Source organism: Engraulis encrasicolus, chromosome 2 (genome assembly GCF_034702125.1).
Source record: "Engraulis encrasicolus isolate BLACKSEA-1 chromosome 2, IST_EnEncr_1.0, whole genome shotgun sequence".
Lineage (NCBI taxonomy): Eukaryota > Metazoa > Chordata > Actinopteri > Clupeiformes > Engraulidae > Engraulis > Engraulis encrasicolus.
The window spans coordinates 39,092,027-39,236,205 of record NC_085858.1 but is presented as its reverse complement, the minus strand read 5'-3'; the positions used below and the strand labels follow the sequence as shown (position 1 = coordinate 39,236,205).

General features: G+C 42.5%; 3 protein-coding genes across 5 annotated transcripts; 2 read left to right on the top strand and 1 right to left on the bottom strand.

The window, feature by feature from the left end:
- The first annotated feature begins 68,679 nt into the window (after positions 1-68,679).
- On the top strand, positions 68,680-105,962 carry LOC134438769 (uncharacterized). The gene is made up of 4 exons (XM_063188421.1): positions 68,680-68,829; positions 94,580-94,688; positions 98,491-101,507; positions 103,696-105,962. Exons 2-4 carry the CDS (start codon positions 94,595-94,597, stop codon positions 104,461-104,463), a joined length of 3,879 nt encoding a protein of 1,292 aa, XP_063044491.1. The 5' UTR covers positions 68,680-68,829; positions 94,580-94,594; the 3' UTR covers positions 104,464-105,962.
- An 11,407-nt stretch (positions 105,963-117,369) lies between these two features.
- On the bottom strand, positions 117,370-136,918 carry rbbp6 (retinoblastoma binding protein 6). 2 transcript variants are annotated; one of them, XM_063188350.1, is made up of 18 exons: positions 135,659-136,918; positions 134,498-134,597; positions 134,163-134,199; positions 132,162-132,206; positions 129,923-130,011; positions 129,713-129,821; positions 129,384-129,526; positions 129,053-129,225; positions 128,835-128,938; positions 127,860-128,281; positions 127,223-127,298; positions 126,991-127,135; positions 126,398-126,458; positions 125,574-126,020; positions 124,454-124,573; positions 122,353-123,519; positions 120,809-121,762; positions 117,370-120,168 (listed from the first exon to the last, which is right to left on the bottom strand). In XM_063188350.1, exons 1-18 carry the CDS (start codon positions 135,822-135,824, stop codon positions 118,347-118,349), a joined length of 6,180 nt encoding a protein of 2,059 aa, XP_063044420.1. In that variant the 5' UTR covers positions 135,825-136,918; the 3' UTR covers positions 117,370-118,346. The 2 variants fall into 2 exon arrangements, with proteins under 2 accessions (XP_063044420.1, XP_063044410.1); XM_063188340.1 differs by having other exon boundaries at positions 127,223-127,301; positions 135,659-136,917.
- A 109-nt stretch (positions 136,919-137,027) lies between these two features.
- Positions 137,028-140,388, top strand: LOC134438742 (serine/arginine-rich splicing factor 2-like). 2 transcript variants are annotated; one of them, XR_010032641.1, is made up of 4 exons: positions 137,028-137,554; positions 138,322-138,618; positions 139,427-139,578; positions 140,040-140,388. XR_010032641.1 is itself a non-coding variant. In XM_063188387.1 (3 exons), the coding sequence occupies exons 1-2, from the start codon at positions 137,160-137,162 to the stop codon at positions 138,599-138,601; spliced, it is 675 nt and encodes a 224-aa protein (XP_063044457.1). In that variant the 5' UTR covers positions 137,030-137,159; the 3' UTR covers positions 138,602-138,618; positions 140,040-140,388. The 2 variants fall into 2 exon arrangements, 1 of the variants encoding a protein (XP_063044457.1); XM_063188387.1 differs by lacking the exon at positions 139,427-139,578 and having other exon boundaries at positions 137,030-137,554.
- Positions 140,389-144,179: the final 3,791 nt, after the last annotated feature.

The following is a 144,179-nucleotide window of genomic DNA, read 5'->3' as shown; positions in this document are numbered from 1 at the left end:
CACCTGCTTCCCAAGGTTGTAGGCCGGCTGTGTAAATGGCCTAATATTTTAATCTGTGCAAACTGTAGGCCTACCTCTATGGAATCCCTCATATAGGCCTATTGTCATTCTCACATCTAAACTGCATTTCATGATTGCCCTGTAGGCCTATTTAGAACAGTGACAAAACAATTGAATCTAGTCTAACATTACGCCATGGAACAGAATAGACTTTTTTGTCATGTCAGCATTAAAATTACCTTTGATCTCACAGAATAAAAACAGGCCATACCAAACAGAAATGTTGTAGGTAGGACACTCTGCTTACATCCTCTCCTAGCTGTTGCAGCTTAGGCTATTTCAAAGCCTTTCAGTTTCCTGCACATTGCATTGCATATGCATCAACATTATTATTAAAGATTCTGCCGAATGCAGAATCCGTTCGTGCTGGAAGACGGTTTGATCAGGCACATTTGAATAGCCTGAAGAACGTGGCGGCCTCAATGCCGTAGTGTTGCTTGCGCTGTTGTTCTCACGTTATTATTCCCAATTAGGCCTACTTGACTTGCGCTGGCTGCTGCTGCTGACGGAGCTATCCAAACTGTTTTTTTGCCGTGTATTTAACTATCATCAGTGAGCACAACAGAGGCTATGGCATTTGCGATATGGGGTACAGCTGTTTTAGAATGCATTTGCGTAACGATGAACTCGGAATGACTGTAGATTTAACCGTGCAGCGAATCACTTTCACTTCCCCTCTATGGCGTAAAAGATTAGAAAAAAAATATGATGGAACTCCAAGTATTGTAGTATAGGTTAAACACATCACAGCGCAACGGGCTCATGAAAGTCCCAGTGAAAGACCTTGCATGCACGAGGAAGGAATAGCAGTCTGCGTGCGCGCGCTCTTAAGGGTGGTTTATGCCTCGAGATCAGCGTCCCTGCGTCATGATGCAGTGAGCCGCGCAGTTAACGGAGTGAAGCCCCCCCCATCACGCAGGTACTCTGGGGCACCTCCCCGAAATTGTGTCTCGACGCAGGGATAATGCAGACAGCGACGGCGTGAAGGGCGAAAATAGGTCTCTGATTGGTCCTCTCGACCAGCCTGCTCTGTCCTCGAGTCGAGAGAACAAGCTACTTCCTTGTTCTAACCTTCGTCGGTCTACGGACTGTGAGCTCTTCCTTAAATAAGTTGCCCGTGCTTTGTCGTTTGATTTATTTACACGAACCAAAGACAACACGTGCGCTTGCAAGTTACGACGCTGTTTCGAATTGAGCCGAAGTTATTTGGACAGTTGAACAGTGTTCCGAGGTCGAGGAAACATTCCGCTTCGTGCGACCTATCCTCGACAAATGAGCCACTTCTTTGTTCCAAACTATGCGCTGGCTGCCAGTGCGATCAAAAATGCACGTGACATAAATATGTAATGTTTCATTTTCATTGTCGTCGACTCTGTGAAGTTAAAAAAAAACCAGACACGTCTAGGTTACTCTTTGTATTGAAGGCAGTTTGAGCGTGAAATGACATCGCGCAGACCGCGCTTCAAAACAGGGCATAAACCAAAATTAACTGCATCATGGCTGGGACAAGCTCACTCCGTGGCACTGAAAGGAAGTATAACCCGCCCTTTACACACCCACTTCCGAGAGCTCGAGAAGGGCTGGGGGAAACAGCCCAGACAGAGCGCTTTGCGCATCTAGAAATACTAATAATTTTCATGAAGAAAATCCCTGGTTGTCGCATTGAACACACTGGCATTCAAAATACTAAACTCAACTGCCATACTATGTTCACTTCCTCATCACATGGGCAAACTCTTTTCATACCGGTTTACAATCTGAAATCATCACCCCATAAGGACACACATTGCGTGTCATATTGATGAAAAATGAGTGGATGCAAGGAGAAAACAAATTTGTTTAGTTTTTGAACTCAAAAATATGTTATACAAGACATCACTTTCATGTGGTTACAATAAATTAGTGCAAATTTTTACAGTAAATGTCAGAAAATGTGTAAAATACACATCTGTGTACTCCGAGTCTAAAAACAATATTTCAGTACTTTACTACAGAAAAATACCCTCTTTATCAAGTAGAATACTGAAGAAAATAAGTTTCTACTGTGTTTCAAGTAGAGCCCTGCACTCCCGCGGGAGTCCCGCGACAGTCTATGTCTAGGCCTATCTGTTATATATATCACAATGTGCTGGATATTGTGTTAGGTAGCCTTTCTATTAATACAAATATTTTGGAATTTGCGGATGTGTAGTCTTGCATATCCGATTCTGTTCTGCTCTTCCGTGTTCTGGCTCTTCCGCTCTGCTCTCCGATCATGGCAGAAGAGCAGAGCTCCTCTAGTGAAACAACACATAATGCTTCAGAAGTAAGTGCTGGTCTAAAGAGAGGAACATTCACCGTGAAAAAAATCGAAAGTTTTGAAATCAGATATTTGGAAGTCATTCTCACTCGTGTATGACGCAGAAGGAAATCAGCTGCCCTTTGCCTGTTGTGACAAGTGCCAAAAGGTTCTCACATACAGCGGGCACAAATCAGGTACATCGGGCCTGAATCGTCATGTCTGTACTGTTTTAAAAGGACAACAATTGTTGGAATTCAGAGGGAACAAAGCAAAAGTGTCAGAGGCTTTGAAGGAAAAGACGGTGGAGAAATGCGTTGATTTCGTTGCCGCGGACCTCCGTCCATATGACAGCATCGCTGGTCGTGGACTAGTTCAGTTAGCGCAACACTTAGTTGACACAGCAGCCAGCATAGGCAAATTTGACGTGCGAGACATATTGCCCCATCCAACCACTGTGTCACGCCATGTTGAAGAAAGGGCACTCAAGGAGAGCTGTCGTAGAGCTGTAGAGCTGTCGTAGATGACATAAAAGAGACCATTGGGAAATACGGGTGTGCTGTTACAACTGATGTTTGAACTCAAACGTATAGAAAAACATCTTTCCTCTCGGCCACTCTGCATTACATTAATTCAGACTGCAAACTACAGTCCAGGGTGTTATTTTCTGCTCCGTTTGATGTGGGAACCTCCAAGACGGGAGAAAATATCCGTTCTCTTTTATTCCTGAATTTAAGAGCCTTCGGAATCGACTGCACAGTCTTGGGAGGAAAGATTGTGTTCGTGACAGACAGAGGTGCGAATATGGTGGCCTCCTTACGAGGATTCAAAAGGCTAAACTGCAGTGCCCATGTACTGAATTCAGTCCTCTCGCATGCCCTGTCCCCTGCTGTGATGAGCGAAGTCCCTGACGCAAGTCAGCTGATCAGCAACGCGAAGAAGCTCGTCAGCTATTTTAAACACTCAGGGTTGCAAGTCAAGCTGACAAAGTCGCTCAAACAGTCAGTGGATACGAGATGGAATTCAACTGTGGATATGCTGGATTCTATCTCACAGCAGTATGACGAGGTCACAGCAGTTCTACTCGAAAATAACCAATACGACAAAATAAGCTGCATTAATAAACAGACCCTTACATCCCTGGTGGCATTTCTCAAACCATTCAAAGACGTAAAGAACGACCTGGAGTCTGACAATATGGCATTAAGTCTGCACTTGTTCTGCCATGGTCTGTGAAGTTAAGGGACCACTGTGAAGTGTCCAAGGCTGACCCCCTACTCAGTGCCATCGCATCTGCGTGTGTGCAACGCCTAGACGCACTGCTGTCTCCAAGTCACCTTGTCCCAAACGGAATTGACATGCTCTATAAAGTAGCGACTTTCCTTACTCCAAAGCTGCGTCATCTAAGGATGATCGATGCAAGTGAAAGACAGCACGTGATGGAAGCTATTTGACATGCAAGCCTGCCCACATTTCAGGCAATGTTCTCTTTTTCTTATTCATACAAAACCGCGCGTGCTGGAGACTCACGCCCAACTAGTTTCGAAATGTGCAGACGTTGAAATAGTGATGGCTATGTAGCCAACTGTTGATTTTTTTTGTTATCACTGATTCTTGAGAAAGTGGCTAAAACAGGTTGTAATGTTGACGGAAAAAAACAAAGTGAATTACAAAATTATATGGTATATCCTCGTAGACTAAGGTCTTGGCTTTTCAGAAATGCACAAGGCCAATCTCCCCATTATGTATTTTTTTCAGAAATCAGGCTTTTCTCCGATCATACCTTGTTTTTTGTCAACACCGTCAGACACAATTAAAAGTTATTAAAATTGTATTGATTTGGTTGCATATGTATCTGGAGTTTTTAAGTGATTATGTGTATTTTTTGGTTCACACATATGCCTTTAAATGTTGAAAATTCACTTTTGTTCTATTTTAATACTGTTTCATGTGTTCTAATTTTAAAATATGTACCGTCATACGATGCTTACTTAACGCCTAAATAGAACAAACAATTTTTTGTAATTTCACAAATATTCGTGTAGGCTTAAATTGGCTATTACTTTGATATTTCAACAACTCCTAAGGAAAATGTTGTAAGCACATTCCTTTAAAATGTCCAAAACTCCTTCTTACGGTGGTGACTTAAGAACTGACGGTGGTGACAGTAATCTGAAAGTGGTGAAAGTGGCCTAATTAGTACCTGCATTTAGCAAAATAAATAGCCCTTTCAAGTCAATGGCATCTTGCATAAACACTTTATTTTTGTGTGTGCACAGTATGAGCATGTGTTTTTACTTCATTAGTTAGATTATCTAGGAAGGAAGCCACTGGTTGTTGAAAATGTGGTAAAAACAGCTTTTAAGTTGTTCAAATCCAAAATATAGAGGTGTATTATCATAGATGTAGGTCTTGGCTGTGCAGTGAATGCATTGGCCAAGCTCCCCATGTTTAACATTTTTCATAAAATGGGCTCTTTCTTGTTTTGTCAACAGCGGCAGACAGAATTAGAAGTAAAAACACATGTTTACTGTATTAAAGTGAATTACTTTAACAATTCATGTAGATACTTATTGTATGCATATTCTTAAAACATGTCAAAAACACGTAAAACATGTGTTTTTTGGTGAACTCCATCAGATGTCACCACCGTCAGGTTTTCTGACAAAAAAACCTCCAAATGCACCTCAGTGGTGGCTAGAGTATCATTTTGGATCACAATTATTACTAACATGCCTAGTAATGTTTCATTAACCAGCACAATTTAGTAAAATATGGAACAACATGATGAGCAGAACAAAATCTGACGGTGGTGACATCTGACGGTGTGAGACAAAAAAACACTCTTTTAAATATTATGCATTGTTTGTTCACATTAGCCATTTCATTTTCGCTCTGTTTCTTGGGTGCTTCATACCTTTTCTGAAAAAAATTATATTTATTAACATTAATGTAATACAATACTATTAAAACCCCCGACAGTGTTGACAGTTTATGGTTGGGACAGTACCAGTGTCCAAACAAATTAACAAATTGAGGACAAAATAATAAACTTACAGGAGCTTCAGTGATGGTGAAGTAGACAGTAGAGCTAAAGGTTTGAAAAGGGGTCCTCAGTAATGAAAATTACCTTGTGCATACCTGATTTTATTGTCTTTTAGAAAAAATCTGACGGTGGTGACCAATATGCTGGACACATTTTGAGCAATCAGTAAATAATAGTAAATATTGTTTTACATCCACTATGTGCACATCTGTAGAACCACTTTAATATGGTCTTCCACATCATGGTGATATTGTTCAATTCTGTTAGTGATCTTTGTATTTTAAGTCAATTGAAATGATGATGCCAGTCCACGGGACAGGCGTTTTTACAGGGTGTAGACAGGTTTATAGCCATGAAAAGTAATAAAATTACACTTAAATATTTCAAACAACTGTGTATTCGTGTGACAGACCCCTTGGCCATTACCTGGGTTCATTTTGTTTGTGAAAATTTAGTTGATTTTCAACAGAATTAATATTTTACTGCAGGGACATGTTTTTGCCAAACTTTCAAGAATCAGTGTTATATGAGGAGCGTCCGTCAACGCCATTCAGGACCGTGTTTTGTTATAACATAATGCTGGGTTAGCCAAATGTTTTGCTGAAAAATAAATATAAAATTTCCACTTGGACTTAAATGCTTGTCTACTGTTTTCTCCTTCAAATGGTTATCTCATCATTATCATTAATATTACTAGTAGGCTAGTACTTATACTGCTACTACTATTATTATTCAATTATTAGACTATATCATATTGTTATTATTATACACATTGGCAAAGGCAACAACCACTTTCTCCTACTGCTTAAAACGACGGAAAAGGTTCAGTAGCGCATTCCATCGCTCCTTTTATTTAGGAGATGCACCACGGGGGACAGGCCACTTAAATAATAATAATTATTCTGATTACATGTTACATTTTCAATATTCTGGATTCAGAAAAGGCAGGCTAATATTTTTTCCATTTCACTTGTTTGCATTTACAGTTTTTCTTGATTGCTTACACACATTTTTCGGAATCAGTTCTCGAATTCTCAAAACTCTACACACAAATCTCCAAACCTCACACACAACGGGCAAAACTCCTCACTACCTCTGAAAAATGTACGTCTTGTCTCAAAACAATGTCCTCTCTTCTAAAAAGGTGATTTTGTTCTCAAATGACACACACAAGCAGTCATTTTAATACACTCTTATGTGAACCATTGAACACTAATATGCACAAGGTAAAACTCTATACTCAACTTGAAACACAGTAGAAACTTATTTTCTTCACATTTGTCTGTAGTAAAATACTGAAATATTGTTTTTAGACTCGGAGTACACAGATGTATATATATTTTACATATTTTTCTGACATTTAAAAAATTGCACTAATTATTGTATATTGTAAAATATTGGGTAACCACACGAAAGTGATGTCTTGTATAACATATTTTTAAGTTCAAAAACTAAAAAATGTGTTTTCTCCTTGCATCCACTAATTTTTCATCAATATGACATGCAATTTGTGTCCTTATGGGGTGATGATTTTACAACCAGGCTTTTTCTTCATGGAAATTGTGTGTAATCCAGAGAATTGTGTGTAGTGGTTTGAAAAGAGTGTGTTTTAAAACTGAAATGTGAGTGTAAAGAAGGAATTGTGTTTAGTGTTCAGTGACATTGGTTAGGGGAGTTGGGAAATGGGTGAGATGTTCCGAGAATTGTGTGTGAAGTACCAGAAATTGTGTGTAAGCAATCGAGAAAAACTGTAAATCAATTGTAACGTGAGCTGTCGATTGCTATTATGGTCAAATGCACTGGTGGGGTGGGGCTCCATCATACAGTGCTTAAAATGATTAATTTTAGCCTATTATATTTTTATTTCATATGTGAACGTGATGATGAGTGGCATATAAGATTATTAGAGGTGTGTCGTTCACGAACGAGCCGGTTCTTTTGAACGGCTCCCTGAAGTGAACGATGGGAACCGGATCACAGCTGGGGGAGCCACTCGACTGTTATTTCGTTCATTTTTCATTCATTTTAAAGTGGTAGTTCGCTATTTTAGACATTAAGCCCTGTTTCTGTGACTTCTGGGGTGAAGTAGAGATGTTCTCATCACAATTTTGACATTTGGTGCTGAACGGAGCATTTGGGTATCCAAGACTGCAGCCCCCCCACCTTTACATTGACTCCAATAGAGCACTCAAGCAATCGATTATAAAATGGCATTAAACTTTTGTTTGAGAAGACATGGAACTCACCGTGTGGTCAGTGGTAGACAGCGATTAATTGACCCGAAAAGTGCAGCGAAATATGCCTTCTAACTGTTGTTTAGCATTTGGCGGACCTATTTTCCCCCAGACGCCGTTGAATAGCAGTAGACATCCAGCCAGTAGGTAGCGATAGTGTGTTGTTTATGTAGACATCAAGGAGCGAGGTAGAACCACAGACCTGTGGGTAGAACGGCTATCTTTGAGCGGGACTGGCTACAAAAACTACAGCTTGCATACAAACCATAGATAGTAACGTAAACAAACGCACCCCCATTTCCGGTCGCGCGGAGTAATACTAGTTAAACCAATACAATCAATGAAGACGGACAATAATGAATATATCTTCTCTGGAAGCGTATTTCGCGGTGATTTTCGAGCCAACGTATCGCTGCCCACCTCTGACCACTCGGTGAGTTTCATGTCTCTGCAAATGAAAGTTTAATGCCATTTTATGATCGATTGCTTGAGTGCTTCATTGGAGTCAATGTAAAGGTGGGGGGGCTGCAGTCTTGAATACCCAAATGCTCCGTTCAGCACCAAATGTCAAAATTGTGATGAGAACATCTCTACTTCACCCCAGAAGTCACACAAACAAGGCTTAATGTCTAAAATAGCGAACTACCACTTTAAGCACGTGACCTCGACCAAAGTAATCCAATTTGGGGAAAAAACACAATTGCCTTAAATAGTGGCAAAAACGGTCTTTAGGAGCAGGAGAATAATCAGTTGTTGTTTTAACAAAATCACCTTGAGGTGGAGTCAAAATATTACACTCTAAACGCTGAATAAATATTTAAAAAAGAGCCAAAAGAGCCAGTTTTTTGAACGGCTCTTTGAAAGGAACGAGCCACTAAGATCCGGATCCCGTCAAAGAGCCGTAAATCCCATCTCTAAAGATTATGCACAATGTATCAGAGGTGGGACCAAGTCACTAATGTGCAAGTCACAAGTAAGTCTCGAGTCTTTCCACTCAAGTCCGAGTCAAGACGCATCTGACCAAGTCAAGTCCAAGTCCAAGTCGTACCCCAGTCAAGTCAAGTCCAAGTCCAAGTCTATTTTTTTTTCAAGTCCTTAACAAGTCACAAAGGGATTTTCTATTTGCAATCACAATTTCGATCATAAATTCATTAGTATAATAATGAGACCTGAGCAAAAGGATGACTACTAAAACAGTTACTGAGTAATCAGTCTAAACCAAACTACTGCTTGTGTAAATAAAATGTCATATAATTTCATGTTTTTCACATAAAAATACATTTCATGTGAATTTGTACTTAAACAAATGAGCAACCATATGCCAAATATTTACTGTCCAGTGGGCAAATAGTCATGTTTGCATGCATGCGTGTGTATGTGTGTGTGTTCGTTCCATCATCTGGCATAAACGTATTCCACTCTGATGGTCTTGGTGGTGAGCGTACAGACTCTAGCATCATAACACTAAGGGCAGGGCTCTATGGTTAACTTTTTCTCTAGGAGCACAGGCTGACAGCTTTGGCTCGGCCCAGGACCAAGAACTCTGAATGCAACCGCCCCCCCCCCCAATCCACACCCAGCCTTGACTGTTTTAAGACCATTTCATTTCAATGAGGAAAAAAAATGACTAAGTCAGGGATGCTGGGGCGAAAAGGTTTTTTCAAGACATTAGGATGGGCATGTTACACTTCCGACCTCCTGAAAACACAAACTTTCTTTTTTTATTCCTCCCATGTGTGTGTGTGTGTGTGTGTGTGTGTTTGTGGGGAGGGGGGATACACATGTGAGGCAGGATGATGAGTAAACAGCACAGCTCAGCAGGCAGTCCTGTCTCTAGGTCCATGATCTCATTATCTAAAGACCAAAAGCTGACCATTGAAAGTGTCATAATTGTGAACCCACCAATGAGCACATGCATTGCTATGTGCAACAGTATTTAGCCTAGTAGACACTTGTTCACCTGGGCAAAGAAATGAGTACAAAGTAGGGTTAGTTGGATTAAATTCCTGATAATTGTTGAAGCTGATACCGGCATTGTCGCTTTCCCCCCTCGCCGCAATGGCCCATCACCCAACATTTTAGGCTACTGCGTCAAAGTCCACGCTAACTAGAACATTCGTTTGCATGATGGTCATTAATCCACGTCTTGTTAATTATATTACTAGATTTCTTCTCGGAGCTTATTTACCTGCACGCTGCCGTATGCCTAGTCTAAAATAATGCAAATCAAACGTGACGTTAGCCTCCAGAATGTCAGTTATGGCAACGAGCCAAACTTGTTCTGCGCTTCTACAGTATAGGAAGAATTAAGGTGTATAATGCCCTATCCAACATTTCGCTCTCGTTTTTTTCCTAAGTGGACGAATCTGCCCTGTGCCGTTTGGTGTGCCGCTTGCAGTAGCCAGTATCCAGTTACTCAATCCCCGACGTCACGTCAAAATGTGTCGCAGTGTTCTGTGCGCCTCGCGCCCCCATCTCGCTGTCCTCCCTCAATCGCCCTCTCCTCCCCCACAAAGTCACTTGTATGCTGTTCTGTTCATGACTCTTCAGAAAGAATAACTTCACCGTGCACATCACAGATTGTAGCCAAACAAAGTTCTGGTATACGTTTCCTATTTTTTGTTTATTTGGAAAACAGGGTTAACATGCCAGTTCTCCAGTGCTGGCGCCGTGCTGCTCTAACGTGTCATTTCCAAGCAACGGCAATTGCGACTCCAAACTTCCAAAATTACCAACCAAAACATGTTCCAACTGTGAGAAACTTAAGATGAAATGGAGTCGACACCATGAGATAGCCCACAAGTTTCACGCGCACAAGGACTGGGAAGGGAGCAGTGCGAGAGAGGTTGGGCACAGGGGCATTTTATCCACGGGAAGCCGAGCCATGCCCATGTCTTGCGCCTCGAGCTTACGCCGGCGTTTCTTTAGCCATGAACTCATTGAATGAGCTCAGTGAGTTAGTTTGAGAAATGGCGCCCTGGTGCCCATCTAATAAGGTTAAAATAGGCTATATTGAAAGAAATGTTTAAACTTGGACTCTAACCCACAACAAGCGTGAACTTATGCCAGCTGTCTCCTAACTGGATTTCCCCTCAACTTGACAGTCACATTTCTTTCGACACGAATGGCGGAAAAGTCCCAAAAGCAATTGTATGCTTATTGCGCAATGCTCCGCTCTGACTTGCTGTCCGACTTTGTAGGTTTCATATCGTTTTAAGAACATTACATTGGCTTCTTTTAGCTGTGTAGGCTATGCTCAAACTCGGTAACGTTGTCAAATCTGCATCTTCGTTGCCTGACGCCCCATTAATAACGTTATGGCGGACTTTTCCACAACCAGCAAAGACCTGATCCAGCTCAATCTCATTAGCCTACGGCAGGTGGGAGATTGTTTTTCAAGTTTAAGTTCATATATATATATATATATATATATAGGTCTTCGCACAATGCAGCATTGGCGTGTAGCCTACAGACGCCTGTTGCACATCATAGTTCCCCACACACTCTTCCTCCAACATTGATAGAAAACATTTGTTGATCAGTGTCGAGATCATAGATCAGATCAAACTTCCATACAAGAATGCAAAACGAGTTGGGGGTGAGAGGGAGACAAATTAACTTCCGTGATGCGGGCTATGTTTGTTCTGAAGACTCGCAAATGGTGTTTCACTGTTGCAGCTGGTCGCTGCGTTCAGGCTGCAAAGCACCGCTTAGGACAATGACGTGATTCAAACAACGAATGTGGGCGGGCTCTGACTTATATTTAAATATTTCGGTTAGATCAAATATGGCAAGTCACGCCAAGTCATTGCAAGTTACAACTGTCAAGTCCAAGTCGAGTCCCGAGTCAAAGGCGTGCAAGTCGAGTCAAGTCGCAAGTCCTTTCTGATCTTAAAATTTCAAGTCGCAAGTCTTCACACCGCTGACTCGAGTCTGACTCGAGTCGAAGTCACATGACTTGAGCCCACATGTCTGCAATGTATTATTCTTAATATCCTCAGTATATTTTGGTAGGCTAGTTATGGACCTGTAGCCTATTGCAGCTCGTGCCACCTAACGTGAGTCATGCACTATACGGTTAAGAATAGGCCAGTAATGTGCTCAGCTAAGCACAGCGTGTGTAATTTGTCAAACTAATGACACAAATTGCCTTGAGCAGTAGGCCAACATCGGAATCATGCAGGAATCGCGGGCGGGAGCGGGACAAACTATTACAGGTGCCGGGCGGGAGCGGGACTGAAAATCATAATTCTTTGCGGGAGCGGGACTGAACACTGCAGGAGCGGGCGGGCGCGGGACTGGAAAATCTGTCCCGCGCAGGCCTCTAGATTCAAGTTGAGTATAGAGTTTTACCTTGTGCATATTAGTGTTCAATGGTTCACATAAGAATTTATTAAAATGACTGCTTGTGTGTGTCATTTGAGAACAAAATGACCTTTTTAGAAGAGAGTACATTGTTTTGAGACAAGACGTGCATTTTTCAGAGGTAGTGAGGAGTTTTGCCCGTTGTGTGTGAGGTTTGGAGATTTGTGTGTAGAGTTTTGAGAATTCGAGAACTGATCCCGAAAAATCTGTGTAAGCAATCGAGAAAAACTGTAATAACAACTAGCTACAGCTAGGCTGCTGATAACCCAATTTGAAATTCGAACACACTGTTTGCAAACAAATGTGGGCCATTACTTTCAAAAATGAGGCATGGAGAACTTTGAAAATAATTTATTTACATGCTCTAACACCGTTCTTCCCTTGTAGTCAACCTCACAACCTCTGATGCCACCCTAGTAGTTACTTCTGTCTGGACTGGAGCTTGCAGTGCAGTGACTGGCAAAGAGGGAGAAACTGATTGTGGGGGCGAGGCATGGCACCCATCTTCCTTGCGTCTGGGGCGCGATTTCAAAAAAGGAGCTGACAGCGCGATCGCATTTTACATTTTACGTTTTTCAGAATTATTCGATGGCCACAAATAGATGCCGCTAATTGAGTATGGGGGCTCTATGGATACAGCCCAAGACTGAGAAACAATTAATCAGCACAGACATCATATAGGAAGACTAGATGCGCCATCCACGTTCCTGTCATGCAAGTCGAATGTCCGCGCATGGCGGCCATGTTAGCGCAGCCTGCTGGCTCAACCAGTTGCAGTGAGTTTTTGGTGATCCATACTCTTCAGATGGCCATAATTCCCTCAAATTTACGTCGATTTTCGAAAGGCTTGGTTTATTATTCAGTATAAAAAATTCCGAACGTAAGTATTATGTTGATACGGCATAGTGATTAATATTCACGTTATATTATATTACATTACATTATAATGTACATGGGCCTACAATCATGTATAATATGGTTTAGTAGGCTTATTCAAGTAATTAAATAGATCCCATAAACAAATGCACAAAGTATTATTTTATATTTTCAGTAAAATAACAATTAAACGTTCCCATGTGTGCTAAATTCTGCTTTGGGTTCGACAGCTCCACCCTGTGTTCAAAATGAGTCATGACGCTTAGAATTATTGTTGCGATGTAATCTCTCTTCCAGTACCTCGTCTGTCGCCTTTAATTTAGTGCAAATGCGATGAATATATCCCTTCCATCAGCGTAATGCACAACAACGGTTAAAATGTGTATTTGCTCTTGGTCCATCTCTATTTTTGGACAAATAAATAAGTGGGAAGCATATTTGATATTATCTCCTGTGCGTTTTACCTCAGTCTGCACTAAAGTTTTAAAGAGCCCTACTATGTATATATACCAGGGCTTGACATTAACTTTTCACCCACCGGCCACAGTGGCTAGTAGCTTCCCCGAGTCACTAGCCATTCAGGTATTCCATCAGCCACACATTTTAAATCGTTTTTGTTTTCTTTATCATGATAGTGTACGTCTTACCTCAGACGATGAGGTGAGAAAGCAAGACAAGTGTAAAGCTTTCTACAAGGAAGTATAGAAACTTTAGAGTTGCTGGGCATTTTCTTGAACTTAAATACAAACAATTGATACACAAGGGGCAAACAACAGAATACAAGCTACAATGATGCATGTGTCATACCAAGGAATAAGCTGCCAGCCAAATTGGCTAGTGACACTGAAAGTATTACAAGCCACAGCCAAGTTTTACCAGCATTTGGCCTGTTGGCAGGTGCCAGTGTCAAGCCCTGACACACAAGTGTCAATATTTCAGCGAAATAACAGCATACGTATTTCAGCATCTCAATGTTTCAAATCTTCAGTTAACTTCAGGTGTAACGGAGGCTCTGTGGAGAGTTTAAGCTGCGCTAATATGGCCGACCTGTGTGGATGTGCTTGAAATACGCGATGACGTATCTAGTCTTCCTATATGATCACTGTTTCTCAAAGTCAAGTGTTCTAGCCTTGGTAGTGCGTGAAACGCCCAGTGATTGGATGCTCTCCGAGGAGTATCCAATCACTAGGCGTTTCACGCACTACCAAGGCTAGAACACTTGACTTTGAGAAATAGCGGATGTCTGTGATTATCAGCACATTTTAATGATGGCCGTCATTTCTTCTGAGCTGAGCGCGTCACTCATTGACTCTCCTGCGCCCTCCGCTGTTCAGGAGGGCGTGTGCTCGGAGGGATTGTGACAGTAATGCTTTGTAAAAAGTGTGCTACATATTATGCACTGCAATTATTACCAACCTCTTTCACACATTTACATAACACCTGCATAATGTTACACTGTACACTTTTTCAGCTGTTTTCTTTTTCTCGGTCCAAATACAAGTTGGTGAGTTTACAAGTTAATATTTTATTCTGGTATTAATTATTGAATGTTACTTTTGCAAGGATGTGGATTAATAGAACACTGTTGTCTGAATAAATATTTTTAAAAAATTCGGAACATAAGTGAAACACGTTTTCTAACTGCCTCGATACATTACAAATATTCAATGTGATGTGTATTTTTTATTTGTAGCACCTGCTCAACTCAGGCTAGTTGGTGGGAACTCCAACTGCTCAGGTAGAGTGGAGGTGTACCACAATGGCCAGTGGGGCACGGTGTGTGATGATAATTGGGGCATGAACCACGCTAAAGTGGTATGCAGACAGCTGGGATGTGGAGATGCCTTTTCTGCTCCTAAGGAAGCCCACTTTGGCAGGGGCAGTGGTAATATCTGGATGGATGATGTTGCCTGCTCTGGTGCTGAACGGTCCTTAACAGGGTGCTCCCATAGTGGCTTTGGAACACATAATTGTGGACATAATGAAGATGCTGGTGTGGAGTGCTCAGGTTAGTGACTCTTCAACAACGGCAATATTCAATTGCATTGACTGAATACACTGTTAATACCCACATCAATATAATCAAATAATAATCTTTATTTTCTAGCCCAAGGTTTCAGACATCTAAAGCAGGGACACAGTGGGGTAATCAAAATCTAGGACAAAGGCACAGATACTCAAATGTACTGAAATTGAGTGTGCAAACATAAAATGCTTAACCCGTTGATGCCTACAGCACCTACAAAAAAAGTCTTCTGAATGCCCAAGCCCTCTTCCTATAAAAGCCTATAAAAATATCTCAGCCTCCGAAGCACATAAAAACAGGAAATAAGATGCTGTTTCCACATAGCTGGACATTTTTATATGTGGATATTTTTTTCTCCGGGTTGCATTGATTTTGCATTGGTTTTGGCCTTCCGTTTCCACGTAGCAGATATTTAAAATCCAGGTATAAAAAGAAGGAGAAAAAAATGTTTAGGGGGCTGAAACTACGAAGGAGCATTAGGATCAACAGGAGAAATATATTTTGCAAATCTCTGAGAAAGGAACTCAGAATTTTTGAGAAAAAAGTCAACATTTTCGAGAAATGAAGTCAAAAGTTTTGAGAAAAAAAGTAGAAAATTTAAAAGTCGAAACTTTCGAGAAATGAAGTCGAAAGTTTTGACATACAAAGTCGAAAATTTCGCTTCACAGGGTAGGCTATCATCTAGGGAAGTGTGTGCGCGCGTCAGTGCGCGAGCGTGTGTGTGAGTGCAAGGGAATGTGCTTGTGGAACGCAGCCATAAGCCTCCAGGAAGATATGTGTGTTGCTTAAACATGGCCAGTGAAGGGGTAGCCTATTCTGGATGTGATCGGACAGATTGTTCCAATAGCAGCAGTCAAGTCACACACTCACATGACTCACACTCTTCTTGGCGGTTGGGCAGGACACCTCGAGTGCATCTTAATATGCGACCTTGCCTCCTCCACTTGCGCTTGTCTCCTCGTCCCGCCTCCTTGCCCCTCCTCCGTGGAGAAAACGATAAAGTTTCCCAGCTGTCAGCCTAGCCACAACAACTTTTGAGGGACTGTTTTTCATTCACCATCCCAATTGCAAAAGAGAAAAAGACTCTACAATTGAGCTTTTGCAAGATATTGAAATATCATGCTGTTATCAGTGATGTCATCATGACGAGAAGCAAGTGGAGGAGGCAAGTGGAGGAGGCAAGGTCGCATATTAAGATGCACTCCGGGGATCCATGGCTGCAGGTGCTACAGTTTATGCTGCATGATATGATGTTCAGGTAGTAGGCCTATGTGTCGAGAGGGAGTGTGGTTGCTAACAGATGTTTGCCTCGGAGGCCGCCAAGTTGTCTGGTCGAACTCAGCAAAGCTCACATTCAAGGGCTAGTTCTAAGCTAACCACAAAACACGAGCAATTATCTACACTAGCCGAATACTTGGGGCTAACAGCCGGACAACATCCTCGGCAACACTGTTACATTACCAACCACAGTCCCTCTCGACACATATACCTAAATATCACATAATATGGCATAAAACTTGTTCACCTGCCACAGCCATGACTCCGGTGTCCTGCTGAACCGTCGAGAACAATGCGAGACGAATGCAGTGTTGCCAGATGTGTGTGATCAAATCCCGCCCAAAAGGTTATCAAAAAACGCCAAAATGTGCAAAATTCCACACAAATTCAACAAATTACATTGACTTCTATACGCCCAAAATGACTGAAAAAAACACCAAATGCCCAATTTTTCCCATTTTTACCCGCAGACGCTCATCCCAAGTAGCCCAATTGGGCAGGCACCCACAACACTGGACGAATGCCTCTGCGTCTGTCTGCCCCAGGCAATCTGACTGGTCTCATTCATGTCCACCACTGACTGACCGCCAGTGAATGTCACTTCCGTTCCGCCCGCCTTCTATTCTGACTTTTTTCTCGAAATTTTCGACTTTGGATGTCAAAACTTTTGACTTTGCATCTCAAAACTTTCGAGTTTATTTCTTGAAAGTTTCAACTTTTAAATTTTGACTTTTTTCTTTTTTTGACTTTATTTCTCGAAAATTTTGACTTTTTTCTAAAAAATTCTGAGTTGATTTCTCAGAGATTGGCGAAATATATATCCCCTATTGAGCTTAATGCTCTTCCGTATGAAACGCATTTGTTACAATGAATTTGTATTTATTTTTATCCACATGTTGCGTTTACCCCTCAAGAGGAGAAAAAAATACCCTGCTATGTGGAAACAGCAACTTAGCTGCAGTTAAAAGCTAAGACCCTCATCTTTCATTTAGCTCCAACATACCAATTTTTTTGATAAAAATATCTCAAATCTCATGAGCCTGAATGTTGCGTCATGCAGCTCCAGGTGCCAAAGGTCAATATTGCACAACGCAACATCCAGCATCAATGGGTTACAGAGCGATGTGAAGGTTTTCATGCTGAAATTTACACTTAATATTGCATATAAGGTCTGTGAAAAAATTACGCTGAAACACCATCCCCACCCTCAGAATAGATTTAAAGGTACTGTTTTTTTTTTTTTTCCCGCTGTTAGTATGTTCTGTTACATAGCTTGAGGAATCCAATTAAATTGGTGAAACATCACAGCCATTTTTTTTCATGACCTTTTACGCCTCCTTTTATGTGAAGATTCTACCAGTAGCAACTGTAGCTGTTTGGCTGAATGAGCGCATTTGCAGGGTTGTGTAGTAAATGGGGTTTCACGTTCACGTTTGACCACAGGTCCCTCATTTATCTACCAGCGAAATGGTGATCAATGTTGGGCTTGTGAAATGGTTGTGTAATATAGCTAGCTTTTTTTTGGTCTTTAACAACAGGTGTGGGCAGCAGCTAGCAGCTAGGTCAGGTCTCATGTCAGCCTACAGCCCCTGGCAAAACGTATGGAATCACCTGTCGAGGAAGATGTTCACTCAGTCGTTTTTATGTTTTAGAAATATGACGGATCACAGACCCGACTCAGAACTGAACTCATCTCAAAGGGCAACTGTCTGGCCCTAAGAAACACCAAAAGAAATCATGAAAAATAATTGCGTCAGTAAGTAATAGTTACTGTTTAGAGTATGCATAGGGAAAAAAATATGGAATCACTCAGCTCTGAGGAAAATGGGGAAGTTTTTGGGTGATGTCTGGCACCAGTTAATAAATTTAATTATGGTATGTTAGATTAGTAAAGTGTATAATAGGCAGCAAAAGCAATTAAACTAGTTGTGGAAGAAGTAGGCCCAATTACACCGCCTGTGCCTTTGTTGGAGAAGTAGGCCCAAAAAGGCCGCTTGTGCCTTGCTGACATGAAAGACAAACAGTCCAGACACGCTCCTAATACAGGAGCAGATGGTCAAGAGTACCAAGGGTAGGCGCCTCACTTGAGCATGTATAAGCACACATACCAAGTGTGGCACAGACAGACACACACACACAGAAACAGTTGCATAAGCATTAAAGAAAAACCTATAGGGATAGTTAAAAGACAGAACTTGTACTGAAAAAGATATGCCCAGAATAGTACATGGCACTATACAAGGATCTGAAGTCTGTACGCTGTCTGTAGCAATGTAGTAACACAGAAGTAGCATGACCTAGGAAGATGCTCAAGGGGAACATAGGTATACACACACCACACACACACACACGCTACACACACATACCATGTCCACACACATACATGTTTTTATATGAAATCTAATGTACTGACATATGTATATCTTGATGTCTTGCCTAGGTGTAAGATGGGATGCATGTACTGATGATGGAAATGTACATATGTGTCACAGACATGGAAACTTCCATCCATCGTTAAATGTCAACCCAAGTCCATTAACGTGTTCTAATGTGTTTACTTATGACCAGAAAGTGCACTTTGTGAGCGGGTGCGCTGTAGATGTACCCACGGAACCGAGAGAAAGGAGACAAACCTATAGTATATAAAGGGGCTGATTCAGGCCCACGATGGGTTCAGTTTGGGAAAGTCCTCTGGGACGACCCTACTGTTCTCCGTGCCCGCGGCTCTCTGTGTTCCGGTGGTCTCCTGCAGCGCATTCGCATCAGTGTACTGTACATCTCTTTGTGCAATCTGAGCGAATAAAGTCTTCATCAACAACGAGTAGAACGGTTTGGGCAGCACTTCTTTCTGATCTGGTCTACCTCAATCTGACTGTGCCTGGGGGCTGACTTCTCCCAAGAAGAAATCCACGACAAAAAAATATATAGCAAAAACATCCTGAGGGGTGTAGCTAGCTCCCGGCCTATAAACTCTCCAACCAAACTTTGAGAGTAGATTAATGTGCAGTATTTTCTTTATCCCTCGATAAAAGTCTCATATTATCGCAGCACGTTAACGCCAATAACGGCCCACTACTACTCATCATACATTTCCGAGAGTCCATACCGCGTCCTTGGTATTTTTCATAAATGTCATATCAAAGATCTGTGATGAAAAGCGATATATGATAAGGCAAAGTGAGATTGCTATGCCACCCCCATTCCAAATTCATTTCCTCAAATCCAGTCAACATTTTTCAAATCATATGTTGAAGTTTTGAAAACGGTAGGTCTTTTACCAAGAATTCAAGTCAGCTACACATGCGAGATCACGGCCGTAAAGTATACCCCCGCAGCCCCCGCGAGGCGGGGGGGCCCTGGGCATGAAGGGGGCCCTGAATGAGAACGGGGCCTGGGCAAATGTGCCCCCCTTGTATTGACACCGGGCCCAATATCGGCAAAGCAATGGCATTCTGTCTTGCGCGACGTGATGTTATACTCATTATAAATTATCATAAATCATATGTTCCTTAGAATATAAAGGTTTGGCAGCATACATTTCAATGACGGTGGGTACATAGTAATTTTATATACTACTTTTAACAGTAAAAACCCTGAAATAAACGCAGAATACAATGAAGGTTAACATTTTCAAGTGAAACTAAGTTATTCATTAGCCATTTATTTATTATCAGTTGATTTCTGTCAGGAAAAGTTTGCCTCGAAAAATGCAGTGCATGACGGGACACGATCCAACGTAAGCCTACGTGTCGGATTAGATCCTCTGGGGGTGGGGGCCCGCTAGGTTTGGGTTTTTGCGCCTCGTCTCGAGATCAGACAGTGAGTTATATACATCAGCGAGTACTCTGGCTGAACAATACAGTGATGATTTGTCTGCTGAGTTCCCTGATCAGATCCTGGCATTTAGAAGCGCGTTACGACCCGTTCTCAAAGAAATTGATGGGATACGAGATCTGGCGCGCGCTCTCTTTGTAAAACACAGCTCTTTACTATCCAGTTTGCCTGACGTTGCCACAGCTGTCAAGTTATTCTTAACCATACCAGTCACCGTCGCAACTGCAGAGAGATCGTTCTCTAAACTAAAATTAATCAAGACATACTTGCGAAGCACTATGTCGCAAGAAAGGCTGAGGGGGCTAGCCATCCTCTCCATAGAGAACAGACACGCTAAGATAGACTTTGCGCATAGGTGCGCCAAGAGGAGTGCCCACATTTATGCGCATCCAAAGTTTTAAATGATGTGGAAAACAGGCTCGAAGGGAATTCCTATTTAGCCAAGTAAAAATATGAAAATAGTGAAAGTGAACAAGTTCCTGGTTTAAATGTGTTTTGAGTATTACTTGTCTATTATCTTCATTACATTTTACGGTCTATTAATAGTTCAAGTGTTCTCATCAAACATATTTTTCGGTAATGCCGCCACAACGCAGTGATTTCATGAAAACAAACTACCGTTTGACTAACGAGTCTAAGCTTAATGCATGATAAGTCTACAGTAGCCTACTTCTTCTGCCAGAAATGGCAGTGACTGGATGAGGAGGCAACTTTCCTGAAGTCTGGTCTGTATTCTGTAGTGGTGATCTTCAAACAGTTGCCAAGGTGTGCGTCAGACAATCTGTTTCTTGCTTCGGTTTTCAGACAGTTCATTGCAGAAAATTAAGCTTCACATATGTACTGTGTATGTGAATGGGAAGTTTGTTAAAAGGAGCATTGCAACTGATCTGGTGTTTCTGAATCGATCATGGTCGACATTAATCCAAAATTCGGTCAACTTGGTTTCCTTGTGGTGCGCTTTAAGCGCATCAGATGTTGCCATTTCCAAGACCTCCATCTGAAGGGATGCTTCACCTGTAGACATCCATCTATCCACTGGCCATCCGGTGTCCTGTAGAACGGCTGTCTCAGAAAAAGGAGGATGTCACGGGCAGGGGCGGCGCTAAAAATGTTGAGCCCCATGAAAGATTCAGATTTTGGGCCCCCCAAATGACAAATTATGTTATCAGCATCCTTCAGGGGCCCTGTCAGTGCTGTCGGGCCCTTAGAATCTTTTACACCTTTACCCCCCCTCGCGGCATCCATGGTCATGGGAGAGTTTTCTGTTGTTTTCAAATCCCCTCTTGAAGTTGTCTGCCAATTTGGTCACGAAGCGAGTCATTGCTGGATTCTCGCGCATGTTGTTTGTATCACAGTGCTGTTGCAAACAGCGTCATCCCTATGTCCCCCCACACACACTCATATGCTGCATAGGCAACGAAAAATCAGGTATAGGCCTAATTGTGGGTAGGGGACCCAAAACTCAAATCTTTCATGGGGCACAACATTTCTGGCGGCGCCCCTGATGGTATGCTGCATGATGTTTGTTTTGCATTTTCAGGAGCTGCTCAACTCAGGCTAGTTGGTGGGAGCAATGCCTGCTCAGGTAGAGTGGAAATCTACCACAATGGCCAGTGGGGCACTGTGTGTGATGACAACTGGGACATGAATGATGCTAAAGTGGTGTGCAGACAACTGGGATGTGGAGATGCCTTTTCTGCCCCCAAGGAAGCCCACTTTGGCAGGGGCAGTGGTAATATCTGGATGGATAATGTCGGCTGCACTGGTGCTGAACGGTCCTTAACAGGATGCTCCCATCGTGGCTTTGGAACTCATCATTGTGGACATCATGAAGATGCTGGTGTGGTGTGCTCAGGTTAGTGGGAAGAATATTCAATTGCTTCAACTGAATATACTGTTAATACAGATATCATTATTTACAAATATATATATATATAACTGGATAACTGCAAAAATATTGCCGCTGTTACTTTGTCCTTTTCATGGTGAAATCCAAGCATGAACGTACAATTACTTAATGATTTTTTTACGAGCTACAATTAATATTACCAATTTTAAGTATAAAAATGTAAAAAAAAAAAACTAAAAAAACGGGTGGATGAGGATATTATGCAGGTTTGCTGTTTTGAAAGTTTTTACCCTTTTATCAGTACATGTAGAGGAGATTCAATAAAGAATATGTAAGTGTAGTATTCCTTTAATGTTTACCCTTTAATATGAGCCCATAACCATCTTCCTTGCGTCTTAAATATACCCTCAATTGACTCCAAAATCTTGACTGGTCTTTGTTAATTATCCCTTTGTGGATATGAATCGCTTTCTCTTGAAGTGTGTGGGGGGTAAAAAGGATCCCCCCCTCCTCCCCGGATTCATGCCTGCAGCTCCCCTCCCGGACACGGATTCAACCATGCCCCCCGTCGGCTGCCCTCCTTTGGCCTCTGGCGCTTTCCACCTGTCTAGCTACGCTCTCGGCTCCGCCGGCATGCTGCCTGCTCCTCCCCACACCACGTCAATGATCCAATTCCGGTGTTCCTGACGCTCCGTCACCAGATCCTGGCAGGTGCGGATGTGGATCTGTCCTCTCTTCTCGATCTCTTCCCCGACCAGGGCCAACGGAGGGACGTCGACTGCAGGTCCGTCATCGTCTCCCTAAAATCCACCGGCCTGGCCACCTAGGTCTTGTCCTTCCCCGAGTTCGCGCTCGACCAACGTCATCTGTTCCGTATTCCCCCACCGATGGCGCGAGATCAACGACTATCTCGCTGTGGTGGCTGGCCTCGCCATCTCCTACAGTGGCACGCAATTCTACACCTACCACTGTCTCTTCTCTTCTAAAGCTGGGCTTACACTGTGCGACTTTTGCCACGATTTGGCACTCGCATGATTTTTTGGGAGTCGGGCCGACTTCTTGCTCAATCGCAGGTCAATCGTGAGTCTTGCATCGTGCAGTGAACATGGGGTAACGACAAGCGATTTCGCCTCACGATTGCGCAATCACAAGGTCGCAAGAAAATCAAAACGGTTTGAAATTCTGGTCATGGCTCGTGCGTAAATCGCACAGTTAAAGCAGTGCTACGACCCAATTTGACACTTCACATGCACAAATTAATAGGGCCGTGCGATTCGCTGCGCGACCTCATCTCCACCTCAGGTGCGCATGTTCCCTCCTCTGCAGACCGGGGAAACATGCCTGTCGCGTCGTACAGTGGAAGCATTTCGCTCGCATCCGACTGTCGGCTCGTGTATTGTGAGGACGTGAGTCGTGAGCTGTGAACTTTTAAACAGTGAAATTCCATCGTGCAGTGTGAGCAGAAGCTTAAGACCCACGAGTGAAAATATCGCACAGTGTATGCCCGGCTTAAATGCGCGGCCCAGGTCGGGTCGTGGAACCAGTGCCCCTATTGGGGCGCCCTAGACCTAGAGCTGCTCAGCCGCATATTTTTGAACGTCCAGCCATCCAGCTGCGCAGTTTGCTGCGCCTCCGACCACTGCTCGGCCGTCTGCCCCATGGTCGAGGGTAACACGGGCAAGCCGCGCTCGTCCACCCCGAAGACCGCCACCAAATCCACGGCAGCCGTTCCGGTTCAGCACCAGTCTGCAGGGGCGCTTGAACCCCAATGCCGAGCTTCTGGCTTCCAAGGTCAAATCGGGTTTAATGATCGGGCCATTTTCCACGCCCCCCCTTTCCATGCTACCGCATAAACCCCATAGGAATAGCCACGCTATATTCGGGTAAAAAGCGGCTCATCATGGACCTGTCTGCGCCCCACAACATCCTGGTTCCAAGCATCAATTCCCTCATTCCCATAGATGATTACTCCATGTGCTACCAGACAGTGGACAACGCCTTGCGTCTGGTCAAACTGGCTGGTTGCAACAGCTGACTGTTGAAAGCTGACATCACCACTGCTTTTGAAGTCATGCCAATCGACCCCGATTTTAAGCACCTTTTCGAAATCCGCTGGTGCGGACTGTTCTACTTCGGTGTTCACCTAACCTTCGGCTGCCGCAGCAGCCCGAAGATATTTGACTCGCTCTCCGAGGCCTTATGCTGGATTCTGTCGAACAATTAGGACACCAAGTTCTTGGTTAATCTCCTGGACGATTTTTTAACTGTCACGCCTCCGTCTGACCCCCCGCCCCCCTCTGCTGGCCGTGAGAGGGTGCTCGAAGTCTTCGAAAAGCTCGGCGTGCCTATCTCTGAAGAAAAGACATGCGGTCCCGTCCATTCCCTGGAATTTCTGGGGATCATTGTAGATTCGTCCGGATTCTTCAGGCCGCAGAATCCGGATCGGATCGGAGGAGAAAGTGGATCGGATCATCACAGCCATCGACGGGTTTCTCGCTACCCCCTCAACGAACAAGCAGCCACTTTTGTCTCTTTTAGGCCATGTCAACTTCGCAATGCGCGTCATCCCTCAGGGTAGAGCTTTTGTTTCCAACTTACTAATGGCGGCTCATTCCGTCGCCGCCCTGGACGACCCTGTATCCTTGCACGCCCACTGCATGAAGGACTTGGAGATGTGGCGCATGTTTCTCCTGCAATGGACCGACCATTCTATGTTCTACGACGACCACCTCTCTTCTCCCGAGGACGTCCGGCTTTTCACTGATGCCGCGCCCTCGGTAGGATTCCGGGGCTATTATGACGGGCGCTAGTTTGCCAGCCCGTGGCCACCCGAGCTGTGTTCTGGGGCAGTTCCTGGTCCGGGAGGAACATCCTCGTCTATTGCGACAATGAAGCTGCCGTCTACTTCATTTTTTCTACAAACTGATTTTCGAGCCTGCACCTTACCCTTTTGCTTAAGGGCATGCGTAAAGCGGAACCATCTACCCCAGGCAAGCGGCTCCCCATCACAGCCGGGTTGCTCGCGGCCTGCCTGGCAGTCCTGAGACCCGGCTTTCTGTCCCCTCACCTGGACCTCACTTTAGCCGCCATGTTCGTCCTAGCGTATTTTGGGCTACTCAGATGCAGCGAATTCACCACTGGCAGCGCCTCCTTCAACCCACTCGTCCATCCTCGAGTCTGCGACCTCTGCGTCATTGACACCGACTCTATCCGATACACTGTCAAATTTAGCAAAACCGACCAGCTGGGTAAAGGCCACGCTGTTCTTATTTACAACGTGGCTTCCCATCTTCAGCCCTATCAGATCCTGTCCCGGTACATTACTTATCGTTCATCCACCGCCGCCTCTTGTGACCCTCTGTTTGTTTCCGACGACTGGAAGCCGATTACTAGACATCTATTCCAAAATCATCTCAAGTCCGTCATCTCGCTGTTAGGCATCCCTGCAGACCGCTATTCATCTCACTTGTTTCGCATAGGCGCCGCTACCACCGCCGCCTCCAACGGCCTCCCAGATCTGACAATCAAGATGCTCTGCTGTTGGTCCTCAGATGCCTACCAGCTATACATCCGTTCTAATCCCTCCGAGTTTAGGAAAGCTCAGCTGGCGCTCGGCTCGTGAATTCACTCGCTAGGTCCTGGCTTTGGTTGCAGTGTTTGGGGTGCTTAGTTACCTCCAGAGCCATCTAATAACAGAGTTACGTCACTCCCATAGACCTCTATGGACCAATCTTTCCACAGCAATGGCGGCTCTCATGGAGCCTCACGGAGCGTTAACATGGAAATCCCCATTGACTTTAGTTCTATTAGAAGTTACTTAGTTCTAGGAGGTGGCCGTAGAACACAGAAAATGTGGTAAAGGTAATGTAATTTGTTTGTACTTAATCTTTGTTTGGTATGTGATGGTTCTGTGTTAGTTTCAAACGAACAGAGGTTTACTGTTAAGAAACGTTTTAATCTACGCGAATCACATCACCAACCGACTTCCTGGTCCACGGTTTGCGCAACTCTGTTATTAGATGGCTCTGGTTACCTCTCGCCTTTCTATTTTGTTATTGGCTTTTTTGGGGTGTCCGCTCAGAGCTCGCACAGTATTCGCGCGGATATTGTCCAAGCTCTCAGTTGGAGCCCGTACTCCCGAGCCCATGCATCGTCTTGTAATCATAACCATAACAAATCTGGGCTCGGCAGTAATTTCAGCACCATGGCCAGCGACCTTGCCCAATACGCTATTTTCGCGCTTAGCTTTTAACTCACGAGTGCAGTGGTCCAGCAACACCATAAAGCACCTTCATGATTCCCCGAGTGCAGTGGTCCAGCGACCCCGTGAAGCACTTTTCATGATTCTTCGAGTGCAGTGNTCCATCGACTCNGTAAAACACTTTGATGATTTCTCGAGTGCAGTGGTCCAGCGACTCCGTAAAGCAGTTTCATGATCAGTTCGCCGCGCGGACGATCACGAGAAGCCCGTTCTCCAGCAAGAATGAAGATGTATGCATACATAGGCTACTGAATTCTACTTTAGATGGCGCACTTATGAATTATCTTTATTAAAGTTTAACACATAATATCTAAAAGCATAAAATCAACACAAAGTACCAAGCATAACCTACTACCTCCACTGGGCCGCTGGCTAGAGTAATTGGTGGCGCACAGTGTCCCAGCACTGGTTGGCCACCCTGTCTGAGACAAACAAAACCAAACGTAAGCACAAGCAACACACAAGCATTCAATCACACATTAACTGCACTCATACCCCCAGGATGGGGGTATGTTTATCAGCTAATGGGGATCCTAATAAAATATCAAATATCATACGCACTCACACAACATCAAGGAACCCCGCTACAGGAGATCAGGTGAGCCACCAAGGTAAGTTAACTGGGTAAGTAAAACAGTCTCAACACATATACACACTCAATATCTCTCACACAACACACAATCAAAAGAAAATAAAGCTGCACGCCACCAACCTTACCCCCTTCACAATGGAGACCAAAGAGGCCCGGCACCTCCAACTTCCTGTTTTTAAAGGAAGCCACCATTTCTGATCGTGCATGTCCTATCCCTGAGAGCCACAGCTCCCCTATGGTCCCGGCCCAGTCATTTCACCCACCCCGAACAGTCCAACCTGTTACATATAGACTATAGTATATACAGTATAGTATATATACCTGTTGCCTTCAATGTGTAATTTAGATTTCTTTTATAACAGTTGGCCAGATCAAGTTGGTTGGTGACACGACTAACTGCTCAGGTAGAGTGGAGGTGTACCACAATGTCCAGTGGGGCACTGTTTGTGATGACGACTGGGGTATGGATGATGCTAGAGTGGTGTGCAGACAGCTGGGATGCGGGCGTGCGGTTTCTGCCCCAGGGGGAGCCCACTTTGGCAGGGGCAGTGGAGAGATCTGGCTGGATAATGTGGGCTGCTCCGGGACTGAAAAGAACCTGACAGAGTGCTCCCATAATGGCTTTGGAACACATAATTGTGGACATGATGAAGATGCTGGTGTGGTGTGCTCAGGTTAGTGACTCTGCAACCTGTAAGAACGGTCACAAACAATTTAATATACATGGGGTCCATGTTACTATGTCCCATTTGAAGCCCTCTACTATCCACTTTCATTATTGCCAATCTGTGTATTTCTATTTGTTCTGGTTCTCCATGTGCCTTCGTCTTTCTCTTGCCCTAACTCTTCCCCTGGTGCTTTGATCTAGAGCCTGGCTATTGCTAGAGAACCAAAGTTATGCAAATAGCTATATATACCTAGAGTCCAAATAACTTAAAAGTCTGCAGCCAAAAAGCTTTGGTGTGATAACGAATAGTGATCACAGTTTCAGTGCTCACATAAAAAACATACAATGACCAAATCATAAAATGTGGCATCTTAGAAACAAGGCACAAGAACATGGAACAAGATCTGGAGAAGCTAATAGGTGCTTTTAGTATTTACTATAGATTTGACTATTGCCATGTTCTGCTAGTCATAGGCCTTCCCCAAATGTCACTCAGGCAAGTGCAACGAATCCAAAATGCTACAGCTAGAAAAAAGAAAAGAGGACACATCAGTCCAAGTCATTGTAGTGAGATTTAGAATTGACTTTAAATGACTGCAATCTTTTAGAGTCCCCCCTCACCATTGATTTCATCTTTGCTGCTGTCACTGTTATTTGGCTAATTCGGATTTTGTCTCAACCAGCTTTAGAATGGCCATCAATGGCCATGTCCAAATGTGTTTTTTTTTTTCTATTAATAACCTAATTGTAACCTTATGAAATTTATTCATAAACCACATTTAAATGTTTATGTATAAATTCCAACAGGGTTACACACAGCCACTTGAAACTGGGATAATATGACATATATGCATACGAGAAGGACAGTTGCAGTATGAGTGTGCATAAACCATTATTAACACAGTTACATTGTTATTATTAATGAATGTCTTTTAAGAGTTTGTGTTCCCTTTATTTCTCATTTTATAACAGCTCCCAATATAAGGTTGGTCAATGGGGACACATCTTGCTCAGGTAGAGTGGAGGTGTACCACAATGGCCAGTGGGGCACGGTGTGTGATGATAATTGGGGCATGAACCACGCTAAAGTGGTATGCAGACAGCTGGGATGTGGACATACTGCTTCTACAGCCCACTTTGGCAGGGGCAGTGGTAATATCTGGATGGATAATGTCGGCTGCACTGGTGCTGAACGGTCCTTAACAGGATGCTCCCATCGTGGCTTTGGAACTCATCATTGTGGACATCATGAAGATGCTGGTGTGGTGTGCTCAGGTTAGTGACTCTTCAACAATCAGGGTTGCCAGATGGGGCTGATGATTTCCAGCCCAAAAAATGCTCAAAACCCGCCTGGAAGCACTAAATCTCGCCCAATTTTATTGATTTCCAAAACTTGGGCGGGTTTTTCTGCTGAGTGCCATTTTTACCCGCAGATGGACATCCTAAGCAGCCCAATTGGGCGGGAAGCAGCCCAATCTGGCAACACCGTCAACAATGACAATATTGAAGTGCATTACCTGAATATCTGGATGGACATTTAATTCAGTATGAAACAATCTGAATGGATAATGTCCACTGCTTTGGTGCTGAACGATCACTCACACACAGTGCTGGGAGTAATGGCGTTAGAGTGTTCACACACTTCGCTACTAGTTACTCGCTCAGCGAATGAAGTCAATGGAATGTCAATGTGTTCCAGCGAGACGAGCAGGCGAGTACTGTACAAGCTAGGGCTTCACGATAATGGAGAAAAATCATAATCATGATTATTTGGGTCAAAATCAGAATCACGATAATTAATCACGATCATTATTTTTTTGCAGAATTTTAAAATCATAAAAAAAGGAAATATACTAACCAAGAATGAATTGTATACGGGACGAACTAAATGCAACTGAATTGTAATAATTGTGTAAAGCAATAGCATGAAACTTAGTGTTAGGATGTAGTGTGTCGAGGGGTCTTAAGGCTATGGCACACAGATATGGCAGGGTGCAAAAATGTCTTTTTGGAGTTTTATTATGCAAACCACAGTGCAAAAGTGAGCCAATGACAAAATTAACCAAAAATAAAGAGAAGAAAAAATATAAAAAGGCTATATGCAATATTTACAAAACAGAAAAATAAACAGGCTATGATAAGCCAAAGCAAAATGCATAAACATAAACTATAACTAGATAAAGGCTCACAATAATTTCAGAGGTACAAACGCACACACCTGAGTTATGCAGAGAGCTATGGAACACATGTCCTCCTCCTAGCAGGCTCCCACCGAGCAATGAAACTTGCATGATTATAAACAGTACCTGCGCACTCCAGGTGGAGCCTACCACTCATGTACACAATGCAGGGGTGTTTCAGGCATTTAGACATTATTATTAAATTACAGCTTATAAAATGGCACCACACATAAATGAATCATTACCAGGCCTTCTTCATTATTATTACACATGAACCTATACACTGACAGCAGTCGTCAAAAGCATGAACAGTAATTTTTTTTTTTTTTGACCTTTATTTTACCAGGAAGGTCCCATTGAGGTAGAAACCTCTTCTTCCAGGGAGTCCTGGCCAAGACGGCATTAAGACAGTGGAGGCACATGCATATTATGACATAAAAAACAGATTTTTTTTTTTTTTTTTAAAGCACACGTAAGGATAAAAGACATATCAGACATAGGGGCAAACAAAATAGACACTGGACAAGACTAACAAGTAAGAACATCAATCACTAAACAGTAAGAACTAACAAACTAATAAAATCTGACATAAAAACACACACACACACAAAACCTCTGTAAAACTGAGTTTAAAAGCAGTGACACTCCTCTACTAAAGTTGTTTTTAAAAGATTTTTAAAACTCTCTACAGAGGGCACAGATGCCAAGCTTAATGTGTTTTGGAGGTTATTCCAAACATGTGGGGCATATGAACTAAAAGAAGTCTTACCTAATTCAGTACGCACTGTAGGGATATTTAAGATAATTTTATTTCCTGACCTAGTGCCATAGGAGCTGGTTTGGCGTGACACCAGACAATTGATATATGATGGGAGTTTACCCACCAATGCCTTCACAATAAAAATGAGGAAATGGCTTTTTCTCCTAAGTGATAGTGAAGTCCATGTTACCATTTCATACAATGCGCAGTGATGTGTTTTCATATTTGCGTTTGTAATAAAACGCAGTGCCGCATGGTAAACTACATCTAGTTTCTTTAGAAGAGAGATGGACGCATGCATGTATAATATGTCACCATAATCTAAGATGGGTAAAAATGTACTCTGGACCAATCTTAGCCTAGCAGCAAAAGGAAAACATTTTTTCAAACGGAAATAAAAACCCAGTTTTGGTCTAAGCTTTTTAAGAAGATGGTCAATATGTGATTCAAAGTTCAACTTTTCATCAAGCCAAATCCCTAAGTACTTGTATGTTTTAACCCTTTCTAGCAAGGTACCATCAGTAGTGGACACTTCAACATTAGATAATGACTTTGTTTTCTTTGCATTTAGGACCAAACGCAGACTTAGCAAAGACGTCTGCAAAACACTAAAAGCAGTTTGAAGAGTCTCAACTGCAGTATTTACAGAGGGGGCAGATGTATACAGAACAGTGTCGTCAGCATACAGATGCACCTTTGCTGAATCAAGACCAACACAGAGGTCATTTATATAAATAGTAAACAAAATAGGCCCCAAAATTGACCCTTGAGGCACACCCATTTTGACCCCTACCAGAGCAGAATTACTATTGTCAACAGCTACACATTGGGTTCTCCCAGATAAATAATTTAAAAACCACTTCCGTGTCATGTCACTAAAACCAATATGTTGTAGTCGTTGCAACAGAAGGTCATGATTTACACAGTCAAATGCCTTAGAAAGATCAACAAAAAGAGCTGCACAGGACCTCTTGTTATCTAGGGCAGAGATTATGTCATTGGAAACTAAAGTAGTGGCGGTGATAGTGCTGTGATATTGTCTGAATCCTGATTGTGTAGATGATAAAATTTCATTTGCAGTCAAATAATGTTTAACCTGCTCATTCACTAAAGACTCAAATATTTTAGCAGTTACTGATAATCTAGAAATGGGCCGATAATTGTCAGGCAATGAGGGGTCACCTCCTTTTAGTAGCGGGAGAACCATTGCTGATTTCCATGACCTTGGAATTTCACCACTTGTGAGGCTAAGATTAAATATTGAGGCTATAGGACTGGCAATCACACTTGCTGCTGCCTTCAAAAAAAAAGGGGCTCAATTTTGTCTGCACCAGTGGATTTTCTTACATCTAATTTTGACAGTGCTTGATACACTTGGAAGGGTGTAATAGCTGCGAAATTAAAACAGGATGAGATTTCTTTTTGAGGCAGAGTAAGGTTACCTGACACCGGAAGGTGAGATGTAACTTTCTCTGCCGCCATATTAAAATGTTCATTAAATGCATTTATAATATTATCCTTCCCTTTAACCTCACCTTGAGATGTATTTAATACTTCAGGTAGTGTGGGTATTTCAACAGCTCCCTCTGTGGACTTAATCAACTTCCAGAATTTACAGGGGTCATTTAAATTTTCGTTTATCAATTGCATATAATGGTTGCTTTTGGCAGCTTTAACTAACTTTGTACACTTATTTCGTAGTGCCCTATAATTATTCCAGGATACAGGATCGCCTTGTCGCTTGGCCAGAGACCAAGCCTTATCCCTCTGCCTGATATGGTTTGCCAGGTTATCATCAAACCACGGATTATCTCTGCCACTGACCCGATATCTCCTCATGGGGGCGTGCTTATCAATTAATTTAGTAAAAGCAGTTTTAAAAAAATCCCAGGCTAATTCAACATCAACCATCCCACCGATACGATGCAGATCACTGTCATAAAGATCATGCAAAAAGGCCTGCTCATTAAAGTGCTTATAGTTTCTTTTATGAATGAAACGTGGTTTGGGCTTCACAGTTTTACATTTTCTCACGCAAGCAATAGCACAGTGATCACTAATATCATTGCAAAACACCCCTGTTGCATAATATTTAAAAGCGCAGTTTGTAAGAATAACATCAATGAGCGTGGATTTCTCCATGTGCTTTGAATTAAGACGAGTGGGAGAGTTTATAATTTGCGACAATTGCATAACATCGCATATGTCCTGCAGCTCCCCCGGCATGCAGGGCAGGCAGTTCCAGTTCAAATCTCCCATCAAAATAAACTCTTTCCCAGACAGTTTGTTTAAATGGTCGATAAGAGCAACTGCTGCGTCGGGAACAGCTGACGGTGGGCGATAACATCCCACAACACTGATGTCCGCGCCATTGGGGAGCTCCATTTTAACAGTCACTAGTTCATAATATTTGGATCTTGTAAAGGATTCCGTGATTGAACAGTTAAAATGTGATTTAATAAAGACAGCAACGCCACCTCCTTTGCTAAGGCGGTCAGACCTGAAGGTGTTGTATCCTTCGATGTTTATGGATGTGTTTGTTATTGAGGGTTTCAGCCACGTCTCTGAGAGAACCATGACATCGCAGTCAGCCAACTTTGCCCATATGCGAACAGAGTCTATCTTCCTTAATAGACTGTGCACATTAAGATGAACAAAGCGTATCCCGTTGCAACTTGCCAGATCAGCTGGTGTTTCGAGTCGCAAAGGAGAATGCGCTGGCATGAGAATGCAGACATGCGAACATGCCCTGCAATATAGCATTCTCTGCCCCGCCCCACACTCCTTTGACACTACTCAGAGATGCAGCGCATCAGGTAAGCCACTAAAGTTTCTAAACACGCAACAAGCATTTGTCAGTGTTCCAAAATGTTTTAAAACCACTCGGTTTAAGTCACAACATGCATACGTTTTAACTGAAAACAGTAAACAAAGAAACAAAGGGAGTTATCAAAACAGGGCTTGTGATCAGTGTTTGTGTTTGCATATGAGAGGACAAATCAAATGAATGAAAGTTTGTCAGCGATCTAACTATGTGTGCTCCCATAAGTTAAATGCTTACCAAAACGGCAATAAATGAAGGGATGTTTGTGACATGGCAGAATTCATACATTAAATATGCAAGGCTGTTGAGCGGGCAGAGCAAGTTTAAACGGTGCGCTGATAGCCACCTCGTCACACTTAGGTGGACAGATTTCTAGCCTGTCAGCATATTCTGTCTTCAAGGATGCTCAAAGGCAGGTCTATTGCCACGATTAAATTACAATTGAAATCACGATTTCGATATCACGATTTTCGATTATTTTCGATTAATTGTGCAGCCCTAGTATAAGCAATGCGATGTGGGCAGGAGTAACCAATTGGAATGTAGAGTTCGGTACTTCTCGCCTGTTCATTGGCAGTTAAAGCCGTGGGAACTTTCAGCGAACGCTCCATGAGAGAGTGGCGAGTAGGAGAGCAAGCGAGAAACTAGTAATGTGTGTGTACGAAGCTTAATGGCGTTACTAACGGAGCCTCATTTTGAGTAATGGAATAATTACTTAATTACTTAACGTGACACGTTACAATTTGATGAATTGCGGTGCCGGTGTGTCCCAGCTACTGACAAAATTTAGGAGCAAATGGCAACCCTGCATGAATCTGTACCAAGCCGGCTTTTAATATGCTCATTCACCCTTTGCATGCATGAGAACGAAAGAGCTGATCGTGATTTGCTAAAAAAAAAATTAAGTGGGCGGAGTGTCTGCTATCTTGTTCCCACGCACGTAAACACAAGTCGTTCTACACACACGGAGTACACAGAGAGCAGCACAGAAATAAGGAATAGAAGAGACAATGGCAGTAAAGCCATGAGGTTCCAACGGTAAATACCAGAATCATTTCACGCTAGTTGCAGTCAAAGGCAAGAATGTTTATATCCAAAGTATACTGTGCCTTGGAAACAAGTTATGTCTGTAACGAACGACTCTAATTTCACTAAGCACCTCTCAACTTCGCATGCGGCACACCTCCAAGCCCTGTACAGCCAGAGCTCTAGTTTCATCTGTAGCGAAGAGGGAGACAGAGGCAAGCCAAACCTGATTTCTCAGGACACGAGTGAGCTCAACAAAAAATTGCCAGGCATGTGGTTGAAAACATGTTGCCCGTATCCATTGTGGGGTCGGAGCTGTTAAGGACTCTTGTTGAAAAAAATCCATCTCGTGGAAGAGAAATGAGCACATCCCTAAAAACGGACTGGATTAACATTCGTCACTGATAATGGGCCTAGGTCATGACGATATTTGATAGTAGCATCTTGAGCAAAAATAACATCACAGCCAAAATAACATCACAGAACAAGGAAGAACACCCCGTTTAACTGTTCTTTCGTTTCTTTGACATTTTAAATAAAAAATAAAAAGTAACGCAAAAAATACTTTTCCTAGTAACTAGTTATTTTTCTAGTGAAGTAATGCTGTTACTAATGGTACTTGTAATTAGTTACTTTTTCAAAGTAACTTTCCCAGCACTGCTCACACAATTCTCCTATATTAGAAGACACAATTGTAACCAAGGTGAAGACGCTGGTGTGGTGTGCTCATGTGAGTTAGCCTGATAAACCAGCCTAAATGTAAGACCGGAGTAATTTAGTCTGGCCCCGATGAACGATACCTCCGAAGATTGTTGATGAGAACTACCTGTTGTTTTTTTGAAACCGTGCCGGCGTTCTGACCAATCGGTGATCTTTGGCGTTGATGTGCTTTCCCAACGGTGTTGCGAAGTTTGTCGTCACTCCCTCAAAACCCCGCCCGCTTTGATTCAAAACAAATCGCTGCGTTGTGATTGGTTTTGCCTGACTCAGGGCACAGCGTTCAAACGTTCTCAGATCCGAGGCCAGACCCACTTGCTAGCTGAAAAACTTCGGCGTCCAACGGGTGGCGCTGGTTTACCAGGCTACAGGTGAGTGATTCTGCCACACAAGTGCCAAATGAACATGCAGTGAAGACCATTATTAGTCAGACTGGCATCACGTAAAGGCGTATCTCACTCCTGTGCATTCTGCGTTGCAAGATAAGTGCATTGCAAGTTAAGTCATGGTCCTCAATGCCACGGGAAAGCACTTTTGTCACGTGATGAGGTTTGCACAGTTTCCCCGCCAGAAAAAGAAAATGCTCTGATGTTTTCCTGCCAGAAAATGCTCTGATGTGCCCTGACCAAAACCATGCCTGAACCTAACTTGTCAGTAAAGTAACCTTTCTACTGTCTTATTTTTTGGCAAGAACAGCGAAACAAGCAATAGGGAAGTTGCCAATTTGTTGTGAAATTGTGCCCAGACCAAAACCATCCCTGTCACAGGACGCCATTGTGGAGCATGAGTCAACATGCAAAGGCGTAGTGCACACACACGATGATGTCTTATGATGCCATGTTGTATCAGTGGTGTACTATGTCGTCAAGCATAAGAATGTTAAGAGTAGTTGTATAGACAGAAGTACTGGAAGCACCAATCACCTTTCAGCAATATAGGCCACAACCCAGACACATAAACATGCTACAAACCACTGTGGTGTCTATCCATGTACGCCGATCCAAGGAGATAACCTGAAGTATAGTGGCCACCATTACTGAAGTGCTCCCTAAAGCAAACTTGTATTTGGACAGTGGAGAAGGCAGGACTTTTGAAAGCCAATAGTTTCCAACTAGAACTATGCCTGGGAAGACGTGCCGTCATCAGGTGTTACAATAACAGCAAAATAGGAAATAGTCGGTAGCCTATATGAGACAGACAGACTGTCCCTCACTGAAAGAGGACTGGGACAGTCTGTCCGTGTTGTGTAGACTACCATACAGTCTGCGCCGCTTCCCCATAGCACTATGCTTATGCTAGCTTGAGGCTAGTTCTGTGTATTTAGTCTATTTTCAAGCTATAATCTATCTTAATTTAATGTACCTACATATGAAAGTTAAAATATATCTGCAATTTCACACTTATAGCTGAAACAAATTTAACCACGTATGTTAATTAAATGCCAGTTAGCCTGCCCAGTAGGCCTATTCAGTGTATCCTGTGTTTACATGACCGCGGTCATCTCTACTGTATGTTCCCCGGGTCCTATGTTCCCCGCAACCGGGGAACTTAGGACCCTTTTTTCAAAAAAGGGATCTAGGTTCCCCGCTGCTTCCAAGTAGACTGCTGCCGCATGGCAAAGCGCAGGTTAGGTTTAGGGATAGTTTAGGTCAGGGCACAAATTTAAAACTCAGAAACATTGCATTACTGACAGGTTAGGTTTGGGGATGGTTTTGGGAAGGGCACAATTTGAAAACTCGGAAGCATACTGTACAATGCGGGGAACATAGAACCCCATTTAAAAAAAAAAGGGACCTAAGTTCCCCTGTCCCATGCAAAGACAGGGGAACATAGGACCCGGGGAACATAGGTACTCTCCCACAGGGTACAGATCTTTTCGTTGAATGGATTATTGAGAGGGGACGATTCGAACAAAACGTGAGTCTTAAGCTGGGCTTACACTGTGCGACTTTTGCCCCGATTTTGCCCTAATTTGGCACTCACACGACTTTTTGAGAGTCGGGCCGATTTCTTGCTCAATCGCAGGTTAATCGTGAGTCTCGCATTGTGCAGTGTACCTGGGGTAACGACAAGCGATTTCGCCTCACGACCGTGCAATCGCAGGGTCGCAAGAAAATCAAAACGGTTTGAAATTCTGGTCGTGGCTCGTGCGTAAATCGCACAGTTAAAGCAGTGCTACGACCCGATTTGACACTTCACATGCACAAATGAATAGGGCCGTGCGATTCGCTGTTGAGCGCGACCTCATCTCCACCTCAGGTGCGCATGTTCCCTCCTCTGCAGACCGGGGAAACATGCCTGTCGCGTCGTACGGCGGAAGCATCCAACTGTCGGCTCGTGTAGTGTGAGGACGTGAGTCGTGAGTTGTGAGCTTTTAAACAGTGAAATTCCATCGTGCAGTGTGAGCAGAAGCTTAAGACCCACGAGTGAAAATATCGCACAGTGTATGCCCGGCTTAAGGCAGGGGATCTTTCGTCGAGGACGTTCCGTCTACCGAAAAAGCCTATAAAACGTCCTTAAAATTGAACTAAACGTCCCTTAGGTTTGAACTAAACGTCCCTTCAGCCTGCCTATATTAGAAATGTAAATCAGCTTTTTTTAATGCTCATTTTAACGGGTTTTCTTCAGCCTGCCTATATTAGAAATGTAAATCAGCTTTTTTAATGCTCATTTTAACGGGTTTTGTTTATTTAAATATGTAAATCAGCTGTTAAGTTTTGTTTTTTGTTGATTTAAACATGTAAATCTATAAATAAAATGTACTTACTCATTTTTACTGGTAGGCCTATGTTGTTGTTTTTTATGTTTACGTCGTTACATTTTTTGACAATTTACATTTACGCCCTTACATTTTTTGACAATTATCTAGACAATATTTGAGAAGCTTTTTTTTTTCACTTTTACGCCATTACTTTACTCCGTTACATTTGTTGACAAATATCTGTAGGCCTATGTTACTTTCTACTCCTTACATTTCTGGAACAGTAGCCTATTTGAGTAGCCCCAGCTGTGGGCAGAGAGGCGGGACCAAGCACAGCCTGCTCGCTTTGAATCAGAGCAGTGCGGTTTAATGCGTCTAGAAGTAGGCTATTGGCCCTTGTGCTCGCTTTGAATCAGAGCAGCACGTGTCTAGGCTATAGACTATAGTGCATCTTGAAGTAGTCTATTGACCATTGAGCACATTGTCATGCAGCGAGTTTTCTGAGTTTTCTCTCTGCCGACACTTTGATGTTTCTGATTCTGAATGACAACAAATAGTTCGCGCATGAGCCAGAAAACAATATAGGTCCTAACAGTGTTGAAAACATTACAGAACCCATTGACCTGTGTTAAGTCCATGGCTACAGTAGAGAGAGAGAGAGAGAGAGAGAGCGAGAGAGAGAGTTAAATTGCTACGTTAACACTGCACAGGAGCGCGTTCTCTCTCCGCCACGTAAAGGTCTTAAAGGTCTTTGCATGAACAAATGAAATGGCAATTGAATAATAGTTTGCCAGTATTGCAGGGTGTATTAAACCCAGTGTACGTTGGGGTTTGGGAGAGCAAGGAAGAGAGCAGCATCTGTGATTAACCGCTTCGAAATGTGTGCGTAAAACCTGCTGTTAAAGGGACAGTTTGGTCAATTTCAACATGCAGTTGTATTGCTCACGCTACCCTTGACTTGTCAGTACCTGGTGATGCCACATTTTTCGGCTCAGCCCTTTCCGAGATATGAGCAATTCTAATGGGGGCAGCGTTTGTTTACATTTTTAAAAAATGAAACATAGGCCAACTCCAAATATTTTCCCAAAAGTTACTGCTGTTTGCTAGTTTTCCGCTGATGTTTTATAACCTTTTGGATGTTTTTGGGAATAAATAAAAATGTTTTTTTGAAATGTAAACAAAGAGCTGCCCCCATTACAATGACCAGGATCTCGGAAACGGCTGAAGAAGAAGAAAAAAAAATCTCAGGCACTGACAAGTCCAGGGTAGTGTGAGCATTACAACTGCATGTTGAAATTGATCAAACTGTCCCTTTAACCAGTGGGTTTTGTGAAGCTTTAAGTGGACCGCATTAAAAAAAAAAGCTTTGTTTGATTTCCTGTTTGTATTTTACTTTGACGTTGCCTATAGTCCTCAGTTTATGGCTATTTTCAGTTGACCCCCTATACGTTTTCTTTCTGTCATGTAGGGTATTGTAAATAAATGGACCGTTTTTTTTATCATTTTGATTTCGGACTTAATTTAGCCATTCAATCACCCCTCTCCAATTGCAAACTTTACCCTGATAGAAGAGCATTCGCTACCCTGCACGTACTCGTTAAGCACTTATTGTCTGACTGATTTTGGCTGCTGCGAATATGTAGGTCTATCTTATAAAAAAGGGCCTGTCACCGTTTTGGCTGAAGGTTGACACCACGGACCAGATGACATTGCAGTCTTGCCGCGGGTCTTGAACAGTGCGCTCTCTTTCCGATTCAGATTGCTTCTTCTGAGAAGGCAACTGGCTACCGCAGGAGAGGGGAAAGGTGGCAATATTATCCACAAGCTTGTTGGATAAATTGTGTTTAGCCTATCGCAGATGAGGTTCTTGAATATTTTGTAGTGCATGGGACATTGACAAGGAAAGGTAGCTATGATATCCTCGTGAATAGGTCTTCGACTTTTCAAAATGCCTCCTCTCAACATTCAACATGTAAATGGGTTAGTCCAACGCTATCCTGGCAGGAGAATCATTCGTTACAAATACTGCATACACACTCAGCAATTGTGTCTGTTGGTTTTTGTCCTCCAGGTCTTCATAAAATCATCTACCACCGCTGTGATAATTTGACTACAGACACCGCTGAACATTTAACAGTTGTTTAGGCTACTGTATTGACAATTGCAGTCATGCCGCTTGTCTTGAACTGCGCACTCTCTTCCCATTCCATATCGTGACAGCCAGATGAAAAGCGCAAAGGTGGGGGCTATCCGCGATCGCGGAGGAAAGGTGTCAATATCCACAACCTCACTGAATAGATAGCCTAGCCCTTGAACTGTGGAGCAATTACATATTGTTTAGGTTCTTGAATACTAAAGCATGGAATTCATTTTCCATTAATAAGGAAACGTGTAAGATTTATCCTAAATCCTCTCCGATAATGTTTTTGTCATAGGCCTAATGTTAATGTCCTCCCCAACACATATCCCCAGCACAATATTGCGACACACGCTTGGCACAATGATAGGCCTACTAAATGAGTTCAATGTTCTTGCAACACTTTTCCCAAGAAAAGTCCGTTTTTATTTCGAGATTCCAGAGCAAATCAGCTGGTACTGCGCTGCATGTTGTGTGCGTGTGTGGCTATGTGTGTACCATCGTATGTCCATGATCGTCCGTGCTCTTATCATGCAAATGACATGTCATGCAGGCAAGGGCGTCCGTTTGATGTCAAAAGTGCTGGCCCGGACAATTATCACAAACCTGAGTAAGGTTTGAAGTGCTGGGTACAAGATAAGGCTACTTCCGATTTGAGGTTTCATGATAAATAGCCTAATACGCATTGGCGTATTGACGCGTAATGTGGCCATATTAAAAATGAAAAGCCATCTGCGCTCTCTTGTTTATTTCTGATATCCTGCGCTGAAGTCATCTTTACATTATTAATGCAATGGTAACTGATTGGTTAACCCATCATAACTAACTACATGTAGCCTTGCATAATGGTGCAGGTCAATTTGTTGTCATAACTTCGCTGTGTCCCTTTTGATTTCCTCAAGCAATTCATCCCTTTTGTCATTCTCCCTGTTTTACTGTTAGTCTTATGGACCTAGGGCATATCGATCACCATTATTTGCCTGAAACCTGCAAACTAAACACTGCATGCGCGGAGCCACACACAGCATTCTCTGTGTCAAAGGAACCCTCCTGTGCGGCATTCTCCTTATCGCTCCTAGAATGGTAATACATGTTGGCAGACTTTATTTGGCATAATTCACGATCATCTGGATATATTTGGCTAGGTTACTCAGCAAAGCACATCATTAACGTTAGTGAGGTAACTTTTGTGCTGATACAAGCACCAACGGTGAATCAAGACGCAGAATGTTGACGTACTCCCAAGCAAAGGTCCATAGCCATTGTGTTCAACGCCCTTTTATACATTCAAATGCTCCCGCTAAAGACATCTCCTCGAGTCAACGATGAAGTACTGCCGTAGTGCACATCCCGCCTAGCAGCCACGGTAGGAAACAAATCCCCCTGGATAGTTCTCGGAGCAAGCTCCGCGACCAGTTGCAACTTGTACTTAAAGGGGTATGCCAGTTAGTATTTTGGGGCTTAATACAGTTAAAATCGCTGACGAGGGTTTATGAAGGTGGTAAAGTGTATTATTTTTCATGTAAGCCGTTGTCTTGCTTTAAGACAAGTTAAAAGAGGGAATATGTCGCTAAGCTAGTGAAAGTCAATGTATCCGTGTAGCATGTTACAATGCTACACGGATCCATTGACTTTCACTAGCATAGCGACATATTCCCTCTTTTCACTTGTCTAAAAGCAAGGCAACGCTTAACATGAAAAGTAAGACCCTTTACCACCTTTATAAACCCCAGCCAATGATTTTAACTGTATTAAGCCCCAAAATAGTGGCATACCCCTTTAAGTGCGTGCGCGAGTGTGTCTGTTCCCTCCATACTCGTTTGTTCCCTCCATACAGCTAATCAGAATGTCAACTTTGTGCAAGCCATTAACATCAGTGAAAAGGGTTAGACTGCCTTCTCACAGTGGGATATCTGCTTGAGTTTTAGGACTTTAGGCTGCTCATGCAGCCGCTCAACGTTAGCAGAGGATTGAGCGTAAAATAGTCTATTTGCCGTGATGCATCGCCGTTATATTTTAATAAAAATATGAACTTTCTATAATATACAGCTGCTTTAGGGAGGGAAATAAAATCTTCCTTTGACATAGACTACCACGACAAGTTACCGTTTGGGTCGCAGTTGGATGTTTATTCAGTGGAATTATGTGCGTAATATCAGCTCAATCCATGAAATGCAGCACATTCCCCGTCACTTTCATGTGAGGCTCAAATGGACATTACTCAACAAAAATGCAATTCTGAGTACCAACAACTGAAGTAGGCTACAACATATGTTCCACATATAGAGGATTACCACCCAGATTTGGTGCAATTTGAGGACATATTTCAATAGGCCAACTGCGACTTTCCTGGTATTTGATTCATGTCCTTATTTACCGTGCGTTATGCCCAGCTTTTATTGAATACAGCGCAGGTTTTGAAGTTCACCAAACGAGCATCAACTTTGTGCAAGTCATTAAAACCAATGAGAAGGGTTAGATACCTTCTCACATAGCCTACCATCTCTTTTTTTTACCAGCACTGACCTGTACACTGTTTCATACATGTATTAACTCACTGCACTTTCTACCTTCTCGTTTCACATGTGATTATTAAAGTGCTTGCATTGACACGCTGTTGTTTTAATTTCGCTTTTCTTTCATGTCCACCTAGTATGCTTACACTAGTATTTTTTAACAAGTGAGGAGTTTGTTGCTAGTTTCCTTAAGGGTGAGGAGTGAAGTAGCCTACTCTTTAGGCTAGCGTTGCCTCCTCCAGCCAACCATCCAGCGCACAGTGTTCAGCCTGTAGCAGGATCGATACGCTAATTGATGATGGTCAGGGCACACATCAGTGCTTGGGTTGTCCATGCTTTTTTCTGGAATACTGTCGCCGATCAGATAGATGATCCTGTTATGAACCCGAGTTTAGTAGATATCGCGCTACGGGTGGGCGATATATACCGTCTGCGAAATTATCGTAAATGTTGTTTTGACGATGAGTAATTTTGCAATATCGAGATATTTTTATGAAGTCGCTAAAATCAACAAAAGCGCTATGAAAGGACTCATTCAGACAGTGACGACAGCCAAGCCTTTCAGCCAATAGTAATGTTGTTGTGAACTGGATAATAAAGTCTGTGAACCAATGAGCAGACAGTGCTGAGGGGGGCGGGCTGCAGCGTTTTGCCAGACAGGCAGAGAGAGATTTCTGTGTCACTCGTGCACAGCGCTGCTGCTGGGCAGGAGAGTTGCTGTTATCCAAATGGTGGATTTACATGAGGAATTCAACCATTAAACCAGCCATTGCATGATGCTGAGGGCGTTTTGAAACTATGTGCTTTACTTAGCAACCGTCTGTGATTATGGGAAGCCAAATAGTTAGGAAGCTTTGTCTCTGGTCTGAGAAATCGCTAGTTAGCATGCTAGTTAGCGAACTAGGCTAAGCAATGTTGTTCTCTACAACTATTAGTGGCTGTTACTCACCACTCAAACACCCACATAGATGGCATAACTGCTTAGGTGGACAAGTACTGTTAAGTTAGACTGGCGCAGTGAGTTAAATTACAATGTGTGAAATTCAACACATGCAATTTGCAGCTGCCCTAGTTTCCTATCCATGCACTGTTTCCAGTCAAAAATGGTTGTCATATAACAGAATCATAAGCAATACATTATAAAACTATTTTTTATTTACATGGATATGTTTTCATGCCAAGTGATGAAGTATTACTTTACAGACCAGAGCATATGCATATGATGTTATTACATTCAAAAACTCTTCAGCACAGCATTTCTCCCAACTCTCTGTCCCTCCCCAGTTACAACACAAATGCAGCACTACTACCTCCAGTGCAGAATTGAAATTAGTCTGGAATCATGCACAAATAATAGACAGCATAAATGTGTAGCTTTGTTATACTGCCATGCTTTGTGATGTAGTCTAGTGTAGACATGCCATCATTTATGCAGACCTCTTGTTAACATGCAGTTTAGGCTACATAGGCCTACAAATGATCTGCTTTACTTGCCCTGCCCTGCCAAATTCCCATACAGTACAATTCAAACACATTGATTACCCCCCCCCACACACACACACACACACACACACTCCTGAAATAGGCCCTACTGGTTTTTGCAAGTGTTTTTGGAAATGATCGTCAAATTATCGTTATCGTGAAAATTCTAAAACTTATCGAGATAATTTTTTTTGCCCATATCCGCAGTGAACGAGGCAGCCTGCAAACAGTTTGAAGCGCAATGCAATGTGGCTGTAACAAGTTAGAAAGCAGCCAAACTCTGTTGCTTGTTAACCTTTTTAAATTATGAGCGTAATGGTGGGGTGGCGTCCGCGCCAATGTCCTATCCTGAGCATATCGCTTGGTGCGTAATTCCAAGAGAAGTATAATGAAAAGGAAGAAAAGGAAGATGATGGGCTAGACCCGAAACGTTTGTCCCATGTCTTTCGGTTTTATTTACTTCTTTCGGCTTTGTTATAGAGTTTTGGATTCTGCATTCAGCTCCAGTGTGCGACTCCTTTCTTTCTTTTTATATTATGAGGTTCCACGAACTATCTTTCTTTGCGCACGCTATAAAATGGCAATAAACCTGTTACTATAAACTACTGGTTAACTATGTATTCTATGCTTTCTAATGTTGGTAAAGGCGGGATAAGCGGGATAATGTATTGTCCACACGTGACTACGGAAATATATTTCCTTCGAAGCGGAATAACAGCACTCTGCCTTCGGCATCGGGGGTCTTATTCGCCCCGTAGGGCAATATTTTCTTATAGTCACGTGTGGACAATACATTATCCCTTACCTTTAAATTACTGTTGTAAGCCTACATTTTAAAACATTTCGTCGATATTGTAGCGGTGCAACTTTAAGTTATGAGATGGGCGCCAGCCAGGCAACAATAAGACTGCCGTTACCTTTCCAAAAATGAATACAAATCAGTGACCAACACATTAGAAATAACTCAGATCAACACAACGAATATCTTTTCTTATTTTTAGTAGTGCACTTTTGCAAAACCCTTGTTTGCAGACTTGTGCGCTTGGTCTCAATTTGGAACAGCTCACATCAATGTCTGGCTTAGCATTCTTGCGAATGCTGATCTTCTCGGCGCACACTTCATGGTTCCCTCTCTCTTGCTCTCTCGGCTTGTTGCTTCCTGACAGTCTCACCCGCCATTTGAAATTAACCCCATTTTATAGACAGCACATGTAGTGCACAGGGGGTAACGCTGCTATCTCACTCCGGAGGAGGCAGAGGCAGTCCGTTACGATATAGTATATTTATAAAATAGGCTATAAAATAGGCCTAATGATAAAAAAAGCAGCCTGAACTAAAAAAAAAAAGAATAGAGACGCACGCACTTTCTACATGGTTCGATTTTTGTTTTCATTGCATTGTGGTGGTAGGCACACAAGTTTGATAAAATATAAAAATAATAGGCTAATAAAATAGGCAGACTAAACTAAACATCTGCCCAGTTACACGAAAGGTCTGCATGGGTTGAACGTAACGTCCTTAGGTCTTCTACGAAAAATCCTCAGGTACTGCACGAAACGCCCCATGCCTTCTACGAATGGTCCCACGTTTTGTTCGAATGGTCCCCTCTCAACAAATCATTAGACGAATCGTCTCGCAACCCTCCCACATGACCCACTTGATGACATGTTCCATCAGGACTACATTCATTTATAAATTCTATCAGTTCAGGATATAGCTTCATCAGTCAACGGTCAGTTACCAGAATTTATTAGCGTCCAGCAACTATTTATTGATGGCATAACAGGTTTAATGAATAGAACGACACTCAAGCAATGGTGCCGGCGCAAGGTGGCTGCGCTCATAAATTACTTTTCGGATCGGTGTATACGGTAGAAATGTCTACATGTTTGGCTGCATGTAGACAAAACCTAATGTGGTGGCCCCCAGCGGTGCTTTAAGTCTAACAGGCTTATCTCTCAACTGTGTGCGCCCCCCCCCCGCCCTGACAGTCGTGTACATTATGTTGTTTTATTTAAAGTTCTCACTAATGTCTTTGCCTCCAGTTACTTTGCCAAAACCACTCCTGAGACCTCCAACTGTAAGAGCAGCAACTAAGGGTCAGTCTGTCCAGATGAGCTGCTCCATCTCCACTCACTACCTGGGGGGCACATTCACCCTACAGCAGCTCTCTGGCTCATACAGAGAGACAAAGGCAGCCTCAGGATCCTCTGCTGATTTCACCATCCGTCAGGTGGACTTTGTCCATGAAGGATCCTACTACTGCCAGTACCAGTCTGGTCGAAACTTCAACTCACCTCGCAGTGATTCCGTCAGCATCTCTGTAGTGGGTAAGATACTAATGTAATGCAATGCCGTTTGCATCGCAGGAGAAACTTCCATTAAAAGTCTTCAGTACTCACAGCAGATGGTTTTAAAACATTCCAGTGTTATCAAGAATATCTATAGAAGTTTCATGCAGACCTGTAGTTCAGTAGGCAGACCTGCCAATTGGTGTTCAGTAAGTGTTAAAGGTGCACTGTGTAATATTTTTAGCAGTTCTCCAGAATTCATGCTGCCATTCACAAATGTTATCTTTTTCACGAATGCTTACCACCACCATACAATTCTAAATCATTAATAAATATTAATGAAAAGATCAGATTTGGCAATAGACAGCACAGTTTCAATGAACAGCATATTTGCTTGCCACCAGCCTACACAGCAGACCTTTAACAGTTGCTCTGCATTTTGTACAAGCATATATAGAATTTACTTTGCACTCTTACTTCTTAAGGTATAATTTACACATTCTTTTTTTCTATCTAATCGGTACTGATGCCTACTATAAAATGTCTGGAAATACACAAGATGTCCTCATTTCTTTTTATTTTAGTTATCTTGCCAAAGCCCCGTCTCACCCTTCAAGCCGGAAGAACACCAACTAAGGGTCAGTCTGTCCAGATGAGCTGCTCCATCTCCACTCAGTACCTGGGTGGCACATTCACCCTACAGCAGCTCTCTGGCTCATACAGAGAGACAAAGGCAGCCTCAGGATCCTCTGCTGATTTCACCATCCGTCAGGTGGACTTTGTCCATGAGGGATCCTACTACTGCCAGTACCAGACACGAGTTTCTGGACGCAACTTCAACTCTTCTCACAGTGATTCTGTCAGCTTCTCTGTAGTTGGTGAGAGTGTTCATTTGCCTATTGACTTTTATACAATATTTTACAGTGTGTATCCCAGGACATATTCCTATTCAATACCTGCCTTAATGTTTATCAAAGTTTGTCTGTAATCTTTATTGGTTGCCAGCCAACAAGTGTCGGGAGGAGCGTTAATCTTTGAGCCTATTCTTTTGCATCTTAGCACAGTAATATGATTTTACATAGGCAATCGGTTGCAGTCCTGTGGACCTCATCAGGCACACCAACCAATTGAAGTTGAATCAAGTTTTCCAGCAAAACCTGCCTGTTAATGCATTCTGTGGAAGGACAATAAAGGAAAAACAGAAGACTCGTGTATTTATAGATGTCCACATTTCTTCTGATTCTAGTTACATTGCCCAAGCCCCATCTCACCCTTCAAACTGGAAGAACGGCAACTAAGGGTCAGTCTGTCCAGATGAGCTGTTCCATCTCCACTCAGTACCTGGGTGGCACATACACCCTACAGCAGCTCTCTGGCTCATACAGAGAGACAAAGGCAGCCTCAGGATCCTCTGCTGATTTCACCATCCGTCAGGTAGACTTTGTCCATGAAGGATCCTACTACTGCCAGTACCAAACACGAGTGTCTGAACGCAACTTTAACTCTTCTCACAGTGACTCTATCAATTTCTCTGTAATTGGTAAGATACTGTCTTTGCATGTTGTATTTTTATGTCCTACTTCACCTTCTGTATGCAAGGAGAGACCAATCAGAGCAACAGTGACCAACTCGCAACAACAGTTACTAACCCGCCTCAACAATTCAAATTGGAGAGAAAAACAACTGTGGTTGATGTTGGAGGATGCCTTTGCCCTCTTTTTGTTTCTGACCTTCAATGCTGCAGCACTAGATCATACAATGTTCTGCTGATTGCCCTCTTTTCCTTGTTCATTAAAATAAGGACAACCGAAATTACATGTACAGTAACATCTAGATGTTTAACAGTGTTCTTCTGTGATTCATACCTTGGAGTCAAGTAGCAAGTTTGAAAAGGTACTTCACGTGTTTGAACATTTGAAGAGTTCAGATGCAAAAACCCCTAACTCCATTTCTGAAGACCTGCACTTCTATATTTTTAGATAACCATGTTGTTGGTTTGGTTTACATTCATGTACTTGATAATACATATAAATAGTTATATTACATAAATAAAAAAAATATATATGAAATTTTGATTGGCTTTGTATTAAATAAAAATTAATTAAGATTATTTTCTGAAAAGGCACTTAGGGGGTTTTGCATCTGAACTCTTCATTTTTAGGCATGTCATTGTAACAAAGTAGTTTATCATGTGCCTATATAGCAGTTGCACTGAGATGTAACTTCAGGAGGCACACAATGCCTGTTGCATCAGTGTTTCCAGTAGATCACCCAAGTTTCAGGCACAGTGACGAAGGACGATAATGGGAAAAATACTTTCAAAAATTTGCATTCACTGATATCCTCATTTCTTTTGATTCTAGTTACATTGCCCAAGCCCCTTCTCACACTTCAAACTGGAAGAACTGCAACTAAGGGTCAGTCTGTCCAGATTAGCTGCTCCATCTCCACTCAGTACCTGGGTGGCACATTCACCCTACAGCAAATCTTTGGATCATACAGAGAGACAAAGGCAGCCTCAGGATCCTCTGCTGATTTCACCATCCGTCAGGTGGACTTTGTCCAAGAAGGATCCTACTACTGCCAGTACCAAACACAAGTTTCTGGACGCAACTTCAACTCTTCTCTCAGTGATTCTGTCAGCATCGCTGTAGTTGGTGAGATACTTCATTTCCCTGTTGTTTTTTGTGTAATATTTTACATGCTGTATCCCGGGATATATCTCTATTCAATGTCTGCCTTAATGATTGTCAATGTTCATCTGTAATCTTTATTGGTTGTCAACCAACAAGTGTCAGGAAGAGCGCTCATCTTTGAGCCTATTCTTTTGCATCTCAGCACAATAATATGGCTTTACATAGGCAATCAGTGGCAGTTCTGTGGACCTCATCAGGCACACCAACCAATTTATGTTGAATCAAGTTTTCCAGCAAAACATCCCTGTTCATGCATTCTGTGGAAGGACAATAAAGGAAAAACAGAAGACTCGTGTATTTATAGATGTCCACATTTCTTCTGATTCTAGTTACATTGCCCAAGCCCCATCTCACCCTTCAAACTGGAAGAACGGCAACTAAGGGTCAGTCTGTCCAGATGAGCTGTTCCATCTCCACTCAGTACCTGGGTGGCACATTCACCCTACAGCAGCTCTCTGGCTCATACAGGGAGACAAAGGCAGCCTCAGGATCCTCTGCTGATTTCACCATCCGTCAGGTGGACTTTGTCCATGAAGGATCCTACTACTGCCAGTACCAAACACGAGTTTCTGGACGCAACTTCAACTCTTCTCACAGTGATTCTGTCAGCATCTCTGTAGTTGGTGAGATACTTCGTTTGCCTGTTGATTTTTATAATATATTTTACATTCTGTATCCCAGGACATATCTCTATTCAATGTCTGCCTTAATGTTTGTCAATGTTCATCTGTAATCTTTATTGGTTGTCAACCAACAAGTGTCAGGAAGAGCGCTCATCTTTGAGCCTATTCTTTTGCATCTCAGCACAGTAATATGGCTTTACATAGGCAATCAGTGGCAGTTCTGTGGACCTCATCAGGCACACCAAACAATTTATGTTGAATCAAGTTTGCCAACAAAACATTCCTGTTCATGCATTCTGTGGAAAGATAACAAAGGAAAAATACCTATATTTATAGATGTCCACATTTCTTCTGATTTTAGTTACATTGCCCAAGCCCCGTCTCACCCTTCAAACTGGAAGAACAGCAACTAAGGGTCAGTCTGTCCAGATGAGCTGCTCCATCTCCACTCAGTACCTGGGTGGCACATTCACCCTACAGCAGCTCTCTGGCTCATACAGGGAGACAAAGGCAGCCTCAGGATCCTCTGCTGATTTCACCATCCGTCAGGTGGACTTTGTCCATGAAGGATCCTACTACTGCCAGTACCAAACACGAGTGTCTGGACGGGACTTCAACTCCTCTCGCAGTGATTCTATCAGTTTCTCTGTAGTGGGTGAGATACTTCATTTGCCTGATGGCTTTGATATAATATTTTACATTCTGTATCCCAGGACTTATTCCTGTTCAATGTCTGTCTTAATGTTTGTCAATGTTAATCTGTAATCTTTATTGATTGTCAGCCCACTGATTCTTGAGAAAGCGGCTAAAACATGTCTCTGCAATAAACTGCCAATTCTGTTGAAAATAAACTACATTTTCATGAACAAAATGAATCCAGGTAAAGACCCAGGGGTCTGTTACACAAATGTACAGTCGTTTGAAATATTTAAGTGTAATTTTATTACTTTTCATGACTATAAACCTGCCCACACCCTGTAAAAACAGCTGTCCCAAGGACAGACATCATCATTTCAATTGACTTAAAATGTAAAAATCTCTGATATTATTGAATAATATCACCCTGTTGTGAAAGTCCATATTGAAGTGGTTCTGCAGATATGTACATAGTGCGTGTAAAGCAATATTTACTACTATTTTCTGATTGCTCAAAGTGTGTCCAGCATATTAGTCACCACCGTCAGATTTTTTTAAAAAGACAATAAAATCAGGTATGCACAAGGTCATTGTCATTACTTAGGACCCCGTTTCAAACCTTTAGCTCTACTGAATACTTCACCATCACTGAAGCTCCTGTAAGTTTACTAATTTTGCCTCAATTTGTTAATTTGTTTGGACACTGGTACTGTCCCAACCATAAACTGTCAACACCGTCGGGGGGTTTAATAGTATTATGTTACATTAATGTTAATTATATATACATTTTCAGAAGCGGCATGAAGCCCCTAAGAAACAGAGCGAAAACGAAGTGGCTAATGTGAGCAAAAAATGCACAATATGTAAAAGAGTGTTTTTTTGTCTCACACCGTCAGATGTCACCACCGTCAGATTTTGTTCCGCTCATCATCTTGTTCCATATTTTACTAAATTGTGCTGGTTAATGAAACATTACCAGACATGTTAGTAATAATTGTGACCCAAACTTATACTCCGGCCTCCACTGAAGTGCATTTGGAGTGTTTTTTGTCACAAAACCTGACGGTGGTGACATCTGGTGTAGTTCACAAAAAAGCATGTGTTTTACATGTTTTTGACAAGTTTTAAGAATATGCTTCCAATAAGTATCTACAATTATGTTGAATTGTAAAAGTAATTCACTTAAATACAGTAAACATATTTTTTTACTTCTAATTCTGTCTGACGCTGGTGACAAAACCAAAAAAGAGCCCATTTTATGAAAAATGTAAAACATGGGGAGCTTGGCCAATACATTCACTGCACAGCCAAGACCTTCATCTATGATAATACACCTCTATATTTTGGATTTGAACAACTTAAAACCTGTTTATGCCACATTTTCAATAATCTAGGCCTACTTCCTAGAGTATCTAACAAATGAAGAAAAAACTCATGCACAAACATACTGTGCACACACAAAAATAAAGTGTTTAAGCTAGATGTCATTGACTTGAGAGGGCTATTTATTTTGCTAAATGTAGGTAATAATTAGGTCACTTTCACCACCTTCAGATTAATGTCACCACCGTCAGTTCTTAAGTCACCACCGTAAGAAGGAGTTTTGGACATTTACAAAATTTTCCTTTGGAGTTGTTGAATTACCAAAGTAATTGCAAATTTAAGCCTACACGAATATTTGTGAAATTACAAAAAAATGTTTGATCTATTTAGGCATTAAGTAAGCATTGTCTGACAGCACATATTTTTAAATTAGAACACATGAAGCCGTATTAAAATAGAATGAAAGTGAATTTTCAACATTTAAAGGCGTATGTGTGAACCAAAAAACACACACAATCACTTAAAAACTCCAGATACATATGCAACCAAATCAATACACTTTTTATTGCTTTTAAATTGTGTCTGACGGTGTTGACAAAACACAAGGTATGATCGGAGAAAAAAATGATTTCTGAAAAAAAATCAAAAGTGGGAGATTGGCCTTGTGCATATCTGAAAAGCCAAGACCTTTGTCTACGAGGATATACCATATTATTTTGTAATTCACTTCGCTTTTTTCTTTCGAGATTACAACCTGTTTTAGCCACTTTCTCAAGAATCAGTCAGCCAACAAGTGTCAGAAAGAGCGCTCATCTTTGAGCCTATTCGTTTGCATCTCAGTACAATAACATGGCTTTACACCATCGGTTGCAGTCCTGTGGACCTCATCAGGCACACCAACCAATTGAAGTTGAATCAAGTTTTCCAGCAAAACCTGCCTGTTAATGCATTCTGTGGAAGGACAATAAAGGAAAAACAGAAGACTTGTGTATTTATAGATGTCCACATTTCTTCTGATTTTAGTTACATTGCCCAAGCCCCGTCTCACCCTTCAAACTGGAAGAACAGCAACTAAGGGTCAGTCTGTCCAGATGAGCTGCTCCATCTCCACTCAGTACCTGGGTGGCACATTCACCCTACAGCAGCTCTCTGGCTCATACAGAGAGACAAAGGCAGCCTCAGGATCCTCTGCTGATTTCACCATCCGTCAGGTGGACTTTGTCCATGAAGGATCCTACTACTGCCAGTACCAAACACAAATGTCTGGACGTAACTTCAACTCCTCTCGTAGTGATTCTATCAATTTCTCTGTAGTGGGTGAGATACTTCATTTGCATCTCAGCACAATAATATGGCTTTACATAGGCATTGGTGGCAGTTCTGTGGACCTCATCAGGCACACCAACCAATTTATGTTGAATCAAGTTTTCCAGCAAAACATCCCTGTTCATGCATTCTGCGGATGAACGATAAAGGAAAAATACTTTTAATAATGTATTGATGGATTTCATTTATTTTGATTCTAGTTACATTGCCCAAGCCCCGTCTAACACTTCAAACTGGAAGAACACCAACTAAGGGTCAGTCTGTCCAGATGAGCTGCTCCGTCTCCACTCAGTACCTGGGTGGTACATTCACCCTACAGCAGCTCTCTGGCTCATACAGAGAGACAAAGGCAGCCTCAGGATCCTCTGCTGATTTCACCATCCGTCAGGTGGACTTTGTCCATGAAGGATCCTACTACTGCCAGTACCAAACACGAGTGTCTGAACGCAACTTTAACTCTTCTCACAGTGACTCTATCAATTTCTCTGTAATTGGTAAGATACTGTCTTTGCATGTTGTATTTTTATGTCCTACTTCACCTTCTGTATGCAAGGAGAGACCAATCAGAGCAACAGTGACCAACTCGCATCAATAGTTACTAACCCGCCTCAACATCTCAAATTGGAGAGAAAAACAACTGTGGTTGATGTTGGAGGATGCCTTTGCCCTCTTTTTGTTTCTGACCTTCAATGCTACTGCACTAGATCATGCAATGTTCTGCTGATTGGCCTCTTTTCCTTGTTCATTAAAATAAGGACAACATAAATTACATTAACCATAATATCTAGATGTTTAACAGTGTTTACTCTTCATTCATACCTCGGCGTCAAGCAACAACTGTGTGATGGAACTTCACGTGTTTGAACGTTTTTATACATCTCATTTTAATTAAATGCTTTGCCATGTGCCTATATAGCAGTTGCACTGAGATGTAACTTCAGGAGGCACACAATGCCTGTTGCATCAGTGTTTCCAGTAGATCACCCAAGTTTAAAGGTGGGGTTGCAGGTTAACCATTTTAAGAAAATTTACTATTATGACATCACGTTGGGGGTTCCGCAGGCTCATAGAAGTCTATGTAGAACCTTAGAATCCTGGGGCATTTCCCCCAACGTGATGTCATACCTGTAACCCCACCTTTAAGGCACACTGTGTGGAAGGGCAATGATGGAAAAAAGAAAAGAAAAAATACCTTCAAAATGTCCTAATTTCTTTTGATTGTAGTTACATTGCCCAAGCCCCGTCTCACCCTTCAAACTGGAAGAACAGCAACTAAGGGTCAGTCTGTCCAGATGAGCTGCTCCATCTCCACTCAGTACCTGGGTGGTACATTCACCCTACAGCAGCTCTCTGGCTCATACAGAGAGACAAAGGCAGCCTCAGGATCCTCTGCTGATTTCACCATCCGTCAGGTGGACTTTGTCCATGAAGGATCCTACTACTGCCAGTATCAGACACGAGTTTCTGGACGCAACTTCAACTCTTCTCGCAGTGATTCTGTCAGCTTCTCTGTAGTGGGTAAGATACCTTATTTACCTGTTGTTTTTTGTGTAATATTTTACATTCTGTATCCCGGGATATATCTCTATTCAATGTCTGCCTTAATGTTTGTCAATGTTCATCTGTAATCTTTATTGGTTGTCAACCAACAAGTGTCAGGAAGAGCGCTCATCTTCGAGTCTATTCTTTTGCATCTCAGCACAATAATATGGCTTTACATAGGCAATAAGTGGCAGTCCTGTGGACCTCATCAGGCACACCAACCAATTGAAGTTGAATCAAGTTTTCCAGCAAAACCTGCCTGTTAATGCATTCTGTGGAAGGACAATAAAGGAAAAACAGAAGACTCGTGTATTTATAGATGTCCACATTTCTTCTGATTCTAGTTACATTGCCCAAGCCCCATCTCACCCTTCAAACTGGAAGAACAGCAACTAAGGGTCAGTCTGTCCAGATGAGCTGCTCCATCTCCACTCAGTACCTGGGGGGCACATTCACCCTACAGCAGCTCTCTGGCTCATACAGAGAGACAAAGGCAGCCTCAGGATCCTCTGCTGATTTCACCATCCGTCAGGTGGACTTTGTCCATGAAGGCTCCTACGACTGCCAGTATCAGACACGAGTTTCTGGACGCAACTTCAACTCTTCTCGCAGTGATTCTGTCAGCTTCTCTGTAGTGGGTAAGATACCTTATTTGCCTGTTGACTTTTATACAATATTTTACAGTCCGTATCCCAGGACATATTCCTATTCAATACCTGCCTTAATGTTTATCAAAGTTCGTCTGTAATCTTTATTGGTTGCCAGCCAACAAGTGTCGGGAAGAGTGTTCATCTTTGAGCCTATTATTTTGCATCTCATCACAGTAATATGGTTTTACATTGGCAATCAGTGGCAGTTCTGTCGACCTCATAAGGCACACAAACCAATTTATGTTGAATCAAGTTTTCCAGCAAAATATCCCTGTTCATGCCTTCTGTGGAGGGACAACAAAGGGAAAAAAGAAGACGTATGTATTTATAGATGTCCACATTTCTTTTGATTCCAGTTATATTGCCCAAGCCCCGTCTCATCCTTCAAACTGGAAGAACAGCAACTAAGGGTCAGTCTGTCCAGATGAGCTGTTCCATCTCCACTCAGTACCTGGGTGGCTCATTCACCCTACAGCAGCTCTCTGGCTCATACAGAGAGACAAAGGCAGCCTCAGGATCCTCTGCTGATTTCACCATCCGTCAGGTGGACTTTGTCCATGAAGGATCCTACTACTGCCAGTACCAAACACGAGTGTCTGGCCGGAACTTCAACTCCTCTCGCAGTGATTCTATCAATTTCTCTGTAGTGGGTGAGATACTTCATTTGCCTGATGGCTTTGATATAATATTTTACATTCTGTATGCGTTGACATATCTTCATTCAATGTCTGCCTTAATGTTTGTCAATGTTCATCTGTAATCTTTATTGTTTGTCAGCCAACAAGTGTAAGAAAAAGCCCTCATCTTTGAGCCTATTCGTTTGCATCTCAGTACAATAACATGGCTTTACACCATCGGTTGCAGTCCTGTGGACCTCATCAGGCACACCAAACAATTTATGTTGAATCAAGTTTGCCAACAAAACATTCCTGTTCATGCATTCTGTGGAAAGATAACAAAGGAAAAATACCTATATTTATAGATGTCCACATTTCTTTTGATTTTAGTTACATTGCCCAAGCCCCGTCTCACCCTTCAAACTGGAAGAACTGCAACTAAGGGTCAGTCTGTCCAGATGAGCTGCTCCATCTCCACTCAGTACCTGGGTGGCACATTCACCCTACAGCAGCTCTCTGGCTCATACAGAGAGACAAAGGCAGCCTCAGGATCCTCTGCTGATTTCACCATCCGTCAGGTGGACTTTGTCCATGAAGGATCCTACTACTGCCAGTACCAAACACGAGTGTCTGGACGGGACTTCAACTCCTCTCGCAGTGATTCTATCAGTTTCTCTGTAGTGGGTGAGATACTTCATTTGCCTGATGGCTTTGATATAATATTTTACATTCTGTATCCCAGGACTTATTCCTGTTCAATGTCTGCCTTAATGTTTGTCAATGTTAATCTGTAATCTTTATTGATTGTCAGTCAGCCAACAAGTGTCAGAAAGAGCGCTCATCTTTGAGCCTATTCGTTTGCATCTCAGTACAATAACATGGCTTTACACCATCGGTTGCAGTCCTGTGGACCTCATCAGGCACACCAACCAATTGAAGTTGAATCAAGTTTTCCAGCAAAACCTGCCTGTTAATGCATTCTGTGGAAGGACAATAAAGGAAAAATACTTTTAATAATGTATTGATGGATTTCATTTATTTTGATTCTAGTTACATTGCCCAAGCCCCGTCTAACACTTCAAACTGGAAGAACAGCAACTAAGGGTCAGTCTGTCCAGATGAGCTGCTCCATCTCCACTCAGTACCTGGGTGGCACATTCACCCTACAGCAGCTCTCTGGCTCATACAGAGAGACAAAGGCAGCCTCAGGATCCTCTGCTGATTTCACCATCCGTCAGGTGGACTTTGTCCATGAAGGATCCTACTACTGCCAGTACCAAACACGAGTTTCTGGACGCAACTTCAACTCTTCTCACAGTGACTCTGTCATTTTCTCTGTAATTGGTAAGATATTGTCTTTCCGTGTTGTATTTTTATGTCTTACTTTACCGTCTGTATGTAAGCAGAGACCAATCAGAGCAACACTGACCAATTCACATCAACAGTGACTAAACCGCCTCAACAATTCAAATTAGAGAGAAAAACAACTGTGGTTGATGTTGGAGGATGCCTTTGCCCTCTTTTTGTTTCTGACCTTCAATGCTGCTGCAATTCTAAATCATGCAATGTTCTGCTGTTAGGGATATTTTCCTAGTTTACCAAGCTAAGGACAACATAAATTACATTAACCATAATATCTAGATGTTTAACAGTGTTCATCTGTGATTCATACATTGGAGTCAAGTAGCAAATTTGAAAAGGTACTTCACGTGTTTGAACATTTTTAGGCATCTCATTGTAATAAAGTGGTTTGTCATGTACCTATGCAGCAGTTGCACTGACACTTTACTTCAGGAGGCACACAATGCCTGTTGCATCAGTGTTTCCAGTAGATCACCCAAGTTTCAGGCACAGTGACGAAGGACGATGGAAAAAAAGAAAAGAAAAAATACCTTCAAAATTTGCATTTATTGATGTCCTAATTTCTTTTGATTGAAGTTACATTGCCCAAGCCCCGTCTCACCCTTCAAACTGGAAGAACAGCAACTAAGGGTCAGTCTGTCCAGATGAGCTGCTCCATCTCCACTCAGTACCTGGGTGGCACATTCACCCTACAGCAGCTCTCTGGCTCATACAGAGAGACAAAGGCAGCCTCAGGATCCTCTGCTGATTTCACCATCCGCCAGGTGGACTTTGTCCATGAAGGATCCTACTACTGCCAGTACCAAACACAAGTTTCTGGACGCAACTTCAACTCTTCTCTCAGTGATTCTGTCAGCATCGCTGTAGTTGGTGAGATACTTCATTTCCCTGAGGGATTTTACTGTATATAATATTTTACATTCTGTATCCCAGGACTTATTCCTGTTCAATGTCTGCCTTAATGTTTGTCAATGTTAATCTGTAATCTTTATTGATTGTCAGCCAACAAGTGTCAGGGAGAGCGCTCATCTTCGAGTCTATTCTTTTGCATCTCAGCACAGTAATATGGCTTTACATAGGCAATCAGTGGCAGTTCTGTGGACCTCATCAGGCACGCCAAACAATTTCTGTTGAATCAAGATTTCCAGCAAAACATCCCTGTTCATGCATTCTGTGGAAGGACAGTTAAGGAAAAAGAAAAGACTTTATTTATAGATGTCCACATTTCTTTTGATTCCAGTTATCTTGCCCAAGCCCCTTCTCACACTGAAAACTGGAAGGACAGCATCTAAGGGTCAGTCTGTCCAGATGAGCTGCTCCATCTCCACTCAGTACCTGGGTGGTACATTCACCCTACAGCAGCTCTCTGGCTCATACAGAGAGACAAAGGCAGCCTCAGGATCCTCTGCTGATTTCACCATCCATCAGGTGGACTTTGTCCATGAAGGATCCTACTACTGCCAGTACCAAACACGAGTGTCTGGACGGGACTTCAACTCCTCTCGCAGTGATTCTATCAGTTTCTCTGTAGTGGGTGAGATACTTCATTTGCCTGATGGCTTTGATATAATATTTTACATTCTGTATCCGTGGACATATCTCTATTCAATGTCTGCCTTAATGTTTGTCAATGTTCATCTGTAATCTTTATTGGTTGTCAGCCAACAAGTGTCAGGAAGAGCGCTCATCTTTGAGCCTATTCTTTTGCATCTCAGCACAATAATATGGCTTTACACCATCGGTTGCAGTTCTGTGGACCTCATCAGGCACACCAACCAATTTATGTTGAATCAAGTTTTCCAGCAAAACATCCCTGTTCATGCATTCTGCGGAAGGACGATAAAGGAAAAATACTTTTAATAATGTATTGATGGATTTCATTTATTTTGATTCTAGTTACATTGCCCAAGCCCCGTCTAACACTTCAAACTGGAAGAACACCAACTAAGGGTCAGTCTGTCCAGATGAGCTGTTCCATCTCCACTCAGTACCTGGGTGGCACATTCACCCTACAGCAGCTCTCTGGCTCATACAGGGAGACAAAGGCAGCCTCAGGATCCTCTGCTGATTTCACCATCCGTCAGGTGGACTTTGTCCATGAAGGATCCTACTACTGCCAGTACCAAACACGAGTGTCTGAACGCAACTTTAACTCTTCTCACAGTGACTCTATCAATTTCTCTGTAATTGGTAAGATACTGTCTTTGCATGTTGTATTTTTATGTCCTACTTCACCTTCTGTATGCAAGGAGAGACCAATCAGAGCAACAGTGACCAACTCGCATCAAAAGTTACTAACCCGTCATAACGCTTCAAATGGGAGAGAAAAACAACTGTGGTTGATGTTGGAGGATGTTTTGTCTTCTTTCTGTTTCTGACCTTCAATGCTGCAGTACTAAATCATGCAATGTTCTGCTGATTGGCCTCTTTTCCTTGTTTATTAAAATAAGGACAACTGAAATTACATTTACAGTAAAATTTAGATATTTAACAGTGTTCATCTGTGATTCATACCTTGGAGTGAAGTAGCAAGTTTGAGAAGGTACTTCACTAGGGGTGTGCAAATGAATCGTCATGACGATGCATCGCGATTCTTGTTTTCGCGATAGACTGCATCGATTCATGTCGCCAAAAATCGATTCTTTAATAATAACAATAACAAGAAAGTATGCACAGTGTTTGAAAAGGTCCATGAGCGTCTACTACCATAAATACCATCTCCGGTCCACTATATGGCGCCGTATAGTGGCTTGCTAGGAGACACATCTCAGTTGATGTGGAGGAAGTAGCCTGGTGACACAGCCATTGTTTTTGACTGATCATTGCTGTGGGTGCATCCCAATATGTGTCCTTGCCTCCTCCACTTGTGCTTGTCTCCTCGTCCCTCCTCCTGGCCCCTCCTCCGTGGAGAAAACGATAAAGTTTCCCAGCTGTCAGCCTAGCCACAACAACTTTTGAGGGAATGTTTTTCATTCACCATCCCAATTGCAAATGAGAAAAAGACTTTACAATTGAGCTTTTGCAAGATATTGAAATATAATGCTGTTGTCAGTGATGTCATCATGACGAGAAGCAAGTGGAGGAGGCAAGTGGAGGAGGCAAGGTCACATATTGGGATGCACCCTGTGTTTGGGCTAGAGCTAGCAGTTCCACTAAAACCCTTCCCCTTAAATTCACAATTCATTAAACATTTTGATAAATATAACGCTTTTGAAGACCTGTCTCCAAACAATTGTTTAGTGTAGGGTTGCACATTATACCGGTATAAAAAAGCACCTCGGTACAAAGGCATTTAAAACGGTACAATACTGCGTTTGAAAAGTACCGGTATGCAACAATGTGGCAAACGGCAACAGCTGCTGCTTATTAACACAAACTGAATAGCGGTCAGCGTTAGCGATTGCTAAGCACTTTTATTTGTAACTTTAACTTACAGTTGGAATAGTATCATAATGTACTGCATGCAGATTGCATTAGTGACATTATTTTTGATTGCTTTGTGAATCCATCCTGTAAAATTGCGTCTTTGGCAAGTTAGCTAAACATGCTAGGTTACGAGACAACTAGCTCATTTATACGGAGGGAGACAGAGAGAAGAGGGGGCTTTTGATCCTGCTGCTGCGTGTGTGTGAGAGAGAGAGAGAGAGAGAGAGTGAGTGAGAGAGAGAGAGAGAGAGAGAGAGAGAGAGAGAGAGAGAGAGAGGCGCTTCTGATTGGATAAGCACAAGTTTCACATTAACCCCTGAAGTGCTAGGGAACAGCAAGTAGTGGCTGTAATATTGAGTTGGGGTTTTGGTTAAAATGTACCAGCAGTGAAAACAAGCAAATGAGCGAGAAATAATTCACTGCACATTCACTAACAGTCCATATCACATTTGAATTAAAAGTAACTTACTATGATATGATGTGTGTTATCCAAATAAATATCCACTCATGTTCTTGTATTTTGTGTCATTTTAACAAAATAATTTGGATGGGATTATTAAAAAAATGCTACTGTTTCAGTGCAGAGTAGATTATTATGACGGTGTTATATTGAGATTGGTGTGATTTGTAGCGGGAGCTGGAAAAATATTGCATTTATGAATTCTACACAGCAAGTGACAAGTAAGCTGTATCCTTACGCATTTACTGAAGTTAATAAGTTTATATTTACTGAAGCAAATAAAAAGTAGCTCAAGCAAGTTTTTTTTTAAACTTAAGTAAATATTGCAATGCATCGCGATGCATCGCAATGATGCAGGTATCGTGATGCATCGTGATATAATCGAATCGTGGCATGTGAATCGTGAATCGTGAATCGCATCGCATGACGACCCCCTTGCCAATACCCACCCCTATACTTCACGTGTTTGAACGTTTTTATAAATCTCATTTTAATTAAATGCTTTGCCATGTGCATATATAGCAGTTGCACTGAGATGTAACTTCAGGAGGCACACAATGCCTGTTGCATCAGTGTTTCCAGTAGATCACCCAAGTTTCAGGCACAGTGACGAAGGACGATGGAAAAAAAGAAAAAAAATACAGTCAAAATTTGCATTCATGGATCTCATTTCTTCTGATTTTAGTTACATTGCCCAAGCCCCGTCTCATCCTTCAAACTGGAAGAACAGCAACTAAGGGTCAGTCTGTCCAGATGAGCTGTTCCATCTCCACTCAGTACCTGGGTGGCACATTCACCCTACAGCAGCTCTCTGGCTCATACAGGGAGACAAAGGCAGCCTCAGGATCCTCTGCTGATTTCACCATCCGCCAGGTGGACTTTGTCCATGAAGGATCCTACTACTGCCAGTACCAAACACAAGTTTCTGGACGCAACTTCAACTCTTCTCTCAGTGATTCTGTCAGCATCGCTGTAGTTGGTGAGATACCTTATTTGCCTGTTGTTTTTTGTGTAATATTTTACATTCTGTATCCCGGGATATATCTCTATTCAATGTCTGCCTTAATGTTTGTCAATGTTCATCTGTAATCTTTATTGGTTGTCAACCAACAAGTGTCAGGAAGAGCGCTCATCTTTGAGCCTATTCGTTTGCATCTCAGTACAATAACATGGCTTTACACCATCGGTTGCAGTCCTGTGGACCTCATCAGGCACACCAACCAATTGAAGTTGAATCAAGTTTTCCAGCAAAACCTGCCTGTTAATGCATTCTGTGGAAGGACAATAAAGGAAAAACAGAAGACTCGTGTATTTATATGTAGCCCTCCCAATGACCAGGCTCATTGTTTTACTCTAAGTAAAATAGTCACTGAGGTTAGGCACATCAACTCAAAATAATACCATGAACCTTTCAACATGTAAATGGCACACTATATGCCTTAATTATCATTTAAATATATACTCAGACAGCGTTTTATATGATGATAAACAAGAGTTACATTTATTAACAAATAAATGTGAATCACAGTGATAACCCAATAGATGACCACTCGAAGTTTTTCACCTCAAACCCTTAAAAGTCCACCTAATCAAGGAAAAAAACAAAGTCCCAGCGACCCAGGAATTATACTGGCCAGTAACGTTGGTGCACATTCAATACGTTGGCGCGCATTAGTTGGAGCTCAACAATGTAGACAACTTGCCCAGTCAAAGCGACCGTAGCCATGGAAAAGACCTCACTCACGAGTACCCAGGTATGCAACGCTGCAGGCATCCGATGTCCACTTGTCTGTCTTCCCCTCGGCAGCGATCCTCCACCTTCAAGCCACGAACGTGATGATCACTTGCAAGTCACGCCTCCATCCGACCGTGTCCAAGGCAAAGCTAGCTTACTCATTGGTGCCGGTGAAACTAGCTGACAGATTTGAACAACGAACTTCTGCCACAACCGTTCCGTTTCAGAACGGTATAGTATTTGCAAAAACAGTCTCTTTGAAGAAGAGGAAACAGTTATTTCACAGAATCACATATCAACTGCTCTGTAGCAGTAATAAAGTCTATTTTTACTCCAGCCCGTTTTGCGTATTGTCTCTCATCAGGGCTCCCTTCCTCATCTCCCCACTTCCTCCTCTTCTTCCCCCAAATCCCCAAAAACATGAATGGTGTCAGCGCCCCCTTTCTGTATGACATGAACTGAAAACAGAACATTAATTTCTCTTTCATGAAAAGTGACACCTATCCCAACAATTATATTGTAAACACAATGTCAATACACAAATTATAATTACAGTGTGAATATTACAATTTACATAGGCACTACATATAGATGTCCACATTTCTTTTGATTCCAGTTATCTTGCCCAAGCCCCTTCTCACACTGAAAACTGGAAGAACAGCAACTAAGGGTCAGTCTGTCCAGATGAGCTGCTCCATCTCCACTCAGTACCTGGGTGGCACATTCACCCTACAGCAGCTCTCTGGCTCATACAGAGAGACAAAGGCAGCCTCAGGATCCTCTGCTGATTTCACCATCCGTCAGGTGGACTTTGTCCATGAAGGATCCTACTACTGCCAGTACCAAATACCAGTGTCTGGACGTAACTTCAACTCCTCTCGTAGTGACTCTGTCGGCTTCTCTGTGATTGGTAAGATATTGTCTTTGCATGGTTTCTACTTCACCTTCTATATGCTAGGAGAGACCAATCAGATACACAGTGACCAAGTTGCATCAACAGTGGCCAACCTGCCCCGACGATTCAAATGGGACAGAAGAAAAAACTCCTGATGTGATTTGAGGATGCCTTTGTCGTCTTTTTGTGTCTGACGTCCAATGAGGCAGTACTAGACCTTGCGATGTTCTGCTGTTAGGCTGCTTCGCCTGGTTTACTGAGCTAAGGACAACCGAAATTACATTTACAGTAACATATACCTAGATGTTCAACAGTGTTCTTCTGTGATTCATACCTTGTAGTCAAGCAGCAAGCTTGTCTTGTGCATCTGTAGCAGTCACATCAAAACTTTCCTTCAGGAGGCACACAATTCCTGTTACATCAGTGTTTCCAGTAGATCACCCAACTTTCAGGCAGAGTGAGGAAGGTAAAGGATGGAACAAAGAATAGAAAAAATACTTTCAAAAATTGCATTCACTGATATCCTCATTTGTTTTGATTCTAGTTACATTGCCCAAGCCCCTTCTCACACTTCAAACTGGAAGAACTGCAACTAAGGGTCAGTCTGTCCAGATTAGCTGCTCCATCTCCACTCAGTACCTGGGTGGCACATTCACCCTACAGCAGCTCTCTGGCTCATACAGAGAGACAAAGGCAGCCTCAGGATCCTCTGCTGATTTCACCATCCGTCAGGTGGACTTTGTCCATGAGGGATCCTACTACTGCCAGTACCAAACTCAAGTTTCTGGACGGGACTTCACCTCATCTCACAGTGATTCAGTCACCTTCTCTGTAGATGGTGAGAAAGTGTTTAACCAAGGAGTTATCTATGATTGAAATGACCACAGTTAGTGGTGGGTGATTTAGTATGCTGACCCAAGTCACAGTTTCTTTTCAAATAATTGTGAATGCAGGACCATTGTATAAAAACATTTTTTTTGTGAAAGCCCCATTGCTAAATTATGAAAAATTCAAAATATTTCATATTACACATATGGTTATCTACATCAGTGGTTCTTAACTGGAGTCTTGTCTTGGGACCCACAATTTTCCATGGTCATACGTTGTGACCCAAAATTTTGTTATGCCTTCGGAATCTTCAAATAATTATCAAAAATATCTCCATGCATTTGATAATATGCATCAGCATTTGCATTGTATGATATGATAGTGTACAATATGTGTACCAACTAGTGGAATGGAATATATTTTTTCAATTTTGTGACTAACAAAAAAAAGGCAGAAATGAATACATTTTTACATCCCAGTTGATAGCACCCACCCAGGACCTATCAATGACCCACTTTTGAGTCCCGACCCACCAGTTAAGAAACACTCATCTACATATCTGTATATTATCTGCCATTTTTGTGGTGTCGGCCTACATGCCTGTTTGTCTTTTTGACAGCAAACCGCAAAAGCGGTAGACTTGTAAAGGCTGACTCATCAAGGTCATTAATTAATTAACTTGAAAATCCTGCCTCATGCCCCTTAAAAATCCAAGATTTTTTTCATCCTCCAGTGTCCCTGCCACAGCCCGTCATCTTTGTCAGAGGCCCAGATGGAGAGCTGTCATGGGGGACACGTGGTCCAGAGGTCCCCCGGGGTCAAAGCTTCTCCATCGTCTGCTCCATCCAGTCACAGTACCCAGGAGGCTCTTTCCACCTCGTCTCTGATGGCTCAGATGAAATCTGGACTGAGCTGGCTGTCAATAACTCGGCCTCTTTCTACTTTACTGAGGCTGACCTCAGCCATGGGGGCAACTACAGCTGCTTCTATGAGGTTACTTTGTCCAGTCGTCTCTTCACCTCGACAAGAGCAGATGAGCTTAGCATGGCTGTACGAGGTAGAGCAATACATATGAATAGAACGCAGAATAGAATACGTTTAAGATTTCTAGCACTCATGCATGTTGCATTAAGAGTGTGCTTCCATTTGATACACATCACCTGAGTGTACTCGTAGGTAGAAATTACACATTGGTCTCTCATAAAATATTTATAATATATTATTTTACTTGTTACTTTATACTTGTTTGTTAATTTTACGTCTATCCAGTTTTATTACTTTACTCATTTTATTTCGGTTTATATAACGTTTTTCTCTTAGAACTGACTTGGATGGAATGGATACACAGTGTCACCTCTGAACACCCTATTGTCTTCTACTGTGGAGTAATACTTGGACTGATGCTGTCGCTTGTTACCATCGCAGCCTGCATACTGCGGAAGATGAATAGAGGCCAGCAATATGTGGTGAATGACGAGTCCTGTAAGTGTATTCGTGTTACAGACCCAAGTGGCTGTACGAGTTAACTATTAATAATAATAGAACTCACAAAATAATATTTGTTTTATTTTCCTTTTTAATTTTAGGGGCTATGACAACATATGATGTCTCCTCAAATGTCACAGAAACTCAGTGAAGAATTCAAGATTTCACATGGCATGAATGCATTCATCATGAATTTTTCAATGCAGTTTTGATCAATTGCTATCCTAACTGATGGCCTCATCAGTCATCCTTCTATAAAATTAATTAATTAGTGAATTAGTGTGTGATTAGTGTTTGTGTGTTTAGTGTGTTTGATTTGTACCACATCTTATGTACCACATCTCCAGATTATGATTAAACCTGTTGCATTTTAACAAGACATTCTCGCCTTTTTAAAGTGGTCAATTTATGTTACGCACCTATTCTTCACTCAAAATACGTATAGAGAAAGTTGCCGTCCACTCAGGCCAGATGACATGTGAGATTAACTTGTGAGATTAGAGAAAATGTGTTCATATACTCAGTAATTATTATGTTAAATTACAATTAGATGTGGCACTTATCTTTTTTAAATTAAAAAAATCTAGTTAGAGACTTTGTAATTTATTTATCTCAAATGCACGATATAGTAGTATCAGTATATAGTATATTCCCCAAAAAGCAAACTTTTTCATGTGAAATCATCTGATGGGCTACAGTATACGCTTTCTTTGGTGAAATGTTGTCTCTGGGGTAGTATACATCCTGGAGCTTGAATCTCTTCGGAGTTCAAAAGGAAAAAATCGGTCAAATGTAACCGCCAGGACTACAAACAACTCCAGTCATTTCTGTGACAGTCGCTACTTGCATGTTAATGGTACTGACTAAAGTGTTTCATTATTATGGCCTTTTCTTTTGAGTTTAGTTACTTCCTCATAGGCCTAATTAATTAATCAGAATTATCCAATTACATGCCCAGATCTGCAAATCAAATGTACTGTATAGTTTGAGTGGCCTGCTGTTTTTCTCATGGTTCTATGCCCCATCCGTTTTTATGCTGACAATCTAAAGGGCACTGACACGCATGCCCCTGTCTTTTAGTCAATAATGATGTATGACATACTTCTACTGCAGACTGTGTCTAGACAGCGAACAGATACCAACACTGCAAACATTCAAGTTCTAATTCAACTGTATTTGTGTTACAGTAGCCTATTTTATAGAACATCCGTGCCAATACTTAAACATTCAAGTTCTAGTTCAACTGTATTTGTGTTACAGTAGCCTATTTTATAGCACATCCTTCAATACATCGTTTTATACATCATTCAATGTGATGAATATTAAACCTCATAAAGACAAAAAACACCAAAAACTCAATATTACAGTAAAGCACAAATAAAACAGAAGCATTATACCATGTAACTGACAAGGGGAAAAAGCTAGGCTACATACATATATAGCCTAAGGAACGTCTCTATGCTGTGTATGCAAATGTTATCACAGTGCATCACATTTATTCACCAGTCGCGAGGAGAATAGAGCTGAATAAAGGCAACCAATTGGTGAATACAATTTCTGTGGGCGTGCATGTATGTGTTTGGAGTTCAGCACTGTGTGTGTGTATGTGTGTGTGGAGCAACAAGCTTGCACCCTTATCCCACATACACTTGAACACACAAACCTTTAATCTCTGCCAATATTTATTTATAGTGTGTGTGTGTTTGTTTGTTTGTTTGTTTGTTTGTTTGTTTGTTTGTTTGCAATGTAACTCACAAATCCACGCACATAGTTTTGACCAGTATTACCGTGCATCATGCCACAAGCTGATAAAATTTTGGTGATCTGTGCTGGCTTGGTGGAAATGCGCTCTACTGGACTTTTGAGGCAAAATGGATGGTAATATACTATGATTGGATTGTGCATGATCGCTCCCCCATATGTAGCATGTCATCTCCACCATATTGCCCTTCACCTGTGACATTACCTGACAGTAAGCACCAATGAAGAAACATGATCTAATATACAGTACACACATACACATTACAAACTAGGGCTAGACTGGTATTCTGACATACAGGGCATTTTCCCGGTGGGCCAACAGTCCTTAGGGGCCGTTGATTTTTTTTTTTCCCTTAGGGACTTGCCTACAATATAAATGGGGAAATCAATTGGTCCATCTTTTTAATATAGGCAGTGGACTGAGCTATTTAACAGAAAAAGCTGGGGGAATGTGTGCAGGACTAGCCAGATTATCATCGACTTTCAAATCTCTTCGAGACTTGGTATGACCAAGACCATAACAATTAACCTTTCCCAGACGGCATTTCCCAAACGGCCTCCCTTGGTTTGCCAATGGTTTTTTGCTTCCCAACAAAGTAGGAAGGGTTCCCAATTTTTCGGGAGCTCAGAAAGTACTTGCATTGCTCTTGACCTGACTAGTAGCAACGCTGAAGGTGTTGCGTCACTAGGAGGGCACGGCCTGGCTAGTGCAGGGCTAGTCTTACACCAGAAATGCCCTGGCTGTTTTGATTTCAGTCTAGCCGTCTCAGAAATGACATCTTACATTTGCTTTATTTAGAGGATAAGAAAATGAAAAGAAATTGAGTGTAAAAGAAGACAACTTTTGTTTTGCAAATAATGACACGGCATAGAAATAACTGTAATAAGAAAACAATGATATGGTTACTTTAACTTTATTAGGCTAATGGTAACTTAAGTTTGGGTTTTGAGTTTTTTAATTATTAATTCATAATTATTGACAAGTTCAAACATGATTAATGGAATTGCAGTAAAGTGCAAAAAAGACCAATGCATAACATACTATACAGTATGTTATGAATTGGTCTACTTTGTACTTTACTGCAATTCCATTCATCGTGTTTGAATTTAATGATAATGTTAATCATTTAATAATAACTGAATTAAACATACCACGTTATGTAACTTATGTTGAGCAACAAGCTTGCACCCTTATCCCACATACGCTTGAACCACAAACCTTTAATCTCTGCAAATATTTATGTCGAGTCAATAGAGGTTTTTTAGAGGTGCTGTACCCTGATTTTTTTCTCACTGACAACCAGAACTGAATGGCACCTGTTTTTTTCCCCCAGTGGATGGTACATAACTGGCAAACAGGCAAAGGGGTAGCCAAGAGAAACATCGTTCACTGCGATCTGCAAATGTGAAGAGAAGCGAAGAGAGACCATGATTGACTGCTGACATTGTTTCGCCCAGATTATGGTAAGAGTTTTAATGGCATATTTACAATACAGTAAAGAAACATGTAATATTATAGTAATATTGTAGTACTCCCTGATGGCAACTTTTCGCATATTTGTTACCTAGATTGCTTAGTCATACATTGTATAATAAAATAAAATAGTAAAATAAGCTGATATGAGCCGGCAACTGCATCCAACTATTAATGAAAGAAATCTTTCTAAACCGAAACAAAACTAATCGAGATGTGCTGATATCTGAATGCTGTTTGAGTCAGTTCGCATTTGGTTGAAATAAATTCAATTCAGTCATGTGCGTGTGAGAAACATGAATGAATAAATGAAGCGAAGGGACAGCACTCTTCAGATTTCTTCTTTGTTTATTCGCCCACAAACGTTTCGGGCAGAGCCCTTCTTCAGCGTGTAATGGCATAGCCTATTTAGGCGATAGTGTGAGCGCGTCTTCTCCACTTTTTGACGTGTGAGAAACATCAAATATGTGTCCCATAAACATACAGTATTTAAAAAGTACAGTTTTTAAAACAGGTATATGTCAAAATAATATGCCTTATTTTGAAATACATTTTTTGTTTTCAATGTCATGCCATGATGATGTAACTAATGCGGCCCGCTTGAGATCACATGGGTTGTATGTGGCCCCCAGGCCAAAATGAGTTTGACACCCCTGCCCTAGGCAATTTTTTGTCCATTAATATTGCTAGATTTTCCATTAATAGTTTGTCCGCTAATATTGCTAGAAATCCATTGCCAGGCTAAGACTATGGTGGGAGAGGGTCACGTAAATATTCCAAAGTCCAAAAGGGGGTCCCCACTGAAAAAGTTTGGGAACCACTGGTGTAGTGGAAGGCGCATGCAACATAGTGAAAGGCACATCCAACAGAAAAGCATCAGCAGCTGCCAAATCAAAAATAGTGTACTGTATGCAGTAGAAAGGGGAACTGATCTGCACACTGCTTGCAAAAGACTTCATTTATTGGAAGCAACATTTCGATCACAGACACACGCACGCACGCGCACACACACACACACACACACACACACACACACACACACACACACACACACACACACACACACACCAGGGTTCCCACTGGTGCTTGAATTCCTTGAAAATGCTTGAATTTCAAATGTGTGGGATCCCTGACACACACACACACACACACACACACACACACACACACACACACACACACACACACACACACACACACACACACACACACACACACACAGCCAGAACATATTGAGCTTTGCACCTGGATTAAACATGTTCAAGAGGTCACAAGGTCCACTGTCAATAGCCTATGCACGTTTTCCAGTCCAAATAACTGTGTTTGACTCAGACATTTTGACCAGAGCCCTAACTGCCCTTTACACTACACATCAGTCAGTAAAAAAACAAGTCAAGTCAAGTAACTAGTCAGCTTTTATTGACACTTACTCGATATGCACAAGTCATACAAGGAAAATGAAATTACGTTTCTCTCTATATGCCATGCCAAGACACAGGACTGACATTTTACAGACTGACATAAAGTGCAAGACAGGACAGGTAACAGTGATGGACTAGTAACAATAAGTGATTAATACCGGTAATAAATACAAATCATTTAACATTTAACAAAGAATGTTTAGAAAAAAGACAAGATAAAAACTGAATGGAAAGACATTACTATAATACATTACTATAAGACAAAAAGACATTACTATAATACATAACTATAATAGTGACAGTAGCAATAATAACCGTAGTAGGCTAATAATAATAGTTACATACAAAAGTGGTGAGATTTGGGGTAGGAGCATGGTAAGCAGTATGTTGTATTGTAGTATTGTTCAAGTGTGGTAGTGCAGGAAGGTGCAAGTCACATACTGCAGTTCAAGGGAAAGGGGAATGTGGTCCTTTCTTCAATGGGGGGCGGAGACAACAAGCAGCGCTGGTGCTTTGCATGTTGCAGGATCCAGGCAGTTCTCGTTAGTGGAGGGTGGGGGGGGGGGGGGGTGGACTGAGGAAGTGCAGGTAAGGTGCAAAGGTGCAGTCACATGGTGCAGTACCAGGGACGCAGATAGCTTTTAAAAACTGGGGAGGACATTTTCACAACCAACCCTCCGTCAGGGGGGGGGGGAATTATTTTATTATAATACACTGAATATCATGTTTTTATTGTTAGTGGCCTATTCATCTTCCTAAATAATTGTATTTGCTTTAGTAGCCTAGGTCTACTACATTAACAATTTTTAAATCTTGATTAAAAAAAAAAAAATCACAAATGTTTAAATCGCTCCAGCTTCTACTCAGAATGTGCACGAGTCTCCCACCAAGACCCCGCCCCAGTGCGCGCTTCTAAATACACCTCTCCCATCCCATCAGCAAGTGCTACTTTACCAACCAATTCAACCTTTAAACAGGACAACTGTGTCAACACATTTCACGTTGTAGGCTACTAATGTAGGCCTACAGCAGGCTAGCAACAGCGTGGTTTATCGCTGTAGAAATTTTAAGACGACCAGTCTCGCGGTGGTTTTGCATGTAAACATAACTTGAGTCCAGGTGCGGTTTTGGGGCATGTGATAGACTAGCCTATTGGTAAGCAAGAAACTGGGCAACCAAGTCAAACTACAAACTCCAACTCCGATGAAGTTGGGACGTTTGGTAAACAGTGAATATAATCGAAATGGTATCATTTTCAAAACATTCAATCTATTCATTAGATGGAGAATAGTGAAAAGACAACATATTAAGTGTTAAAACCGAGAAATAATATTGTTTTGGGGGACATATGTACTCATTTCTAATTTGATAAATCCAACACGTCTCAAAAGAGTTGGGACGGGGATCAGTGAATTTTAGTAAACATCCAAATAAGATAAAACAACAAAGAAGAACATTTCAAAATGAATTGTACTGACGGACAATATAGGTGTCCAGGTATAAGATCATCACAGAGAGGCTGAGTCACCCAGAATTAAAGATGCAAAGGGAATAATTACCATAGTTATTACATACATTTTTGAATTCCCTTTGATTTACCACGATTGAGTGTATATAAGACATATTTTTGTTAATAAAATCATTGTATAGGTTCATGACATCATGACATATATATTGGCTGTAGTCTCACTCTAGCACTCCAGGAATTAGAGCTATTGAAAATTGACCATATTAAGAATGCTTAATGGGTAACACTTTACTTTACGGATCGCTAATAAGGTGTTAATTTCATAGTAATTTCTCAGTAATTTCAGTCTAATTTTATGGTAATAACTGCTTGTTATTAGTAATAACAGCAAAATAACCATATGGTTTCCAGTGCAATTACACTATAATTTCTCATTAATAACAGCAAAAATAACCATAGTTTCCAGTGCAATTATGCTGTAGTTTCTAGTTAATAGTAGGCTAATGGAAACAGCTACTGTGTCATCATAGTAGTTAGGTGGTAGGTATGCTAGTAACTAAACGGTATCAGCCGAAGTAGTTTCATACTAATTAGGCTACATCAGGGCCGTAATGTGCAATATTTCCTCTTCCTATGTTATTGCATAGAAATGACCACCCAAGCATCCTTGTATTATTTCTGCTTAATTACCTTGTAAACAATTGAGTAGTTATATGGAAATAAGATAGAATCAGGGCCGTAAAATGCATTATCACCTATTCCACTCAATTTTATGGAAATTACATATTTTCATGGTCTTAAAATGTCTTATTTCCACTTCATTACTTAGTTATTATCATTTTTAATACAATATAGACTAGCCTACTATGAAGTGATTCAAGTACACAGACAAACACATTGTGTGCAAAACTTTATTTATTTTTCCAATCAGTTATGAGATTCATGTTCACTGATGTGAGGTTGTCAATCTGCCAGCATCCAGAGGAAGTCCTGTGATCACAAACAAACAAACAGAGGAGTCAACTGCACGACTGGTTTCACCACGTCTATTTTTTAATGTTATCAATTCACCATCGCTAAATCGGCTTCTCAAATGCAGTACCATGTTAAATGCACGTTGTAAATCTTCCTCAGGCTGACATCGTTGCTGATTTACAAAAGCAAACTCTAGCTAAGCTAGCACCTAGCTTCAGTCATTGAAAACATGGTGGGCAGAGCTAGCTAGTGGTTTCCATTGTAAATGTACTTCTGTATGCCATTTCAGCACAAACACGGCTGATAAGGCGTGTTTGCAATGCATACAGTTAAAATCCTTCAATGCTCAGAGACGAAATGAAAGCAGGTTAAAGCTAAAACTACATTAAGTTTGTTGTCAGGAAGCTTACCTTGCCTGGCTCTGCTGCACTGAAGTTGAACTAGCTCGCGGTGGCGGCGAGTCCTGTTGTTGCTAGGCAACGAAAGGTTGGTTACTGCAGAACAGAAGCGTCCCAATCAGTATACTTCTGTACTTCAAGCACACTCGTTCTAGTTGTACGCTGCCCGCTCTGCTTTCAGTATGGCTCAGAGACGCTGACGTTGTTTAATTGAGTACACTGACACACAAGGGTGGAGTTTGAGACGTACAACAACAGAATGCTTTCGCACGCAGGCAAGGTGAGCTAAAATGGTCTTGATGTTGATTTCATCCACCTTCAATCGTCAAATTACTTTAGCCTTATGCAAACATGTTTTATGAGTTAGTGTTAGGTTTATGTTTGTTCTGGAAATGAAACGGCATACAGAAGTACCTTTACAATGGAAACCACTAGCTAGCTCTGCCCACCATGTTTTCAATGACTGAAGCTAGGTGCTAGCTAGAGTTTGCCTTTGTAAATCAGCAACGATGTCAGCCTGAGGAAGATTTACAACGTGCATTTAACATGGTGTTATATCCGTATAACTCCGAAATAACCACACTAGAGCGTGGCTCGGGCCGGTTTTTTCTGTCCGAGCCCGGCCCTCAGCCGACAGAAAAGTGATCAACCCCGACCCGAGCCCGAGACTAATTAAAATGTTTGTGTCCGAACCCGTCCGAAGCCCGAGACCACTGTAATAACAACAGAACCTGTGCGCAAGCAATATTTTCTATGTGGCCTCCTTCATACTCAAAATAGCACGTGATAAATAGCCAGGATAGGGATGAGGCAATTTGCTGTAGCCTAATTTAGTTGCGCACGCATAGTAAGTATAAACACACGCATACATGTGACAGCGCACCTTATGTTTCTTTCGGTTAGACCAGAGATGTTGGGTGCTGTAATCAAATGCATGGGAGGGGCGTGAGAGGATAAGAAAGGCGAAAACTAACGAATACGGTTTGGATGCAGTCAGCGCGGCTATGGACGCATTTGTTACGTTACTGTTAGTGCAAATAAATCCCCGCGAGCCGGTGAAGATGCCACTCCTTGCCGTTAAGAAGGATGGGCTATAAGTTCACCCCGAAGAACAGTAGCCTGTTCGGCCCTCCAAGAGAGTGTCATTTCCCTGATGTCCATGCGGTCAATATAAAATCAGGAAAGGTTGCACGCGCATAGTTACAACTGTAGGCTACAGTAAAAGTGACAAGAATTAAGAACCTACGTGAAGGACATGAAATGTCACAGCGGACAAAGTAGTAACAGGAAACCTCTTCGCCCCTACCTTAGGCAACTCCACGTAGCGTGTGCGTCTTCTTTAATCCATATTATGCTCCTTGCTACCCCTTGCTGGAAATGTAATCCTTGGCGAGCAATGCAGTGACAAACTTCGTCATTTTATGTTCAACATTTAAGACAGCACCGAAGGCATGCTAAAACATGGCCTACACTAGGCCTACAACAAAATACCACGCGTTCACTGACAACTGTATTTGGCGCTTATTAAGAAAGCAAGTTGACTCGGCATTCCGGCTGACTGGGAGTGATGCCACATGTTGCCACTGATAACTGACGCGTGCATACAGCCAATAATAATCACTCGCACGAGTAGCCTACCAACATTTTCATTTATGCATAGGCCTATTCAATTACTTATTTTTAATCACAAAACTGCTGTTTGCATGAACTGAAACGTTTCCTCTGATTGCTTACAATTTTCACAATGTCTGTTTGGTTCAAGCCCGAGCCCGACCCGAGTCCGACAGATATTCTATTTTTTTTGTCCGAGTCCGGCCCGGCCCGTCGGGTTCCGACCCGGCCCGTCGGGCTTCGGTCGGGTTGCCATGCTCTGAACCATACCGGTGTATTCCACATGCCATGCTGTTTATTGACTGACTTCACGACAGCACGCACACACACTTTACGGCAACTGCCGTTTCAACCACAGTGTCATTTAAAGGGACAGTACCAGAACTTATACAATGAATAAGTCAGGGCTCTCAAGTCTCACGCATTGAGCGTGTGACACACTCTTCAGAGTGTTTTCACACTCTCACACGCCACACATGCGTTTTCACACGCCCGTCAAATTTACTCCCCAGAGTTAAAGTTTTGCCTACCTGCTATTTCAGCTTTGCTAAAGGTTCTGATGAACCCCTGCAGGCTCAGGCGCGCATTACACAACATTATAGGATGCATCAACCTACAGGTGTCGTGCGCCAGCTTGCACAACAATGGTGACAACTCTTTAAAGTATAAAATAAACCCATCCACCCCAACATCGCGATCATAAAAGGTTCACAATAATATCTCCAGTATATTTACACCCCCAGTACATTAAACATTCACAAACACACTTGAAAATCCAAAACAGTAATAGCATATCCCACTCCCAGCGTGCTCAGCTTCAGGAAGTAACAGGCACAGTGTCACAGGGTGACTATCAGGCGGAATCTATAAGAAATGGCGTTGTTTTCCTTGGGAGAGTTTTAGAAGACGGACATGTGGAATCGGGAAACGCACACGCCAGACTAATGAGTGTAAACAAGCGCAGGTGGAGGAATGGGAGGATGGGACTGGTGATTGGTGGTTTTCGGGTGGGCCATTGGTTAAATGTTCAGTTGCCAAACATGACGGGAGACGACTGGGGGGAGAGGAGGACGCAGCGAGAGCGGGAGAGAGAAAGTTCGGAGGTGGAGGGACGACCACGACCCCGAAGCAGGAGACGTGATGCCCGTGAGCCGGTGACCGGATGGGACCAGGCAAGAGCCAGACGATGACTGCGCGATCCTATGGATCCGGACTGCTCGACAGAGGGAAGGGAGGCGGCATATTGCCAGATGGATGCCCGCGACCCGAGCAATGCTATTAAAGCCTCGTTGGATGTCAGATAAGTTACTCATCGTTTTGCCTGGTCGCCATGGTCTCCCAGTTGGAGTCCTATCCAAGATGTGCGCTACGCACTATGTGCATGGACGTTCTCTCCTCTCCTCATCTCTCTCTCTCTCTCTCTCTCGCTCGTGCGCTCTCTCTCCGGTCGCTCTCTCTCCCTCTCTCTTTCCTTGTCGTGGCCCGGCCAGTGGTTAAAACAGTCATATTTCATTAGACTGACTAGGCTACTGATTTCGTTTAGTGTGTTTATGTTTGGGTTGCCGTGCATGAAGAAAGCTGTGCATTCATATTCTTGCTTTGGCACCTCATGTTCTGAGGTTAGATGTAGTGTTGTGATGAGGAAAAAGGAGCAATATCACATTTGTGGCTAGTAGAATAGCTGAATGGCTAGTGAGTTGGGATAACCACAAGTCACAATGGCCAGCAAGCAGAAGAGTTAATGTCAAGACCTGACACACAAACACACAAACACACAAACACACACAAACACACACACACACACACACACACACACACACACACACACACACACACACACACACACAGCTGTGGTTGGTGAATAAAAGTGGTTCATCTCATGTGCCATAAGCAAAGAGCAGCCAAAATGGATGTTTTTATTATTATTATTCTTTGTTTGATCTATGCATTTCCTGAAAAGAACCTTTGACATTTAGTTTATTAAAAAAGAAAGAATGCACTTCTTTGTCCGTGTGTTCATATATCTGTATGTCGTGCAGTATTTCACTGGAAATATAATAATTAATGAGGAAATGTCAGTGCCAGCACCCATCTTTTGCATGGGCCTTTGGGTTTCTCAAGCTGACTTGGTTGTTTTGAAAGGCAATACATAAAATGATGATGATGATGATTATTATAACACACACAAAATATTCAACATATTTTAGTTTTCTTTACTAGATGAAACAAATGTCATAACTAGGCCTATTAGTGCTACTTATGTGTTGTTGTTGTAATAACCGGCCGATGGGCCGTTGGGCCGAAGGTTCGGTGCCCCCCAACACCCCACTCCCACACCCACCCAATCTCACTCCCAACAAACTTCAAAACTTGAGAGCCCTGAATAAGGGAACAATATTCAAACATACGTTTCTCCCCCCCTTTCGAAAACCCGAGTGGGGCTAACAACCCCAACCTTGAGTGCAAACTCAAAACCCCATAATACTGCTACTGCGTTACATAGTCCCCAAACCAGGCCGGTGGGGCCCTCAGTCTCTGAGGGCGTGCTGATGCAGGCTGATCACCCCCGTCCGGCAGTTGGCTGGGTGAGGCCCCCAGCCTCGGAGGGCTTGCCCGCAGAGCCGCTGCCTCAGGGGGTTGGGCAGACTGACCCCCCCAGTGGTGCCGCCGGTGGTAAGGTCGCCTCCGGTGGTAGAACCGCCTCCGGTGGTAGGACCGGCTGGCCCAGCCCAGATGTGCGGCCGCCTCAGGAGCAATGGGGGGCCCAGTTGCTAGGGGCCCAGTCAGGCCGCGCTGGATTGCCATGTGTGGCTGAGAGCGCTCTGTTGCCGAGGGAGTGGTGACCCGGTGTAGGCTGTTTGCGTGTCAGCGAGTCCCGTCACTCAACTTGTAAGTGGCCGGTCCCAGCCGCCTCTCCACCTGGAGTGGCTCCGACCAGTATGACTGCAGCTTATTCTTGCGATGGAGATGTTTGACCCTGACCCAGTCCCCCGCTGACAGTGAGGAGGGTCGCACTCTGCGGGCGGCGTCAAATCTCTGTTTCATTTGGGCCTGTGACGTAGAGACCCGCGCTCTGGCTTTCTCCAGCCCCGGGCTCGCTTGGGCCGGGCTCGGCTCCGCTCTCAGACAGTCCAGCGGCTGTTTTAGTTCACGCCCAATCATCAGCAGAGCCGGCGACACTCCTGTGGTGGAGTGCTTGGACGCCCTGATGGTTAGGAGAGTTTGGTTAAGAGCCTCGTTGAATGTTTTCCCCTCCTGCAGACAGGCTCTGAGTCCGTCCTTGAGTGTTTTGTTGAGTCTTTCCACCCCGCCATTGCTCTCTGGGTGGTAGACTGCTGTTCTGATGTGCTTGATGGACCGCAGCGCCAAGAACTCTGTGAACTCCGCTGACGTAAATTGCACCCCATTGTCCGTCGTGATGGCACTGGGAAGGCCTCAGCGTCTGAAAAGGATATCCAGGCGGCTGATGATGGTGTGTGAGGTGATGGAGGTCAGTGTACAAACACCTCCGGCCATTTGGAATGGAGGTCATGTACCACCAGCAAGTAGAGCGCATGCACCGGCGCCTCGTGCAGTTCCCCACAGAAGTCTGCCTGGAGGTGTTTCCAAGGCGCGGATGGCTATGGGGTTGGGGTGAGGAGTGCAGTGGCCTGCTGGCCCGTCTTCCCACTCAAGAGGCAGCAGGTACAGTCGCGCACCAACTCCTCTATCTCAAAGTCTATGCCGGGCCATCAGACTGTGTCCTGGCAAAGCTGCTTTAACTTGACCATCCCCGGGTGTCCTCTGTGTGCCATGTGTAGCACTCTTGCCCTGAGTGTCTCTGGGACCACGGCCCGCTGGCCGCAGGCAAGGCAAACCGACCCCCAGCACGAGAGCTGATCCCTAAACCCTTAATAGGAAAGCAGCGCATCGTCCACTTGAGCCGGCCAGCCGTTCTGGACGCATGCGCGGAGGGCAGTGAATGTGCTGTCCTCGGCCGAGGTCTGTTGCAGCTCCTCCAGGGTGACTATGGAGCTCAGCGGCATATACAGGATGTGGACCCAGTCCTCCTCGCTTTCCATGTCGGCTGGCCTCTCCCTTGTCTCCTTTGTCAGGGAGACCGCTCTGGACAAGAGGTCGGACACTGTGTTCGCACGCCCAGGTATGAACTGCAGGTTGAAGCTGTACTGGTTGAGACGGTCGGCCCACCTGTGCAGCCTCAATGGCTTGTGGCCCGAGCCTTGGGTCGCCAGCAGTGTTGTCAGTGCCTGATGGTCGGTGCGGATGGTGAACGCTCGGCCATAGAGGTAGACATGCCAGCGTTCGCATGCCCACAGACACGCCAGTGCCTCTCTTTCCCCCACCGAGTACTTCTGTTCTGCAGGCGTGAGTGCCCGCGAGGCAAAAGCAACCGGGCGTTCCACCCCCCCATGGACTTGGGAGAGTACCGCCCCCAGTGCCACTGCCACCCCCGACGCATCGCAGGTGACCAGGGTGGGAGCGTCCAAACTGAAGTGGGCCAGCGTAGGGGGGGACGTGAGCTGCCGCTTAAGCACCTGTACCGCGTCGTGACAGGCTGGGGTCCAGTTCCAGGAGGTGTCTTTCTTGAGCAGCTGGCGCAGAGGGGCCGTCGTGTCTGAGAAGCGGGGCATGAATCGGAGGTAGTAAGCCGCCATCCCTAGGAAGGATGCGACCTGCGATGGGGACTGTGGGTCAGGCAGTGACAGGATGGCCTCCGTGTGGGACATGATTGGGGCAATGCCGTCCCTGGAGAGCCTGAAGCCCATGAACTCCACCTCCCTAACGCCAAACTTGCACTTCTCCGCATTCAGTCTGACGCCATGCTGCTCAAAGCGCTGGAAGACTTGTTCCAGGCGGGAGTCGTGTAGTGCAGTTGAAGGTGCATGTACTACCACGTCATCCAGGAAAATGGAGACCCCCTGTATGCCAGCCAGGATGAGTGACATTACCTTCTGGAAGCAGCTTGGGGCTGATGACATCCCGAAGGGCATGCGTTTGTACCTGAAGACCCCCACGTGTGTGATGAACGCTGTGAGGTTCATGCTGGCTGGTGCGAGAGGTACCTGTAGGTAGCCGTGCCGCAGATCCATCTTGCTGAAAACGGTGGAGCCATGAAAATGACTGGTGAGTTCTTCAGCCGTGGGCAGGGGATACTTGTCAGGGATGATGGCCTTGTTTACATCTGTCAAGTCCACGCAGAGACGCAGTGCACCCCCTTTTTTCCTGGTTATCACCAGGTTCGACAACCACGGCGAAGCGTCGATGGGTTCGATTACATCGTCCTCCAGCAGGCGGCGTAGTTCGGCCCCCACTGCGTCCCGGAGTGCCAGGGGAATGCGCCGCATTGCTTGGATCACTGGGGCTACAGACTGGTTCACCGTAGGCTGGTGCATGAAGCCTGACATGCAGCCCAGGCCCTTGAACAATTGTGGGTACCGGTCCGGCCAGGCGGCACCCACCTGCAGAACCCGTAGGCCCCTGGCGTCGGTCACTGTGAAGCCCAGCGCCAGGAACAAGTGAAGGCCCATAATGTTGGCCCCCTTCTACGTGATGCAGAACTCAGCGTTCAGAACAGACTGTTGGTCATACCTGACCGGGAGACGGGCAACTCCCATGGTAGCGATGGGGGAGTGGCCATATCCTGACAGGGGCTGTGTTGCTTTCCCCAGCGGCACATGTCTAAAATGTCTTTCGTAAGTGTACTTGTTCAGGATTGACACTTTAGCTCCTGTGTCCACCAAGAGTGGAATCTGTGCTGCCCCCACCTGGCATGTGCAGAGTTTGAATGCGGGCAGGGTGCTTTGCACCGAGTAGATGGGGACGGGCCCGGATGAAGAGTGAGCTGTTTGTGAGGGAGAGGACCGGCAGAAGCGTGCAATATGATTCAGTTTATTGCATTGGCGGCATCGCTTACCCTGTGCAGGGCATGAGGGGTCTCTGGCTGCATGTTGTGAAGAGCCACAGTTGTTACAGTTCTTGGGCCCAACTCTCTCTGGGCTGCCTGTCCACTCTCTGCACGTCCAAGCTGTCCCTTGCTTCGACAGCGGCCACCTCGGCCTCCGTGCCTGTGTTCAGAGCCGAGGAAGACAATGACGTCACTGGATGCTGCCCAGCGCGGCTGAATTTGCGCGCCTCAGATACGGCTGATTCTAGCTGTTTCCCGATCACCAAAGCCCCCTATAAGTCAATTGAGTCTGGCTCCAACAAGAGTCTCTCTCAGCTTATTGCAAGACGTTTTCTCGATTAATTGGTCTACAATAAGTCCATCCTCCAGAGCCCCAACATCACAGTGCTAGTTCACGTAATGCTAACACAAACTGAGCCACACTCTCACCGGCTTTCTGTGCCCTCTAACGAAACTCGAACCGGTGCATACGCCGACTTCTCCCCGAGCTGAAGTAAGTCTTCAAAGCGGCTATTGCTGCAGCATAAGCAGTCGTACCTTCTTCCCTCTCTTCCAAAGACAGCGAAAGCGTCATGAAGATGCGCTGTCCTTCTTGTCCGAGGCAATGGCGGAGGATAGCACACTTCCTTGTATCCTGCAGAGCTGAGTAGCCCACCGCCACTAAATAATCCTCGAAGGACGCAATCCATCGGTCCCAGGGAACCACTGGATCGCCGGGGACGGGTAGGAAGGGTGGTGGAGGTGGTAAATTGAGGGTAGTCATCCTCGTTCGCCAAATGTTATATCCGTATAACTCCTAAATAACCACACCGGTGTATTCCACATGCCATGCTGTTTATTGACTGACTTCACGACAGCACGCACACACACTTTACGGCAACTGCCGTTTCAACCACAGTTTCATTTAAAGGGACAGTACCAGAACTTATAGAATGAATAAGGGAAACATATTCAAACATAACACATGGTACTGCATTTCAGAAGCAGATTTAGCGATGGTGAATTGATAACATTAAAAAATAAACGTGGTGAAACTGGTCTTGCAGTTGACTTCTCTGTTTGTTTGTTTGTGTTCACAGGACTTCCTCCGGATGATGGCAGATTGACAACCTTACATCAGTGAACATGAATCTCATAACTGATTGGAAAAATAAATAAAGTTTTGCACACAATGTGTTTGTCTGTGTACTTGAATCACTTCATAGTAGGCTAGTCTATATTGTATTAAAATGATAATAACTAAGTAATTGAGTGGAAATAAGAAATAAGACATTTTAAGGCCATGAAAATATGTAATTTCCATAAAATTGAGTGGAATAGGTGATAATGCATTTTACGGCCCTGATTCTATCTTATTTCCATATAACTACTTAATTGTTTACAAGGTAATTAAGCAGAAATAATACAAGGATGCTTGGTGGTCGTTTCTTCGCAATAACATAGGAAGAGTAAATATTGCACATTACGGCCCTGATGTAGCCTAATTAGTATGAAACTACTTCGGCTGATACCGTTTAGTTACTGGCATACCTACCACCTAACTACTATGATGACACAGTAGCTGTTTCCATTAGCCTACTATTAACTAGAAACTACAGCATAATTGCACTGGAAACTGTATGGTTATTTTTGCTGCTATTAATGAGAAATTATAGTGTAATTGCACTGAAAACCCTATGGTTATTTTGCTGTTATTACTAATAACAAGCAGTTATTACCATAAAATTAGATAGAAATTACTGAGAAATTACTATGAAATTAACACCTTATTAGCGATCCGTAAAGTAAAGTGTTACCGCTTAATGCATGCAAATGATACAGGGGTGTAACATTCTCCTAAGCACCTGAGCTCACTTGAAATAGACCCAGAAGACATGGGAAACTGTCCTTTGCTTACAGAAGTCAGCAGAAGTTGTAGAAGTCCATTCTTTTTGACAATAATAGAGCATTGCACATCCTGTGAAATGGACCATCCAACTTGTGTTAGTGCTAGCTTCAAAAGTCAGCCTCCGTGATGGCATGCGGATGCAGTAGTGCATTGGTTAAGATGTTCTCACTCATCTGTAGAGTTAAATACAGTGCTGAATGGTATAAATGGGTTTTAAACAGCATGAAAAGCCACTCATGCATTATATTTTGAATGGAGATCTTCGATTACTGCCACATAGTAAGGTCAAATTGCATTCTCTACTATGTTTTAACAGTTTGGCTCCATCATAAGGAACAGCAGGTGATAAAATGGTGGGTTTTTGGTCAAGACCTGTCACACTGTAAGCACTACAGAAAGGAAAACATTGCAAAACATGACAAGGAATACACCCACCATTTAAGCTGGTGAAATCATGTCCAGGATAGGAATTAACACTGTTTTTTATATAAAATCATCTCATCGGTTAATGTATTTAACTGTTAAGTGTTGTCTTTTGTTTTGTTTTTAGTCTTCCTCGACATTTGCTGCCATTTATTGTCACCGTCCCAACTCTTTTGAGACGTGTTGGATTTATCAAATTAGAAATGAGTACATATGTCCCCTAAAACAATATTTTTTCTCGGTTTTAACACTTAATATGTTGTCTTTTCACTATTCTCCATCTAATGAATAGATTGAATGTTTTGAAAATGACAGCATTTTGATTTTATTCACTGTTTACCAAACGTCCCAACTTCATCGGAGTTGGGGTTTGTATATGGTCTCCCCCAGATTAGACATGTTTGATTAAATGGTGATTCTTGAGCTCTTCTGACAACCTTCCTGCTACTAGGCCTACTCAGTCATTTTTCTACCACGCTGCATTTCATATTGCATCCTTCACTTCACCACTTAATGCAATGCACACATTCGCGTTGTAATGCCGCCACTTAACAACAATCCACAGCAGGCTAAATGCATCCAACAGAATGACACCACCGCAGTCATCATTCCAAAAAGGCACTACGAAATGGAGTCAGATGTTGACAGCATAGGCTACTGGGACAATGAACACGACAGCTACCTGCATTGGCTACTTGATTGACAGCTGTCATGGCATGGCCCTACAAACCTGTCTTTTCACTCTAAAACAGGCCCACGACAGAGACCAAAAAAGCCCTTCTGAACAATTAACATCAGTTAATTTCAGCAACTACAAACAGCGTCACAGCGGACATGAACCCATATTGACCTTACCTTAAAACGTTGTCTTGAAAGCTGTCAATCCCAAGTTTTAATCCATGCGTTTCCATCGCCATCGTTCACGTTCCACAGTTTTTGTAATCCACATCATAGCTAGCAAGAAAGGAACTGTCTTCAAGATTAACTAAATAAAAGCAACTGGTCTGAGCCAAAAATGTAAATATGACGTCTCTACTCTTAGCTCCACTTCCTGAATATAGCCCTGTCAACTCAAGCCAATCACTGTGAAAAGCAAAAAGCTTATGGCACTTCAAATCTGGGACTTCAGTGGCTGTTAGCCAATCAAAAAATAGATTTACTGCCATTAACTTCAATAAATTTGCTTCATTCTGCAATACCTCACCACACTGTCGCAAGAATAAAGATTCTATGTCGCTACCTGGTGTCACTGTTGAGTCAGCTGACAGAGCCATTTACGTAGAAAGTGTAATACTGTTTTTTGCCACATATGAAAGTGAATGGTCCAGGGAGGCACTATTTTGCACATTGCAAAATGCAAAGGCAGAAATCAGATATTTTCTCCATCAAAGTGAGGGGGAAGGCTCCAGGTGAATGAAAATCTGGGTACGTCATGTCCCCCCCGTTATCTGTGCCCATGTGCAGTACCATAGGTGCTGTGTGTGTGTGTGTGCAGGGCCGGTTTTAAGCATAGGCCGGCTAGGCGGTCGCCTAGAGCGCCATGTGAAGAAGGGGCGCTGAAATGGCGCTTTCCGGTGCGTATTTTTGCGATATGGAGGTTTTTTTTATGAAGTTGCAATCAACAAAGCGTGGCGAAAGCGCTCCTCACGGCAAAACGCCCCTCAGCCAATAGTAATATCGCTTTCAACTGTCTCTGGGAAGTCTGTGAACCAATAAACAGACAGTCCTGAGAAAGGGGGCGGGATGAGTGACAGCGTGCGATCTATTTTGAATTTGGAGACTCACTCGAGAGACAGAGGGAAGCGCAGACAGAGCAGTGCTGCTCTGCTGGGTGGAGAATTGTTATGTTCTCATTAAACCAGTCATTGCATGATGCAGGAGTTGCAGAGGTTGTTTTGGAACTATGTGATTTAATCAGCAACCGTTTGTGATTATGGAAAGCCTAATAGTTATGAGGCTACTGTTTGGAATTAGAGGGAAAAGAGCTTTGTTTTTGATCTGAGAAATCGCTAGTTAGCATGCTAACATTAGCCAAGTATGCCAAGCAATGAAATCCAAGCAATGTAAAGTAAGACTGGTGCAATGTTTAAAACAATTTTAGCTTCCATATGTCCTTCCATCCACTTGAATAAATTACCTGCTTGTTGTAATCTTAAAAAAAAGTTGTTTCCAGACCAGAATGACATACATGAATCATGTAGGCTAAAGGGCGGGTTATACTTCCTTTCAGTGCCACGGAGTGAGCTTGTCCCAGCCATGATGCAGTTAATTTTGGTTTATGCCCTGTTTTGAAGCGCGGTCTGCGCGATGTCATTTCACGCTCAAACTGCCTTCAATACAAAGAGTAACCTAGACGTGTCGGGTTTTTTTTAGCTTCACAGAGTCGACGACAATGAAAATGAAACATTACATATTTATGTCACGTGCATTTTTGATCGCACTGGCAGCCAGCGCATAGTTTGGAACAAAGAAGTGGCTCATTTGTCGAGGATAGGTCGCACGAAGCGGAATGTTTCCTCGACCTCGGAACACTGTTCAACTGTCCAAATAACTTCGGCTCAATTCGAAACAGCGTCATAACTTGCAAGCGCACGTGTTGTCTTTGGTTCGTGTAAATAAATCAAACGACAAAGCACGGGCAACTTATTTAAGGAAGAGCTCACAGTCCGTAGACCGACGAAGGTTAGAACAAGGAAGTAGCTTGTTCTCTCGACTCGAGGACAGAGCAGGCTGGTCGAGAGGACCAATCAGAGACCTATTTTCGCCCTTCACGCCGTCGCTGTCTGCATTATCCCTGCGTCGAGACACAATTTCGGGGAGGTGCCCCAGAGTACCTGCGTGATGGGGGGGGGCTTCACTCCGTTAACTGCGCGGCTCACTGCATCATGACGCAGGGACGCTGATCTCGAGGCATAAACCACCCTTAACACAGAACCATGCACAGCATGTTTTCATGCTGACACTGCATGAAAAGAGGAATTTGTGGATGAGTTTTGCACCTTAAATTGCCTCATACCTCAAGCCACAGCATTTGCGGCTCCCCCATGCCCCCCTCCCATCCCCTTCTTAGAAGAGCCTTTAATATGTAAATGCCAGTGATCAGGTCGGGAGCTGCCCCAGTCAATTTCAAGTGGGGTGGGGTGGGGTGAGGTCAGGTGGGTGGGAGGGAGTGGGGGGTCGGCAGGCCTGTTTCTAAGATTTTGGGGTCCCTAGGCAACGGGATTGTTGGGGGCCCTAGGGCATTTTTTGGCCTTTTACTAAAATGTGTGTGTGTGTGTGTGTGTGTGTGTGTGTGTGTGTCTGTGTGTCTGTGTGTCTGTGTGTATGTTTTTTCACGCTGCCCAGTGGTGTTTTTCAGAATCACTAACCATTAAACCAGGGGTAGGAAACCTATGTCTCGAGGGCTCTTGAGGCCGTTTTATCCGGCCCCTGATATCATTATAATGTTTTGCAACTTCACATGAAATAGGCCTATGACATATTTTGCAGGCCTAAAGGAATCTTAGAAATTACATTTCCAATGCAATTAAGTTATATTCAGGGGACCTAGAAAAGGTGGGGACTGTTTTAAAGGTGTCTACCTTTAAAGATGTCTATATGTCTATATAGGCCTAAAGGTGTCTATATAGGCCTAAATTTTATGGGGAAATCCTGATTTGTGTTCATAGTACGGCCCCCGGAGGATTTTATGACCATGGTAGGAATTTGAAGTGGCCCCTCGGATTCAAAAGGTTCCCCACCCCTGCATTAAACCTTTCTACTAGCCACAGCTTTGCTGTCAGTGCATTTTATTATGATACTATAAGCTCAGAAATTAAGTTAATCAAACAATTCGATCTGTGCTATAAACATTTAAATGAACCTACAGAATAGGCTATCAAAACAGAATCATCTGAATGATCTTTCTTGGACATACATTTTGAAGTGACCCTTCGAATTAAAAAGGTCCCTCAGCTGCTTTTGAGGAAAAACATCAATGTGCTTGGCCACTCTGGTTTTTAAATGGTATTCTGAACTAAAGCAAGGATTGTTCAAGTTAGTTGAAAATAGACCGTCTCTGACGGTCCATGAGTGATGTAGTATTGCAGACAAGTGAAGCTATTTACTATTTTTTGTATATCATTCTCCCTTTCTCACCCTGTCCCTCCAGTTCAAACACATAGATAGCCCCCTTCTCATTCTCCTACTCACAAATGCACCACTATTTCCAGTCCAGAAATGAGATTGGTTTGGAATCATAGACAGCACAAATGTGTAGCTTATTAAAATTGTTATGCTGACATGCTTTGTGATGCTGTAGGTAGTGTAGATAGGCTATCAATGCAGACCTCATTGGTAGGCCTATTGTCTACACATGCATTTTACATGCAAATGTACTGTATCACTCTCCTGGCATTTCAATTCCATATTACAATTCAAACACATTGATAACCTCCCTCTCATCTGGGGTTGGGGGCACCACCACCATCACATCCAACACACCACACAGTGAAGCTACTTTCATGCGACTCAATCTGATGTGTTGGTCGCCTTGGGGGGCGCCAGAAATCAAACTCGCCTAGGGCACCAAATAAGCCAGAACCGGCCCTGTGTGTGTGTGTGTGTGTGTGTGTGTGTGTGTGTGTGTGTGTGTGTGTGTGTGTGTGTGTGTGTGTGTTTGTGTGTGTTTGTGTTCTTGTGGGGTAGTGCAGGTGCAGTCACATAGTGCAGATCAATCTGACAATCTTATTGTGTTTTGTTAAATGGTGTTTGATTAGTATGCAATGTTCAATCATTTAGGCTAGACAACCCGTAACTCCTCATATGGCTTTCTGGTGTCACCGACATGCAGGCCTGGACTGAGGGAGAAATAAGGCCGGACACTTTTGGCTTAAAGGGCCCACCCTATTAATTAGCTGCGCAGAACTGAATCACCGGTGGGCCCGACACCCTTGTGGGCCCCTATTTTCAGATTTTTTTTTTCTTTTTTTTAAACACTTAAAAAATATTATATATTTTTTATATTTTTATTATATATTTTTTAACATGGTAATGGTAAAAAAAAAAAAAAAAACACTTAAAAAATATTATATATTTTTTAACATTTCTGAAAATAGGGTCCCACAAGGAAATGCCCGGTATGCCAGATGGCCAGTCCAGCCCTGCCGACATGGAATTTGGGCTGTGCAGTATATGGAATTTATATTGTGATATCAATATTGCTGTCAAACAATCTCACATTTCATAATATCGAGTTGTAACAATATTTTCGTCATTTGTCTTTTCTGCCAAACGGTAGGTTATGCTAAGCACAATACAGTACATTCCCCTCCACTTGAGCCATTGCGAGCACAGAGCAGACTTGCTATCCAAAACTCCACTGTGTGTTTCTCCATGATCCTCCACTCATACTGCTGAAGGGAGGGAAGATTGTGAATTGTTTAGCACAATTATTTTTTCTTTAAAGGGGCTCCAGGTAGGATTAAAATTTTAATTAATCACTGTCCCGAGTCGTCCGATGGTTATGTGAATCATTAGTAAGTGAACGATGGTTCTCGCGACCACTTCCACGGTCCGCTGTCAGAAAACCCTGAATGCAACTTTTTGACAGAGTGGTCCAAAGGAGTCTCATGGGAAACACTTTTCACACGAAAAATCACTTTACAAACCGTATTTGTATCAATTTCTGGCATCCCGCGATGAAAAACATTCTCACAGCAAGTTTATTTGAACAGCATTTTTTTTCATTACGATGTAGATTTTGAGCCAGGCATGCCACGGGCACAGCGCAAACGACGTCATCCTACCTTGTGCCCCTTTAAAAGAAATATTGTCTAAAAATATTGTGATATCAATATTGACTCAAATAGTCATGATATTGATTGTCCCATACTTGAAGAGTAATCGAGCAGCCCTATGGAATATTTTCTTTTATTTAATCCATGAACAGTAGTTTTCATGTCTTCTCATATTTGTTTTATTGTTTTTATTCATTGATTTATTTTTAAAATCAGGTCTTAAAATAATGTTACACCTCACTGAGAATTTCAAGTTTCATGAAATTTGTACTACAATGCAAGATATTGACTGTGGTGTAATTACAAGCTACCGGTATGCTTGATTGACAGCACTTGGGTTGGTCCGCTTTGCACCTCGTCGTCAATAAGGCTGAAAGCAGAACTTTGACATTATCAAACATTTGTTTCCTGAGGTATGTGGACTGTTTAAACTAATATATTCTAATAAGCTGCCACGGTCCTTGGCTATCCTCTTTTAATTTTACATAAAATGAAGGGAAAGTAAGTTTGTTAGTTAGGTTTTTTTGTTATTACAGTTTTTCTCAATTGGTTTTGTACATTTCTCAAATCTCTCTCGCAATTTATATTTACATAATATTCATTTTCAAAACAGCTTTAACAAATTAAAAATCTGATAGGCATTTATAAATGGCACAAATGACTTCAACATCCTCCAAAACCAGGCTATAAAGGCGATTATGCTAATTTATGCTGATTATGCTAATAAAAAGTAGCATCCGGCAGTTTCTATGTACTGGGGACCTATACTATACATTTCTATCAAAAAACTTTGGGGTACCAAACATTTCCGGGTTCAATAGGGCCCTGTGGGCTGGCAAGTAGACTAAATGGCAAAACACCATGGATGACCTGCAAAACCAAGTCTCTTGCTCAATCCCCATAGTTTGTCTGTCAAAAGCAAATGTTTGTGTCAATGAACGTGTCAGTGCCAGCAGAATGGTTAGTCATTGTGTCATAGTGTATGGACAAGCTAGTCAAATCGATCTGTCATGTTGTCAATTGACTAGTACACTCTTGAGGATCTTTTCTGAAGCGAAATGTTGTTTAGATTGGATGGGAAATGTTGTAAATTCGACTTTATATTACATTGATCAGATAATACTGTACTAGATATACATTTAGAGTATGACCTATTTATTGACAGGTGTTCTCACTGCAAAATGGAAAAAATAGCTAACTCTAGTTGAGGTGTCAAAATGCGCCCTCTACCACCCCTTTTCACTCGTCGTTGCAGGCCCATGTGAACAAAATATGGAACTGTAAAGCAATATAAATTTGAAACAATACACTGATACCGTATAAAGTGCACTTACTGTCTTGTGAAATTCTAGGGAAATATTGTAATTTTGCGTGGAGCATAATTATAAAGGGCACATGAGGCATAGATTATAAGGGGCACATGAGGCATAGATTAATGCAATGCAGTACAGTGCCTATTGTTGTATTGCATGCCTGTATTCTCTTTCCCTTCTACTGCCTTTGATGAGAGAGTCAATATTTACCTGCGAGCAATTTACCAATTCAGATCACATTTATAGACAAAAATCCAATGGAAATTATACAGTGCTTAACACATTATGTCATCTTGGTAAATCATTTTGCATGTCAAGACTTATACTATGACCTAGGGCCAAAATGTTTTGGGGGGTGAGATAGTTTTAGGTATTCAGTGACAAAGCTTTTTGAGTGATAAGACAAAAGCAATTGATAACGTGCGAAAAGACTGAGAATTTTACACACCCATGGCATGGTGGAGGAAAGCATTTGCTTTATTCCGAAAATAATGACAAACTGATTTAATCATGTGCACAGGCACCAGGAAGTGACAATTGAACAAAAACTTTTGTGAATTATTATTCTGTTGTGAGAAATGTACAAAACCAATTGAGAAAAACTGTAAGCAATTCTAAATCATTTCAAATACCTATTCAGAAATCCCACCGAATGTGCATGCATTAATCATGCTCATAACATACTGTATGTAAATTACATGTTGTCTTATGGGTGATAAACAAATCGAAATATAGCTGTAATCGTGTATGTGTCATTTTTAGAGTGACTTTGACAATGGGCGGCTCTTCAAGTAACACTGCGGAAGAAGACCGCCTCCGTGAGGAAGCACGCATAGCGAACCAACAGAAATGGGAGGCTGAGCAGGCAAGATGTAGAATGGAGCAACAGCAACAGCAGATTCAAGCACAAATGAACAGAATGGAACAAGAAAGTCTGCGATTTGAACAAGAACGGTACAGAATGGAACAAGAGAAATATCAATTATACCAAGAGAAAACGAGGATACAAATGGAAAACCAAAAGAGAGAGGAACTAGAGAGAGAGAGGAGGTTACAACAGCAACAAGTTGAGGCGGCCCAAAGACAAAGGGAGATGGAGGAGAGAATCAGAATTCATAAGGAATACAAAGTGCAGGAAAACCTTGAAGAATTTGTCAGCATCACAGATTAAGATTTAAGTGATGAATAAGAGCATTGAATGAAACCCCAATTCCAACCCTGTTTGAAGGGATACTTGCATCAGAATTCATTGCAAATGGGCACGTACACATGAAATGAATGATACAGTAAATGCTTCAAATGTTGGAATTTGTGAAAAATTGTGACCCCCAGTATGATGAAATCTCAGAACAAATAAAAAATCCTTAACAATACAACACATATGCATTGCTGTGAGGTTATTTGATTGAAAATGTCTCTTAAAATCTTGGGCATATTGGTGCCACTCCAAGTAGGTTGTTCAGCTTGAGTGCCATGAGACAATGTAAGAATTAAATTAAAGGTGCAAGCGACGTTTGCGGTTCCTCGCACAATGTTTTTGATCTTCATTTGCAATCCCTCGCTATAGCTTAAGGGCATGACATTCCACCACATCACAAGCCCATGAATGAAATCATTTGTAGCAGATAGACTGTGAGCGAGAAATCCTATCTTGCTAGTTCGTTAAGAGTAGCGAGTGGCTACTTCATTTATGTTGATATGTACGCATGACAAAAAATGTTAAGTGCTCGCACATCCCAAAGAAACACATTTCTGCGGGTGCAGAATATCATAGAAGGCATATGGAGAAAAGGAGAAGAAATATTCGCACACCGCAAAAGCACCCTTGTCGAAATTTAATGTGAAAAAATGGCACAACGTTTCGACCAGCAAGGTCTTCGTCAGGTGTCAGAGTGCACAGTAAGTGGGCAGGTCTACATATAGACAAAGAAAATGGAATCTTGTACAAGAAGCACAACTAGCTGGTGTGGCCAGGAGTGGCACTGCAGCTATGTTATCACAGCCAAGTAAATAATGAATGGGTGCCAATGGGGCTGTACCCTTCTCATAGAACTATCTGCCCGTGTGATTTTTCCCCTGGAAACAATGGAGTCGCGTTCGATAGATATAAGTAAGTGAAAGCATTTGCCGACACGTTTGCATCTTGTCAAGTGTTACATTCGTGAAAATTACCCTTATTTCAACTATAGCAATGACATAACACGTGACAATCGACTTTACGGCACTACGCCATTTGTTTTGTAGTTTTAAGTCTGACTTCAGATGTCGATGTGTTTAAAGTTATGTTAGGATTGTTGCGGACACCTGTTATTTATTGCATTTAAGGTGGTGGAAAAGCGGCATGTGTACATGGGGTAAAGGAAATGACTGCGCTCATCCTTAAGAATAACATGTTGGACGGCGGTGGGGGGTTTTGAGGTGTGTGACCGTAGATGTCTCTGCTAGGATCAGTCAGAGTACGTCTCTCGTCAGCTCTGGTCGTGAATAGTCGCAAAGATTCCTCAGCCAGCAGGTATTAGCCGAATGCTAGCGTGTTGCAGGACAAAACTAACACGTCTTTGGGAGAACAAAGCCATGTCAGGAACCTTTAACTTCACTTCTAATACAACGTTCATGATAAGGTACAGAATGTGCATACATCTTTACAAACCAGAGAACAGAACCGTCACAAATCCCTGCTGAGCCATTTAGCCCAATAGGCTCCCATTCATCTTTTACTTGGCTGCGTTCGCCAACGGGGCTATATGGGAGCCAATGAGAGACGGCTATCTCATAGCTTAGACAATTTCTGATATAGACAACGGGGGTTGGGCCCTCAGACATCAATCAAGGAAACAACATTCTCCATAGGTCACTTAAGGTATTCAGTTAGTTCATATGGTATTGTTCTATATTGACAGATAGTAGACAAATAAAAAAAACACTACTGAACTCATTGCCATCCCATCCCACATAAGAAAAGAAACCTATAAGAACCCTCACGTTGTCTATATGTAGACCTGTCCACTTACTGTGTACTCTGACACCTGACGAAGACCTTGCTGGGCGAAACGTTGTGCCATTTTTTCACATTAAATCACGACAAGGGAGCTTTTGCGGTATTATCACATGTGAAACAACAAATGTGCAAAACAATTCCACATGTTCACTTTCTTTTCTTTTAATATCACATTGTTCAACAACAAGATTATCAGCAGAAAAACAACAGCAACAATAGAGCTCCGAAGTCACCCGGAAACATGTAGCAGACTGTAGTATTTCTTGTTAGCATTTATGGATTTTCCGGTTCCCAGCGACGACCGTGGGGAATGGGGACCAGTCTCAAATAAGGTGTGTGTGGAAACGAAATTAACGAACCCCCGCAAACTGACGAGGGTATTACAAATAGGCTGTAGGGATGACATGATTGATCATTTTGTGTCAAACGCCGACATAAATACAATGTTGCTATCTCATGGTTAACCCAGAAAACTGGCAGACTTCAGGGGGGAGATTTCACAAGCCGTGACCATGGTAACCCACGGCAAACCGCCACAAACCTTCCTAGTACGAGACTTTGGAAATACTTCTAACTAAGCTCTGATACAGGTTGTTTTTCACTCCTGGTAACACTCTTTTGATAAAACGTAAATAGTGCCATAACTGCAATTACTCCAATCGCCTTGGTTTAGTAGTATACTTTCAAAACTTACCATAGAGGAGAAGTTTGCTCATGCGACTATAGCTCACGCAAGAATGTGAGATGTAGTTTCCAAAAATTCGTGAGTAGCCAAGGTATAGCAACATTACATTATTATCGTTATGTTTAGGTTGATAAATACACACGTGTTGTTGTGCTGTTCCATTTGTTTCCAAAGGAAGGATGCGGGGATGGACGAATGACGGCTGTTAACATTTGTCTTATATTTTGTCAGCCCAATGTTAAAAAAATATATTCCTGGAAACCGGATTTCCGTGAAAATGCTAATCCGCGCATACAACTCGTCGTCACCCACTTTGGAGCTCTATGACACTAAGCTGGACATGAAATCCACATGTGCCAGAGTAGCGACAAGTATATCGGTCAACGCTATGCTGTTTTTGTAGGATATTTTGTAGGACATAAATGACTGCATATGAACTAAATCAACACTATGGTGAACAACATGATACATAAACTACAAGAATATCCTCTAGGACACTGCACGTCACTTGACATAATTCTTAACACAAGTACTTAAATATATCCGTCTAATAAGGGGTTTGTGTCGTGACAGTAGAGGAAAATGTTGTGATGCTCTCTGTGTAATATATTTGGGTTCTTCTAATAATTAACTTACAGACAATCCATATCAGTAATTACGTCAGGAGACGGACTGCAAACACAACTGGTCTTTATTCCATTTGACAGACAGAAGATAGGCCTATTTACACATCCGGGGAATATGATCTGGAAATGTCCCACCAAATGTCGCTGCGACGTGATAACCTACAGAACATGCATACCAGAGTCAAGCTGCTTACTTGTCAAATGTCAATATATTACACTCTGCAACTTTTATTTATTTATTGTTTTCTGAAGCTGTCCATGTGAGTGATGTCGGTGTCTGATACCATTGAGTGTGCAGCGCTGGGGCGGCCATTCCAGCTGGGAATGCTGTATGACTGCAGGGCGGATGTTCTCATCCCAGGTAGGCCCTATACTTTTTAAAAAATATCACACTATATTTAGTTGCCTAATTATACTCATAAGAACGAAGCAAACTAAAAACAGTTTCAAAGTCTGGTGAGTTCTATTCAACATAATGTAGCATTATGTGGTGTCACTGACCTAATTTTATGTAAGGGTTAACGTTCGGCGAGAAGGTCGCTACCGTGGAATAGCAGCACGACAGAGAGAATCTTTAGACCCCGACGCGGAGCGGAGGGGTCTTGTTCTCTCTGAAGTGCTGCTATTCCACAAAGCGACCGACTCGCCGAAAGTTAACCCGCTTATTATATGGATATACTTAAATGATTCACACATGGCGGGGACATTTCTTTAGGCCTATTTAATGTTAAGTCTAGTATAGTTTTTAATGTCAAACGATTGTTGCTGCGCAAAAACAAAACAGTGCCGTTGTGGAACACCGCTAGGCAACAGCTAGGTAGCCAAGACAACAGGTGTTGTCTATCACAGCAGCTGATTAGAGTCTTGTTGAAAAGTCGCTTTAGCAGTGAAATGTCTTGTTGCCATTGACAGCGGTCTGTTATAGACCAACCCGTCCGTTATCGAAAAATAACAGACGTCCGAACGTTGGGGAGCCCCGTTGAAATGAATGGAGCATTCGACTGATGACGTCACAACCATATAATAAATTCATTTATTATATGTATACTATGCAATCACTTGAAATTAGGTATATCATTTATTTATTAGAATTTATTGAAGGATAACTTCTGCCAATTTCGACATGCAGTTGTAATGCTCACAGGACTTGTCAGTACCTGAGATTCTTTTTTTTTCCTTCAGCCTTTTCCGAGATCCTGATCATTGTAATGGGGGTAGGCCTTTGTTTACATTTCAAAAAAACATCTTGATTGATTCCCAATAACATCCAAAAGGTTATGCAACATCAACTGAGAACTAGCAAACAATTATACCTTTTGGGATAATATTTGGAGTAGGCCTATGGTACGAAAGTTCTTTTTGATGTAAACAAAGTCTGCCTCTGCCCCCATTAGGGGCAAAACATACCAAGGCGGATGGGAACGGTCGGCTCCTGCGCCGCTGACTCCCGACTATAGTATAGCATAGTATACCGCCGGTTGGTGTGTAAGGACAGATATGTTTCAATGTATTTTCACCGACGTCGCCGGTAAAAAACTGGGCCGTTCCGCGACGCTTTACCGCCCTGGTGTGTAAGACCCCTTAGAATATGCCAGATCTCGGAAAGGGCTGAGTCGAAAAATGGAGCATCACTGGGTACTGACAACTGGTGAGCAATAGTACAACCGCATATTGAAATTGGCAGAAGTTATCCTTTACGTTTAGATACCCTGGTATGTTTAGTGTCATAGGAAGAGAATATGGATGATACTACAAAAGCTTTTTTATCAGTCATGAGTATTGTTTGGATGAATCCATTAATTGTCTAACAACTGTGTTTAATCTTTTGTATTATTGTATTGAATATTAATAACAGTAGAAACTAAGCAAATGGGCTTGGTCAAAAGTTTACATACATACACCATTGATTGGGCAGATAGCATAGATAACAGCCATCGTGAGAACCAGGTTATAGATAGCATTGCATGCATACAAACTGACACAAATGGGTCTGAATAGCCATCCTAGATGACCATCTTCACAGGCGATCTGTTTTCGTGTGAGCTGTTTGTGTAAAATGTTAACAAGTTGCTGGATTCCCACTCAGTACCTCACTGACCATTTTCATATTTTAATTCATGAGGAACTCATGTTAATCATTGTGAAATTGCTTTAATGTTGTCCTATGAAAAGATATACTCACAAATCTGCAAAAATATGAGGGATGTACTCACTTAAGTGACAATGTACCATGGGAGTCAATGCGTTAAAATTGAGACCTAAATGTAAGAATCTTACTCACCAACCATTTTCCAAAGCATTGAGCAGCTTCTTCTTAACCTCAATTTGCACATTCTGCAAAAAGAATGTAATTTTACCTGCCATGGGATTCAATGTGTTAAAAGCGGGACCTACATAGGCCTATATGATTTTTCACCAACCAATACAATTTTCTGAAGCACTGAACCTAGCTTGCCTACGCATACTACATTCTGTCAGGGTACAGTTGAGGACGATATTATTAGCCCCCCTCCTGAAATTAGACATTTCTCTTGATTTCTCAGTAAGAATTACCATTATTCACCGTTTCTGTTATTCTGGAAACAAATACACTGATGGAGATAATGTTCAATGAGTTGAATTTGGATTTTTCTATTGTTACGATGAGTTTAAACAAAAAAGGGCAAAAATGACAAGGACAAAATTATTAGCCCCCTGATCATTAATAGTCAATATGGCGCCATTTATGAACCAAAACTGACAACAGGCTCTGATAAGTTGCTACCTAGGTTGGCTCGTGCCCCACTAGGGATTTTGGCCCTTTTCTTCACTGCAAAGTGTTCTAGCTGGTCCAAATCGCATGGATGCTGAGTATAGACATTAACCACAGACTCTCAGTGGGATTGAGGACTGGACTATGAGCGGGTGATTCCAATAGCATGGTTTTAGTGTCCTTGAAGAACCTCTGAACTAATCTAAATGTATGCTTTGGGTTACAATGTTGTTGGAAGACCCAGCAATCCAGATCCAGACCCAGACTCCCTGTGTCTGAGGCTGAATAACAGACTAAACTTGATGCCCTTCCACTATGTGTAACTGTGGAAACTGCTTAGTCTCATTAGACCAAAGAAGCATTGAACACCTGCCTAGATTATTGTTATTGACCTGGCCTCACCTGAAGGTTTTTTCACCCCCAAGAAAGACAGTTGTTAGGGCTTGTCATCATATTGGGCTTTGGGGCCATCATCACAGAAGAACCCCTTTACTAAAGGCAGTGCATATCAGAGTGTTATTGAGCTTTTCCTGTGAACATTTGAAAGTCAAAAATGAGTTTTGAATGTCTCTGCTTTCATCTGATGATATTCAATTGCACCTGCTTTGATGCATGAATTCTGCTTCTGTCAGGTGAAGAAAGGGATAGGCTTTGAATCGTTATAAGATGGTTTCCACAATTAAACATGGTGGTGGATGCATCATTCTGTGGCAGCCTCAGCCACAGGAAACCTTGTTTGGGTGTACGGCACCATAAAAACTGAAAATTATGATAGAATGTGGAAAGTGACCTTGCAAAAATATGCTCATAGAGGGAGTTAAGATCTTCCCTGGATCTTTCAATAAGATAATAAACCAAAACTTGCATCCAAAATAGTTCAAATGTTCTTCAAGGATACTAAAACCATGGTCATGGAGTGGTTCAGACCTCAATCCTTTAGATAGTATTTGAAGAGTGCTGAAAATGAATGTCCATCTTCAACATCCATGCAATTTGGACCAGCTTAACTATTTGCAATGACAAAAATGGGCCAAAATCCCTGGTAGGACATGTGCCAACATAGTTAACACCTAATCAAAGTGCCTGGTGTCAATTTTTGTTCATAAATGGCACTCTATTGACTATTAATGATAAGGGGGCTAATAATTTTGTCCTTGCCATTTTTACACTTTTTTGTTTCAACTCATTGTGAAAATGGAAAGGTCCAAATTTAACTTATTGGATACTATCTCCATGGTGTATTTGTTTCCAGAATAACATACATTTATTAATAATGATCATTCTCAATGATCAATGAAGAGATATGTCTAATTTCAGGAGGGGGGCTAATAATATTGTCCTCAACTGTATGTAAAACTTGTGAGCAGCACAGCGTATTAAAATATCTTGTTCTAACTTTCATTGTACACAGGTATTACACTCTGGGATGCTGAGATGTTACAGAAGAACATCAATGTCAAACCACAAGCAAACACTGATTTCAAGATCATTGCCTCAGATTCCACAGAAGATAAGGCAGATGCTCTAGAAGTGAGTGCATCACTTGAGGCCAGCTTTCTTGGAGGATTAGTAAGTGTAAAAGGATCTGCAGAGTTTCTAAATGACAAGAAAAAATCGAAGCATCAGTCCAGAGTCACTCTACAATATCGCTGTACCACACGATTTGAGCAGCTTACCATGGACCACCTGGGACAGGGAAACTTCCAACACTGCAATGTCTTCCAGCAAGGATCTGCCACACATGTGGTGACAGCTATATTGTATGGTGCTCAAGCCTTCTTTGTGTTTGATCGTGAAGTGTCTGCCAGTGAAAATCATCAATCAATACAAGGAAGTCTTCAAGCTACAATTAAAGCGATCCCACTTGTATCCATTGAAGGTAAGGCAGAATTACAGATGACAGAGTCAGAACGTCAGCAAGCAGACACATTTAACTGCACATTTCATGGAGATTTTGCTTTGGAGAGCAATCCTGTCAATTTTCAAGATGCCATGAAGGTGTACTCACAGCTTCCACAATTGCTTGGAGCAAACGGGCAAAATGCTGTGCCAAGGACAGTGTGGCTGTACCCCTTGAAAAAACTGGACTCAGCTGCAGCCCAGCTTGTCAGGGAGATAAGTGTAGGTCTGGTTCGTCAAGCTCAACGTATCCTTGGTGAGATGGATGAAACGGAAATTCACTGTGAAGATCTAATGAAGGATGAAATTGCCATCAACTTCTCAGAGATTACAAGCAAGCTTCGAAAATTCAAGAGCCTGATTTCTGAATACAGGCAGGTTTTCCAAAAGAAACTTTGTGAACTTCTCCCAGTCATTCGAGGAGGAGGAACAACGGAGCAAGACCTGATCACAGCCCTAACTAGCAAAGAGAGATCGCCATTCCAGAATGTGCAAATGACAGGATATCTGAGAGATAGGGAACGTGAAATGAATGTCGTCAGATCCTACCTTGAGATTATGAAAGAAGTCAAAGTGGTTACATGTAGTTCCGGATTGGATAAAGTTGTGCTCAACTCAAAAAATGACTACGTGGTGGCTTTTGTGTTCTCTTCCCTTAGTGGGGGTGAATATCTACAGGATTTGGAAGATTACCTGAAGGGCGAGTTCACAGGCTCTGACACAACTTATGAAGGCAAAAGTACTTCCAGAGAAGAACAATGGTTTCACTCTGGCCAGGTAACTTCTTTCACCAGAAAAATAATTCGCCTGCTACTGGATTTTATGCAGTCCAACAAAGAAAGAGAAAATATCGAGTTCTGCATTGCATCAGTTCCAAACAAATCCATCACAGCTGCATCCATCCATGTCTATGAGAAAGGAACACTTCTTGATTCCCAGTTTCTGCTGCCCTCCAGTCCTCCCTCTCCAAAGTATGTGAGATTGGAACATGATTGTGTGCATTTACAAATCGACCCTCCAGCTACAGAAGATTTTGTGCTCTCCTATCGTATTCTGTACCAGACATCAAAGGAGTCTGAGTGGAAAGAAATAGGCACAGATGGAAAAGTAACCAGTTTTACTGTCAGTCGCCTACAGCCTCACACAGAATACAGATTCATCTGCAAGGCAGTATGTCGGCCTGGAGTAAGCCTGCCCAGTGATCCCACAGAATTCTTGACAACACGGCCATGCAGCCCTCCAGGCATACCGAATGAGAAGATTTCAGAGTCTGACAGCATTACTGTAACTTGGGATATTCCCACCGTGGTTGGCGATGATGTAACTGTCATCAGCTATGATGTTGAGTACCGACAATTTGAGGAAGATGACAGTAAGAGTAGACCATGGGAGTGTGCTAAATCCACTGGTAGGGAATGTATTTTGTATGAACTGAAGAGTAATACCACCTACAGCATCCGGGTTTTAGCCAATACAGGAACATCAGGAAAGAGCCTGCCAAGCCCTGAAGCACGCATCAGTACACTGGAATCTGGCAAGTCCCAAAAAATGGCAACAACCCAAAGCAAGAGTGATTGCTTTTTACAACAATCAATTCGACTGGAGAAGGGCAATCCCTCTGTGCACTTGCTGTCATTGGATCAAAAATACAGAGAAGATGTCGATTTCTTTCAATATATGTTTGGAAGGAAGGTGGAAGATCAGAAAAATAAGGTTATACTAATGTTGGGATCCACCGGTGCAGGAAAAACAACGCTTGTCAATGTGATGATGAATTACATACTGGGAGTGAAATGGGAGGACAGGTATCGTTTCAAACTGATCCATGAAGACACAAACCGAACACAAGCAGAGAGCCAGACATCTGTGGTCACATCCTATGAGCTCTACAACCAACCAGGTTTCCAAATCCCGTACTCACTTACCATCATTGACACGCCTGGCTTTGGAGACACCAGAGGAATGGCACAAGACAAACTGATTACTGAGCAAGTGAAGAGATTCCTGTGCAGTCCCTTAGGGGTGGATCACATAGACGCTGTGTGCTTTGTTGTACAAGCATCTCTAGCCCGCCTCAGCGCCAGCCAGAGGTACATCTTTGACGCCATCTTGTCAATTTTCGGAAAGGACATTGAGGAAAACATCATGATTCTTGTAACATTTGCTGACAGTCCCAAAATCCCAGCATTGGAAGCAATTAAGGCAGCAGAGTTGCCTTGTAAGAAGAACAAAAAGGGTCAACCTACCCACTTCAAGTTTAATAACTCTACCCTGTATGTGCAGAAGAAAGAAGCTGATACAGGTTCTGATGAAGACAGTTCAGATGAAGATGAAGATGATGATGAGGAGGAGAAAATGAAGAACATTGTCTGGTCAACAACATTCAAACAGATGAAGTTGTTCTTCAAGTGTCTTGGAGAGACAGAAAGTAAAGACCTCGCTTTAACAAAGAAGGTTCTTGAGGAACGTGAACGCCTTGAGAATGCTACTAAAAGGCTGACTCCTCAGATCCAGAGACGTGCGCTCAGGGTAGGCAGGGTAGGCACTACCTACCCTAGGATAAATTTCTTAAAAATAAAAAACTAACACATGTTTTAAAAACTATTCTTGAGAGTTTACATGCATAACAAAAACAGTAATTTACAAATTAGCTGTTAAAAGCAGGCTACAGTAACCGGAGACCGATCAAAACCCCAAGTTATCGCACGAAGCAAAGCGCTCAGGCTTGGACAGGTTGCCATGGGAACGCGTCGCGCAGCCTTGGCTGGTAGGTGAAGGCTCAGCTTTCGAATGCCAGGCAGAGCCAGGGTAGGCACGCTTTGACTCTGCCTATCTTGCCCTCAACGCTGTCAATGTAGAAGTTGGCGCATGCGTATTATCTATCACAGAGACTGTCAATGGAGAGCAAAAGCAGAGCTTTTCGCGATGGCGGGAATACTTAAGCCAATCACAGCTGCCAACATGAAAAATTGTTACAATTCAGGAAGCCTTCGTGCTTAAAGTATGATAGCAACAACAGCTAGCAAGCTACGGCTTGTTCAAACTCTAGCCGTACAGAAAACATGGCAGTCTTTGGCGTTTTGCCTTTCAGAAGTAGCAAGAAAGATGGTTCAGATGACAGGCAATAGCTGAGCCGTTTGCAATCGCTGCATTGTGGAAATATTCAACATCAGATGGGTAGCAGCTTCAAGTAGTTTGAACACACTGGGACAAAATATCTTCATCATGTCAACCACCCCGGGCTTTTAATGGAACTAAACTTGCATGGAAAACATACTCGTGATTCTGCTTTAAGGTAAGATTCATCTAATTATTAAGCTGTGGGTAGCCGAATTTTAATATGAACATGCTCAAGTTTGTCGTGGTGCCTTTTGTTGATGGGTCAGGGAGGTGTTGACATTGAAGATTGGTTGTGCTGTGGACACGAATAGACTATGTGTGTGTTATTATGGACGCGAGATTGTTTTTTGAGCGTACGACATGACTTCATTTTCCTAATGTATTATGATGATGACTTAATACACGATGCGTGAGGTGTGTGGAGCCTGTTAGCAAGTTGACGTGCAGCTGTGTTCTTTTGAAGTGCGCTGTGTACGAGATCAACGTTGGGCTCGAGTGACTGGCATGGGTGCTCACGCACTCAGAAATTGACTTGATTTGAAACACCTTGCACAACCGTTGCTGAAGTGTTTGAGAATACAATCACGCACAAGAATGAGTCTCAGAAGTGTTTTCGTTGGTTTACTCGATGTAGGCCTACCAGTATTTACTGTCTGAATGCACCGCCGCTCATGTTTGTTGAGTTCGCAAGCAACCCGCCCCCTTGCCAACTTTCCTTCTTGTCTGCGAGTGTTTGATTAGCAGCACAAAATGCGTCAACGAAGCAGGAGCTGTTACCTAGGTTGGTTTATTGCTAAATGTTCGTTTCCCCTCACATGCTATGGTGTGATTCACAGTTGGTGAACTAGACATTTTATCTTCTAAACAAAGTAGGCTACACTGCCACCCTGCATCCTCCATGTGAAACACCATGGGATTTGCAACAGAATAAACAGAAGAGGAGCAAAGTCAACTGCTAAAGCCAAAAGTTAAAGCTTTCCCCCCAAAATGCTGTGATGTTGTAGCTTTCTAAATTATTGTAAAATGTAGGCCTACAGGTCCTTAAATGTGTACAGAGTAGGCTATGGGTCCTTGAGCTACCAATTTGGCAATTTGACAAAAAAAAAAAAAAAAAGTCTAGCTGGCCTTTTCAACAAATTGAAATTATGCATTTTCACTTATTGTTTCAGATGTAAGGTCTACAGACAATGTCCAAATGTCTAATAGTTTAGCCTATTTACTTATTTAGTTATTAGAGCTGTGGTGGCTAAGCACTGATGGCATTTTATCTTATAGCCTACTTTATATTTACAGTATTTAGAGAAACATAGGCCTACTAATTTGTTGCACATTAAAGACCTTATCAGCATACTAGGTGAATAGGCCTAGTTGCCGATCCAAGCCATACTATTTGTTCAAAGTTTTTAGTCTTTTATAAAGGTTTTTAGCTGATAGTGACTCTCCAGATTTGGTTAAAATGCAGGAAATTGCATCTAAGAAATACATTTTTTTCTGGGGGAGGACCGCCAGACCCCGCGCTAAAAAATACACAAAAAATATTTATTTTCTATATTTACTGCCTACCCTACCATACCCCTCACTGCACGTCACTGCTCAGATCACAGCTGGCCTTGCCAAACTCAGTGAGATCAACAGCATCAAACATTGCTTGGAGAATGAAGATGACATCATGTCACAAAATAAGAACTTTGAGAAAGAGGTAGAAGTCCTAACAGCCAAACTGAGCAATGTCAATTTCTTTGCAACAAACTGTAACCGTTGTCTGTTCACTTGTCATTCTGGTTGTTTCCTCCCTGAAAGTGATTATGTGAGCACATGCGCTGTAATGGATGAAGATGGAAACTGCCTGGTCTGCCCAAAAAACTGCTCTTACTCTGAGCATCTGAGGGAGAAGGCCTTGTGGACATATGAGACAACAATAGAGAAAAAGACCATACAAGAGCTGAAAGACAACTTCATGAAAGCCCAAGGGCAATTTATGGACAAGAAACAGATGCTGCAGAGCTTGGAGGATGAGTTTCATGTGATTGAGGACAAACTAATGTACTTGATCAAGCTATCCTCAAACTGCATCAAGAGACTTAATGAGATTGCATTGAAAGCAAGTTCTATGTCAACCTTGGAGTACATTGAAATACTTCGAACAGAGGAGGATGAGAAAAAGCCTGGTTTTGAAGATCGAATCATTGGATTGAGGAAAATGAAACAGGATGCGGAAATCCTTGACAAAATTGCAAGAGGAGAAAATCTGCTTCCACAGGAACGCCAGAGAATCAAACAAAAACTGGACAGAATGAAGAAGACTTCAGCAAAGATCAAACAAATCAGTGCCATTCTTAAAGCTTGGCCACTTGGTTACAACTAGGGCTGGGGCTCGATTACAATTTTTAATCGAATTAATCTATAGGGTTTGAAATTAATGAATCTAATTAATCGCACTTTAATCACATTTAAATATCTGACTTCAGAACAGTGAAAAGTATTTTTTTTCACATGGATTTTCAATAATTACAATAAATAAGCATCATCTAAAAATATTGTTCATTTTTGAAAGAAGATAGAGCTCTTTTCAATTTCAGCAGGCTGTTCACCATCTGGCGTAATACTGCCCTCCACTGGTCTAATCCAGAACTATGTAGCTATATTACAGTGCGATTAAAATTAGTTATTTTTTTGTAATTAATTAACCGAAATTAACATGTTAATGTCCCAGCACTAGTTACAACACATCATGCAAAGACACACACACCTATGTTAAGCAACATTGATTATTTTCTACCAAAGTTATGCCAAATAGAGGAAGGATTTCACCATTAAGCTAAGCAAAAGAAGAGGTGATGACACAGAGCCTCAACAACCCAATGTGGCCAAGAAGACCATTCACTGGGGCAGGGGTTCCCAACCTTTTCCAACTTGGGGCCCACTCGAAATTGTCACAAATGTTCGGGGCCCACCTCTGACCCAATTACAAATAAAACTCAAATAAATCAACAGCAACACACACCAAAATGTGATTATATTTTTTAGAAAATTATTTCAAGGCCCTTGGAATACCTTTAGGGCCCACCACCCCGGCCCATAGGTTAAAAATCACTGCACTAGGGTATCTACAGAATTGGACAGACTTGGAGAGAGCACACAACAGGATGAACCACTGGTTGGTCGAACAAGTGAAATACAAAGACTGTTCACAAACTACTGTAGATTTTCTTTCCCACTTGCAACCGTGAATGGCCAACTCCATCCTCTCTTGCACTCTCACACCCCAAAATGGACTTACTGAAATATGGAAAAGCATGGAACAGCTTCAAAGAACATTGGTCCACTGCACAGGGCAAGTTTATAATACAAGATGTATTAAATGAAGAGTGATATTATCTGTGCGCAATTGCAAGAAGAAAAAGTACTCGCAGGAACTGCATTGTAGAATTGATGCAGAAGATCCTTTAATGAAAGTCAAATCTTTGATTAATGAAATGTATATTAAATGGAACATAAACACAGGAACATATTTTACTTTCCATTTTGAGTATGTCACATGAATCTAGTCGAATTTAAGAATTTATTTCAAATGAGTATGACTGGCAAATGGTCATGAGATGCATTAGATGATTAGAAAAAAATAGCATATCCTAGAAACTGCTTTTAGAACAAAGACAAGAGATGGAAATTATATAAAAATAGGAGATAAGATATCCTATTGTGGTAATCCATGTCCATGAAAAGTGTCATGATATTAAAATCTTGGATTGTATTAGTATTAACATGTTACTTTCTAATTGACTGATTTCAATCATTTACAGTGGAGAAAATCACGAAACCTCTGTATTTTAAGAAAAATGTCAATAAATATTTTGAATGATTCAACATGCTGTACTTTTTCTTTTCTTTTTTTTTTTAAAGAAAATGTTCAAAGTTCTACGTAATAAAGTGAAATGCATTTTATTATTGTATGCCTTGTGATATAGGTATAGCCCACATAATTGGTAGGCCGTTTTCCAAATGCCACTGTAGTCTTCTAAACTTAAGTTATAGACCCATATGCAATTAATATATCTGCATTATCAATATATTTTATTTAATGAAAAGCTCTACATAATGACCCCAAATTCTGTAAAATGTCTCACATTATCCTGCATGATCTCACACACAATCACATCGAGGTCGGAAGATGTTTTATTATCATTTTTTAAAAGTACATAAAAATATTATACGGTGGACAGAAAGGCACAGAAAGTGTCTCCTGCCAGTTGAAACAGAAAACAAAACTGCAAAATTCTATGAAGACTTCTTTTCAAAGGTATGTCATTTGTTACCAGGATTTCCTTATCATGTAAAAATCTGGTTGATATTTACATAATTTACATCGTTCAAATCACAGTATTCTCTTTCAGTATATTCACAGCATGTTCTGACATTGAAACATTAATAAACAATTTAAATGAAACACAACAGGAAACAACTGAAAATAAGATGACAAGCTGTGCACACTTAATATGTGTCTGTTGAGGTTTTTAACTGGTAGATTAGATTGAAGAAGCTAGTAACGGCATGAAACCATTTTGATTTGTAGTATGTGCATGCAAAATGAGCGTTTGTGCACAAACTTTGTGACCTTAATTGACCTTAGTTTACTCAGCACCCCATTAACATCCAAATGACTCGAGAATGGTTGGAAACGTTTGTGCAGGCAATATGAATGGTTTTGCACAAACCGTTTTTATATAATTTAACTTCTAATTTTTTGAAAGAAGGTGACGCGGCAGCAGGGTGCGATTTGTCAAAAAAACAGAGGGGGGGATGGTTTTTTTTTCATGAAACGTGACGTCACAAAATGAAGTTAATACGACTAACAGCTCAATATTGGATGATATCAAATGAATAACACAGTCAAAAACAAGGGGGCAAGGAGTTTTTTTTCCAACACAGACACGGACACTAAGACAATACGTCTTCATTGAGAATTTTTTTATAACGCAGGTGGACATCTCTTGCGCAAACATGTTAGAACTACACTGAAATCGCCAAGGGGGAATATCTGTAGCCTATTTCGTGGGAAAAAACACTTCAGTCACTCACAATCCCAAGCGCACTAACCCTAGACATACCCAGACATACCGAGTGTAGGCAGAGGGGGCTACTTCAACGTGTCGTCCTCATGCGTTGCAACTTTCTACAAACTTTTAGTCGGGTCATACAAATTCATTGCATGTTCAGGCGCTACTCCACCCATTCCGTCTGCCTTGACAGTAGCTTAGATTTACCATCAAGGCACAACGGTTTCATAGCCTAACATGCAGACAGAATTTCTTGAACAATTTCAGTTTTCCTGATGGCAAGGACGCACGTTTGCACACAGGTGACGGTTTCATACCGCAGTCTTAATTCAAGTAGCTTAGTTCATGACCTGTTGGGGTCTTTCATTTGTTTGTGCCTTTACAATCTCCTTATGCTCCGTTTGCAAGCATGTCCTTCTAAGCAGCGTATAGCCTACAACAGAACAGAAGAGCCGCGTTTAGCCTATAGGTTTGGTTCACCCTGATTGCCAGGACGCACTTTTGCACACAGATGACTGGTTTCATAGGCCTATAGTTCCTTATGCGGTCTTTTATTTGATTGTGGTGCATTAATTCAACTTTTCTGCTCCATTTTAAAGCTCCTCCCTTCCTAGAGCACCTGCTTTTTTGCCATTTGCATTCCGCATCCAATACGGCACCTCATCAATTAGCGAGAGGGCGCAACGCGCTCCTCTTTCGTCTACAAACCCAGAGGAAAGTGATCAGGACAGGGCGCCTTTCGCAACATCTGCCTACTGTCGGTGCGTCTCTTGCATAGCCACTCAAGAACAGTAGCCTAGGGAGTTGGAAAGCAAAGTGTTTCAAACCAAATGTCTTTAACGTTCCCTTCGTTTGCTCGCCCACTGACGCTGCGCTTATGCAATGCAATGCACCCTTTTTGCGCGCCTGTTTGTAGGCACTAGCCAAGTAGTTGGGTAGGTTGTTTTTTTATTTGATGGTCCATCAAAAAAAGGACGCTTTGGCGTTTCATTTTCGCAGGTCGTTTGCATTAGGATAGGTTCATTCCCGTAGGCCGACTAAACGCAACTTTGTTGCATATTTGGGTAGATGACGGATAGGCAGCAAAAAAACATTTTTTTCACAAAACATTGTTTATGAGGGAAAAAAGTACGTGTCTACGTAGTGCAGCAATTAATCTTTCAAAAAATCCAAGTGGTCACAATGTTGGTCTATTCATTGATTATTTATTTACGTTGATAAAGCAATTTGCTGAAAATATGTCCTTTGGTGTGACGTTAAGAAATAAATATATTAAGTAATGTAGAAATGGCTTGATGGAGTTTTATGAACATTGTTACACTTCATATTTATTGCAATTTTTTAAAGTCTTAATTTAATGAGAAATTACCATTTAAGTATTTTTTTTCCCATTAGATGTGAGATTATTAGAAACTTTTGAGGAAAAACAGGGATATCTTTCTTTTAAATGTTCAAAATTGTCCGAATTTATACTAACTTTTCATGGACGATAATTTGTTCTTCCCTAATGCAATATTCAGTGTTTATCAAACATATTGTTTAGCTCAAACAAATATTTGAGCGTTTAAAACATGTCACACCGTAGGACATTCATGTCACGCTAAAGGACAGAAATGCAAAACTGAGCCAGAAACAAATATATCAACATGATTATTTTGTCTTTTGATCATAATATAATGTTGTAGTCAATATGGACCTACACTTTACACTTATAAGTCTTTGAATCGTCGATTATCAGCCTATCGTAACTCTTAATGACAGTCATTAAATGTAACCTGCAGAGCTCATTAGACTCATACTGAAGTGTGACCTTGGCATGACCATCACACTTTTGTAGGTATGCTATGACTGTCACACCATTGAACCTGTAGTGTGTAGTGGCCAGTGCCTGTTTGGTATCTCAAGCTGGACAGCACATTTATGCTGTATATTGATCTCTCCACAGCATACTTAATTCATCTATACTCCTCTATATACTCTCTCACTGATCTTTCCTTCACTGTTACCGTTATATTTTATGGTTTCAAAGCACCATTAATGACATTTTATATCATTTGACAGTATCTAAAATCAACAGCAAATATTCATCAACAATGCATCAAAGTATAAATTCCAAAGGCCAATAAAGGAATAAGTAATTTGAATACACAATATTTATCTAGTCAAACAACAAAACAAAACAAATATGTACTACCAGTTGTTTTAAAAGCTATTTCTCAAATATCTAGTCCATTGGTGTGACCTGTTTGTCCTTTGGTGTGATACTCCAAAGTGTCACACCATAGGACTTTTACCATCACACCATAGGACTTTTACCATCACACCATAGGACTTTTGAGCTTTTGAGTTAATTTAAAGCCATGTCGTTGCCAACTGAAATACAATTTCACCTTTAGTAAGATGCATTTTCATACATCTACATAAGAAAAAAATATGAAAAACATACACTATTGTCAAAATGTATTTTATGCCTGTCACACCAAAGGACTACAAAACTAATACATCTTGTGGTAGCAAAACATAATTGATTGACTGAAGAACTCTGAGAGAAAAATCTAAAATCCACCCTTGCCATTGGCTTCTTAAGGGTCTAAAGTCACAATTTATGTACCGCTGGAGCTTCAACAATAGATAATTATCCACAGAATTAACCAAAATATGATGTCACACCACAGGACATTGTTTTCTGCGACAAAGTTTCATAAGTCCATATGGTCTCAGAAAAACAGGGAAAAAATTAAGCATTGCCACTTGCTAAAATAGACACCTTGAAAAACATGCCAGGGTTGTTTAGACAAATGACTGAGCTTTGATTATTTATTTAAAAATGTTTTAATATGGAGAACCAGGCTTGCCTCAGTCACACCATAGGACAAATGTGACATTTGACTCAAAATTAAGTATACTTATTTAAGCTCTGTATTTATTACACATTACTTTTTCACAACAACGACATTAGTTTAATCATTTAAAGCATTGACAATTTTGAAAGCATGAATTTACTTCATTTTAAGAGCCTGCGACAGCAAAATTTACACGTCACGTCATCTACCCATTTGCTGGCAGTCGGGGACCTCGTGAGCATTAAAGCTTCCACCACGTCGGGCAATTTTGAAAGTGAGTGCAATGTACACTGCAGAAAACGGTCACAACTTGCTTTACATGTCAACATTTTTGTTAGTTTATTTTGATAGGCCTATTCGCGAGCATATTTTCCAGCAGAGATAAAAACCAGAAGGGGAGCCAATCCCCCCCATCCCCCCCGGCAAATCGCACCCTGCGCGGCAGCACCCCATCAACATCAAATGACTCAAAAATGCTTGTAATTGTTTGTGCTTTGTATGTGCATGCGTGTGTGGGTAAAGTTAATGTTTGAGCACAAACCATTTGCATGCTATTTTTTAATGCTATTTAAGATTTAAAAGTAAAATATCTTGTAGACGGTTTGTGCACAAACGCTAATTTTGCTTGCACAATCGTGCACAAACGATGCACAAACAAATCAAAATACTATTCATATTTGTAACATGAGATGGGGTGCCAACTTCACACAAATACAGCAGACAGGGTTTGTCCCTCACCACGTACATGTACAGGTGCGATTTGTCAAAGAACCAGAAGGGGGGATATGTTTCAGATTTCAAGCAATATCAATGGAATTACATTAAAACATGGTTAAGATCACATACAAAAAGTGGTATAGTAAAACCAGAAGTGGGGACAATCCCCCTCATGCCCCACTACAAATTGCACCCAGTGAGTATTTCTATAGTAGACGTCTGTTGACTGCACTGCCTACTTTGAACACCTCTGAGGACAAACCAAGCTGAGATGATCAGTAGAGGTCACTGATGTGGCCAAGAGCTGCATTCTCTGTGGCACCCACCAGATGGCAGCACAGCACCAGAATTTATGCTATCTGCAGTGAAGAAGAATCGATGCCAGCCACTCTTCAAGGTACACTGTGCAATATTTTTAGCAGTTTATTTCTAGAATTCATGCTGCCCATTCACAAACGTTAACTTTTTCATGAGTACTTACCACCACCATCAATTTCTATGTATTCATTATGACTGGAAAAATAGCATTTTTCAGACATACAAAGGGGAATCTTCTCCATGCTTTCCAGAAATAGGCATGTTTAGCTGCAAAACGTACTGTACTTTGATCATACTAGTAAATATTAGTTCATTATTTAGTAAATATTCATGAAAAGATCCAATTTGGCAGTAGGCAGCACAGTTTTAATGAGCAGCATAGCTGCAGTACCTACTCTGGCCACCGTGTTACACACTGCACCTTTAAAGGGACACTGTGAGATTTTTAGTTGTTCATTTCCAGAATTCATGTTGCCCACTCACTAATGTTACCTTTTCCATGAATGCTTACCACCACCATCAAATCCTAAGTATTCATTATGACTGGAAAAATTTCACTTTTCATACATGAAAAGGGGGATCTTCTCCATGGGCCGCCACTTTGAATTTCCTAATACTGTATAGCCATTTTTAAGCTGCAAAAATGACTGTAATTTGATAATACTAGTTAATATTTGTTTATTAGTTAGTAAACTTTCATGTAAAGATCAAATTTGGCAATAGGGAGCCTAGTTTCAACGAGCAGCATAGTTGCAGTACCTTTTTTGACCATTTCCTGCACAGTGTCCCTTTAAAGCCAGAGAATATTTTTACCAAGTGAAATCTCCTGATATGTACAATTGTTGCAGTCACACACGTTAACTTCACTATGCGACAACAGCTAGCCATCCTCACAGCTGACCACCATTGAGAATGGGAAAGACACATTCCCCTTGTTTTAATAGCCTACCGCTCAGCTGTTCAAAGCTCCACTTGTTTCACCCCTGCTCTGCTTATGTTGGGCAGAGAGATCATGATGGCCGCAGACCTAGCGTTTGGTAGGCCACCAGGCACTGAATCCCCTACCAGGTCCAGCAGAGGCACATCTTGTCACCACACCAGACAAGGCAGGCAGCCGCTTGGGGCCCCCAAGCCAATAGGTAGTGAATAACAGCTTCAGGCTAACAGACTTTAAACTATAGAGGTGGCTATTTGTTGTGAATGTTCATTCTTTTGAATTTTCGCTTGGGGCCTCAACTTACCCTAGAATCGCCTCTTCGGGTTAAGGGGTTAACTGGGGCGCTTGTCTGTGTGTTTTATGGAATGTGTAGGGGATGTCATCGAAGCGAATGATTTTACCGTTAGGTTGGGAGTTGTGACTTGAATGAAGGAGTTGTGGCAATAAAAGTATTTTGACAATAAAAGTCCTAAAGAGACTACCACTCTGGCTCACGGCGGCAGTCGTGGCTCAGTGGTTAGAGCACTGGGTTGGCAACCCAAGGGTTCCCGGTTCAATGCCCGACCGAACCACGGCTGAAGTGCCCTTGAGCAAGGCACCTAACCCCCACACTGCTCCCCGGGCGCCGCTCAGCAGGCAGCCCACTGCTACGGACTTGTGTGTGTACTTCAAGGTGATTCACTAGTCCAAATGGGATAAAGTGCAGAGAAAGAATTTCCCCTAGGGGACCAAAAATTGGGTCCAATCCAAATTGGCTCCAATTGGCTTCAATTATAATTATTATTATTACAGTATTATACATTCAGACATATATCAATTTTTGTGTGCTCTTACTCCATCTGGTGTTGACAAAGTAACATAGCACTTTTCAAATTCTCTGCTTGTTGCCAACTCCTGGCTGCTCGCTTCTTCGCAACCCCCCACCTTCCCAGCACCACCTTGCTGTGTATGACATGGCATAGATGGGCCAGTCCTTGTCATGTTGCCTGCTCTGTTCATGGGGAAATTGTTTGCTCTCCTAATCTTAAATTGGGTGAGCATTCCCTATGCTGCCGGCGTCCCCTGAATCTCTGCTTTCCGTGGTGCTCATGGAAACCAGGGGACTCCTCTGAACAGAGCCATACCACCAAATTCATTAGGCCTACTATTCAATAAAGAAATTGTATTGAGAATGTCTTGTCTTGTGTTTCTTGACTGCAATGGTCCTGACAGATATATTTTTTTTATCAGTCACCAGTGTTAGGCAAGTTACTCAAAAACTGCAATGCATTACTGATTGTTACTGTATTTTCCAAATAATCCCTTACACTACAATGTTACTATATTTAAGGCATTACACTACTTTTGCATTACTTAAATTACTTTTTCCAAAAGAACTGTAGACTTTAATATGGATCGGGCAATTTATTAGTGTAAATCAAGCTCATGAGTTGTGACTTTTTCACCTCCCATCCAGGGGATGTTTTTGGCAGGATGCAGACTAAAAACTACCAGGTTCTGGTAGCTTCTTTCTTACCTACCATACTGAGTGTGTGCATGTTAGGCTATCCTGCCTCCCAGTGTATCCTGAGTTGGTGTATTTTGAGTTGTGTTTCTCTGTGTGTTTTCATTACAATATTATTAAAATTAAAGTAAAATTTAGACAAGATTGGCATGCATACCTGGAGCATGGTCCCAACAATATGGCAGTTGACAAGTGACAGTTGATCCTGAGAGGTTCTTGGTAAAGATGTAATGGGGTTGTTCGGCCCAGGTTACCCATCTTTCTTACAGTATTTCTCAATTGGTTTTGTACATTTCTCGAATCTCTCTCGCAATTTGCAAAACATAATATTCATTCTCAAAACAACTTTAACAAATGACAAAAGACAGTGGATGACCTGCAAAACCGAGTCTCTTGCTCAAAATCCCTAGTTTGTCTTTCAAAACCAAGTTTTTGTGTCAATGAACGTGTCAGTGCCAGCAGAATGGTTAGTCATTATGTCATAGTGTATGGACAAGCTAGTAGTCAAATCGACCTGTCATGTTGTCTCTTGAGGATCTTTTCTGAAGCGAAATGTTGTTTAGATCGAATGGGAAATGTTGTAAAATCGACTTTATGTAACATTGATCAGCTAAAACTGGACTAGATATACATTTAGAATATGACCTATTTATTGACAGACATCTCATTGCAAAATAGAAAAAAGCCAACTCTGGTTGAGGTGTCAAAATGCGCCCTCTACCACCCCTTTTTACTTGTTTTGCAGGCCCATGTAAATACAAATATAGAACTGTAAAGTTGTCTGGCGGCAAACGCCAAACTAAATCACAAGTGTCCAGCAATTCGAAAAGAATGCGCAAGGCAGCATGGGTACTCCCAGGCTAACTGTAAAGCAAAATAAATTTACAACAATGCACTGATATTGTATAAAGTGCACTTACTCGCTTGTGAAATTCTAGGGGAATTTTATAATTTTGCTAGGAGCATAATTATACAGGGCACATAAGGCATAGAGTAATGTAATGCAGTACAGTGAGAATTGATAAATTAGCCTACATGCCTGTTTTCTCTTTGAAATATGATCCCCTTTTACAGCCTTTGATTAGAGACAGTCAATACTTACCTGCGAGCAATTTTACGTATTTATAGACAGAAATCCAATGGAAATTATACAGTGCTCTACGCATTATGACAGCTTGGTAAATCATTTTGCATGGCAAGATTTATACTATGACCTAAGACCTAAATGTTTTGGGGGGTGAGATAGTTTTGTGTATTCAGTGGCAAAGCTTTTTGAGTGATATGACAAAAGCAATTGAGAACAGAAAAGCTGAGAATTGTACACAACCATTGCATGGTGGACGAAAGCATTTGCTACATGCTGAAAACTATGAGAAACTGATTTTATCATGTGCACAGGTAACACCAGGAAGTTACAATTGAACAAAACGTTTTGAGAATGATTATTCTGTTGTGAGAAATGTCCAAAACTAATTGAGAAAAACTGTAATTCAGCCCTTAAAGCGCATCCAGCAATGAGGTACTGAGGAATATCATACCTTTTCTGAATCTGTGCAGTCCAAGCAGTATTTTAAAATCTGTCGTTGGTGTCTATAATGTACACTGATGCAAGAGGGCATAAAGAAAGCGTACCATTTAGTTGAAAATGGTAAAAAATATTGTGTTGTCCGTTCAGAAAGCTCTAGAGCTCTAGTGACCTGTGTGTTTATCTGAGGGCTCCAGCAACGTGCTTCAATTAAAGCCTTGGACGCCCTCTTTACAATGATACCAACATGCACCAATGTCAAGTGTCTTATTCATCATGGGAATCTCAGGATCAACTGCAAATCGTCAACTGCCATATTGTTGGGACCATGCTCCAGGTATGCATGCCAATCTTGTCTAAATTTTACTTTAATTTTAATTGTGTTGTAATGAAAACTAAAACAAACCTTCAATATGTCCTTAATAAGAATTTCAGTGGTACCAGTAATATAACTCGTTCCCACGTGTTTACATCATGTTGTACATGAGCCCAAAATGCTCTATCTTTAACTTTCAGTTCTATGTAGTTACTACTACAGTAGTAGACTAGCAAGGCCATTTGGAAGTTGGTTATCCTGGCCAGGCCCGCCGACAGTGGGGGACAAAGGGGTATGTTGTCCAGGGCCCAGGGACATAGGGGGCCCAGAATTGAGTCCCCATTACATTGGGGGGGCGCTTTCAGATTACTTTGTCCTGGGCCCAGAAAAAGCTGTCAGCAGCCCTGATCCTGGCTTGTTATATTATGTAATTACATCTTGGAATGTGTAGTATAACAGATATATAATTGGTGTACCTATACCTAGGCCCCTACCTATAGTGCATCATGGTAGTCATCAAATCAACGCAAAAGGACATGTTACTCCTCTATTCATCGAGTTGCACTGGCAACCGATTGCCGCCCGGATCAAGCACAAGGCCTTGGCCCTTACAGTATTTCTCAATTGGTTTTGTACATTTCTCGAATCTCTCTCGCAATTTGCAAAACACAATATTCATTCTCAAAACAGCTTTAACAAATGGCAAAACACCAAAAAAGTTTTTGTGTTAATGAACGTATCAGTGCCAGCAGAATGGTTAGTCATTGTGTCATAGTGTGGTCCGTGTATGGACAAGCTAGTCAAATCGATTTGTCATGTCAAATGAATAGTACTCTCTTGAGGATCTTTTCTGAAGCAAAATGTTTAGATTGGATGGGAAATGTTGTAAATTCGACTTTATATTGAATTGATCAGATAAGATTGTCCTAGATATACATTTAGACTATGACCTATTTATTGACAGGTTTTCTCATTTGCAAAATAGGAAAAATAGCAAACTCTGGTTGAGGTGTCAAAATGCTCCCTCTACCATCCCTTTTTACTTGTCCTGCAAGCCCATGTGAAAAAAAAATCTAGAACTGTAAAGCAAAATTAATTTGAAACAATACACTGATATTGTATAAAGTGCACTTATTGTATAAAGTGCACTCGACTCCCGACCCGCCAGGTTGGTGGGGGGAGTAATCAACCAGTGCTCTCTCCCATCCTCCTCCATGACTGAGGTACCCTGAGCATGGTACCGTCCCGCACTGCTCCCCATGGGGCGCCACTGAGGGCTGCCCCCTTGCACGGGTGAGGCATAAATGCATTTTCGTTGGGTGCAGTGTTTACTTCTGTGCTGTGGAGTGCTGTGTCACAATGACAATGGGAGTTGGAGTTTCCCAATGGGCTTTCACTTTTTCACATGAGGCATAGAGTAATATAATGCAGTACAGTGCCTATTTTTGTATTGCATGCCTGTTTTCTCTATCCCTTCTATTGCCTTTGATTAGAGAGTCAATATTTACCTGTGAGCAATTTACCAATTCAGATCACATTTATAGATAAAAATCCAATGGAAATGATACAGTGCTTATCACATTATGACAGCTTGGTAAATCATTTTGCATGTCAAGACTTAAACTATGACATGGGGCCTAAATGTTTTGGGGGGTGAGATAGTTTCATGCATTCAGTGACAAAGCTTTTTGAGTGATATGACAAAAGCAATTGATAATGTACGAAATCACTGAGAATTGTACACAGCCATGGCATGGTGGACGAGAGCATTTGCTATATGCCGAAAAACAATGAGAAACTGATTTGACCATCTGCAGAGGCAACACCAGGAAGTCACAATTGAACAAAGAATTTTGAGAATCATTATTCTGCTGTAAGACATGTACAAAACCAATTGAGAAAAACTGTAATATAATAAGCAAGGAGCAATAATAAACAGGACTTTAGGATTACAGTAAGTGTGGGACTGGTTGGGGATAGACAATCTAATCATCACTCAAAGTGATCTTGAGTGAGCAATTATCTTGAATAAACCACCACCGCAGAAGCATCCATAATTTGCTGCAAAAACTTTATTACCTTCAAAACAGAAAAAAATCCATCCCTCAAAAACATCAACAGCTAAATTAAATTACATGTGAAGGTTATGTAAAATATTTTTAATTATTATTTTCAGAGTAGAGGAAATTATTCACAGTGCAAAAATCAGCCACACACCCTTGTCATTATGTGCCCAATGCCAAAAGGTCACTATCCAGTTAAGCAAGTATGAATTCTCTCATAATGGCATAATTACGATATGATTTCTTCCTTTCTCCATAGACTATGCAAGATATGAGGTACAAGAGGCTATGGATATCCACTGCATCACTGCAGCAACATTCATTCATTTTTCACATCGCTAAAGTGCTTCCTCTACAACATACTGTTCTGAAACTGTTTTGGGGTGAATTGAAACCAAATTCATTGAAGGAGAGGAAAAAAATCCAACGCAAAATAAAATAAATACATTAAATGAAAAAGAAAGAAGAAAATAAAAAATAAAAACAGCGAGTTGTAAAGAGCCCTAGATGTCTAAGAGAATGCCTCCATCTTATTCAAGTAAAGTCAGTCTTCGTAACGACTGCATTCGAGATGAGCATTGTCAAGGATTCAGTTAGTGAGCAGTTCACAGTCTTGATAATGATCACAACAGTAGTCCTTGCAAGAGGGGGAGTAACAAAGAACCAAAACTCTGCATATTTACATCCACATTTAAGATTCTTAAAAAGAAAAGAAAAGAAAAAAAAAGTGGGTGGGAAAAGGTTCATGTTGTCGGGCCAATACTACAAATCTGGTTCAGGAGTAAACCAGGTTAAGGTAAGAGGTAGATCATCATCGGTGCTCATGAGGACCCCCAGGCTTTTCTATTAGATGATTTTCTTGTGAAAATGAGGACTCCAGGCTCTTCTATTTACCCCCTTTTAACTGAACCTGGTTTACTCCTGAACCAGCTTTGTAGTACAGGCCCGTCGGCTCAACCTGAATATCATCATAAGAACACTTTGTCCTCCCTCTGCTCGTCCTCCCTCTCCTCCTTCTCTTTGTCCTTGCTCTTTTTCGACTTCTTCTTCTTATGCTTGTGTTTCTGTGCCCTCTGCTCCGGGTCCAGCTCCTCGTCCTGCAGGTGTTTCTTGTGCTTTTTGTGTTTCTTGTGTTTCTTATGTTTCTTCTTCTCTTTTTTCTCCTTCTTGTCCTTGCTGTCTTTACTTGTTTTGACCTTCTTGCTGCCGTCGCCCACCTGGCTGCCGGCCGAGCTGGCTACGCTGCTGCTGCGTGCGTGGCTGCCCGCGGGGCTTTGGCTGTGGCTGTGGCTGGGGGAGGCGCTGCTGTCCGCGCCGTCTCGCTCCTGCCCCCGACCTCTGACTTCCACCCTGCCGCCACCGCCGCTCTCCACCTCCGAGGCTTCGCTCTCACTCTCGCTGTAGTCCGGCACGAAGGCCGCCTCGTCCGTCTCGCGGCCCAGGTCAGAGGAGAGGCGGGCGGAGCGGGCGGCCAGGGGCTTGACCTTTGGAGGAGGAGGTGGTGGTGGTGGAGGAGGAGGATGAGGGTCTCGGTCTCTGTCGCTTCGAGAGGTGGCAGCGGCAGCTGTGCCTCTCCCGCCGTCTGCTCTGGCTTCAGGTGGCGAAGACGTGCGGTTGTCGGGTGTGTGGTGGTGTCCGCTGTGCTCGCGGAGGTCTCGGCTGGGCCTGCTGCTGCTGCTTTCAGGGTGCCTCGTGCTTTGGCCGTCTCGGCTCACAGGCCGCTCTGCTGACCTGTGCTCCTCAGAGGCGGTGCGTTTTGACTCCAACCCACTCTGGTGCTGGTGTCGCTTCTCTGTTGACTCTGTGACGTGCACTTCGGAGCTGGCCGGCCGTTTGCCTCCATCAGAGTGTGGCGGCTGATGATCGCGCTCCTTCCCTCTTGTGGCGAGAGAAGGGGATTCCCTCCTCTTGATTGGTTCTCTCAACTTGCCTTCTTTGGGTTTGGCGTCGATATGGTCCTTGCCACTGGACCGGTGGTCAGGCCTACGATCCACTGACGAGGAGGCGCTGTGGTCTCTGCTGGCCGGCTTACGAGCAGCTGGATCGGATCTCTCGGACTGCCGGTCCCTGAAAGAGGATTGGACTGAGGAGGAGGAGGACGAGGAGCCCTTTTCACTGCCGTGCTCACCACCGCTACGCTCTTGAGTCCGTTCTCGGTCAAGGTTGTTTGAACCGAGAGGTTTGCGTTTGTCTGCGGACTCGCGGTCCGAGGCGGGGCGATCTCGTTCCCTCGCCCTCTCGCGTCCTCCTCCTCCTCCTCCTCCTCCTCGCTCGCGATCCCAGTCCTTCTCTCGTTCCTTGTCGCGGTCTCTGTCTCTTTGCCGCATCTCCTGCTCTCGCTCCCGCTCTTTGTCCTTCTCTTGCTCCTTGTCCCTCTCCCTTTCTCGCTCCGTTTCCCTTCGCTCCTCTCGGTCCCTGTCACTAGGAGTAGAGTCTTTCGAAGGCTTGCCGTCTGTATGTTGGCCTTCCTTGGAGGATGTGGAAGCCTTGTCGGCGTGGGGGGACGCATGGTCATTCCCCTTCGCCGTCCCACTGCTGGGCGGTTTCTGATCGCCCTCTGACCCGGCGTGGTTGCCATTGCGGTGAGCGGATGCGTCCTGCTTGGACTCGTCGTCCTCAGACTCGTAGTCTTCCTTCTCCCACTTGGAGCGCGGCACTTGGATCAAGACGATCTCGTCCTCTGCGGCTGTGCTGCTGTCGTTAGTGTATTCTTCCAGGGTCTTGACCACAGTCTTTCTTGAATCCTTGTCATCGTTTCTTCTGATGGGACTGCCTCCGGTAGAGCTAGTGCTGGGAATCACAAAAGTTGCTTTCATAAATGAATATGCAGTTGTGCTAAAAGTAATAGCAGTGCCTTTACAAAGGTGAGCAAATGTCACAATTCTTCAAATAAATTGCCCTTTAATATGCAAAAATGCATTTAGGACAAAGCAAGAATTATTAGCATCATATATAGCATTATTTCTAAGCAAGAATTGGGGATAATTGTGAAGAATAATTAAATTCTATAAAATTTCATCTATCTTTGGAAACTCTAAAATGTTCTGTACAAACAAATTCTTGAAAATTCAACTTTGGAGAGCATCCCAATCTAATATTTTGAGTTTTTTTAAGACCGATATTAACGCTGCTTTTTTTTTTTAACATTACATTTCTTCACTTTCTATGAAGTATAACATTGAAATACTTTCCCCAATTTTCTTGCTTTGAAATAGAATGTGCACTGTCCCCAATGCATTTTTGCTCATTTAAGTACAATATTTCAAGAATTTTGACATTTACTCACCTTTGTTAAGGCACCGTTATAATTTTATGCACATCTCTATATAATGACTGTTTCAATGTTATTAAATTGTTGATTAAATTGCTTCCTACAAGACACAGTATCTCAAAAACCGCACTGCGAGACAATTGGTTTCTTGTGCCTTACCTCGTGTAGTCGACCAGGAGGGAACCCGAGCCGTCCACGGCCTGAACTCTTCGGCGCATCTTCCCCCTGGATTTCTCAGGTCTGGGCTTCTGGGCTAAATCTGCTGGCTCGGGAGAAGGTGCCATCTCCGTGCTGATCCTTTTGCCAATCTCGCGGTTGATCTTGATCTTTCTCAGAGGACCAGGTTTGATGTCCATCAGAGGTGGGATGGCCGGCTTGATCTTCTCAGGAGGCTTCTCAACCTCAGCTTTGATTTTGGGCTTCGGTGACACCCTGGCCATCTCAGGAACATCTACGCTAAGGGGCTTTGTAGAGGGCATATCGATCTCTTTGGCTGACCCGCCATCCTCTTTTCTCCTTCTTTTTTCTGGCTTTGCTTCTCCTGCCTTGACCAAATGTTTCTCCTCTGTTTTGATGCTCTTCTCGACGTCCTTTTTGGGCTTTGCCTCTTTGACAAGACCTTTGTCGGACTTAATGGTGGGGTCTTTCTTGGACTTTGAATCCTCTTTGCTCGGTTTGACATCTTGATGGTGCTTTGCTTGTTTTGGCACTTTCCGGGGCAGGAGAGCCTTCTCCTCTTTGACAGCGCTGGGCATCTTGATACCGTCCGTCTTGTGGGGCAAGTCCTCCTTGGTGCGCTTGAACGGAGGCTCACCTAAACGCTCACCCAAACGCTCCAGGTCTCCCGTTTTGTGTTTGGAGGACTTGGAGGAGGTCTTTCCGGATGATTCTTTCTTGGAGGCGCTGCTGTTCTCTGCCTTTCTCTTCACCTTCTCCACTTTCCCCTTCATCTTCTCTTTCTTCTCTTTGTCCGAGGCACTCTTGTAATGAGGAACTGCAGCGGCGTCCATGGGCTCGTCTCTCACCGGAGTGGCGTCGTCGCGGCTCGAGGCCATGAGGGGACCATCCCCTTTGCGGTCATACTTCCTGGTGTCCTCCATGGAGTCCGAGTGGCTGTACACACCGAGGAGAAAAAGTGGGTCAATTTAGTATAATAGAAACATGACTGAAACGTATGGTGAATTCAGGTAAATTGGGCCAACTGAATGGCCCAAAGTGGCCCAATTTACCTGAATTCACCTTACTTAGCATGTTAAAAGTGCACTTGTACTTTTGGTGGTAAGAAAAAGTATGTTTACAATATGCTTATTTAAAATGTACTTAAAATTAGATGTAATTAAGTTGCTCAAAAGAAAGTACACTTAGCCACCCATACTTGCAGTTGACTTTGAAGATGTTTGCCCAAGTGTATTTAGAATAATTAACTTCAAGTAACATTGACATTCATAGAGGTGTACTCCAACACACTCTTTATATCATATGAATGCATGAAAAGCGTGTTTGTAGCATAATTTCAAAAGTAGGCTTGTAGTGCACTTAAAGCTGTCCAAAAGCGGTGCCAATTTAGCATACTCAGTGTGTTGCAAGTAGTGCTCCAGCACACTAATAGTGCCATAAAGCATACTTTAAATCGCTGAAAACAGTACACTTTGTACTAAGTGTAGTCATCAAAAGTCCACTTTTTAAGTATATGTGTTTTTCACCTGTACATGTCTCCGTCGTCACCCTTCCTTTTCTTCCTGTGCTTCTTGTGCTTCAGCCCCTTGGGGTCGCCCGGCGCAAAGCCAAGGAGTGGCTCTCTCTCCTTCAGCCCTTTCAGGGGCTCCTTGCCCAAGAGGCCGGCTCCACGGATGGGCCCAGGACCAAGACCCAGACCCGGCCCAGGTCCCAGACCCGGACCCGGCCCACTGTTCATGGGATACACATGATATTTCTCTGCACACCTCTCCTGGTATGTCAAGGAGCTGGCAGCAGTGCGTACTTTTGACAGCGGGCCACCACCAGGACCACTACCTGGTCCTCCTCCACCACCACCACTACTACTACTACTGTGTGTCGGAGGAGGAGGGGAGTAGTCCTCTCGACGGTCTCTACCCCGCGCATATGGGGAGTTCTCCTTCTGGCGTAACAAGGACCCCCTGTCCCTCTCTCTTTCCCTTTCCCTGTCCCTGTCCCTGTCTCGGTCTCGGTCTCTGTCTCTTTCCCTCTCCCTCTCCGGGGTGTAGGGTTCCCTCGCGAGCAAGGGGGCCCTGCCTCTGCTCCCACCCTCCCTCTGCTCTGCCTGGGCGCTGTGGTAGGACTTCCCGTACTTGTCGTACCACTCCCGGTACTCTCTCTCCCACTGCTTGTACCTCTCCCTCTCGTAGGGGTCGGACATGTCCACTTCCCGTCCGTAGCAGGCCTTGAGGTCGTAGGGGATGGGGTCCCTGAAGCGGCCCGTGTATTTGCGGTCGCGGTCGAGGTCGAGTAGAGGCGGAGGGCCCGGCTTCTTGTTGGGAGGACTGTGGGGCCTGTATGGCGGGGGGGATCTGGAGCGTGAGCGGTAGGGTGGACCACCGCCGCCGCCTCCCATGGGGCCGCTGCCACCGCCACCGCCGGGGCCGACGTCTCGGCCACGGAAGGAGGGCGAGCGGGAGCGGGTGCGGGAGCGGTGGTACCCGTGCGAGCGGGACCTGGACCGGTAGCTCCGGCTGCGGCCGCCTCTTCCACGCCGGGAGTAAGGCGAGCGGGAGTACGAGCGAGAGCGGGACCGGGAGCGAGAGCGGCTGATGGAGCGGGAATACGACCGGGATCTGGAGCGGGATCTGGAGCGGGACTTGGAGTAGCTGTAAGAGGATCCGCTGTAGGATGAGCCCCTGTAAGACCTGGATCTGGTGGAGAGGGGGGAAAAAAAGGGGGGTAATGTTTTAGCGAAAGCCCAACTGGGAAACTCAAACTCCCACTTTCATTGTGACACAGCACACAAGTGTTCACTGCACACTGCACACAACAAAATTGCATTTCTGCCTCATCCGTGCAAGGGGGCAGCCCCCAATGGCGCCCCAATGGAGCAGAGCGGCTGGACGGTCATGGTACCATGTTCAGGGTACCTCAGTCATGGAGGAGGATTGAGGAAAGCACTGGTTAATTACTCCCCCCACCAACCTGGCGGGTCGGGAGTCAAACCGGCAACCTTTGGGCTACAAGTCTGACGCTCTAACCGCTTACCCATGACTACCCCAGTGGAGGTTAATGTTTTCCCTCCAATGCATACCAGGTAGTTTTAGCTCACACTCACAGTGCAGAGGCACCTCGCAATATTTGGCCGTCACCACATAACAAACCCACCACCTAACAATTACTTTCGAGTACATGCCCGAGGAGAGGAAAAAAAAAAGTATTATAAAACTAGAAATGCATTCAGAGAGGGCAGACCTCCGCCAAGGAAGCTGTTTAATGGAGCATTTGGCTATGCGACACCCTTTCTTTAAAAAAATAAAAAATAAAATACTCGATCCGGATTGTGAACTGGATCACCACCAAAATTTACACCAAAACAACTCCACAACATTTCATCCAAATCCATGCATAGCTTTTTGAGTCATCCTGTTGACAGACAATCAGACAGACTACTACAAAAACCTGGGGTGCATTTCTCGAAACCAAAGTTGCTTACAACATTAGTCATTTTGTTGTTTTCAATTAATTTTCCCATTGGCAACTACCGAAGTTGCTAACAGGCTAACAACTTCTCTTTTGAGAAATGCACCCCAGACCGAAAGCATAACCTCCTTGGTGGAGGTAATAAAACGAGCCAGTACCAACCTGGAATAGGATCGTCTCCTCTCCTTTTGGATCTTCCTATACTCCAGGAGCTCTTTGGCAAAGTCATTGGTGAACTTCTCCAATTTAGACTTCTCCCTGGTAATGAATCGACATTGCGAACTATTACCCAAAAACAGGAAGGAGGAGATAAGAAAAAAACTTGGAAGTTAAAAGTCAGGAAGAGAGAAATGCAACAGCAAACAACTGAAGTCACCCAAAAGCACTGCATGCTAAGCAACATGCACATTTTGGAGACGACACAGCAGAAATTATTTCAGACAATTGTTTTTTTTAACATTACATTTAGCAAACGCCTTTGACCAAAGCGACTTCCAAGGAGAAAATTTAAGCAAGAACAGGGTAAGGCACAGTGTACAGTTGCAACAATGACAACCTTGTCCAACAAAAAGTAAAGATTGAAAAGATGCATTTCTGTTTTGTAAAAAGAAAGTTAGAAAGAAACGCATATTGAAACATTGATATAAAGCAGGGCTGGACAACTTTTATGATGAGAGGGGCCACGATTTTTCATTGCCACAATCAGAGGGCCACATGACCACTGTGTGCTGTGGGTTGCTCACTGACCACCCATATTGTTTGGAAGAACTATAATACTATATACTCAAAACTCTATTGACCAACAGAATAATTACAACAGATAGATTCAGCAGTCTTTAAAAAAAATATATGGTCATTATTTTTTCTTTTTTAAATTAGGCCAGTACGGTTTTATCTACGGGCCACATTGAGTGAGGAGACGGGCCTCCAGCATGTGGCCCCCGGGTCTCCAGTTGCCCATTCCTGGGGCCTCATGTACAAAACTTACTTGCGCTATAAAAAGCTCCGTAAGTAACTTTCCATACTTTTCCAAATGTACTAATACTAACTTAGCATGAAAAAGTGCATGTGTACTAAATTTCATGTGAAATCAGACATACCACATGAATCAGCACGAAAACCTGTTTATGCATGGACTGATACATTTGAGATTTTCAGGTGCAAATGCATTTTTTTTTCAGATTTTCACTTGCGCAAAGATGCAGTAGGAACTCTACGGAGGTCTTTGTACATGAGGCCCCTGATATAAAGAAATGGCAGGTGAATTGAAAATGGCACTCACTCCTCCTTCAGCCTCCGCTGCTGCCTGTAGAACTCCTCCCGGGAGAGGAAGGGCTGAGGGGGCACGGGGTTGGCGACGGGAGGCTGGTTACCGGGGGGAACCCAGGGGGGGGCACCCACGCTGGGCAGAGCCGGCGGATACCCGGGAGGGGGCACGTTGTAGCTGGGTGCTGGCTGCTGCCCCGGGTTGTAAGGTAAGGGGTACTGCTGGGGCGGCATGTTAGGCGGCTGGGGGGGCATGGGGTGCTGCGGAGGGCCGTAGAGGGAGGGGGGAGCCACCCCGTACATATTGGGAGCCACAGGAGGAGGGGGTTGCAGAGGGGGCTGCTGGGGCTGGAGAGGGGGCGGCTGCTGCTGCTGCGGAGGTGGCGGCTGCTGCTGCACAGGTGGACCATGGGAGCGCGGCGGCCGATCACCATGCATACGCCCGCCTCGGCCAGAGTGGTGGCTGGAACGGAACGCAAGTTAACAGAATGAGTCGGCATGGTTCAGGATGGTCAGTATGTAACCGACACAGAATGATGGAATAGATAGAGATATAGAATCATTACTATTATGTAACTTTTAAGTGAAGATCATCTTGTTTTCTTAGCTTTTTGAGGCCTGTCAACATGGCATCTTTTGTGTTATTTTGAACATGCCATTTTCAGCAAATATAAGCCCTATATTTTCCATTCAAAATTCGGAGGAAATGTTGTCAGTAGTATATAGAATGAAACAGCAATGTTCATTTCACTCAAACACATGCTTTTTAAGTACTAACATCAGAAAAAAAAATCAAAGTGGTCTCAATTTGTTCTGCGGCTGTATGTACTGTATACTTACGGCTCCCATCCGGGTCGCCCACTGGGTCGTGGACCACTAGATCGAGGTGGTCCTTGGTGGCCTGTAGGAAGACAGATGGTGAATAATCAAACTAATTCACTTGGGGCTTAGCTTGAGCACAATACAAGGATACAAGGTATTTATTGGCATGTGCTCAGAATTCATGAGTAATGAACAGTTTTTTTTGCTCAGAAAGTCCCCAAAAAGTAAAGTAAAAAAAAAGTAAGTATCCGCATTAAAAATCCCTGGTACTGGACCAAAAAAGTGACATTTAAAAAAAACAAAAACGGTTTGCACGGTTCAGATTTTCGCTTTACGTTTTTTGTTTTTTAATTATTTATTTATTCAATGGCATGATGACCTTACAACCTTTCGGTCTTCCTCAGATTCACCTTCGTCATCATGACATTGAATGAATGAAAAGAAAGAAAAGAACATTAATCTAAGAAGAAGAAAAAAATCGAAAAGAATGTGCAAACCTTTTTCAAATAAATAAATAAAATCAAACTGATACGGCCTTCACTACTATTACTTATACATTTAAATAAAAATGTTAAAGAGGTTATCCAACGAGTTGTGAAGCATCAACTCACCTGATCTCTGCATGGGGGGGTGACTCTGGTGTGGAGGCCCGTGTGGAGGCCCGTGTGGAGGCCCGTGTGGAGGCCCGTGTGGCAGCCCGTGCGGCGGCCCCTGTGGAGGCCCGTGCGGCTGCCCAAGCACAGGAACATGGAATCCCTGCCGGCAGGAAGTGAGGTAATAATTAGACAACAGGATTGATGGAAGGACTTTTGAGTGTCATGACCTGAGTGTTGAGTCTTTTACCTTTGGAATGAGAGGTGGGGGACCGGACTGCTCGGACACAGTCACAGATGGAGCTGGAATCACAGGCTCAGGCTCCCTGCTGAAACAGAAATGCAATGTCAAAACTCATCAAAAACAACACATCAAAAACTATACTCAATCAAAAATCTGGTGTCACAACTAGGGCTGGGTAAATTAATCGATTCAATCGATAATCGATCGATATCATTTAAAATTCACATAATCGATTCACAGGGCACAAAATCAATTTTTTGGTTCTTTTCCTTTTTGTTTAATTTAGGTCTATGGAAAATACCCAGTAGGTATTAGTCAATTAGGCCTAGGCCTACTTATTATAAATTAGCAATCTGTTAACACTGTCAAGCCACAGCCCTTGGACATTTATATATAAAAATAGGCAACAGCATCTTTTGGGGGAAATCCTGGCACCAAGAAGGGGACGGATTGAATCGATTCGGAATGAATCGAATTGAATCGAACTGAATCGTGATTAATCGATTCAAAGCCCTAAGAATCGAAATCGAATCGATACAGGAACATGGCTGCAATACCCAGCCCTAGTCACAACACATGCCTGCTTGTGTAACGAAACCGCGCACCTGTAGATGACAAAATGACTCGCTCTCCGCCAACTCACCTGGTAATGGGCGGCAGGCTGTCCTCCTCCTGCTTGATGACGGGCCGCTGTGGAGAAGACGACATGGCCGCCGGGCTGTAGCTCCCAGCACTGGGGGAGGCGCTGCTGTTCACCAGGGGGTCTGAGCTGGATGGAGGGGGCGTGCTGCTGGAGGGCGGCGGTGTGGCCGCGGAGGAGGGCATAGCAGGCACGGCAGGCGTTGAGGAGACGTGGGGTGGGGTGTTAGCAGCAGTAGCGGCGGGCACGGCAGCGGGCACGGTCCTGGGCATCAGAGGGTCCTGCTGACGGGAGTTGGGGGGGCGAATGACCTGCACGGGGCGCTGCACACGGCCCTGGGGTGCTGCCTGCTGGGCCTGCTGAGCCTGGTTGGCCTTGCGGATTCGCTTGGTGTAGCCGGTCTCGTTTTTGAAATTGTTCACAGCCTGGCCGAGGGAAAAAAAAAAAAAAAAGTTGCATGTTGATTTATTTAAGTCATCAAAACGGGGAAGGCGGGGAATAAGTCTATGGAAAACAAAGATAACCGAACACTCAAGACACAATATATATATATATATATATATATATATATTATTATTTTTTTGGTTTTTTTTTTTTAAACATCTACAAATTAAAGATCAAATGTAACGTAGGGTTCCAGGTCCGGTTTAAGGCACCATCTATACCTTTCAGCCCAGGGCCCTATACTACGAAGCTGGTTCAGGAGTAAACCAGGTTTACTTCTGAACCAGCTTCTTATGCCTCTGTTCCACTGCCGGTTTTCTGGTAGGCCTACAGCTCGACAGTGTGACTCGGCTGCCACTTTTTGCTTTGCAATTGAGCTGTGTCTTGTCAATTCGAAAAGCAAAAAGGGGTGGCCAAGTCTCACTTTGTTGAGCTGTAGGCCTACCAGAAAAACGGCAGTGGAAAAGAGGTATTAGTATACTCCTCTCGATACGCTCAAAATAGTGGCACAAAGACATCACAGTTGTATCTCACCTGGCGCAGGAACTTGTTGGCAATTAAGGTATCTGGAGAGACGTCGGATTGGCTGCATGTGGGACAGGTGTGCTCTTCCGTCTCAAGCAAGGAGGTACGGATACCTGTTGGTACATCAGCAGACACCAAATTTAGGAAATCTCTAGCCATAGGTCATAAACTCACAAACACATTGCCATTGCTGCCGTTTTGGCACAGCTTGTACCAAAGCGACTCACATTCGTCGCAGTAGCTGTTTCCGCAGCAGGGGATGACAACAGCGTCGGTCATGAGGTCTTTGCAGAGGAGACACAGCAGCTCGTCAGGGACTGGGTCCTCTTCCTCGGAGGACGACGACTGTTCCTGGGGCAGGAACGGAGGCTTCTCCTTCTTGCCAATGGCATAGGCCTCCCTGCACAGACACACACACACCAAGGAATGGATGAATTTACTGACCAACTCACCGGGAAATTGAGGTGAAACAGAAAATGTTCTTTATGATCTGTTTTAAATTGTATTGCAAAATGGCATGCGAGAGGACAGGCGTGGATGGCTCCAGTGTTCCCTTACGCATCTATGGTGGGGATGGCGTAGCGGCCGGTGTTTGTAAGCATGGCCCCCTTCATGCTTGGGTCGTTCACCTCCACCATGAAACTCCGAGGGATGCCCGTGCTCTTCTTGATCCGCTGCGGAGCCTCGTAGCCCTTCTCCTGCTGTGGTACAAAACACAACAACAAAATGATTACTCAAGCTCCAAACACACACAGAACATTTTGTAGTGATGTAGATGCAAGACAGAACACAAATAGGAGAGTCTACTGAACGACAACAAAAGAATGCAAGTTGGACAAAATGTGAACTGTTGGACAAGAATAATAATTTAAAAAAAGCACACAAACCTTACTCACCCCCTGGATGGGGCAGTTGCGTATGTAATGTCCATTTTTTCCACAGCGGTAGCAGGTGTAGTTCGGTGGAGGAGGCCCGACCCCAAACTTCTTTGTGAAACTGCTCAAACAGAATTTGTGTTACTCTTTCTGCCTGTCACCACAACATGGGCGACTAACACTCACAATACTGAGGGGGAAAAAAAATAGAGATATACTCACTGTATTGGATCATAGTCGTGATTCGACTGAGACATCATAGCTTTAATTTTGTCTTCCTCGGATGCATTCGCCTCAGCCAGATTAGGGGTCTGTTCAGTAGGTAATGTTTTTATAGACAGAAAGGTCATGGCATGACAAGTGATCCACAGGCACTGATGCCTTTAAGTGCACGCCTTGCCAATCCTGTAAAGAGTAGCTCTATGTATTTTCTCATGCCTTGCACCTAAGGCAACCAGATGAGGGAGGGGGAGCACCTTCAGCTTTTGAGGAGCTGACTTGTTTGTTACGAGCAGGAATTGTGTGAGTCAGGCTAGTCTGCTAGCCCCTGTTCAAACTGGAAAATCACTTGTACTGCACTGGAATTACATCAAACCTCCAGCAAGGCCATGTGCGTTACTGATGCCATAACATCTACACACTATGGAATCCTATGCCTATAAAATAACTTTTTTTTTAAAAAATCCCAGATCACAACCATCACGTGTTACTTTTGTTATTTCCAACATCTCCACAGAATTTCGGTAAAATCCATTCATACGTTTTTGAGTTATCCTGATTACAGACAAAAAAAAGGCGACCAAAAACAACCTCCTTGGCTAAGGTAGACAAGCCTGACCGTCTGAACACCAAGTGACAGCCACCAAGAATGAGAGCACTGATTAAATACGATAAATGCAAATAATGCCGTTGTTAACGTTTGCCATGTTTTGGCAGAAGTGTGGCATTACTATCCAATTACTCAGTATACACGAAGCCTACACTTCCCACATAAAAACACCAAATTATCCTCCCACTCATGTCAGTCCTGCCCAGGGTCTAAGAGGTAGAATTCAACAAACCCTCGTCAAATTCTTGTTGAGCATTAAAAACAACAAAATGATTTAGCCATTTATTCACCAACACACAAACTGGCTACTTTCAAAGACTCATTACATAGGTTTTACCAACATAATTTCACATTAGGAAAAAAATATATTATAAAAGCAGTACGGTGAAGAAATGTCACATGTCTACGATAACATAACACTTCAATATGTAGACAGCAGTTTACACAACAGGAATTTGTGTACTGAAATGTCCATTGAATAGGGTGTCGGAACAAACAACAAAAACAAACAAAACACCACTGTCACGTGTGTCGATGTCTACCATTAATTGGCATTCGATCATGAAATAAAAATTAGGATCAACAAGGCAATGTCTACAAAATGGATTGGGAGGGGTATAACCAGGTGTCAGGAGGGTGATTGGAGGCATCGTGAAGGAGAAGGTCTGCTTCATACCAAGGGAATAAAAAAAATGTTGGGGCAAAAAGTAAAATATCTTCATATATACAAAGCGCGAAATAAAAAAAAAGTGCAGAGTGATTTAAAAAAAAATTAAAAAAATAAAAAATCGATCACCATTGGAATGAGGTGTGTGTGTGTGTGTGTGTGTGTGTGTGTGTGTGTGATCCATCTTCTGGCCTCGATAAATGTATGGCTTTAAGTGTACTCCCCCTCCAAGTTTTCAGAGGGACATAAAGGCTGACTCTTTACAGGGCAAGGCATGCACAAAGACCCCCAAAAAGACAGTCATCACATTAAACATTTCATAATTAACAATAGGAGGCTTCCTCTGTACGGAGTTCATGAGGTCAACTGATTTGAGTTGTTGATGCACAGAAAGATTATTAACTCTTTGAGCCAATCAATTCCCTTTTACACAAGTGTCAATTACTGTATTCAAAAGGGTACAGAATTCCAAAAAGTGATTGCAGAACATGGTAGAGAATAAATAAAAGTAAGTAAATGAAATGAAATACAATGTAATTATTTTTACAATTTTACATAAAAATAGTAATAATTGGGATATTTGATGGGTTCTTGTAGTAGAAGAAAGTTCTTATTTGCAACGTTTCTTCTGCTACATGAAGTTTCATGTCCTGCAGCCCTCTAATGCACATTCAACCTCCTTGTGAATCAAAAGTAATCACTAACACGTCATCACAGTACATAAGGCTGTGACCAGTACATGGAACTACATGGAGCACAGGAAACTGACACAGCAATGTTGTTGACAGAACACATCAAACACCCAGACAATAAGTTATCACCGATTCATTAAGACGATAATTAAATCAATCCAAAATGCATTTTTTGAGCATCAACATCTGCTACTAAGACAAAGCAGACCAGAAATGTTAAAACACTCCAGACATAACCTTTCAAAGACAATAACAAATGACAAGTTTGTATACCTTGGAGAGTTGGGCCAAAGAAATTGGGGCAGGAGAGTCATCAATCTGTTTGTGGGGAAAAATTAGAAGAAAAAAAGTTTACTGCTAGAATACATTAAGGACGTTGACTTGTCGCCCCACTGGTAGATATTGGCCATCCAAAAACGAGGCAGAAAACACACTTAAAAAGAAGTTTGTCATATTAGCTTCAAAAAGACAACACTGTGGTTATATGTACCTACACAGGAATCAAAGATAAAAATGGAAACAGTTTGAATCAAATGAAACATATTACTGCTTGTCTGGTATATCTGGTGAACCAATCATCTTTTCCAGAACGGCTACCTCTCTCAAGGCGTCAAACAGGGACAAGTATGTTAATGACAAAAGAGCATGAATACTAGCTAGCCAAAGCTCCTGGGTCCTGGGTCCTGGAAATAACATGCCCTACTAGCATGGATGGCTGCCAGTAAGTCACAACAGTGAATATTATGTTGCCAGATCCAATAAGGCTCTCATCAGTGAAAACACAGGGCCTTGCAAATGGTATCCAGTTATGTTACACAGATGTTTTATTGACAGAAGTTTGTGTTCATCATCATACACAGCACTGACGCATCACCGATCAGTTTGTGTAAAACAGTACACTTGTCAAATACCCATGGTACACATTTCTACAGCCCGGAAAGTTAACCGTATGCATCATCTATATGAGCAAGGTTGCCAGTTACGAGCTCAAAAAAACCCCTTTGTCAGACATCAAGAACACATGTACCACATGTATACCAAGAGTGCAAAAAATCAGATTGTTTTCAAAAGTAGCATATGGTATAGAAAAAAAAAACATATTTCCCTTAAAAAAACAAACCAACAAAAAATACAAAGCACCCATACAAATGTATTGATAAACAAAAGACCATGGAAATGCAGATTCAACTCCACTCTCTCCCTGAATGAATATTTTCATGGAAAATCAATTTCCTTCATGACGCAGCAACTAATAACACAGAGGTCTGTACTGTGTGCAAAAAAACTCATTAAGTACCTCATGCCCCACATACATGAACATACAGTAGTTATCAAAACATCCAGATTACTGATTGGCCAACTGTACTGTTCTCAACTTCCAAGTATAGTTTGATGTGCAAACACACAACATCCTTTGGGGGTTTAAAAAAAAAAAAAAAAAAAAAAAAACGAAGCGTAATCTTCCAGATTCTGGAGGTACAGTCTCAATATGCCGATTGCTGAATGTCGCCAAAATCAGCAATATATGGAAGAAGAAAAAAAATGTTTTTCTCCATTGGTTTCTTCATGAAACCAATGAAAAGAAGTCAATGACTACAAGTGCCAATAAAAGCGTGATTTGATGTGGGTAAAACAGACAGAATCATCATCATTCCAAAAGCAAGAGCCCAATGCTTGCTCATAAGCGTTGTTGGAGATTAAGAAGGCTACGTCAAAGGATTCATGCGCCTTAGTTGCTGCAGTTAATCCATTTAGTACATACAGAAACAGGCATGACACAGATATGGCGACCTCATCACAAGCCACTTAAAAACATGGAAAGTCACACACTGAGCTACGTGATACAAAGATAAAAGAAAATCAAACAATACAAACTTTTATTGAAAAAGGAGGGGAAGAAAAACAATGTTTACAGATTTAGCACTTAAAAGACAGACAGACTTGAACACGCCATGTTCAAAAAACATTTCAAGAATGAGCACAATTCTGTACAACAGAATTCAATCAACCCGAGTTTCAATGTGAAATACAGTGCACTGAACATGCACTTTAACAGTTAACATACTACAGCAATATTTTCAGAAAATGATTAAGCATCATTTCAAAACATTACAGTGTTATAATAAACACTACCTTCATACACCACATTGTGGTACAGGTTGAGATCTGCATAACTTGCAGTAAAATTAGTTAGTGTAACATTTGAACAAGAAGAGCACGATGTGTGTGGGGTGTGGTTTGTGAATTTAACGAAAGGGAGTGTTTTTTACATACTGCTTTGGATGATCCACTTGGCATTTCTGATCGATCACTAAAGAAAACACAAACACAGAGAGGAACGAAGAAGAAAAAAAGAGTCACTAACTTTGCATTTTAAGTGAGACATTTGTTGGTAACTAAACATTTACAAAATACTTAAATTATTGTAGCTTCACAACTTGTACTTTTGACTTGCTACTACCGGTATTAATTATTACATTATGAGACAAAAAAGTAAATTCAAGATTCAAAAGCTTTATTGTCTAATATGTTGCCATTTTAGAAGTATGTCTTTTGATTGAAAAGCTTGTGTGTGTGCGTGCGTGTTGTTTGTTAATATTCAAACTTACATAACAAATGTTTTACTTGTTGCCTTGACACCTCCAATTGGGATTCGTCTGATGATGACCGAGGAATTTTTTGGTATGAGTGCGCCATCATCTGTGTACTCTGGAAGACAGGAAGCAAAAACACCATTTAACTCTTTGAACTGAAGCTTGCGTCCGGCTCAGACCTGAAAATAGACAATACAGTGACACCTAGGCCAGTCATGTGATGTGACACCTTTCGAAAATACACCCATTGGAAGCATTCTCTATTTTTTGAGAGCTGAAAAGGTATACGTTTGATTTGACATAGGAACATTTTCCTGATTACCTCCCATGTTGATGTTTAGTGTTCAGTAGAACAAATGCCAGTTCAAAACGCATCCCTTAGCTTTTGGTAGTCATACCAAGGTTGTTTAGAGAGACAATTGTCTCCTCCTCCTCAAATAAATACACAAACAAACCAAAAACAAGCACACAAACAAGACGGGTCACCATTAACGCCGTGTGAAACATTAGGCTTTTTCACACACATATAGAGATTGTATTCGTGTGTGTACGTATGTACATTATCTTCACACATCATATGGCATGAATGATTCAGTGACTGGTGAGAGTTGGCTGGTGGCCACCACTTGCTACAGTTCCCCTTCACCATCAAGGGCCTAGTTAAGAGGTAAATCATCAAATAGAAGAGCGGCTCTTCTATTACATGATTTACCTTTTAACTTAAAATGGTTTTCTCCTGAACCAGCTTTGTAGTAATAGGCCCCAGTCATGGAGACCACACCAAACAAGGCCCCGTCTCAATCCACGTACAGCAAAACTACACACCACAGCCTGCGAGAGAGAAGCAGGAAGCTAACAATAGCAAAGAGATATCAGGCACGGCAACTCCCACGTGCCATTGCATTTTTTTCCGCCCCAACATTGTCCACATTTAGTACCAATATCATAGCGACTTCACAAAGTACCGGCGTGATCGACCCACGTCGACGCAGTAATACAATAGTCAAAGCAGGTGGGTGGAAAAAAATTAAATAAAAAATGTGTCCTCCATGCTGGGTGACGTTATCCACCATAGCCAAAAATGCTAGCGTTGACTTAGCAGCATTAGCAAACGGGTCAACATGGCATCATGAGTACAGTATACCAAAATGGATTGTTGTTAATTTAGAGGCTTACCTTCTTTCGTCTGCGCGTTGGTAATCTGCAGGTCACAGTCAGCAGCCTTCAGCTTTTCCCGGCCCATGATCTGTCTTTTCAGATCACTCAGCGTGATATGGAGGCCATCAAACGTGACCGTGTCATAGTTTAGCTTGGATGAAAACTTGTAATGAACACACGACATGTTGACAGGTCCTTGCTAGCGATTTATACAACAAACCAATGTCACCCCTCTCGAAGTTTTGCTAAATAGCCTGCATACAATGTTTAAAAAAAACCCACAATACCAGTCAGTTAGCCGTACACGCTAATACGCTGCAAACCAACCATTTTGGTTCCCCATTTTGCTAACAGCTAAACTCGGGCATCCAACATGGCCAGGCTGTGAGGGTGGCAAGTTAATACTTGCTTGCTACCCAGAACTAGCACTCTATCCAGCCAGCAATATACAAAATGGAGGAGAATTCAACAGATAAAGAAAATGTAATATTATGCGAATAAATATCCACTGGTGTGCTCAGCAACCAGCTAGCAAGTAAACTAACTCAGTGGTTGAGAAACCTTGCCATTTGTATCGTGGTGGATAAGTTCTTTTTTCAGTTCGTCACAATGAATGCCATGACAACCAATACTCTTCCAGAAGCAGACGTAACAAATGTCCAAATAAGACTTTCAAGGGTATTCACCCTGCGAAATTGATCAAGTCCAAAATCTTCCACACAATGAAATGTTGCTCAACTGTCCGTTAAGAGTTCCGAGATTGAAATTATGGACGGCTGAACTGGCGACAGGTCTCGTTTAAAGTCCCGTGAATGAAAGGCAGCAAAGTCCAATTGCCATGGTCAGTTGTTGAGCAATATCCGTGAAGCCTACTGAGCAATCCAGTCCAATGGCAACGTTAAGTCCAGATATCCAAAGCCATACGCTAACTGAGGAGAGAAAAATCCAAACGAAAAGCAATATCACTGAAAAGAAAATCAGAGGTGAAAGCTTCGTTGATTTCACAAGGCCTCAAAATGGCCTCCTGGCTTCCTTTCCAAAACAAAAAAACGACGTAACCTACCACGAGATAGCGAGCAAACTGACTACACGAAACAAAGCCTAAGCTTGAATATGTTATTTTTAATTACAATTAAAGTATATTTACAAAAGAGTAACGATATATTTCTACACCGCCCGAATGTGGGAACGTTCCCGCAACTCGTTGTCACCTTATCTACAAATATAACCTCAACAGACACTAGTTTGTATCATTGGGGTTTCCGCAGCGACCATCGCAGGGGCTACTTCTGCAAACGTAAGAAGACTACTCTAGAAACTGCGCGTGCGCCAAACAGCGACATTTTCAAATGTCACATGGGGCTGGTCCGGAAGCACCGCCATCTTGCGCCAAACCGTGCAAGCGTGTTGTCAGGCTGTGGTGTTGTTAACTTGGTCGACAACAAGGGGAACTAAAACACATTTTTTGGTCAGTCAAGATTACATTTTCTCTTGCATTTTTGTCCCTTTCTCGAAGAAGATGAGTTACGGTCGGCCGCCGCCCGACGTTGAGGGCATGGTTTCGCTCAAAGTCGACAATTTAACATATCGCACATCTCCAGAAACGCTCAGGCGCGTTTTTGAAAAATACGGGCGAGTGGGAGACGTGTACATCCCTCGTGATAGGTACTCAAAAGAAAGCCGCGGGTTCGCTTTTGTTCGCTTTCTGGACAAACGGGATGCTGAGGACGCAATGGACGCTATGGATGGAGCCTTGCTAGATGGACGCGAACTGCGAGTGCAGATGGCCCGGTATGGCCGCCCGCCAGACTCGCATTACGGCGGCGGGCGCAGAGGTGGACCCCCATCTTCACGCAGCAGCAGATCTGGCGGTGGAGGCGGAGGCGGTGGTGGCTATGGACGCAGAAGCCGGAGGTAATCTTTTAGTTAAAAGTTAAAGGTGCACTGTATATTTTCAGTAGTTTCTTTCCATAATTCATGCTGCCCATTCACAATTGCTACCTCTCTCATGCATAGGCCTACTTAACACCACCATCAAATAAGAGTATTCGTAATGACTGGAAAGTTTGCACTATTAATACATGAAAAGTGCCATCTTCTCTATTGTCCGCCATTTTGAATCCCCAGAAATAGATATTAGCTGCAAAACTTACTGTAATTTGCTCATACCAGTAAATATTAGTTTATTACTTGGTTAATATTCATGAAAAGATCAAATTTGGCATTAGACGGCACCATTCCAATGAGCAGCATAGTCGCAATACCTACTCTGGCCACCATCCTACACAGTGCACCTTTAAAGCTTTGTGCAAGAGTGCACAATATTGGTCACAGATCAATTATTTCCCCTAAGTAGTAGTCCAGGAATTTAGGCAATAGGCGCTTGCACTTGGAGGCCTCTCACTTGATGCAAGTAGAAACAAAGTTGCGCTATCCCCATGTTCTTAACTGAATGTTATTCACACACCATTGGTCTGCAGCACAAATTTGTGGCTGACTGATCTGTCTATAGTACGTGTATCTTTTCGACAGCAATATTGAGGACTAACGTCAACTTTAATTTGTCATTGACAACCTTGCGTTGTTAACTCGATGGCCACAACGTTTTTGAGGAATTGGGTTTTGCTTCTTCGTTGTTTCTCAAGTTGCATGGCATGGTTTCGTGGTTTCTCTCAACACAGCTACAGCCCACGCCGCCGCAGCCGTCGGAGTCGCTCCAGGAGCAGGAGTCGTTCCCGCTCTCGTTCGGGCAGATACAGCCGCTCCAGATCCAGGTCGTACAACAACTCCCGGTCCAGGTCGCACTCCAAGACTCCGCGCAGAAGCAAGAGCAAGTCCAAGTCACCGTCTAGGTCCCGCTCCAGGAGCCGAACTCCCGTCTCCAACAGAGGGTCCAAGTCCAGGTCGAGATCCAGAAGCAGCCGCCCTAAGTCTCCTGAAGACAACGAAACCGCGTCCTGAGCTGAGGAGAATAAAGGGTAAGGCTGTTCACCATCAGTGAGAGGAAGGCCAGTCAAGCTATCTACCGTCCAGTGAAAAGGTGTAGTGTAAAGTTGAGTAATTTGTTACATAATCAACCTTGTTTTGTTTTTTTCAGAGATTGCCTTTTCAACATTTCATAATAATGTTCTTTATTCTCTTCTTTTCTTTTTCTAAAAATTGCACTGAGCAATTTTACTCAGAAATTAGTTCTTTTCAATGCCCACCGTGTTAAAATCTCAACCCCCTCAATATCCGTTATTGGTCGTGTTTGTGATGGCACATTTCTGCGCAGTCTGCATAGCGCACATTCGCAATCTGAAATTACGATGTATTCTGGTTAGGAAATGCATTGAAATGGCGAAGTGTGCAGGCATGCTGCACTGATTGGGCAGCACTGTGTCGTCACGAACGCGGCCATTGATGCAAAGGTAGCAGTGAGGGTCCTGTCAGGGGAAAATAGAGGGGCTTTTGGAACCTATGGGGGTGCTGTCACATGCATAGATTTTGGTTAGGCGTGTTTGTGTGTGAGTGTGAATGAGCGAGAAGTGATCATACTGTGAGGGAAAGCGGGGGTGCGTTTCTCGATAGCGTCGTTGCTAACCTCAACCGGTCTAGATTGCTACGGCGGGTCTAAATGTTAGCAATTTAGTTGGTTGCAATGCAATTTCCCCATCGGCAACCAACTAAGTTGCTAAGTGGTTAACAGTGATTTCGAGAAACTGGACCTTGGCTGGAGTGTGTCTGTTTATTTGTTTAAATTTTTGTTCTTTTTGGTTATCTAAATGTGGAATTCTTTCCTCCAAGCTGCTGTGTTCCTGTATGCATAAGAGGAGTTGGGTGGTGAGCAAGTTGAGCAGTAACAGTAGTGTGAGAGCAGAGACCAATGCCCTGCCCTGCTGTGATTGGCGGTTGCTAAGGAGCAGGCCGGTGTCTTTGAGTGTTGAGGTGGTTTTGAGGTACGTTTGCAGGACAATGAACTCAACTCAACTCGTCTCAAACCAAACCCCTACCCCACCCCACCCCACCACCCCACCTTCTCTCACCCCTCCCTGATGTCAACCATCACTTTCCCAGTCACTACTATTCAATGTTAATGGTAGCCAAGACAACAGCTGGAAAGAATAAATAAATAAATGATAATAATAATAAAAAAAAATACAACAATGAAGGTGGAGTTTCACAAATGTGTTCATAATGGTGGCACAAGTCTTTTTTATTAGTATTTAAAAAAAAAAATACATCCAAGAAGTGTTGTGTAGAATAGAATGCCTTTGTGAAACTCGACTGTCAGATGCCCTGCTGATCTTAAACATGGCTCCTTGGCCATGAAAAACACAGTCACAGGTTTCTTTTGGAAGTCGTTTGTCGGTCACTTTCTCACTCCTTTTTTTCTCTTGAATGTTCTTCTTTTTTGCAGCCTGAAATGTGGTTCAGGATGATCCCAGAGATGTGAGCGGCTCCACCCGAGGTGGTACTATTCGCCAGTGGATATCGGATTTAAAAGGTTATTGCTACTTGGGTCTACATTGGTTGTTTTTTTGTTTTTCGTTTTGTTTTTTAAAATCAAAGTTTTGGCTTTTCTTGTTGCATTTCTGTGTCTCCTCAAACCTCCCTGTATTGCATGGATGACTTGTAAACTGATGCGACTGATGTCTTTGTGTAGACCATGTTGAATCAGCCATTTTTCTACGCTACACATTTCTAGTTGTGTTGTTTTTAAATACAAAATTTGACATTGGTTTGATTAAAGAACATTTTTAAAAATGCTGATCCTTTACAGTTTTTTTTCTTTAAGCGTACCAGCGTAATGCAGTGTATTGGCATTTTCTTTAGTAGATTTGACTTGTCATTTGGACAAAAGTACATTTAACTTGGACATTGTTAAAGCTCGCTCACATCTACAACGATAATCATTAAGATGGCTGACTTAATGTGACATTTTGCTTTAACAAGTGAAAGCTGTTCTCATCTGAACTATAATGACGCCATTCTGTACGATAGAGGTGGGATCACTTTCAGGGCATTTTTTCTGCACTATTAAAATAGACAGACAATTTCTCAACCAGCTCTTCAGACATCCCACCTATCTGTTGATGTTCATGTCAGGGCTCACACTGGTTATGGAATTCCTGGAATATCATGGAAGTTCAATTCCAGTCAATTCAATTGCAATGAAATTTGAACAATTTTGCAAGTCCAACCTGTACATTCATTGGAATTTTAACAGTTCTAGTGTAATTGCAAAACTTTATTTGTAATTCATTTTCCCACTTCCCACTATAAAATGTGTTGTTCTAGAATGCATACACCATAATTCTATTTTTCATGTTATTTATGGCATGCTTAAACAAGTTCCTCTAAACAAGTACAAGCAATTGATGAGACTCATGTCAGATTTTTCATACACAGAGGAACTGGTGGTGGTACAGTAAGAAATCCATGGTAAACATCTAAGATCTGAATTGCTCAAGGGGTTCACATATTTTCAAGCAGCACTGCCTATCTCTATATTTTTATCGTTGTAGATTTGAGTTGGCATTAATGCCCAGAAAATAATTCTTTTAAGAATATATCAGTAGTCCATGTGTATTTGAGTGAGTAGTTGACTAGGGGATGGGGGTTTTCAATAAAACATAATTGAAGAGCCATTTTCCAAAAAGTTATATATACATTTTCAAAAAATTGGTCAAAAGTTTTTTTTTTCCATCACCATTTTGTTCTTTGAATGTGGCAGTATTTACTTCACCTTCCAATTTTCCTGTGGCTACATTACATTCAAATAATAAAGATGGAAGGAAATGGCATGAAAAATGGACAGGAATGGAACTTAACAGCTTTTTGGAAAATTACTCTTTAATCACAAAATCTGTTGTCTACTATTCAGACTACCTAAACACTCTTTGTGCGTCTGCTGTGCTAATTTGTCATGCGGATTCACCCTGCGGGATGCCTGACTCTAATGCTCTCTCTTGTGTTATCTTTTGTGCATTAGGCGCAGTTGAGTATTGCCGTTAAGTGACTGTTAAAGGTGGCGTGTTGCCGTGCAGAGTGCTTGTGGCTGTTTCCAGTATTCTCTCTCCCCCAGTCGCTCCCGGCTGGGTTAACGGCGCAGTCAAATTACCTGGTTTTAAAGCACATCTCCTTCAGTGTTGCTGTCAGATATTTTTTTGTGACTGACATTCCTGCAATGTAAAACACCTACATATTACCATTTGAGGAGTACCATCACATACTGCCATACTGCAGTGGTTCCCAAACGTTTTCGACAACCCCCCACCACACACACACACACACACACACAGACACAGACACAGACACAGGAAACGTTGATATATTTGTTAACCATACAAGTGATTTGAGTTTCTAAGCAATTTGTGGAACTTTTGATAGCTGTTAACATGTGGTTTCCCCGTTTATCTCCTCCTCCCCATTACCTCTGGGACTCCCTAGAGGACCCAACCCCCAGTTTGGGAACCACTGACCTGTATGTGAGAGAACTAAAGCAAAAAAAAATTAAGTTCTACCTGTGTCCCAAACATGCTGAGGGATTTGAACTCTAGTTTCTCTGTTATGTTATGTGAACTGTAGAATGTTAGACTAAAACTCTAGAAGTGCTGAGAACAATCTGTACTCAAGTGTTCATGTTCTCGCTGCAACAACCCTTTTCTGTTTTTTCCCCCCTCATATACTGTTTCAGGCCAACCAGAATGGTCTGGTGCCTGTTCCCGCACCAATTACGTTATAAACTAAAGTGCGTACCTGTGAACCACCCGCATTCATAGCGGGCACTAAACTTTTCCTTTGCGGCGTGAACATGCCGCCCAGTTCATGATGAGGTCTGGGAACGGGCACCGGCAGGGTTCTCTGTTGGCCTGAAAGTACCTGCAGAGTTGAACCTAGCCAGAGTTAAATGTTAAGATTACCCCTCCTCCTGAGCTTACCATCCTGTCATGACTGTTCAGTGTTCATTAATGTACATGGACATGTTAAAAAAAATGAAATGTTAAACATGAATGCTATTAAAAGTTGTTTTTGAGGTAAAATTCCTCCAAGTATCATTTGATTGGGAAACAAGTATTAAACCATGCAGACACACCACACCGCATGACCCATTGTAAGTGCACAGACATAGCACAACTTAACAGTTACCTAACCACCTAGTAAACGCAGTAAATACAGTCCCAGGAAAAAGTTTGTACACCCATTGAAATTTCTTACATTTTTGTCAAAATTGGTCATAAAACATGGTCTGAACTTCCCGGAAATCACAGGAAGGAACAATTAGCATCTGCTTTAACTAATCCCACCCAAACATATATTATATTATCATATTTTTATTGGTCACAAGATATAAACAGTCACAGGACAGCAAGGCATAAGTAACTACACCCTTGCATTCAATTGGTTTTAAACCTCAGTTATTTGCAATAACCTTAAAGGAGAAGTCCAGTTTTTTGAACATTAAGGCCATTTTCTGAGTGGTCTGCAATGTTTTAGAGTCCCCCTCACCGTTTATTTCATGTTTGCTGCAGTCTCTGTTATTTGGCTGATTTGGATTTGATCTCAACCAGCTTTAGAATGGCCGTCTATGAGCACCTGCAACTCTGTTCTTAAAGTCACCTTAAACATTTGTTTTCGAAAGTCTACAGCTCACAAAGTGGTTAGGGGTGTTCACTAGCAGTCCCTAACAAGTTTCAAGGCGAAATATGGCTTCTGTTTCTAAAGCATTCTAAAGCTGGTTGAGATCAAATCCAAATCAGCCAAATAACAGAGACTGCAGCAAACATGAAATAAACGGTGAGGGGGACTCTAAAACATTGCAGACCACTCAGAAAATGGCCTTAATGTTCAAAAAACTGGACTTCTCCTTTAACCAGAGGCTTCCTGTAGTTGCAGATCAGATTAACAAAATCTGGATGTATTTTGTTTCTCTCCTCTTTACAAAACAGTCCCATTTCAGCAAGGTTTATTGGATGTCTGGAGTGAATAGCTTTCTTGAGCTCATGTCATATCATCTCAATTGATTTTGTCAGGGCTTTGACTGGGCTATTCTAGAATGTGTGTTTCATTGTTATGAAGCCATTCTTAAGTCGATTTGCTTCTAAAATATGGGTTGTCTCATTTTCAGCACCCATTCTCTTGCGTGCTTCAACTGTGTGACAGGCTACCTCATGTTTTTTTTTATGTAAAATATCTCTAAACTTCTGAGTTCATTGTTCCACAGATAATAGCAAACTGACAAAGGGCCTGAGACGCCAAAGTAGCCGCTTGAAATGATGCTCCCACCGCCATACTTAAGATTGGAAAACACCTTTACCAAATCCCCATCTCCAAAGTTCTTCTCCAAACATGATATTGTTGGTTCTCGTAAAGAATTCAACTTATGGACTATTTAGCAGTAATTCTGTCAAGCATATAAATGCTTTTTCGCAAAACCCAAAGGTACAATAGCCTCTGGCCCTTGTCAGTTTGCTATTATCAGCGGAACAATGAACTCAGAAATTCAATGAGATATTTTACTGAAAACACAGTTGAAGCACAAGAGGATAGGTGCTGA

What these genes read in the sequence shown, in the direction of transcription:
- LOC134438769 (XM_063188421.1), top strand. Translation starts at nt 94,595, where the DNA reads ATGTCGGTGTCTGATACCATTGAGTGTGCAGCGCTGGGGCGGCCATTC. An exon ending in GGCGGATGTTCTCATCCCAG is followed by an intron (nt 94,689 to 98,490) that starts GTAGGCCCTATA and finishes CATTGTACACAG; the next exon opens with GTATTACACTCTGGGATGCT. An exon ending in TCCAGAGACGTGCGCTCAGG is followed by an intron (nt 101,508 to 103,695) that starts GTAGGCAGGGTA and finishes GTCACTGCTCAG; the next exon opens with ATCACAGCTGGCCTTGCCAA.
- rbbp6 (XM_063188340.1), bottom strand. Translation starts at nt 135,824, where the DNA reads ATGTCGTGTGTTCATTACAAGTTTTCATCCAAGCTAAACTATGACACG. An exon ending in CAACGCGCAGACGAAAGAAG is followed by an intron (nt 134,598 to 135,658) that starts GTAAGCCTCTAA and finishes CCTGTCTTCCAG; the next exon opens with AGTACACAGATGATGGCGCA. An exon ending in CCCCCCCATGCAGAGATCAG is followed by an intron (nt 126,459 to 126,990) that starts GTGAGTTGATGC and finishes GTCTTCCTACAG; the next exon opens with GCCACCAAGGACCACCTCGA.
- LOC134438742 (XM_063188387.1), top strand. Translation starts at nt 137,160, where the DNA reads ATGAGTTACGGTCGGCCGCCGCCCGACGTTGAGGGCATGGTTTCGCTC. An exon ending in TATGGACGCAGAAGCCGGAG is followed by an intron (nt 137,555 to 138,321) that starts GTAATCTTTTAG and finishes CTCTCAACACAG; the next exon opens with CTACAGCCCACGCCGCCGCA.